This window comes from Arvicola amphibius, chromosome 6 (assembly GCF_903992535.2).
Source record: "Arvicola amphibius chromosome 6, mArvAmp1.2, whole genome shotgun sequence".
Classification (NCBI taxonomy): Eukaryota; Metazoa; Chordata; class Mammalia; order Rodentia; family Cricetidae; genus Arvicola; species Arvicola amphibius.
The window spans coordinates 145151581-145293312 of record NC_052052.2 but is presented as its reverse complement, the minus strand read 5'-3'; the positions used below and the strand labels follow the sequence as shown (position 1 = coordinate 145293312).

The 141732-nt window shown below is 49.6% G+C and overlaps 4 protein-coding genes across 7 annotated transcripts; 1 reads left to right on the top strand and 3 right to left on the bottom strand.

The window, feature by feature from the left end:
• The first annotated feature begins 781 nt into the window (after positions 1-781).
• Ninj1 (ninjurin 1) lies at positions 782-10281 on the top strand. Its single transcript, XM_038335021.2, has 4 exons — positions 782-939; positions 7384-7612; positions 8895-9058; positions 9608-10281. Exons 1-3 carry the CDS (start codon positions 865-867, stop codon positions 9047-9049), a joined length of 459 nt encoding a protein of 152 aa, XP_038190949.1. The 5' UTR covers positions 782-864; the 3' UTR covers positions 9050-9058; positions 9608-10281.
• Positions 10282-17794: 7513 nt separating this feature from the next.
• Card19 (caspase recruitment domain family member 19) lies at positions 17795-31332 on the bottom strand. 2 transcript variants are annotated; one of them, XM_038334583.2, is made up of 6 exons: positions 31217-31332; positions 23812-23954; positions 20171-20324; positions 18826-18885; positions 18583-18653; positions 17795-18085 (listed from the first exon to the last, which is right to left on the bottom strand). In XM_038334583.2, exons 1-5 carry the CDS (start codon positions 31221-31223, stop codon positions 18628-18630), a joined length of 390 nt encoding a protein of 129 aa, XP_038190511.1. In that variant the 5' UTR covers positions 31224-31332; the 3' UTR covers positions 17795-18085; positions 18583-18627. The 2 variants fall into 2 exon arrangements, with proteins under 2 accessions (XP_038190511.1, XP_038190510.1); XM_038334582.1 differs by lacking the exons at positions 17795-18085; positions 18583-18653; positions 18826-18885 and adding an exon at positions 18919-19110.
• A 13720-nt stretch (positions 31333-45052) lies between these two features.
• Positions 45053-57337, bottom strand: Susd3 (sushi domain containing 3). 2 transcript variants are annotated; one of them, XM_038335180.1, is made up of 5 exons: positions 57232-57337; positions 49384-49572; positions 48772-48919; positions 47390-47584; positions 45053-45371 (listed from the first exon to the last, which is right to left on the bottom strand). In XM_038335180.1, exons 1-5 carry the CDS (start codon positions 57317-57319, stop codon positions 45176-45178), a joined length of 816 nt encoding a protein of 271 aa, XP_038191108.1. In that variant the 5' UTR covers positions 57320-57337; the 3' UTR covers positions 45053-45175. The 2 variants fall into 2 exon arrangements, with proteins under 2 accessions (XP_038191108.1, XP_038191109.1); XM_038335181.1 differs by lacking the exon at positions 57232-57337 and adding an exon at positions 51387-51473.
• A 15060-nt stretch (positions 57338-72397) lies between these two features.
• Fgd3 (FYVE, RhoGEF and PH domain containing 3) lies at positions 72398-118858 on the bottom strand. 2 transcript variants are annotated; one of them, XM_038333900.1, is made up of 19 exons: positions 118799-118839; positions 110897-110950; positions 106519-106670; positions 104940-105430; positions 97709-97798; positions 97067-97203; positions 95407-95563; positions 91276-91414; positions 90678-90736; positions 89319-89465; positions 87924-88016; positions 86600-86679; positions 84673-84703; positions 83977-84084; positions 82443-82505; positions 77987-78109; positions 75405-75545; positions 73909-74040; positions 72398-73334 (listed from the first exon to the last, which is right to left on the bottom strand). In XM_038333900.1, the coding sequence occupies exons 4-19, from the start codon at positions 105378-105380 to the stop codon at positions 73083-73085; spliced, it is 2193 nt and encodes a 730-aa protein (XP_038189828.1). In that variant the 5' UTR covers positions 105381-105430; positions 106519-106670; positions 110897-110950; positions 118799-118839; the 3' UTR covers positions 72398-73082. The 2 variants fall into 2 exon arrangements, with proteins under 2 accessions (XP_038189828.1, XP_038189826.1); XM_038333898.1 differs by lacking the exon at positions 110897-110950 and having other exon boundaries at positions 118799-118858.
• Positions 118859-141732: the final 22874 nt, after the last annotated feature.

The window sequence follows — 141732 nt, the reverse complement described above, 5'->3', positions numbered from 1 at the left end:
ATCCTCAGTTCCCTCATCTGGTGGTTCCTTGGAAAACAACGTTCTCTCACCTCCATGCACCACCTGGCTTCTAGGCTAGGGAAACTCTCAGGACATGTTACTGGGACACAAGGATCCACTGAGCCAAAGCCCACAGAAGTCAAACAGCTCCTTCTACCCTTGGAGTACACAGTGCCAGGTCCAGGCAGGACCATGATGCCAGACCCCCCCTCACACTAACCCTGGTACATTACCGGTCCTCTCTGCTTCCCTCGGGCTTCTAGAATGCGCAGGAGGCCCTCATTCATATCTCCATGTTCCAGGCAAAAAAGCTGAGGTCCCTAAAGTGGAAAGCCACGTGTCAAGGTGTCCCAGAGTGACTGTTGACACCCTTTTCTTGGGTTGAGTGCTTAGCAAATACTGGGACTTTACAGCCTCAGGGTGCGCCCTGCCCAGGGGAAAACCTCACCAGGGGGCAGCAACGGGCACACCCTTGACCTCACTTTTTTTTAAAGATTAAGTGCTCACATTCAAAGCTCGGAGAGGGGCCCGCTTGATCAGCTACGTTGAGACGGGATCCCTGGGGACTCTCCGATGCCATCACGAGGACAGGCGCCGGGCTACCTGCCCCAGTCATTCAGGAGGAGCCTGAGAATTGGGGGCATCACAACGCGAGCAAGGTTATCCTGGACCAACGCGATTCCAGCATCCGGTCTCTAGGCCTGGGCCCGCCCCGAGTGGAGGCGGAGTCTGGGGGCGGCCGCGCGCAGGGGGGGCGTGTCGGGGCGGGCCGAGGACCGGCCGGGGGCGGGCGCACAACCGTAGCCCGCGGCGGAGGCGCGGGCGCGCTTAGGCCGAGTGCTAGGCGGCCCGGGCGGCCGCACCATGGAGCCGGGCACCGAGGAGTACGAGCTCAACGGCGACCTGCGCCCGGGCTCCCCCGGCTCCCCCGACGCCTCGGTAAGACCCCAGCACCCCCTGCCCTGGCCGCTGTGTGACCTTGGCTGGCGCCGCCCTCTCTGGGCCCGGCTCAGCAGCGGGCACCTGTGGGTGACGGGCCCGGTGCGCGCGGCGTCCGCACTGCGGGGTGGTGGTGGTAGCTGCTGCCTCCGGGCAAAGTCGTGCTTGACCTGTCCGGAGCACAAGTGGTGGGGTCTAGGGCCAGCACAGCAGGTGGGCAGAGGCGCCAGGAGGTCTAGCGTGCTGCACTCGCCGTGCCGTGCTGTGCCGTGTCGTGCTGCGCCGCGCTGTGCAGCGCTGTGCAGAGCCCCACGTCTGACTGGCCACACTCCTCGGGTGGAGGAGGCTGGCATCCCGCTCTCCCGGACTTTCCGTCCTCCCACACCGCCCTCCAACTTCCAGCGCTTGGGAGCTGTCTCCTCCTGCGTACCCTGGGGTGGGCGGGAGAAGGAGTCACCGCCTCCTGGTTGGAAGCCAGCACCAGGCAGACAGCTACGTCACCACACGGTGACCACACGGTTGCATGCAGCAGTGGTAGGGGAAACCCGAGGCTGTGCCCTGCTGCGGTCACCTGCCTATGAAAAACAGAACGTCACCCTCTCAGCCTTCAGGGTGTCCACTCTAGGACTGAAAGGACCTGCCCCGAGGCTACAGCAGTGGTCGGATACACCTTGTTGAGGGAATCATCCTTCCTCACCCCTCACCTCATAGTCTACCTCCAGGGCAGAGCCTGAGCATGCCAGGGCCCAGCCTTCACTAGTACCACCCCGCATGGCCCTCTGGCCCTCTGTGACTTGTTGACTTTGGACATTCCTTCTTTTTCCGGACACCCCACCCCGGGGTGGGGGTGGGGAATTGCACCAGGCTGGGATTTTCCACAATTCCCCTTGGGGCAAAATAGACTGGAACAGGGACCTTCTGCCCTGGTTCAGGCCCATACTGTGGGAACAGGGTTGTTCAGGGAAGAGGGACCAGGGTAGCAAGAGGTGGAAGCCTAGCTGTTTGTCCCTGGATGAGAGGAGAAAACGGGACTAGAAGAGCCATGGGACTCTTGGGACTGTTCAGGTGTGACAGCTGAGACCTGCGAGCACTCTGGGAGCAGTGGGCAAGGGACACCCTGGCTGTTCTTGGAGAGGGCCCTCCATCTCTCTGGGCCTTTTTTTTTTTTTTTTTTAACGTCGTCTAACCGGAAGAACCAATGATATCTCTCTGCCTTTAAGGCCAGGGGATGCAGATCAGGACCAGGTGGACAGGTGGTTTAGAAGCTGGTCTGAAGGGGACCCTGCCTGTCTCAGCCCCCCGGGCCTTGCCTCGCTGTGCCTTCCCTTCAGTGCTATGTCTGTTGAACTCTGCAGACAGCTGGAGGAGGTGTGCCTCCTAAGGGAAGTCTGGGCTTATACACAGGAGAGATGGGTTAGGTGCTTGGGAGTCCCTGTCTTGGCTCTGGGGGAGAAGAGAGAGAGAGAGAGAGAGGGAGGGAGGGAGGGAGGGAGGGAGGGAGGGAGAGAGAGAGAGACCCATCCCCCACTGCTTCATTGAAGAGCACAGGTGGGGGAATAAAGCTACTGCCTGACACGGAGGGGGGGTTGGTGGGGAGCAAAGGCCAGAGAAGGTTCCTGTGTGATGGAGTCGCCCGCATTGGCTTGCCGGAGGGACACAGATTTGGCCCTCTGGTTGAGTGGAAGAGCACCCAGGCAGAGGGATCAGTACAAGTAGAGTCTTGAGTCTGGATTACTGAGAACATACAGGGCTGGGTGGGGGGTTTTGTTTAGGGCCATTGGGGACAGGATGCTTCCCTGGGGAGTGGCCAGCCTTAAAGGCTGCCCCACTCAATGCCCTGTCCCCCTTCCCAACCTCAGGATCCTACCTCCAAATATCTACGGCATGGCGTGTCGGCACTCTGTGCCTCAGTTTATCATCTATGAAATGCCGTGGTAGCGGGGCTTCTGCTAAGTAAGAACTGTGTGGCTGATGCAGAGGAGATGCTTGCAACAGAGTACAGCGCACAGTGGTGTTAGCTGTGGAGGCATTCTCATGGTGACACCCACAGAGGCTTGGGGAGGACAGTGCTGTCCCCAGGGCGGAACCCCAAGGGAAACTCAGTTTTGCCTCTGGAAAAAGGAGCGCCATGACCTCCCAGGTGGCGGAGGCTCCGCAGAGCTGCCCTGGTAGGTCCTCTGAAGTACAGCACAAGGGAAGCTCTGCCCATGCCCCTCCAAATGCTAGGTGCCCCAGAGCCAGGCACCTAAAGGCCTCATTCATGTCCAGACCGAGGCAGTTTTTGTGAGTTAGCTCACTATTACCTGGCAGCTGTGGAACAGGAAACACAGTTCAGTGTGGAAACACCATGCCCATGTGATGATGCTGGGGGTAGCTTCATGTTAGACCCTGCAGGGGGGAGCTGACTGAGTGGAGCTGGGCCATAGCCCTGTGGTGCCCACCCTGCTCTCTTGCCCCTCACTGAACTCAGGCTGAGGTATCAATGGCTATATCTTAGGTCCCCAGGCCATGTCGTTGTACGGTGCACGCTGCCATTCCCTCTGCCTGGCCTCGGCTGCCAGGAGAAGTTTTCTGTTTCCCTTATTTCTGCTTGCCTGGCAGATCCTGGGACAGTCCGATCTTAGCCAAGTTCTAAAGGCCACCCTAGTGGGCCTCAGGGTAACTCCTGGTCAGTTCTGAGCCACAGGAAGTGAGTCGGCTGTGGGGACCCTGCCTCCTATCCTTCCTGCTCCCTCACTGGGGTTTCCTGACTAGAATGCGTTATGTGGAACCAGGAAACACTTAAGCTCCCTGGGCAAGGGCAGTGCAGCCTGGGGCACCGAACTCTGGGCTTCAGATTCGGACAGCGACAGGTCTGCAGCTCCTGCCCCTGTGCCACAGTAACCCCCACCATCTGCTGGTGTGTAGCAGGGTCTCTGAGCAGTCCAGGGTGGGGTCATCAAGGATCTATCTAGACTTAGACCTCTGGATCACCTAGGACATTTTGGCCTTGTGGAGAGCCTGTGTGGCCTGGCCTTTCTTTTCCTTGTTTCTCTTTTTTGTTCATATGCTGGCATTGCTCCTTGACTGCAGTCAAGTCTGTCACTGGGGAGAGCCAGGCACTGAGTAAGGGTCCATCCTGGCCCTGCCATTTGGTGCAGCATGCCCCAGCAGGTCATGAACCTCTGAAATCATGTTATAAAATCCCCTGGATTTTCCCATCTGTTTTACTGATAAACAATCACCCTGCTGGCCATTGGTGTGCCGAGATTGGGAAGGGCAAGGTATGTACATAAGGGACAACACCCTGCTTTATGGATCAAGCTGATGGGCACAGATCCCCATCCAAGCTTTGGGGGGGGGGGGTCCATAGCACCCATTGTGCTATGACTAAGCCAGCCCTTAGGTGCCCACCCTCCTCCCACCTCATCCATGAGACAGGCCCTGTCAAGTGCAGCTCGCTGTATATGCTGACTACTGCACAATGTTCCTTCTTGGTGTTTAGAGGAAAACAGCCTACTTGATGTCAGTTCCCAGCTGCCCCTGAGGCTTCAGGGAACTTCTGCCAGCCCTGGGACATATTAACCAGTATATTTTCTCCCTCATCTGCCCAGGTCACTGGCACAGGCATGGCAGGGGGTTTTCTAAGCATGCTCGGCTGCAACTAGTTAGGCCCACAGGGCTCCCAGATCTTGCTGGTTGGTGGCCCAGCCACCCTTGGATCTATCCTATTGTACATACATCCTGAGAGAGGCCATCAGCACGACTCAGGATCAGACCCCAGGAGTGGGCTCCTTCCCAGCTGCATGAAGCCCCAGAGGCCCCAGAGGGTGGACACCAACTGGTGTGTGTGCAGGTAGCGGTGCAGCCCTATCCTGGGTTTGAATTTGGAATCTTCTCCCTGGAGGTATCCTACAAGGCTCTCAGAGACTTCCATCTCAGGATCTCAGAGGGGAGTGGTGTTGTCCCAGTATTCGAGTGGCAGACAGGTTTTCCCAGAGGGGCATCCCACGATATGAAGGTGGGGAGACCTCGATTATGTGGGGGGGCACAGAGCCAGGCTGTGGGAGGTGGAGTTTAACACCATGGGAAGGCCTGCTTTGCCTTTGGGCCTATGCCTCAGCCTGAGGCCCTTATCATCATCTTACAGGGTGAGAGGGAAGCAGGTGGCTGATGGATTGTAGCCTCTGTCAGTCCCAGGGGCTCTGAGCCATCCCAGGCTATTAGGTCCACAAGCCCTGTGGCATATGTGAGACACAGACAGGGCAGGATTGGCTGTCCTGAACTAGACACAGGACCCCTTGAGAACTGTCTTCTTAGAGTCTTGGCTGCCAGGGCTCTGAGCCCCAAAGTTCAGATTGTAGCCTGGCCCCCAACTGCTATGTGGCTTTGGAAGAGAACTTCCAGTGCAGAGCTTCAGTTTACCCCTTGAACAGGGACATAGGAATTTGTGACTAAGAGTCCTGAGAGCAGAGGGTGAGGTTAGGGACATGAAGCAGCTCATTCATGTATCTGTTCCTTGTGACGATGTGATCACCAAATATTTAAATGGTTCAGAATCAAAAGGAATTCTTCCTGCTGCCCAGCGGCCTGCAAGCTTAGCCTGCAGCTGTTATTGCTTCATTCGTCCATTCTCTGGAGTTGGATTTCTCTGCTCCACCAGCTAAGCTATCAAAAGTTCTGCTTTCTGTGTTTATGTATGTATGCATACATGTGTAGGCACATTTATCTGTGTGTGTTTATGTGAAGATACTTATATGTATGTGTTATGTGATACATGGGCTTGCACATACACGCACACACAGTACTTGAGCACATATGCATACCTATGTATATCCATGCATTTGTAAACTTCTACAATACATACAACTGCATATGCACGTAAAATTATACACACATACCTATACACATACTCACACACGAGGAATGTGCCCTTGAGTAAGAATTGTGACCAAAAGGAGCTTGCTATTCAAAGTACAGCATACATTGAAAGCAGGGGTTAGGATGTTCCAGCCCAGGTTCAGGCAGCAGAGCCCACCTGTTCCTCCCACCACCCACACTGCCTTTCTTCTTGAATGCATGACTTCAGAAAAAATTTCAGGTACACACACTGTCCAAGTAAAGGCCTGCTCTTTGCTGGTGCAGTGGCATCTGCTTTGGGCTTCCCGGCATGCAAGAAAATAGTCACCTGAGTGCAGTGGGCGCCTTCCCCACGGCACCGCCTCCATGCCCTGCATCTTTCATGAGTCTAGAAACAGTATCTTTCAGGGTGGCCCCAGGTGGCTGACTGCCAACAGCGGGTCCTGGCTACCTCTTTCGGCTCCATGCCCATCCCTGGAGGCTATGATGCGGGCCTTGATGGCTCAGGGGCACCAGCGGACAAAAGGCTGAGCCTAGGTCTGGTGAGACTTTCCTGGGGAGCTGAGCAGGGGCCCAGGGCAGCTTGAGAGAGAAAACTAGCCACTTAAAGGTGCCTTAGAATGCAGCAAGCCAGCCAGAGAAGTGACCTGTTGGTACAGGAGAGGGACAGGTCCTACCAGGGGCATGTGGAGGTATACTGGAAGCAGGGACCTCCAGAGAACCTCAGAGCATGGGAGTATCTGGAAGAGGAAGCCCTGTGGGTAGAGAGAGACTACAGGGTCCCTTGTGACTAGCAATGTAAGCGAGGTGGGAGGTGACCTGGGAAGTAGCCTCTGGGGAGGAACAGGGGCTGAGATTAGCCCTAAGAGAAGAGAGAAGGCCACCAAGGGTTGCCCGCCCTGAAAGGAGCTCAGAACTATATCCCTGCCATTACTCTGAAAATTCAGGAGACAGACATCCTGTTCTACTGCATGCAGGTTGGTGGGGCATCTGTTGAACACCTGCTGTGTGCTCTTGGTGCCACATGTCCATGAGTAGCTTTAGCTAAACTGGGTGGCGAGACCGTTCTACAGGGTGACGCTGAAGCTGGGGCTATTGTCTGTATGTGAAGCTGCACTGAGGGCGGTGAGGCTGGGGCTGGGAGGTGAGCCAAGGCAGGGTTAACCAGACCTTTGAACTCAGCCCAGGAAAGATTAGTTTTAGCCCCGGCCAGCAGGCAGGAGCCTGTCTACTCCCACCTCATGTCTCTTCCTGATACCAGTCAGGAACGTAGACTCTGAGGAAGGGGAGGCCCAGGGTTCCCAGGGAAGGAGGACTACCTGCTCTTGTACAGGATAGAGAGGGCCATGGTATTTCTCAGTTGGAGGCCAGTGTGTGTACTGAGGATGGTGTTCTGACTCCCTTCTCTCCAGAACATTACTCCAGGGAATTTCCTTAGAGTAGTGAGCACTTGCCAAAGTTGGGGCATCAGAAGCCCTACCTGCAGGGGCCTTGGTAACCTCCCGCAGCACCAGGGAGACCCAGAACCCCTTCCTGATCTCTCCTTGTAGCTCTCTCCAGATCCCCAAGTTGACCCTGCCCTGCTGACCACCTTGCTCCCCACAGCCACCCCGCTGGGGTTGGAGGAACCGGCCCATCAATGTAAACCATTATGCCAACAAGAAGAGTGCCGCAGAGAGCATGCTAGACATCGCGCTGCTCATGGCCAATGCATCGCAGCTGAAAGCCGTGGTGGAACAGGGTCATGACTTTGCCTTCTTCGTGCCCCTCGTGGTCCTCATCTCCATCTCTCTCGTGCTGCAGATTGGAGTGGGAGTGTTGCTCATCTTCTTGGGTAGGGTCCATGGCTACTCGCACAGCCCCAGGGATGGGTGGGGAGATGCATGGGGGTAGGTGGGGTAGTGGTTTCTCCTCGAACACTTGGCTCTCAGGTAGCCAGGTTTTTGGTTCAGGCTTTGGCTCCTCCCCTCTGACCCTGCCCTTTATTTTATTTTTTTTTTTTTTTTTGGTTTTTCGAGACAGGGTTTCTCTGTGGCTTTGGAGCCTGTCCTGGAACTAGCTCTTGTAGACCAGGCTGGTCTCGAACTCACAGAGATCCGCCTGCCTCTGCCTCCCGAGTGCTGGGATTAAAGGCGTGCGCCACCATCGCCCGGCTTGACCCTGCCCTTTAAAAGCAGGACCTTTAGGTTCCTCGGGGTCTGGAAGGTGGGATAGTGCAGGGGAGGGAGAAGAGGGGTCCCTGCCATGATAGCTTCTGCCAGCTAGTCGTCCCTGCTCAGACCAGCTCAGACCTGACTTTGCTGTCTGTGTCCAGTAACAAAGAGCAGCCAAGTTCCACAGGAGACAAAGAGACCTACCTAGGTACCTGGGATGAGACTTTGGGTCAAGATGTGATAAGGGAACTCTGGGTTGGGAGGCAAAGAGGAGATGCTGGGGCATGAGGTAAAGAGGGGATGCTGGAGATAAGATGATTCTGGGCCCAGAAGGTGACCCTGGACCTGGACCACTGTCTCTATGGACAGGATACCCAAGTAAAACCCAAAGTGTAGAGTGTAACCACTAGTTCCCAAACTTAATCACTGAATGTGCCCTCAGCAGGCAACCCACTTCCGTTGGTAGGCACAGATGGATAGCAGATAGGAAAGTGCCTGGGGTTGCCAGGGTTAGAGCGGAAGATGTCATCAGGAACAAGCAGGGCTGCAGATTTGCTTTCTGGCAGTGTGACCTTGGGCTAATGAGGGGACCTTCCGGGACTTCATGGTCCATACCCGTGCAATGGGTATAATAGCACAGCCTAGGTTAGATCGGAGGCTCCATAAACTAAGGCTCTTGAGTTCAGCGCTTTTGCCTTTGAAGCAAAACCTGACCTGGTGGCATTCAGAAGTGTCGTTAGCTTAGCACATAACCTGCCTGGGCTTCTTGTCCTCATGGAGAAAGTGGGGAATATAGAAGGTAAGGACACCCATGCCTAATTTTAGCAAAGCAGACAATTTTTGAATGGGGAACAAAACACTAAATATGGCCAAGAGCCCTGCGCCGTCCACTCAACACACTCCCGAGACACTTTGATCTGGTCTAGACTTCCCTGGGCAGCATCTACCCCCTCTCGCCCACAGTCAAGTATGACCTTAACAACCCAGCCAAGCACGCCAAGCTGGACTTCCTTAACAACCTGGCCACAGGACTGGTATTCATCATCGTGGTGGTCAACATCTTCATTACGGCCTTTGGGGTCCAGAAGCCTGTAATGGACGTGGCACCCCGGCAGTAGGACACCCAGGTGAGTTGCTACCTGTTGCTACCACCACCATGGGAGACTTACAGGGTGTGGTGAGTTCTAGACTGGCTGTCCTCTCATGTGGCATGGCCAGGCCGCTTACTAATCTCCTGAATGTAGTCCTTGATGCTTCCTGAGTATGGAGCTCATCTGGCCAGGAGGGTGGTACCAGGGCCTGTGGGAACATGGCCCCAGTACTCCTGGATCTGGAGATATTCTTCATGTTTATCTCCAGAGGTGACTCCAGAGGCTTCAAATATTTGGTGACAGGATGATCTGCTGCTGCTGACAGCTGGAGTAGTGGCTTCTGCTAGGTGGGTGGCCATGGTCACCACGATAGGCCAGTCTTTCAGTCCCGACAGAGACCCAGGAATATTGTATTCGCTGTGAAAGGGCTGCAGCACCTTGCCCGTGGTGGATAGATCCTTACCCCCAAGACCAAGTAGCCCTGATACCCACAAGCTGGTCACTGGCATGGACTCAGCACCCCGTCCAGCCCGGGGCACTGTTGGTTGCCCCTTGCAGCACTCAGGCCTCTTTTCGTCTTTCCAGAGCCCTTAAAGTTATCTGACCCACAGCCCAGCTGTCCAGACCCCTGCAGCTGCCGTGCCCTCCAGGCATCCCTCTTGTGTGCAGCACTCCCTTAAACCACCAGAGCCCAAGCTGGCCACCGCTGGACCATGGCCAGGGATGGACTTTCAACTGTGACTGCTGTGTGGGCAGCCACCCAAGGCATGTGGGAACTGGATGCACGGCCATGAAGATTAGAACTGGACAGCCCTACAGAAACCCATGCCCGGAGAATGGTCGCTGCCCACCCAAGGACATGCAGCAAGTCCACGATTGGACTCGACGAGGGGCCAGCACTGGCCTCTGTCTCAGGACATTCCAGAAGGACCAGGATATGCCCCTCAGTCTGCTGATGCATCACTGTCCCCATTTCCCATGGAGCCTGCACAGGTCACCCTGGAGACTGCCGCCTCTGCTGTTTCCTAACCCACGGACCTTGGACAGCCAACGGTATCGTCAGCTCCAGTAGTGGCCAGTGGTTCTAGCCTCAGTGCCTGGGCTTGGCTGCCAATCATTAAGAGGCAGCCATGCCAATGGGGGCTACAGGTCATGCTGGTACCGTCTGCCAGCAGTGACCTGGGAAGAACCCTAGCCTCCTACTCAGGGGGTTAGGCCCCACTTTTCTAATCAGGAACAATAAAGCTTATGTTCTTCTCTGCTGGGTTCCATGTGCCACCCTTCCCTCCTGGGGTGCCACCCTCCACTCTCAGACAGCCCTCTCTGCAGGGGCATCAGCACATTCTAGCCAGGGTCTTTATCCTCTTTGGAATACCTGATTGAACTCTCAGCCTTCCCTCTCTCTAGGGTAGGTTTTGAGGCAGAAGTTGGGATCTGAGGCTCAACAGCCTTTATGCACAGAGCAGTTTCAAGAGAGGCTGGGGAGATAGCTCCGTGGTAGAGTGCTTACTGCACAAGCTTGAGGACCCAGGTTCAAACCCCCAGTGCCCATGTACAATTCCAGGTGCAGTGGCTTGTGCTGGGATTATCAGTGCTGGGGTGGCAGGAGGGGCCCTGTTGTCCACTGGCCAGCCAGCTAAAGTGACACCTGGTCTTGACATCTGGCCTCTATACATGCCGCACAATGTCATATGTATATATTGCATGCACGTGTGCGCCCCCCCCCCACACAAGTTGCAAGAATAGTTCATAGAACACTCACACACTGAACGTCTTACTAGGCATATTCTCTGTTGTTCTGGAGCCTGTTTTGCTGGAGGAGTACAGGTGCTGCTATGTGATCAGAGATTGGAGTGTGTCAGCCTCCGATACAATGTTGGAAGGACACGGCAACTCTCTGCACTTTGACTGCCCAGTGTTGGCATGCCAAGTACCAGAAACTGCTGGTCTTCCCAGAATGAACATCAGTCTGATGTACCCAATGACTGCCCTGTAAACCTCAGTCCCATGCCCAGGGCCTGTATCATTTGTAACAAAACAAGATAAAACATTACTTAGGACACCACATGCCCCCATACTACCTCTCCAAGTTCGGGAGGGAGGTGTGTGTCCCTCAGGCCCTGCTCAATGTGAAGGAGCTCAAGGATGGGTAACCTAGGACCTGGGGTGCAGGGCTGCCCAAGCGTTGTCACCTGGAAGTCTTTTGAGGCTGTCTCTGGCCATACTGTACTGGAAAAAAGCAGCATGTTCTTGTCTCTAGTTGCCCAACGCTGGCACTCAGTGGGGGTCTCATGTGCTCTCTACCCCATCGAGCCGCTCACTGATGCTGGTCCCTCTTGTGGTGACACTTAGACACACCTCTGTACCGACTGTTGGACACCTCCAAAGTGGCATCCAGCACTGCCCATGGTCAGCAGGGACCCTCTCCTTGAGAGGAGATGGCCTGAGACGCTATCTTACCTAGAGGTCTCCCTCACCCAGCAGAAGCAGGTTCCCAGGCCCTCCTCTCCTCTGCTCTGTATTTCTCAACTGTACCTCCCAGCTCAGCTTCCATCTGCCCCATTTCCCTCACATTGGCCCTGTGCTCTGAGGCATAAGACCCACCCATACCTGATCTCCTCCAACCAGCCTCTGCCCTCTCTAAGCATCCTTCCCAATTCAGACAGTGAGAGACCAGGGCTTCCCTCAAAGCCCCCACTTCCTATCTATCCCTCACTTACATGAACAATAAGTCCCTTTAGAAACCAGGACTCTAGGACATCCCAGAAGCCCCTGCAATCTTGGGTGAAGCTGACCAGTCAGGTACCCAAAGTAATGGATGAGAGAAAGCGCCTCTGGGGGAAATGGTCAGATCCCTTTTACATACTCCAGGAGAAACAATTTTATGATTCATGCTCGTAATTCCACTCGGGAAGTGAAAGCAGGAAGATCAGAAGTCCAAGGTTATCCTCAGCTACCTAGTAAGTTTGAGGTTAGCTTGGGCTACAGGAAAACCTCTCTTTAAAAAAAAAGTTCCAGGGGAAATCTGGGTGCAGGGGTACATATCTGTCGTCACAGCTATTCGAGAAGCTGAGGCAAGAGACTGAGTTCAGAACTTAAACTTGAAACTACAGGCATACAAAGCAGAAGGCTGCCAAGTGTAGTCAGCAGAGTCCTCTGTGATGGCCTGGGTCTCACTAGACCTGGCTCAGGGCCACACCTCCTGGCGTTATCCCTAGTGTGCCCTCCACCACGTGGACTGACCAACAGCCTCCTGTGTGCCTGGACTCAGCAACCGGATGTTGACCAACACATGGTTTAATTTAGTTCCTTCTTCATCAAAAGAGGAAACCCCCAGATGGGACTAAGGGGCTCTGAAGTGGTTTCACCGAGGTTAGGCTGTAACCCAAGCCAGAGTCCTTGGTCAGGGTGGCTCAGCGTGAGCACGTAGCCCTCTCTGCCATGGACCTGTACTCAGAGTTGACCTTTGACTACCTTGATGCCCAAGATGAGAAGAGGACCCCTCACAGCCTGGTCTCCTGATGTGTGTGTCCCTGTCCCCCAATAGCCACCACGTGGTGGGTGGCTTCCCTGGTTTTGCCATTTCCATGCCTTGGTTGTGCTTCGGCCCATTCCCCACGGCTCTGTCCTAGACGACCCCCCCCACACTCGGACACCTATGCCCACTGTCCCCACCGATTTGATCTGATGCAAGGCCCAACACTGGCACTCTGGAAATAAGAGTTCTGCCAGGGAGCTCTGCTGGAGCTGGAAGAAATGGGTATATCCATCTGTGCTTTTTACTCTATGTGCATGTGTGACTGTGTGTGTGTGCCTTGCCACACACACACACACACACACAACACACGTATACACATGTGGAAGTCAGAGGTCAACATTAGGTTGTCTTCCTCAAACACTCCTCCTTTTTTGAAGCAGGGTTCCCTCGGTGATCCTGGAAATCACTGATTCAATTAGACCGGTTTTTGAACCAGCAAGCTCTAAGAATCCTGTCTCTACCTCCTCAGACTAGGACTCTAGGCACATGCAGCCATTGCCAAGCTTTTGTATGCGGGTGCTGGGAATTGGGGTCCTTGTACTTGCACAGCCGAGAATCTCCCCAGCTCCCTTGCTTCTCTTGATGAAGCCTTGGCCTGGGCCAGCCCTCCACCCACCGTTGCCCCCAGAAGTCAGCGGCAAATGCTGGCAAGTTGTCTAAGCATCAGGTTCACACGCTGTTTGCTGCTGCATTTCTGTCCTTACCATGTGTCTTTAAGAAGCACTGTGTGCGGTGGGGCTGGACTTGGGAGGAGCACCTGCTCAAAATGTGAGCTGGTCCTATCTAGCCGGACTCTGAAGGTGTCTCCCTTCTCCCACACCTGTCATGCTCAGCCTACACCCTATCCAACTACCCAGGTACCTTGCCTCCCCCTGATTTCATTAGGGGCTCTTAATTCCATTTCCTACCTCTCTGACTTCTGGCTTTCTGTTGTTCCTTCCAAAATACTTAATTTTTGGGAAGCACTGACTCCAGTGCCACTAATCTGGGGCGGGGGGAGGACCCCAGCGGCTGTCTTCTGCCGGTGGGTGCCACCACCCACTCAGGCCTGGGTAACCCTCCATCGCACCCATGTTACCTGCCAGGTCGACTGCAAAATGGGACTTGAGGATCCTTCCAGCACAGCCTCGCTCATTGTTGCCTTCACAACCCCCCTTGCTGCCCTGGGTCATCAGCAAGATAGGACCGGACTCTTAAGCCAGGCAGTGGTGGTACACACCTTTGATCCCAATACTTGGGAGGCAGAAAGCAGGCAGATCTCTGTGAGTTCAAGGCCAACCTGGTCTACATGGCAAATTTTAGGCCTACACAGTGAATCCCTGTCTCAAAATTAAAAAAAAAAAAAAAAGAAAAGAAAAAAGAAAAAGAAAAAAACCCAAACAACAGGAAAAAACAAAAACAAACAGAAAAATACCACAAAAAAGTAAAAACCTTGGGAGGGTGCCCTACAGTGATTTAATCAGTGCCTCTTTGAGCTAGGCCTGTCATGCATACCCTCCTGTATCTAGATGGCTAGGCCTGTCATGCATACCCTCCTGTATCTAGATGGCTAGGCCTGTCGTGCATGCCCTCCTGTATCTAGATGGCTAGGCCTGTCGTGCATACCCTCCTGTATCTAGATGGCTAGGCCTGTCGTGCATGCCCTCGGGTATCTAGATGGCTAGGCCTGTCGTGCATGCCCTCCTGTATCTAGATGGCTAGGCCTGTCGTGCATGCCCTCGGGTATCTAGATGGCTAGGCCTGTCGTGCATGCCCTCGGGTATCTAGATGGCCCCCACCCTCTTACCCACCATACAGGTGAGAGACAGAATTAAGCCATGATAGGACAGAACAGTGTCCCTCAGCTTCCCATCGCCCTGAGGGCCCTTCAACTGCTAAAGTCGGTGGGAAGAACAACAGGTCTACGTGTCCCAGCTCCTCATCTGGTCTAGAGGAGGGTAAGTGCCCAGGACCCCCTCAAGCGAGTCATGGTCTGTGGCTGACTGGACTTGTGTCTAGGGGACCTTGGCAGGGCCTCACAAGCCATCTGCAAAGGGGAGATTGCCTAGCCCGCAGGGGCTTGACCCAGCAGGAGGAACTAGAAATAATGACACCACCAAAAAAGCAGATGTTCAGCGCACCCCCAAATCGTCAGCTTGGGTGCTGTAAGCTGCAGATGCCATTTCTGGGCTCCACCCTCATGTGGGAGGGGAAATTCCTGTGTCTCCTCACTTCCCTCCCTGACCTGATGTGCGCAGCTTGTCAGCACTCTGCCCCATTTCCATTCCGCTCCACTCCAGAACCCCAACCCACCACACACATATCATTGCCTTACTGCGTTCCTTCACCACAGGCTCCTCCATTCCTGCTACTAACCCTGCTAGCCCCCTTCCCTTCTGGGAACAGCGCCCAAGGAGCAGACCCTGTTTTTGCTTGAGTATCCAAGACAACCTAGAGGAGTCAGGTGGCATCCTACCTAGGACACAGAGGATGCATCAGAGGACAGATGGACAGGGGTTGCCCACAGAGAACAGCTTATTCCTTACAGGAACCCCTAACACTGTAGTGACCCCAACAGTCCTGAGTTTCAAGGGACATCAGTGAGCAAGTGGCCAGTTGTAGCCCTTGCTCCTTGTGGACTGAACTCATTCCAGGTCACAAGGTGACAAGGAGGAAGGACAGGTTCAATTAGGATGCTGAAGTCCAGGTAGGGAGTTCCTGTACTCTCTCCTCCCTGGGATACAGCTTGAAGGAGAAGGCCCGTGGAAACTAGCCTACCAGAAGGCGGCAGCTAAAGTCTAGGATGTTGAAAACCTCAGCCACAGGCTTTGAGTTCAGCTACGGGATGGGGCTCAGGTGGCTGGGAGGGGCATTCAGGGACAGCCTGTGTCCAGGGGTTGTCAGGCTAAGGGCCTTAAGGCAGGCCCTTAGGAGGTCATGGGCAGAAGAAGAAAGTCAGCAATCCTGGGAAGCTAAGCAGGCCTACATTAGGGTATCGGCCTCCTGTACAGCCAGGGGACCAGGGCTCACAGGTCTTCGAGATGTCTCTAACAAAGGACAATCACAGTGGAGTCAAATGGAGACCTTCCTAGACACCATTCCCAGCCTTTGGCTGACATGAAAGCTAGGATTTCAGTGCCCCTAGAGACCCCCCCTTCACTTTCCAGGGCCTGTCCACACAATTGACACAAGGGTCTGCCACTTCTACCCAGGCATCTGTCACCTTTACTGTGTCATATATTTGGCAACCCTTCAATAGAGTAGTCAGCTCACCCAGCGTCTCTGTGGCCATGGTTCTTTAGTAGGGGATTCGTCCCATGGAGCTGTGCTCATAAGTAGGAGCCCAGAGTAGGGTTCCTGTGTTTCAGGGGTGCAAACGGAAGTTTGGATGCCGGTAAATACATTCCCTGCTCCTGCAGCTCTGAGGTGGGGCGGTGAGATGGTAACTGAGCACTGTCCCCAAAGCCCACATGTTCTCACTGTGACAGAAAGGCACTGAAGAAAACAGCCTTCCTTGGCCTTTGCCGGCAGTTCTCCAATGGAGCATGCGCACTATGCCTGCAAAGCACGAGCTTTAGGGCCTGGGGTCAGCCAGTCAGCGGAGGATGGCGACCAGAGCCCTCACGTGCTCTATGAGTCTGAGACTTGAATGGAACCTCTCCCTGGGGACCGTGCCCCACTCATCCCACGTTTACGTTTGGGTCATCTCATTCTGCACCTGCCTGGGGTAACTTCCACAACCTAGCACGTGTAACTTCGGAAACTCAGGTGAATCCTGAAAACACAGACTCCTGATGACTGTGAGTTGACAATGTTGTTTTCCTCCAAAACAGCCTGATTGGGAGGAACTGGCTGGGAGAGACGCTCAATAACAACCCTTCAGGCACTGGGCCCCGGGCGCAGTAAGTGTCCTGACTCATTATCCCGTGTCTGGAGCCTCACATGTGTAGAGTATGCATGCAAATGGACCTAAGTGTCTGTGCATATGGCATATATGTGAGTGTAACATATACACAGCATGAGTATGTATGCACTGTGAACATGTATGTGCTGTGTACATGTATGTAAGTTTGTACATAAGTTGCTGTACAGGACTGTCTTCTGAGCCAAACTGCCACCATCTTCAGTTATTTGGCTGAGCCTGCTCACAAAAGATCAGCTGGTTTGTTGACTGCTGGCTTCCCTCATGGAAGGAAGGAGGTGGGAAGAGTCCATGGTACCTGTCCCTGAGTATACAGCCACCCCCTCCAACCAGACGTGTGCAGTTCTGCCTAATGACACATGGTCTCAGGTGGGCTGGCTGTGGCCGGAGACCAGAGTCTGAGGACCTCAAATGTACCATGCCTTTTCTCTTCATCTCTAAAGGATCTAGAAGGTTCTATGAGCTGGATGTCCCTCCCGCCTGGGGCAGGGTGGCTTGCAGGTCAGTCAGTGACAAGGTAGGGTCACACACAGCTGAGGCCGGTCTCCAAGCCACACCCCAGCCTGTCTCTGGCAGTACTGACCCCACCCCATATGGATAGGGCTCCAGGGCTCAGCTCCATTAGGGCTTTACTTCCAGGCCATGGTGGGCTGGACAGTGACCACCAGGCAGAGGACAAGGGCTCTGGGGAGGTAGCCCATGAGGCTTCCTTAGACACAGGAAAGGACAAGGTGGACTGATCTCAGCCCTGACCCAATGCCCATCTCCCTTTATCCTGGCCGGGCTGCTCACCTCCTTAGGGGAAAAGTGAGGAGAAAGGGTCACACTTCTGAGGCTTTCGACGGAAGGAAATGGTTGTTTCTGAGTGCTGACACTCATGGGCTCTTGTCCACTACCGCCTATCCCAGGGATCCAGTCGGCAACAGAGAGGGACTGCCATTCTCCCCCCCCCTCCCCCCCCCGCCATCCCCTGTAGGCTAGATGGCAAAAACCAAGTGATGGCGTCACCAAGGGTGTCCAGCAGAAGAATCAGGAAGGCTGAGACGCACAGGAGGGGCCTAGCAGGGGCCCCACGTGGTAAAGGGGTGGGGAGCGTGGGGGTCATCTCCAGTGTGTAGATGACAGAGGAGGGCACAATTGGTAGGGTTAGGGTATCACCTGAAGGACGGATGGGGGACCTGGAGGAGGCACTGGGCCAAGGCTGGACTCAAAGCCAGGAGCATCTGGGTCAGTCCTAGGTGAACAGCCACTGTTAGAACATCAACACACACCACACACACACACACACACACACACACACAACCAGCTCAGAAGAGGACATGAGATAGGCAGAGACGGTTTGAACATTTCATGTTAAGCACCTTGTAGAGTGAAGGTGAATGTGTTCTCATAGAATTATAAATATGAAAAATAAGTATTTAGAAAAAGAAGTGCAGACCCCACAGTGGGTGGCCAGGGGATTCTTTGTTAAGCAGCAGGTAAGGCCCAGGGTCTGGGTTCGTTAAATTAAAACCCTCCGAGGTCATCTGCCAGGAAGGCCAACAGGTAGCGGCTGACATGCCTGTCAATGATGACGGGGTGAGAAGGCAAGGATGCGACGGGTCCCAGGAAGCACTTTGGGGGTCTAGAAGACCAAGGGGAGAAATGATAATCCAAGGACCATCCATGAGAGGGGGACTCAGTTCTGGGAGTAGCTGGAGCAGGCTGGGACATTGGCCCTGTCCTTACCCCTACTCATACATGGTCTTCACTTTTGGGTTTTTAAAGATCAGAACTGGGTCTGACCCCCAGAGCCCACTAGCTCCTGCCCGGGGGTGACCCCCAAGCCTTCAGGGTGACCCCAAGCCTTCAGTGCATTAAGGCTGTGTGAATCCCAGAGGTCCTCCCCAGATGCCAAGATTCAGGCATTTGCAGGGCAGGGGAGTACAGCAGGCAAGGCTAGCTGCAAGCCGCAGGCCTCTAAGGCCACAGTTGGGGAGACCCAAGTTCTCACGAGAGAGGATGACAGACATGGCAGGGCTCTCCAACTCTCAGCTCTGCCGACTGCCCATGACATTGAGTGAGCCTCTCACTGTCTAATTCCCACAGTCTGCTTAGAGTGTTGGGGGCGCCTGCACTCACCTGGAGGGCAGCAGTAGAGGAGGAGGGCCAGGCCTGCCGCCAAGCCTAGGCTGCCAGGAAGCTCATGGGTCCTGGGAGAAGAAGAGGAGTGTGAATGGCCTGTAGCAGTGGCTGAGGACTACAGGGGGCCTGTCCCCCAACAGAAAGCCAGGAATAGAACCCGATGTGGGATGGAGAAGCCCCTGGGACACAGACAGAGCCCTGAGGGAAAAGGGAAAGAAAAGGAGGTGGCGGGGGCGTTACCCCTGTCACTCAGCTCACGGCTCTCGCTGCCCCAGTCCAGCTCTCTGCAATCTGAGTTTTCTGGAAACAAAATTACAGAGCATGATTAGTAGAGGGCTGAGCTGAGAGTGGGGTTGTCCCCCAGGGAAGCCCAAGGCGGTGCCTCTGCCTCCCGAAGGTGCTGGGATCACACATGTTTCTTCATGGCCACTGTACCTGGTGCCCTGGGCAGGCCCAGTTGGTCACATAGAGAGATCAGCTCTCCAGAGAACACTGCATAAATTTGGGTTTCCTTTGGTCCAGTTTCTATGATATTATAGGTGTGGAATAGGCTATTATGTCCTTTTGGCCACACGTCATCAAATGCAGGACAAATACCCACTATCAAGAGCCACCTGCTAGCATCATAGGGACTGTCATAGCAGGCAGAGGAGGCCGGAGCTTTTCCCTAGACTTCCCCATGGAGTTAGCAGACAGATGACACGCCACACAGACCCTGGGGCACCACGGACCACAGAAAGTGTTTCATTTCCAGTAGGGACATGGCTTGGATCCAACTGGGTTCTAAATAAAGCTCAAGGAAGCAGTTTTCGTAGAGATGAGGGAGAAAGCCAATTCAGTCTGTCCTCAACTGTCCACACTGTGCCACATGAGGTCTGGGGAAGACTCCTTGGGATCAAAGACACCAGCCCAGAGTCCCAGCTGAGTGCATGGGCAGAGTCACCTCATCTGTCTGTCTGGAGCAGTAGAGCCTCCTCTCAGGTCCCTAATCACAGAACCTGGCCTTATTATGAACTTCCAGGTCCTAGCAGCTCCAGTGACCCCAGACCTTTGGGACCTACCTGTCACCTAGAGCTCTGAGATCACGCTGTCGTCACAACCACCCACACCAAGGATGCCCTACAGAAAACCCTACATGAGCAGACCAGTGGATACAAAAGGTAGACACAGCCTTGGGGTCTACGCGGGCTTGGTAACTCCCCGTTGGGATGACCAAGGAGCAGCACGGGGCTGTGAGAAGGAAGCTGCTATGAACTGAGAAATGAAGACACAGACATGGTAAACAAGGGGGGTCAGACAGGATACATGGAGCACTGGCTTCTGTATGAAAAACTGGCACGGGGTGAGGGGAATGACAGAGAGGGAGAAAAAGGACAGAGGGAGAAGACAGACTGATATGCCAGCCTGCGCTATTCTCCCTGGGTGGTCCTCTGAGGAGGAACAGGGAGGGAAGAGATGCCCCAGCTTGGGCTGCTGCAGACTCAGATGGGCCCCTGAGGATGCCATGGCAGCTCGCAGTTGGGCGCCCTCCTGGTGAAGTGTTGAGGTGCTGCAGGTAGGGATGGATGTGGGGGGAGGGACTTACCAAGAGTGTGGCGGCTGGGCAGGTGGCTGTGCAGGGGCTGGGCATGGATGTACAGCGCTCGGTAGAATTCCTGGCAGTGCCGCTCCCCACGCTGCTGCAGGTGGCTCAGAAGGTCACAGAGCCGCACACGCAGGGACGCCTTGGGGTTCCGGAACTGGGGGCAGAAGAAAAGGTGGGTTGAAGGGGGGCAGCTGTGAGGTGGTCCCCTCGGAACCTCAGCCTTGGTACCACAGACCTCGGAACCCTCTCAGTCTCTCACACCACCAGTGTGGCGCCCAACACTGGAGTACTTAGTTGCTGGCTAAGTCTCGGTTAATCCTTGCGTCTCCAGGACTACAGGCTGGGAGAGGTCACCAAGGAGGCAGGGTGTGGGGGACATCACCCTAAGTAATGACACTCAGTGTAGCTTCTCCCCATGTGGCCTCAGTGAGTCACTTCAACCCCCTGAGACGCAGTTTTCATAAAAAGGAAATAATCCCCCGTGGTGGGTGGTTAGAGAACGAATGGTGGCATCCGTGACAGTTGCTCTTTACTTTTCAGACTGTGGGGAACAAGAGTCTAGTATTTCTAAAGTCAGTTGAGAAAAAGAACAGTTTCTTCTGATGAGTGTTGTGAAGGTCAGTGGACAGACCACTTGGCACTGAGTCCCATGAACCGGGAGGCTGTGGTCTGTGCTGCCCCCTGGTGGCTAGAGCTGAAAACTGACCAGAGATAAGGGGAACTGGAGGGCTTCTGAGAAGTTTATATATTTCTTATTGCAACAATGAGACGAATTTGAGCCTGTTACTTTTTAAAACATGGGTTGGCTCACACTAAGTGTGTAAGTTGACACAAAGCCGGGGGGAACTGCATTCTAAAGTGCCATCTCCAGCAGAACTGTCATGGTGTTTTGCGCTGGTGATGCCTCTCAGGCCTCAGTAGTCCCCTGTCAAATGGCGTGATGACTCAGCTATTTGTAGGACTGTGGATAAGAACCAGAGGATGACCCAGAGAGAGTGTGCTTGGCAGAGGTGGCTATTCACCTGGCTCAGGTGAACCAGGTCACATTCCAGTCTCTGAGGCCAAGTGGATAGCGTGTTTCTTTTCCCCAGATGCTGAAGCTCCCAGTGAGACCAGTCTCCCTCAGCCTGCTGAGCAGGCAGGCTAAGCTGGCTGCGGGATGAGGTCAGCTTCCACTGCCCACCTATCACAGGCTGGGCCTTCTGGCCTTACCAAATGCAAGGAGACTGAAGAGCAAAAAACAGTGAGTCTTTTTTTACTTTGACCCTCTGGAAAAGCCACGGTGTGGTCAGGGTACAATAGGTCCAGACTTTCTGGTGCGGTGTGTTGAGGGGCGCGGGTGTATGTGTGATATAGTGAGTGTGCTCTTGTGTCTGTGATGCACAGTTGATAAAAACTCAGAGAGATATATGAAGTTTAACCTGAATGTCTGAAAAGCAAAATAGCCTGCCACTGGCTCTTACCTCTACCCTCAGTACAAAATGGCGATCCTGCCTCCAGGAATCTCAGAATGAGACTGTGACTGAGAGCCGTCTCCTCCCACCTTATACTCCTCTTTAGGGCTGGGATTAAAGGCGTGCACTGCCTGATTTCTATGGCAAATTAGTGTGGCTACTGGGATTAAAGCATGTGTCACCACTGCCTGGTCCGTAAGGCTGATCAGTGCATCTATTTTACTCTCTGATATTCAGGCAAGCTTTATTTATTAAAATACAAATGAAATATCACTACATGTTTGTGTGTGTGTGTCTACATGTGTGTGGGATGTGTATGTCTGTGTGTGTGGTATAGTGAGTGTGCTTGTATGTTTGTGTGTTTACATGTGTGTGAGATGTGTATGTCTGTGTGTGTGGTATAGTGAGTGTGCTTGTATGTTTACGTGTCTACATGTGTGTGGGATGTATACATGGTGTGTCTATATGTGTGTGGGGTGTTTCTGTATGTGTGTATATGGAATAGGGGGTATGTGTACATTGTCTGGTGTGGGCGGGTGTGGATGAGTGTGTGTTTGTGTCTGTGTGTGAGTTCACATGTGGGGTATGTGAGGTGTGTGTGTGCTTGTGCTCACTAGCACGTGTCTATGTGCTTGTGGGTAGGTGCCCACCCACGGTGCACGCAGAGGGTCAGAGGTTGATATCAGGATGCTTTCCTCAATGGCTCTGCACCTGACTATTTTGAGACAGCATCTCTCATTGAACCTGGAGTCCATCATTTGGCTAAACTGGGTAGCCAGCAAGCCCCTGGGATCTATGTCTCTGTGTGCTGGGGTTACAGGTTCAGAATCCAAACTCAAGTCCTCACGTTCACACAGAAAGCATGTTACTAACCAAGCTATCTGCCCAATTCCAGACCCAGACTTCCGATGCCTCCTTCCTCTTCCCTCCTTCTATTCTTATGTTGTTGTGTGTTCTAATTTTATGTCAACCTGACACAGACTAGAGTCATCTGAGAAGAGGGAACCCTAATTGAGAAAATACTTCCATGAGATTGGGCTGTAAGATAAGCCTGTGGAGCAATGACTGGGGGATGAGCCCGCCCATTGTGGGTGATGTGCAATCCCTGGGCTGGTGGTTCCTGGGCTCTATAAGAAAGCCAGACTGAGCAAGCCATGAAAAAGTAAGCTAGTAGACAGCATCCCTCCAGGGCCTCTGTATCAGCTCCTGCCTCCAGGATCCTGCCCTGTTTGGGTTCCTCTGTCCTGACTTCCTTCAGCTATGGATGTGGAAGCATAAGCCAACTAAACCCTTTCATCCCCAAACTGCTTTTGGTCATGGTGTTTATTATAGCAAGAGCAACTCTAAGACACTGTGTGATCACCTCCTGTCAACCTTCTCATAATGCTGGAAGGGCCAGCCGCCACCAGATCATCTGAAGAAACTGAGGCATCAGATCTGATGGCAGGAGGCCACGTGGAAGCTGCCCAAGTGCAGAACTAAACTGAATTCTGGGAGAAAGAAGGCAGAATCAATGGAGATACCACCATGTAGTCCCATGAGAGACAGACGCTAGAGAAATTTACCCAGTAAGCCACAGCCTCGTGGCAATATGCAGATTAATGGAGATAGGTTAATTTAAGATATTAGTTAGCCAGAAATACACTAGAGTCACTGGCCAAGCAGTGATTTAAATAATATAGTTTCTGTGTGATTATTTCAGGTCTGAGCTGCCGGGCGACTGGGAAACTAACAAGCGGCCTTTGACTACACTGAGACAATTCAAGGCCTACGCCAGCTTCTCAGAGAGGGGTGTTGCAAGATATTTGATTATACTGTGTTAAGGTGTGTCACTGTGACTGGTTTTAAAAAAGTTAAATGTCCAATAGCTGGGCATGAGGTATAGGTGGGACTTGCGGACAGAGAGAGCTCTGGGAAAAAGAAAGGGGGAGTGGCCAGTCAGACACAGAGAAAGCAGGACATGCAGGAGAGGTAAAAGCTACAAGCAAGTGGCAGCATGTAGATTAATAGAAATGGGTTTATCTAAGTTATAAGAGGTAGTTAGGAACAAGCCTAAGCTAAGGCCAAGCTTTCATAATTAATGAAAAGTCTGTTATTATTTGAGACCTGGCTAGAGGGAGAGAGAAAGACCTGTTACAGAGGGGGCATGCCCAAGTGGTTACCCTGGCCCCGCTCACCCCTCAGCACCTTTTCGGCCTCTTTGTTGGTAAGGATTTGTGGGTAGTAGCGGTTCAGCTGGAGGATGATCCTGTCCACTTGTTGCTCGCTCAGGCGACCCTGTCCAGTCAAGAAAGGTGTGTCTTGCACCAATCGGTCACAGTATGTCTGATCTGGAACACATATGGATAGCATGGGTGAGCCAGCGCAGCCTCAAGAGGCACCAAATACGGCGTCCTTGGTGCTGACCACAGGAGGCCCACGCCTGCTGGAAGGGCAGCAGTCTCTCTAGAGGGTGCAGCTACAATCTCTCTCGTGTTAACCACAACGAAGAAATCTACAGAATACACATAAAATAAATAACAGAATCAAAATGTTACCACAAACATTAACTAAACACAAAGGGAATCGGCAAAGGTAGAAACAAGGGCTGCAAAAGAGCTAAAAGACCTACAAAATACAGATAGCAGAGACAAATCTTTCATTCTCAGCAATTACTTTAAGTAACTAGGATAAACTCTCTAATCAAAAAAAAGATAAAGATTGGCAGCAGAAATGATACTTAAAAACTATATGCTCCACTCTTTCCGGTCTTGGCTCCAAGGTGGCCAAAAGAAGAAAGAGCAGTCGTGCCAAAAAGAGTTGTGGCCGTGTGCCTGCATGAACTGGGCCCGGTGCATGCCCAAGGACAAGGCCATTAAGAAGTCCGTCATTTGGAACCAGGATATTGTAGAGGCCGCTGCTGTCAGACTCCTGTGTGCTTCCCAAACTCTATGACAAGCTGCATTACTGTGTGAGCTGTGCTATTCATAGCAATGTGGTCGGGAATCAATCTCACAAAGCCTGCAAGGACCAAACCCACCACCACGATTAGACCTGCTGGTGCTACACACCCCATTCTTCACACAAAGAAGCAGCTTTGTGAAGACAGAAGAAAAAAACACCTTGGAAAAATAAAATGTGAACATTATACTTTAAAAAATGGTCCCAACTAAATACTGACAAGACGCTCACTAAGACCTAAAGACACAAACAGGTTTGCAAGTAAACTGAGAGGAATAGGACAGGCCACCTAGACGTGTCCGACCCTTTGACATTTCAACATGGGAAGTTGTCATCTACAAACATCATGTTCAAGAACAATTTCCTAGTGTGAAGTCAGCTTGCCAGTTTTGTGTTGGCTACAGTCACAGCTGTCCTCAGTCAGCACATGTGGTCATAGGCAGCAGGTTGAACACACTTGATTGCTAACATAAACCAGACCAGAACATGGTGGTTGGATTAGAATTAGACAAAATAGACTTTAAGTCAACACTGGGCAAGGGATTAAAAAACAAACAACATATGTGAATTAAAGGTCAAGTCGCCAAGAATATTGTAACAACTATAAATACATCTGCACCAAGTATCAGAGCCCCAATGGGGAAATATTGATGGAACTGAAGGGAGAAACAGACAGCTCTACGATATTTAAAGATGTTCATATACCACTTTAAACACCAGACCAGACAACTAGATAGATGATCAATAAGGAAATGGAAGACTTGAACAATATCTAAACTGTACCTAAAAGTTATACACAGAAAACACTACCCAGTAATTAAAAAAAAAACCCAGACTGTTCCCAAGTGCACATGGAATATACTCTAGATCACAAACACATGCAGATCTTAAGCTACAAATAAGTCTCAAATATTTAAAAGCATTCCAACCGAAGGCTCTTTTCAGATCACATGACATGAAGCTAGAAATTGATACAATCAGAGTTTACAAATCTGTAGAAATTAATACAGTGGTTCTCAACCTTCCTAAAGCTGTGACCCTTTTGATACAGGTCCTCATATTGTGGAGACCACAACCATAAATTACTTTCACTGCTACTTCATAATTGTAATTTTGCTACTGTTATGAATAGTAATATAGATATCTGTGTTTTCTGATGGTCTCAGGCAACGTCTGTGAAAGGGTCATTCAACCCTCAAAGGGGTCACAACCCACAGATTGAGAACCACTGAACTAAACAGGTCAAAATGTGGTGTGGGAGGGCCTTCTGTCTATGTATTGCTTTTATTGGTTAATGAATATGAAAAAGAAACTGGCTTGGCCTATAGCATGGGAGGAGGAAGGCAGAGTTAGAGAGAAGCCATGGAGCTGCTGGAGATAGATGCTGGGAACTTACCCAGTAAGCCACAGCCACATGGTGATATACAGATTAATAGAAATGGGTTAAATTAATATAAGAGCCAATAAGAAGCTAGAGCTAATGGGTCAAGCAGTGATTTAATTAATATAGTTTCTGTGTGATCATTTGGGAACCAACAAGCAGCCCTTCTCCAACAAATGAACCACAAAATACATTGAAAACAACCTTGAGTCAAATGAGGAAACAAACACACCAAGACCTAAGGAATGGAGCAAGCATACCTCTGAGAGGGAGAAGCAACAGCCATAAATAAACTCACACATTTTACAAAGCGAGAGCTTGGTCAGGTGTGGCACATGCTTTAATCCTACCACTCTGGAAGCAGAAGCATGTAGATTTCTATGGGTTTAAGGGCACCTTGATCTTAGGCTAGCTGGAGTTACATAGTGTATAGTGAAACCTTATCTCAAAAAAAAGTTAACATTAATAGCTAACCATTACACCTCACCAACTTTAAAAAAGAAAAAAGGCAACTAAATTGGAAGGGAAGGAGGAAGGGACCAGAACAACTAGACAAGTCAAACACAGAGCTAATAGAAAGAAGGGAATGGCCAATTAGAGTGAAGACAACATCAAGAACATTTTTAAAGAGAAGAAAAATCAACAAAACCAAAGTTTATCTACTGAAATGGTCAACAAAATTAGGAGATATTTAAATAGACTGACAAAAATGACTCTAATTACTAACATCAGAAATGACAGCAGGGTGGCCAAGAATGGTAATATACATCTATAGGTTTAGCATTCAGAATGCTGAGGCAGGAGGATTATAAGTTCAAGGCAAGTCTAGGCTACATAATGTGAGACCAAAAATAAAAACAAAACAAACAAACAAAGAGGCCAGGAGAAGAGTTGTGCACAGATGTGGAGACCTGAGTTCAGTTCCTCTGAACTCACCTAAACCCAGGAATATCAGCACTGAGAAGGCTGAGACAGGCAGATCCCTAGGAGCTCGCCAGACAGGAAGTCTAGCTGAACTGGTGAACGGTAGGGACCCTGCCTCATAAACTAAGGTGGGGACAGGGGGATCCCCAGCAGCTCATGGGCTGCTAGCCTGGCATACATTCAGTGAGCAAGAGAAGGCAGACCCTGTCTCAAACAAGGCAGAAGGTGAAGACCGACACCTGAGACTGCCCTCTGACTTCCATGTGCGTGCTATGGCATGTGCTCACTCTCACACACATGCAAACACATCACAGGATGGGGATGGAAAGATGAGCGAGGCTGTATAGAAGGACTCCAACTTCAGAGTCTGCTTGGGCAACTTAGTGAGGCCCTGTGTTCAAAATAAAAATTTTAAAGATACATTTCAGTGGTATCTTTCCTAGCATGCACAAGGTCTGGGTTTGGGCCTCAGTACTGGAAAGGATAAATAATCTAGAGACATGAAAAGATGTGGAGGAGCCTTAAACACACATCATTGAGTGAAAGAGCCTGTCTGAAAAAGCCTTATGGTTCTAATTACACCACACTGCAGAAAAGGCAATACTAAGGAGACAATAAAATCAGGGGTTGCCAGGCCTGAGGAGGAAGGGAGGGATGAGTAAGCAGGGCACAGGGGAGGGTTAGGCAGTGAAGTATTCTATATAATGGCATTAAAAGCATTTGTCAAAGCCCACTGAACGTCCAACACAAGGAGGAAATGCTAGTGCAGATTCTGGGCTTCGGCTAACAATAACAAAATGATAGAAAATGGTAATGATATGAGGGATGGAAGGGGACCTCCATTTCCTCAATCTCTGCTCTATCTGCTCAATCTTCAGTCAACTGTCCCCCCAAAAAAGGCCAGGCAGTATACACCCAAGCAGTATGCACCCAGGCAGTATAGGCCCAGGCAGTATACGCCCAGGCAGTATACACCCAGGCAGTATGCACACAGGCAGTATATACTTGCAGTCCTAGCTACTAGAAAGGGGTGTGTCAGCCTGGACAACAAAGAGAGACTTTGGCTCAAAATAAATTCAAAAAACAAGTAAGTCTATTAAGAAAACTATTTGGAAATTTCCATTGTTGATGTTTATGGAAAAATTGGGACAGGAGGGGGAGTCATAGAAAGCAGGGCAACCCTGAGTAGGAATGCATTGAGAAGGAGCCCAGAGGATCTTCCCTCACACCTCTGGTCCCCTGCTCCTTCCTCCTGGCTGGTCTGTCTTCTGCACCCTCCCATCCCTGACGGTGGCTTGTGGGGGAATCCTTTTTACCCAGGTGGGCATAGCCTAAGAGCATGCCCACCCTATGCCAGGAACTTGGGGTATTTTTCAGGGGTTCACAGTTGTAACAGTGGGGCTCCCTTTACCAAAGACCCCACAAAGACATCCTCAGCCCAGGAGCCTGCTCTCAGAGGCTAGGGCTAGGGTTGTCCTGGTCGACAGTCATTGCTCCCCCCAAGGCCCAATCATCAGCCATTCCACCCCTGTCTGCGGCCATCAGCACCACCCCACCATGGCTGCTGGGGACTGGGAATATTGGTAGAGCTCCTGAAATCTGTGTAGAAGACAGACTTACCAACAGCCCAGGGACACCCAGTAACTTGCCATATTACCAGGTGCCTTAGGTAGGGTGGCTCCAAAGCCTGCAGCATCTCATTAACAAGTTCAGATGTACACTGAGCTGACTCAAAAAACAATCCACAGGCCAGGCATTTTCTGGTCCTATTTACACCTACTTATAACCTCCATCCTCCCACTGGCTCTACAACTTCCACCCTTTCAGATAGGGAAATGAAGGCGTGGTAAACTTAGAAAACTGTAGTTAGCATGGAGGTGACGCAGCCACGCTGGGACTGCCTGTAGACACCCCTGGTTCATTCTGTTCTGTCACTAACATATGGATCACTGTGAAGTCAGGGGTCTGCTGTCCCCACACTGTGCCAGTGTATATAGAGCTGAACACACAGTAGGCACTCACTGAAGAGTTCTGGAACAAATGGGCTCCAGTCCAAGGTCCCAAAGGCGCGGTCTACCAGTAGATAGATGCCAGAGCCTCATAGCGGGCCTCCTCCCACCCTGAGAGCCGCTAGTTAGCCAAGATGGGACTCTGCTGCCCACAAGTCATGAGTCACAGGAGCCCTGAGTCACCTGCCATGGGTGGCCCAGCCCAAGGGCTGAAGCCAGCTGCACCAGAGCAAGGGCATTTCCTGTGTTTCCTGCGGCTCTTGTAAACTATGCATGCAACCACATACAGGCAGCCACTGGGTATCACGGAGACTCGGGCAAGGCTCTGCCTGGATACCAGGCCCCTGTAAACAAGGCCAGGAATGCCTTTACTAGATGAAAGCAGATGGACCACTCTGTGCAGAATCCATGAGCCTTTGCCTGTACTTCCACTCCCTGCCAGCTGGTACCATGAGTATGGCCCTTCACATCATCTTGAACTTCTGCAGCTCAGACCTAAGTCCTTACTCTGGCATTTGGGACCCTGAAGCTGCGGGCCCCACAAGCCCTTACTCGCCATAGGGATCCCAAAGCCTTCTTGTCTGCAGCTCACAACCACAGAGTCAGGACCCAGGCAGTAGGCTAAGAAAACCCCCAGCATATTTAAACCCCCTTCTGAGAATTCACTCTCCTGGGGGTCTACAACTTGGGCATCAACTCCCCCTGAATCTCTCTCAGAAGCTCTTGTCATCACTGCATGGGTGACTATCTGTTCTGTGAAGACACAACTCTCAGTGTTCTATAGCCACCAACACACACACACACACACACACACACACACACACACACGGGGGGGGGGAGGGAGAGGGAGGGAGGAAGCAAAGATTAATCTGTGTGGCAGGTCCCCCAGCAGGTGCACTAGGACCACAGAACAATGGATCCGGATCTGTGGCCCCAGGGCTGCCCATCCAATCCTCTCAGGTTTCTGTTCTACAGTCTCCATCTCCCACAAGAAAAAGGAATGGCAGTGAGATGTCAAAAAGCCAGCAAGTAGATGGGAAAGAGAGTGTTTGACTGGAGGCCGGCTGGCTGTGTCCTCCAAGTTAAAAGACACCCCATCCTCCACCCCACTCCGGCCTGTTCTCCTAGAGGTGGGATGCTTCATTTTCTACGGGTACCCTATCTTTGCAGTGGGCCCTTGAAGACCAACACAGCTGAGATCTGTCCCACACATCCTGATGAACTTACTAGAGGATCTGGAAAACCAGAGGCAGGGCAGGGCCCAGCATGAATGCTGAGACCAGGCCCCCCATTCTGCTCCTACCACTGACCAGCAGAATGGTCTGGGGGCACATACCCAGCCTGAGATTTCATCTCTCCATCGCTAAACAGGTTTAATATTCTTTATGTCTCCACATAGACATTCTGAACAAGAGTGCATATTAGGGACACAAGCAGGGCTCTATACATAGGTAGTGCTCAGAACTTGCAGCCCCAAACAAAAAGGGCCTGGAGGGATGACAAAGGAGAGTGTGGTTGTTGGGGTTTCCTCTAGTCTGTTTACGAAGTCATCAGGTTCCAGCACATAAGGTCTTATTTTTTGTGCACCACCAATTTTGACTCCAGTTTAGAGAGCCTTGGGTAATTCTGGGGTTACCCTGACTCCCTGGGCCATCCCAGGTGACATCTGCCACAAGAGGCATAAGAGTGAGACTCCCAGAAACAAGTGCGGCATCTGGGAGCCACCACATTAACGGGCTCTCTGCCAGAGGGGGGTCTCTCGCTGACTCATCCCCACAGCATTCTTTTACAGGCAAAACTCAGCACAGCAATGTCACTGTGTCTGGCTGAGATCAGAAATAAAGTGGGTGAGTCCCCGGAGCAAACTGCTGGCTCCGAATTCACTAGAACCATCTAGAGTAAGGGACGTAGCAGGAGTCTCGCAGGCTCCCGAGCAAGCGGGAAGCACGGGCGTCTCACTGGTACCACAAGCTGCCCTGAAGCGCAGCGCCGGTCCCGCCTCCGTGGGGGTGAGTGCCATCGCGACCGCTCTAGAGGCTCAGCCGACTGGCGGTGAGCACAATTACCCTCTCTCAGACCCATCCCGCCCCGGGACACCGCCCCGCTCCGCAGGTGCAGCCGGTGTCGTGCACCGTGCGGGCGCTCACCTGCTGCTCTGTTTTCTCCGCCCGTGACGGCCCCCCACTCCGCACCCGACACCCCCGGCGCCTCCTGCGCCCCCGGCCCGCCGCGCAGAGCCCGGGACACCCCGCCACCGCGCGCTGCTACGCCCGCGTCGTCGGTGCCAGCTAACACCAAGGTCACTCGGCTCCCGTCGCCCGCCTGGCCCTGCGCCCACCTGTCATGGCGGAGGACACGGCGCCGCCCCGCGGTCCTCGGCTGTCCGCCGCCCGGCCCGACGGCTCCGGTGACCGCCGCGGCAGGCCGGGCCTTAAGCCCCGCCTCTACCCTCTAGACCCCGCCCAGCTACGGCAACAACGTCTCCAGTCTTAAACCCTTCCCTCCAACTAGCCACGCCCCTTCTCCATGCCGAGCTCTGGGGCTGCGTCAGCAGTGGGCGGGGCCGGGACTTTAAACACTGTCCGCTACTATAAAACCACGCCCCTCACCGAAACCCGCCCCCTGACATCCTAGGCTCTGGCTTCCCCGGGGAGTTCCGAACTGCGCGCCCCAGTGAGCCCCGCCCCTGAGGAGTTTAGGCAGTAGCGGTGACCGGAGCCCCGCCCCCAAAAGTTTAAGTGACCCGGCAGAGAAGCCCAATCCGGCTCAGGTCCCAGTCGGGATCAGAGACCTCAAGCCCCGCCCTACGCACGGCCTCTTCAATAGCTCCTGGGGTCCACGCCTCTTCGTTAAGCTCCGCCCCTCCTCCGGGCGCGGAGCCCGCAGCTCTAGGAGGTTAGGAGGTAGGTACGTGCTTCTCCGCGGCTCAGTTTTCCGCAGCTGCGCCCTGGCCACCCCACCCCGTCTCGTGCATAAAGAAACTGAGTCTTAAAAAAAGAGACGTGAATTACCCAAGGTCACATAGCAGGTCTGGCCTGGGAAAAAAAAGGCCGGTGAGCGTTCATTGGCACCCAGGAATTGAGACTTAACAGTGAACTTGATGAGACATCCTTTTATCAAGTCCCCTATTTACGAAAGGGGACAAGTGCCTGGCATTGCAACCTAGTTAGGGAAGTTATTTAGCTTGACTGAGCCTCAGTTTTCATAATTATAAAACACGCGGCCTCAGGCAATCTTTCAACCTCCCACTTATTTCCCTTCTGTTGTAGGTAGGCCTGGCCCTCCCAGCTCTGGTGCTCACCTCAGGAAGTCCCCAGGCTCAGGCCCAGCTAGGAAAAAGGAGGTCTGGGAGGTGGGAGAGGCAAGACCCTCAAAGCCGGCAATTTCGGCAGGCACCAGCTTTTACCTGTCTCTGTTGGTGCTGCTAGCGCAGCACATTTTAGAGTAACTTGAGACGTTGGAACCAGACCAAGACTGCTGAGGGCCCCAGGTCTGGACGCACTGCCGGGACAGCTCAGGAATCCCTGGGTCCCTGAGCCCTCCATCTCTGCCTCAGTTCTCCCCAGGGTTGCAATCTTGGGGATGGGAGGTTCAAAAGGCATCTTGGAGATTGACTTGCAAGGACGCTGGGTATTCCAAACTCTTGGACCCAGGGGTAGTGGTCGCTACACTCCTGCCCCTTGTTAAACACTGCAGAAAGCGAGGTTAGCTCAGATTCCCCACAGGCCAGGTGTTTGGAGAGCTCCTCAGCACCAGTCTGTGCAGGCAGAGGGACTGATAGCATGGACAGACCTTGTTCCAGAAGATAGTGTGCACCTGACCTACACACGTGCCTGGGTCAGATCCGGGCTACGTCCTGCCAGGGCCCCGCTAGGACCACATTGGGACCATTCTGAAGGGCCTCTGGGGTACAGATTGACCCAATTATTCCACATATATTACTGTGTTATAGTCGTGGGGTGGGACTGAGGGCTCCCTGTACCACCCATTTTTAGGCATCCCTTACTTACCATCAGGAAGGCCAGCCTTCTGCCTTTACATCTTCTCCTGTACCCAACCTCCCTTGATCCATGAGGGAATCTGAGGCCTAGAGCAGAGTCCCCCACCTTAGGTCTAGCAGCCTGATGTGGCCCCCAACTGCAGACTTCTTGCTCGTTGGCACTCCAGAGTTTGTACAACATTTGGTCCAATGACACCACACCAGCTCACAGGGATCCTACACCCTAGACCATACAGGAAGCACCTACCATGCCAAGCCTGCAGGGAAAGAAGGCCTTAGTCTATGACAGGACAGCTACAGGTATACAAGGGGCTGCTAACCACACCTGATGTCCACACCAGGATCTACACGAGGTGCAAGGCACTCCCTCGATCAGGGATGGGCCCTGGGTACTCCCACCTCTTCCTGAGGGTAGGGAGGGGGAGATGGGCACAGACTGCTGCTCTCCCACTGGTAGGACCTGTGGACTTAAGATATTTGAGTGTGGAGAGTCTGTGCAGACTTCTAGGGTGCCAGCTGATGCTACACCCGACCTCCTGCCAAGCAGCTGGAAGTCCTTTTTCTTCGACACAGCCAAAGGAAAGCCAGAGTTGGCTAGAGTCAGAGCCGGTGAGGACAAACTTACTCAGGACCATTGTAGTAGACGGAAAGAATAAAAGCCAGGTGCAGAAGATAACTCTGATTTTAATACAGAAAGAACAGTATGGGGTTTACAGCCAAGGAGGAGGCTGTGGAGGCTTGACAGATACCAAGAGGCTGAGGCTCAGTCAGTAGAGTGATTGCTTGCCTAGCACACACGGAGCCCTGGGTTAGAACTCCAGCACCAAATAAAGTAGGCATGGCATTGCACACCTGTAATCCCAGTACTCAGGGGACAGGCAGGTAGATCAGAAATTCAAAGTTGTTCTTGGCTACATAGTTCAAGGTTAGCCTGGGATAGGTGAGGCTTTCTCAAAAATTAAGGTAAAAAGAAAGGCATCATCTGGAGTAAGGGAAGGCATGGGGCTGGGGAGATGGGATTAGTCAGCCTGTCCCACAGCATGAGGACCTGAGTTCAGATCCACAGCATGCATATAAAAATCTGGGAATAGGGTCGGGTGGTGGTGATACACACCTTTAATCCCAGCACTCTGGGAAGCAGAGGCAGGCTGATCTCTGAGTTCAAGGCTAGCCTGGTCACAAGAGCTAGTTCCAGGACAGGCTCCAAAGCAAACCAGAGAAATCTTGTCTTGAAAAACAAAACAAAACAAAACAAACAAACAAAAAAAGCTGGGAATAGCAGCATATGCCTGTAATCTGAATGCAGATTTAGTCTTCACATGCACCCACAGACTCATGTACATCCTCAAACATGTACATACACACAAACACGCAAAGTATAAGGAAGACTCTGGCTAAAGCAACTGCTAGGGTTTGCATTGCATGGCTCAAACTCATGCAGATTAATTCACACAATGAGGTGTGACCAGATTGGACTGCCAGAGGGTGATTAGGGCTCTGCCCTCTCAAATGGATTAATCCATCTGTGAATTAGTGGATTAGGGGATTTGTGGGTTATGAGGAATGGCTTTGTAATGAAGGAAAGCTTGCTGCCTCTCACTCTGTCCTCCACTGAGCCGCCCAGCAGGAAGACTCTTGCCTGGGGCCCAGGAGATGCTGAGGGCAGGCCAGGGTGATCAGACACCACAGGGGTGGGGTGGGGATGAGGAACTGGGCCTCTCCTTACTGAACCAAGTGGCTGCTTTAACTCTCCCGAGGTACGGATTGTTTGTACCACCCATCATAATCAGCTCCAAATACCAGAGTCTGTCTCTTCGGCTGCTTCTTCCCTCCACCTTCTCTTTCCTGGTACTTGAGTGTCACCTGGAGTCGCCTGCTGTCTCAGTTGGCTCCTGGGACCTCCCGCTGCTACAGAAGTTGCCCCAGTCTCACCCTAATGGGTACCCATCATATCGATAGAGTAGCCTCTTCTTTGTGACTTGAGATTTTTCTCTCTGACAAGTCTCTTGATTCGCTTGAGGACACCCCAGATTGGAATTCTTTGCCACCGGGACACTCACTCTTCTCTCTTCTATTCGTGATCTTCCTCCCCACATGTTCTCAGCTCACTCCTGGAGCTCACTCTGCTCTCGGCTGCCTCCTCTAGCTTGGCCTCTCAGTTCCCTCCTGGAACTTTCTCTGTCTCTAACCAGGGCTAGCCACTTGTTTCTCTTCATCTCCCTCTAGGAGCTGCCTGAGCTATCTCTGTCCCTATAAACTGCTCGCTGGAGCCTGCTGTTTAAGTCCCCCAGGGACATTGGGCAGTTTCACTATGTCCTCCTGGGTTTCTTAAGATGTTGGATTCCTCCTCCTCTAGCAGTGTTCCTGTTCATGACCCTTTCCCCCCAACCTTTCCCACCTTCCCTTCACTCTTTTCTAAAAGATGTCTTTTTTCCTACTTGTTCCATTCTCAGCTGGCTCCTGTTTCTAACCATGGGCTCTTCCCATTCAGAATACCCACTGCCTTCTCTAATCTCTTTTCCTCCTTGAACTCCGAGGTTCCATTAAGTCTCCCTGTTTTACAGCAAATGACTTGGCCTCAGTACAGCCCAGTGGCCAAAGATGGCACACTAGATTTCCAAATTCTCACAGACTGTAACAACGTCTATGCAAACAAATGATCCCAAAGTCCCTTATCTCTAAATTTTATTTGGTCTCCACTCTCAAAAATCTCTTATCTCTAAGCCTTTTTTGTTCCACAGATGGAGAGCCCATCTGATTGTTAAATTCAGTTCTAAGAGATTCAGATGTCTTTGGGGTGTAGATAATACTAAAATTTTGTTTTGCGTTGTTCTACTCTATAAAAAGTTGGATTATGGCCCTTTCTCTCCAGACCCCAGCATGCTTGTTTCAAGGTTTCCTCCAAAATCTCTGTCCTGGGTCAGGTGGGTCACCTGACTGTGACAGGGAGAACAAAAACGTAACAGCACAGGAAGGGACAGAATGTGTTTAAAACAGCCAAAAGGTAAACTATTCCCAATAGGAGTCTCAGCTGCTTCTCTCACACTCCTCTTCTTAATTGTCTAAGTCTCTAAATACTCTCCCCTCTTAAAACTGTAAAACTTTGGTCTTCAACTTCATATGGAAAAGCAAAAAAACCCAGGATAGCCAAAACAATCCTGTACAATAAAAGAACTTCTGGAGGCATCACAATCCCTGACTTCAAACTCTACTACAGAGCTACAGTACTGAAAACAGCCTGGTATAGGCATAAGAACAGACAGGAGGACCAATGGAACTGAATAGAAGACCCAGATATCAATCCACACATCTTCGAACACCTGATTTTTGACAAAGAAGCAAAAAATATCAAATGGGCCGGGCAGTGGTGGCGCACACCTTTAATCCCAGCACTCGGGAGGCAGAGGCAGGCGGATCTCTGAGTTCGAGGCCAGCCTGGTCTACAAGAGCTAGTTCCAGGACAGGCTCTAGAAACTACAGGGAAACCCTGTCTTGAAAAAAAAAATATCAAATGGAAAAAAAAGCATATTTAACAAGTGGTGCTGGCATAACTGGATATCAACATGTAGAAGAATGAAAATAGACCCGTATCTATTACCATGCACAAAACTCAAGTCCAAATGGATCAAAGACCTCAACATAAAGCCAGCCATACTGAACCTTATAGAAGAGAAAGTGGGAAGTATACTTGAATGCATTGGCACAGGGAACCACTTCCTAAATAGAACCCCAGCAGCACAGACACTGAGAGAAACAATTAATAAATGGGACCTCCTGAAACTGAAAAGCTTCTGTAAAGCAAAGGACACGGTCAACAAGACAAAACGGCAGCCTACAGAATGGGAAAAGATCTTCACTAACTCCACATCAGAATTCAAGAAATTGGACACCAAAAGAACACACTCCAATAGAAAAGAAAAGAAAAGAAAGAAAAATGGAGTACAGACCTAAACAGAGAACTCTCAACAGAGGGATCTAAAATGGCTGAAAGACACTTAAGGAAATGTTCAACATCCTTAGTCATCAGAGAAATGCAAATCAAAACAACTCTGAGATTCCATCTTATACCTGTAAGAATGGCCAAGATCAAAAACACTGATGACAACTTATGCTGGAGAGGTTGTGGGGAAAAGGGAACACTTCTGCATTGCTGGTGGGAATGCAAGCTGGTACAACCCCCTTTGGATGTCAGAGTGGCAATTTCTCAGAAAATTAGGAAAAAACCTTCCTCAAGACCCAGTAATACCACTTTCAGGTATATATCCAAAGGATGCTCAATCGTGCCATAAGGACATGTGCTCAACTATGTTCATAGCAACTTTGTTTGTCATAGCCAGAACCTGGAAACAACCTAAATGCCCCTCGACCAAAGAATGGAAAAATGTGGTACATTTATACAATGGAGTACTACACAGCAGAAAAAATGATAGCTTGAATTTTGCAGGAAAGTGGATGGAGCTAGAAAACATTACTTTGAGTGAGGTAACCCACACACAGAAAGACAATTATCACATGTATTCACTCATAGGTGGTCTTTAAACATAAAGCAAAGAAAGCCAGCCTACAAACCACAATCCCAGAGAACTTAGACAACAATGAGGACACTAAGAGAGACTTACATAGATCTAATCTACATGGGAAGTAGAGAGTAGAAACAGACAAGATCTCCTGAGTAAATTGGGAGCATGGGGACCTTGGGGGAGGGTTGAAGGTGGTAGGGGAGAGGCAGGGAGGAGAACAGAGAAAAATGCAGACCTCAATAAATACCAATTTAAAAAAACTGAAAAAAACATGTGTCAGAGTCATTCTGGCATAAATATGCTGCCATTTATACAATGTATGTGTCTAAAACTTATGTTTTCACAAACTCATAGAATTCTTGTGAGTTCTGAGGAGCTGTATTGAAGGATTCCCCTTAAACAGGTCAGATACACCCCTCTTAATTCCCTGGTCCTGACACCCTTCTTCGCAATTACCAGGACCTAAAGAAAAATTTTTTCTTCCTAAACTTAACCTTGTCCTTTGTTCTGCCTGCACCTCACCAGGTCCAAGAGACACCAGACAGTTTCACACCACAAATCCTGGACAGGAGTGAAGCAACCAAATACCTCAGGATGTGACCAGCATCCCAGCTTTCTCAGGTCCCCCAAGAATTCAACACCCACAAATCAGCAGGAAGCAGTCTTGAGAACTTGACATATCCCCTTAACCTGCCATGCCTAACTCCTAGCCTTTTTATTATAAGAAAAAGATGGGAATGTTATTGTGATTATGCTGGCCTGCCCTGTCACCTGGGTATCCTGTCCCTTTAAGAGACAAGCTCTGCCCACTTCCAGTCTCCCCCTTCCTGCCAAGTCAAGCTGGTCTCCATTCTCTCCCTCCCTCCCTCCCTCCCTCCCTCCCTCCCTCCCTCCCTCCCTCCCTCCCTCCCTCCCTCTCTCTCTCTCTCTCTCTCTCTCTCTCTCTCTCGCTCTCTCTCTCTCTCTCTCTCTCTCTCCATTCTTTGTTCTTCTTCAGAAGAGGACGCTCCCTGCCTCCTTCCTTTCCCCCTCCCCTCCCTCTCTCTCTGGCCTCCTATCTCCTCTCTTCTCCCATAACCCCCTACCATCCCAAACCCTCCCAATGCCCACTAAATAAACTCTCCATACCCAAACTCTCTCTGCATGACCTATCTGTCTGTCTCCCACCCACCATGGGACCTGCAGGGTTTACTGGTGCCATGAATCGTAACAGCTAGGACTGTTAGAGAAACCCTGTCTTGAAAAAAATCAAACAAACAAAAACTTGTAACAAAAAGTGTTGGTAGTTTTTTAAAATCACACATAGGTAATCTTAATTTGCTATAGTATACTATATATGTAACTTGAATTTAATTCTTGGTTATGGGAATTAGAACTTACTAACAACAAATGTTTGATTAAAGTTTGTAAATTCCTAAGGTTATAAATGTCTGCTCAGGTTAACAGAAACTGACTTAGAGATGTTTGTCTAACCACTTATGCCTATGCTAACTGTGTTCAACATCGGCCTTCGAGAAAATTTTAGATTAAGAGACAATGTATGTTTGATGAATAAGATGTTTGATAAATAAGATTTATAAATTCTTAAGGTCTATTTGGGCTAGCAGAAGTTGGCTTGAAGATGTACGTCTAGCCTCTTTGTCTTTGGTAACTTTAATAAGCATTAGGTTTTTGGGCAAACTGAATCATACAAGAAACCAATATTCTGTAATGGTGCATTATGAGAGCATCAGGAAAGTAAGGCTCCAAGTCTCTCAGTAGACTATATTTATGGTTTATGGTTTACAGCTTTAACTTGTGTAAAAGGATCTTCAACTCAAATTTTTAAAGTTCGTAACAGATAAAACTGTAGAATCCTAATCTTATAAAAGCCACCAACTTGTGCATTGTTAGCATGCAAATTGATGGTCAGTCATATTACAAATAGTCAAATTCTTTAACTTTGCTCAGAACTATGCCTGTAGTCATGCTAAGTACAGCTGTAATTCATTTGCAGGGACAAACTTTATCTGTATATACCGTCAAGGTTAAGCCTGAAGAAGGTAACTAAAAACAAATAAGTCTGTTTAAAACCAGGTATACTGATTAGATGATGTCCTTCTCAGACCTCCAGAGGGATGCGATGAATGTGGCATTTAAAGTGTTTACTGAAGAAGGCTTTCCCTGATAAACAAGTGTTGGGACCATTTGGAGTCCTGGCCTCCAGCTGCTCTTCCCTGCTAGAGATCTTTACTTTCCTTCTGATTTGAGATACTAAAAGCTGTGTCAAAGTTGTTTACCAGCTCTGCTTCACGAGCATGAGCACGTGTTGCCTTGGCCTTGAGGATCAGAGGATAAGGTTTTCACCTGTTGGCCCACTTGACTGTTGGGTATATAAGCCTCCATGGTGCTATTGAATAAAGGGCTTCTTACCAGTGACTAGGTGTTCGTGTCTCTGTCTCTCTGTCTGTGTGTGTTTGTGTGTTTCAACCTCCAGTCCCTTGCCCGAAGTTTGGCAACTGTATGGTAGCGTATAGAGCTCAGACAGGCATTGTGCGCTGCACAAAAGTACTAGCTTTTGGTGGCAGCAGCTGAGGCTGTCTTCATAGATGGGCAGCAATGGACTCCACCTGGTGTTTACTTCAGTTGTGGTAATCCTGACCACTGGGCGAAGAACTGCCCCGTGCCTCATCTGCTGAAAGGGTCCTGCCCAAACTGTGGACACGTTGGGTTTACTGCTCTACTCTGCCTTACCAAGGTCAGCCAGTTTTCCCGAGCTCCTCCTGCCACCCAGAAAAGGCACACGTGGTCTCTGGGCCTTGCGTGGTCTTCCCTCCTCTCTTCCCCTCGCCAAGCTTTTCCTGGCCACCTGGGAGCGCTGCATTAACATGGGCATCTTTTATTCAGTCTAATTTGGTCTGATTGGAATTATTTGCATCGGCGGAGAGGCTTGTCTTAAGAATTATTCTCACAAAAGGAACTTGCTTTTCAATGACTGCTCTCAACAACCAACTACGTATGACTCTGTGGGTAAAGGATTAAGTGGAAAAAAAGGTTTAAAACTTATGTAAGTTGTGAGGGGCTGGAGAGATGGCTCAGAGGTTAAGAGCACTGGCTGTTCTTCCGGAGGTCCTGAGTTCAATTCCCAGCAACCACATGGTGGCTCACAACTCTCTGTACTGAGATCTGGCGCCCTCCTCTGGTGTGCGGGCATACATCGAGGCAGAATGTTGTATACATAAGAAATAAATCTTAAAAAAAAAAAAATTAAAAAAAAAAGTTGTGAGGATCTAAGAAAGCAAATTAAGGTATGTGGGAAAAAAAGAATTAAAGATGATACATGATATTAAGGCCTCAAAAGTTCAGAGTTTAACATATTTATCAATGCAGTTCTGATGAGTTATTAATCTAGCCTTGGTTAAAGCTCTTGCTACTATTATTATAATCACGGGCTCACATTTTTATATTTCCTTTGGTGGTTTTCTAAATGTAGACTTAAAAGTCCTCCTATAGTGCTGCAACCATATATCCAGTCCTCTGTTTGGAGGAAAGTGTTTATGCTTTTAACACAGAACTATCTCCTTTTGGGTCTTCAAGCTTCTGACTCAAAGGTGTGACTCTACTCCTGCTCTTTATACACACTGTCAACTGCTTTTTCTACAGTGAGGATTTCAGTGCAGATTGTAGACAGTGCTCATGCTAATACACCTAAAACTTTTATCTTTTCATAAACATGAAAAAGCTCATATAAGCTACAGGGAGTCGCGACTTGGAGATCCCCTTATCACAGGTGAAACTGACTCCAGGTAAGTACTCCTGTCAATAGCTTAAGCTTTCCCATTTACTGCCTATCCCTGAGGGTGGGCCCTTCCATACCCCCAACTATTGGGACCACAGTACACACCCAAAATAAAGATTTCCCCCTAAGCTCCTGAACTTTACCTTCAGTCCCTAGTGTATATCTGTCCCAAAAACTTTCCACTCAGCTAACAGACACCACCCAGGAATCTACTGTGACCTGAAGGGGGATCCAAAACGGCCTGCAACATGTTAGCCACAGGTATGAGCTGACAGGCCCTGGACCTGCTGAAAGCCTATGTAAGAGACTGCTCCCTGTCTCTTCAGGTTGGGTCACCAAATGAGATGCTTGACAAATGTCCCCTACCGGAGCCTGAATCCCCTCCCCACACAGACCTTTGACTCCTGGGCCCCAACAACATCCTAATTTCAGCTGAGAAGCTGGTACAGAAGCCTACATCACCACGTCTCATTAACAAAAAGCTTCAATGGTTGTTCCAAAGAAAACTCAAGTTCTCCAGACTCCGAAAGGCAGCCAATGAGCTCAATCTGAACTACAGGATTTCTGGTGGTTAGGTAAAAGCCAGCATCCCTCAAGAACTTGTGAAACTAGTTCCTATCTACCAAAAGGAGTCATTTCCCTTACCTCTGGCAGAAGGAAGTTATGGCTATCTGTGGTTCCTATCAGCATATCAAAGCTCATGCTGGCTTCCAGGCTCCCTCAGTATCACAAGTACCTGTTCCACACTTCAAAGTCCATGCTAGCTAGCATCCTAACCCTTCTCATCTCCTCCTCCCCTACCCTAAACCCCTCCTCCCCTACCCTAAACCCTATCCAGCTCATGGGCTTCCCCCCCAACTCCTCATTCTCCTTATAACGCTGCTATTTCTCACTGTGTGTGCATACTCTCTTGTTCTGTTCTGTCTTCTCTCACTATGGTTCCTCTATTCTCCCGTCTCACAGATAACCCTGGCCAGGTCCAGTCTGCTGGCCGTGTTCAGTCTACTTTTTCTCTCTGCTTTAGACTCTTCCAGATGCCTCTGGTTGTTCTCTTATATCCGCAATAAAAATCTCCCCTTTAACCATACCATGGAGTGGTCATCTTGGCAGTTTATACACGCACAAGCCAGCAAAGATAAACAATTGTCTTGTGCATGCATGCACACATGGTGCTGACAAACACAGGATCTTGTGTAGACTCACATGTGCTCTCACATCAGAGCACAGAGCTGGCTGAAGTGAGGGCACTACAGGATAACTGGGGAAGTGTTCTACAGTACATGCAAGTGATGTGGGACTGCCCTCTATGTGCTGTGATTACCATTAATGAATAAAAACTGCTTTCGGCCTATAGCAGAGCTATAGGGGAACAGAGCTAGGTGGGGAAAACTAAACAGAATGCTGGGAGAAAGAAGGGCTAGCTCTGTTGTCACACAGTGAGGATGGTACCAGCTAGTTGGTAGTCTGAAGCAGGGCAGTCTCTCGAACACACAAACTGGGGGCCAGCTGGGCAAGGCAGCAAGACCCCATCTCAAAAACAAACTAAAAATCAAATAGTAAAGTCCCTGATGACTTATGACTATCATCCAAGCCATTTGGGAAACTGAGGCAGGAGGATTTGAGCAAAGCGAGGCAGCCAAATTAGTGAAAAAATGCCTTCAACTAAAAAATAAAAAGAGGCTGGGGCCTTAAAGCACCTGCTGCTCTTCCAGAGAACCTGGGTTCAGTTCCTGGCACCCACATAGTTCACAACTCTTTTAAGTGCCACTCCAGGGAGATCCACTGCCCTCTTCTGGTTTCCGTGGGCACCAGGCACACATGTGGTACATTCATATACATGCAGACAAAAAACTCATATACATTTAAAAAAATTAAATCTTTAAAAAAATTTATGCACCAAATTGCAGGGGTGTCCAACCTCTGCCATCCTGATTTCTACCAGGAAATAGGGACTGGAACTTAGTGGAACCCAGAGTCGTTTGCTGTCCAAGTCCAGGTTGGTGGACTGAACTTCTGGGAAAAGCTGGACTGTTTCTGACCAATGTCAAGATCCACTGTAGCGAAGCAGACCCAGTCTGAGTCTGAGTGTGGGAATCCACAGTGGATTTCTTCCACCTTGATAAAAGGTCAGAGTTCAGGCCTGTTCCTGCTCCCTCAAGGTTACTGACAGGAGGTTTGACTTGGAGTGTGGCTACTAACAGGATGTTTTGACCTAACTGGCTACATGATGCTTTGGGTATTTGAGAAGCTAATCGTTTTGTTTGTTCCTTGAATTTTGGAAAAGTAGTCTTTTGTCTTCCCCTCCTCTTTGGACTGGGCTATATAAAGCCTCTGAAACATAAACATGGTCAGATTTGGAATTCACTGGGCTGCCTAACCAACTCTATCCCCTGTCCCTGTTTTTCTTGTTGTATATTTTTCTGTCTAACGTTTCTAATCCACACACCCCTACCCTGGAATGTACTGAGGATGGATCCTGACAGCCAAGACCACAGGACCCTCAGAACATGGCTCTCCACCACCACCAAAGCAGGGAGAGCACTTCTGAGTCTGCCATCCGACATGCCGCTGGCTTGAATTCCGACCCTGGAAATCTGCAGAACACAAGGTCATCAGGACAAAGGTGTCCACAGATGTGACACCTGGGAATATCAGTGTCTTTTTAGCCAGGATATATAATTTACATTATAAATGTGTGTAGAAAATATATTTTATATAATGTAAATTATGGGGCATTCATCAGAGGGACAATGTGACTTCTATCAGGTACACGATTACTGTAAGAAAATATAACCATGCTTTTTAGTAGGCAAGGACAGCTGCTCCAGCTTCCTCAGGTTCTTATTCATGGCTCAAACACACAAGAAGGATACAGGGCAAACTAACTTTTCTCAATGGCTAGAGACAGGTCATAACCCAAACTGTGGGAGGATACAAGTATGCATAATTTTTTTAAAATTATATATATGTACACATGAGTACAAGTGCCGTAGACAGAAAAAAAGTGACTTTCAAGGCAACAACAGCCTCCACCTGGAGCTTACTCAGCACCTCACCTCGGAAATCAGCCTCCAGGCTATGAGGAACCTTGAGGGAGGGGCCTGTGAAAGGGAGAAGCTTCTCCCTGGATGCCAGCAGCAAACCCAGACCTGTAAGTAAGTAGTGCTCAGTGTGCTTAAGTCATCAGACTCCATTAGCAGTCTCCAAAGAGTTCAGAGCACCAGGGAGTGAGAACACAAGATAGGTTTATGACAACCGGGTTTGAGGTTCGGTTTTTCAAGAAAGAGTTTCTCTGTAGCTTTGGACCCTGTCCCGGAACTCACTCTGTAGACCAGATTGGCCTTGAACTCACAGAGATCCGCCTGCCTCTGCCTCCCTAGTGCTAGGATTAAAGGCGTGTGGGCACCATTGTGTGGCTCTATAGTTTATTTAGACAGGGTCTCCTATAGCCCAGGCTAGCCTTGAACTTAGTATGTGGTTGAGGATGGCCTTGAACTCATATCCTCCTCTTTCCACTCTACCTGGTTTATGTGGTGCAGGGGATTCTGCCAACTGAGCCACTCCCACACCCACCTTTGCGTTTTTATGCGAAGAAAACACATTTTTTTTCCCTCTCACCTGCAATTTACAGATGAAAGTCCGGGGGGGGGGGTCCCTGCTTGCAGGCCACGAATGAGGTGCTGGCTACCTGTATTGCTGAAAGTACTTTATTAACATTTTCATATTCTATTATGCAAAACTATGTCTGCTTAAAATTTCTCGGTCTCTGCAAAAAGAACCCTGATCATGGTGCAGCTTCTTTGGGATCTCGTTCCCATAGCAGTTCAATGAGCGGGTCCTGTAACAGCCACAGGTCTCCTCCGGGACAGACGGTTCCTTGCTGGGGTCCCAGCCTTTAATGTCAGCTAGGCTCCCAAGAGCTCCCTATACCTGGAAGTGACTTCCCTGGCCCATCTCCAGCTGGGCAAGTGTTGAGTTGCAGGCCTCTGGCTGGTGGGGTCACCCTGGAAGGTAGACTTTGGGCCTCATAGGCATTCCAGGGGCCGGCCCTGCAGAGTTCATCGCGTGGACCATCACGTAAGTGCATGGAGAGCTGGAGGAGCCACCAGGGCTCGGAGTTCCCATCCCAAAAGTCCAGGGGTCTTTGTCCACACTGCGGGCCACACCAGCCTGCTCTCTGATGTCGCTGAGGTCTCTGTGAGAAGAGGAGGTATGTGTTGGAGAAGGAAGGCTTTTCTCTGGACTTACCCAGGACCTTAACAGACTCAGGCTAGACCACTGCCCAAGGGGCCATCTCCTTCTAATAGACGTGCCCACCCCCCAGAAAGCCCTGCCACAAGAACAATTTCTTCCTGGACCCCAGCTCTCTCATGCCCAGCGCCCAGAGAAAACGAACTCTCTGGGGCTGCTTCAGAGTATAGAGAACAGCAGCCCAGCCTTTCTATGGCGCCCTGACTGTTTTGGAGCTAGATATGTAGACCAGGCAGGCTTCAAACTCACAGAGATCTTCTTGCCGAAGGAGTGTTAGCATTAAAGGTGTGTGCTATGACGCCCAGCTAGCATTAAGTTTTTTAACATTACAATAAATGGGGACAATTCAGTACCCTCATTTATGAAGGCAGCAAGCATCTGGAAGAATTTAGAACAACACTACTACACATATCGGCAACGCCTGTTAGAGTATATGCGCCAACAGCAAGAGCAGAGGCTGGCTCAATACCCAGGCAGTGCGGGCCTTGCCTGAGGGGCAGATGGCCCCAGGCCTAGAGTACCCTTCTTCTTGGGAACCCAAAGCCAGGGGCTTTGAGGCTCAGGGTTATAAGCACCCACCATGCTAAGCTAGAGTTATCTGAAAGGAGAGAGCCTCAATTGAGGAAATTCTTCCATAAGATCTTGACTGTAAGGTATTTTCTTAATTAGTGATTGATGTCGAGGGCCCAGCCCATTGTGGGTGGTGCCATCTATAAGAAGGCAGGCTGAGCAATCCAGAGGGAGCAAGCACCCTCCATGGCCTCTGCACCAGCTCCTGCCTCCGGGTTCCTGCTGTTTGAGTTCCTGTCCTGACTTTAGTGATGGACTATGATGTGGAAGTGTAAACCAAATAAACCCTTCCCTCCACAACTTGCTTTCTGATCATGTTCCACCAGTCATAAGAAGCTCTGATTAGGACAGGGTGTTTATCTCTACGAGACCTCCAGCCTGAACCTCAGACATGCACACCGCAGAGGACAGAAGCCTCCTCCCGTTTAGAGCCCAGAGGCCAGATGCTGAGTGCAAAGGCAGACACAACAATGCCAAACGCAACCCTGGAGGTGGTTTCTACTCTACCTACCCTCCAGGCAGCCAGATCCTAGAGTCAGAAAAGGCTGAGAGGCTGGTTGAGTTGATAAGAGTGCTCGCCCAGCATGCACAAAGTCCTAAATTCAATTCCTAGCACAGCACAAAGCAAGGATGGTGGCACCTACAGGTAATTCCAGCACTTGGAAGGTGAAGGTGGGCAGACTAGGAGTTCAAGGTCATCCTGAGGTTCTTAGCTACATAGCAAACCTGGGGTTAGCCTAGGTTACAGGAGACTATCAGAGAGACCAAGAAGGATTGTGCCTTTACTAGTTCATTAAAAAAGATAAAGCAGGGCTGGAGAGATGGATCAGCGGTTAAGAGCATTGCCTGCTCTTCCAAAGGTCCTGAGTTGAATTCCCAGCAACCACATGGTGGCTCACAACCATCTGTAATGAGGTCTGGTGCCCTCTTCTGGCCTGCAGGCATACACTCAGACAGAATACTATATACATAATAAATAAATAATTTTAAAAAAAGATAAAGCGTATCAAGAAAGAAAGAGCCACCACTGCTGCTTACCTGGCACTAGGCGAAAGAGAAAGTGAGGGAACATGGAGACCCAAGAGAGAGGAAGGCAAGTAACTCTAGCAGAGCAGACAGCACAATCGGAGGGCACAAGATCTTTGCCAGCTACCGCATCCCACCGAGTTTAAACTCAAGGTGATCATACTAGATAGAGCAATTGCCAGGGCTAGGATGTCAGTCAGGGCAGGGCACTGGAACAGCGTTGGGGTTGGGAGTTGAGGCACCAGAGAAGTGGGTGCACCCAGGTCCCCAGAATGTGGAGTGGCCAGTGTCCCAGGACCTGGCAGAGCTTGAGCTGGGGAAAGTGTACCCCTAACATTCCCCCAGCCTGTGACAGAGGTAACCCACGTGGTGAAGCTGTGGTTGTCATGGGCCTGGCTGTGCTGAATCCCTGGCTTGCCTCCACCACCACCACCTCCAGCACCACCATGGCCACCACCGACGCTGCTGCTGTTGTTGTAGTTGTGTCCCTTGAGGCCCAGGTAGGCAGCTTGTACCGTCTCCAGGTCCTCGCCTCTCAGCTGGTACCAAAGCTGTGCCGTCCTGGAGGAGAGAGTGCAGGATAAAAGGCCTTGAGGGGCTCTTGTCTCCTGGCCGTGCACATGCAGAAATACCTCTACACAGTTCATCTTGGCTCTGGCTGGCAGCCAACAGCGGCAGGACACTTTAGGCATGGGAGTGGGACCCTGGGCTATTCGATGTAACAGCCATGGGTGGAGAAAAGCACGCAGGCGCCAATGAAAAGCAACTTAGCAGACCAGAGGCATGTTGACCGCTGAGCACTGCGCTGAGACACAGAGCAAACAGCACTGCTTTTAAAGAATTAGTTTCTTCACTCGTTTGTTTTTGCAGTGCTGAACAGCATATACAGGGTCCTAATTTTTTTTTTAATCATGCTTTTATTTTGTGGTGGGAGGCACATGCACCACAGGGCATGTGTGGCGATCAGAGGACAATCTGTGGGTCAGTTCTTCCCTTCTACCGTATGGGTTCCAGGCATAGTACTCAGATCCTCACACTTGACAGCAGGGCCTTTTACCCATGAGCCATTGCACGTTCCCCAGTAGCATCCTTAACAGTAAGTAACATAGTGAATTTGTTTGTGTGTGTTTTAACACGGCAAAACTGCCAGGTGTGGTTTGTGCACACCTGTAATCCTAGGCTCCCAGTCTGGGAGGGCAGTGATGCCCATCTGATGGGTGGAGCATCTATCTGTGGCAGTCCAAAAGGTCACCGACACAATAGACTGTCACATGTGTGTGCAAGCTCACTAAGTGCCCCCTGTATGTGGACAGGGAAATGGCTCAGTGGGGGGGGGGGAACATTTGCTGTGCAGTATGAGGACATGGTGAGTTCAAATCCCCAGAGCTCAGGTAAAAAGCTGGACACATAATACAAGTGTCTGTAATCCTAAGGGAAGACAAGAGGGGCAGAAGGGAAAATCCCAGATAGACACCCAAGGTTGTCTTGTGACTTCCACATGCATGCACCCATGTTCATACATGACCAACTGCACACGCACACAGACAGACAGAAAGACCCCCTCCCCACATACACACATCCTGTGCCTTCACAGCCCAGCTCTATGCCCCAGAATCCCAAGAGCCACAGTACCCACAAGAACAGACTGGGCCTGTGCGACCCTCAGACACTGCCCCAGGGTGCCTAGCAGGTGCGGTCAGCAACCCTACAGGCAGGCGCACCTCCTGGAAGGACACCCGTCGACGTACCTGTCGGCACGCCGCTGCTCACCCTTCTTCACGCACTTGAGGAGGCAGCAGGTGAGGAAGGCCATGGACATGAGCAGGATGATGGCGCAGCTCACGATGGAGGCAATCACCGCCACTTTGAAGCCGAAGGTCTCATGCGGTGGCACAGCTAGAAGGAGAAAGCCACCAGGTCCTGGCACATGGGCACTGGACACTCAAGACAGGTTCTGCCTGTGCTACACATACAGCTGGATAACGAGAAAGTGCATCTTCCTCCCCTGAGACAGGGATCCAGGGCTGGCACAACCCTGACCCTCGTCGCACTCCCAATTCCTAGAATTCTTGGCACCTAGAATAGAACATCCTTCACGGGATGTCTGAGGCATTCACGAAGGGAGAGTGGGTAAGGAAGTGGGTAGGGTTTGTTTCCTTATCACAGATGACAGTGGGTGACCCGTCAGGAGTCAGGGCAGCAGCAGGATGGAAGCCAACCCCTGGGTCTGACATCTGTATTCAGGGTAATAGGCAACAGGGGGTAAAGAATCCTCAATGAGGAAGAGCCTTCAGTGTTAATAGTATTTGGGGTTCCCATCCCACCAGCAGCTGAGCTGGGGCATCTGGAGGGGCGGTTACCTTTGCATACAGGGCTTCCTGAAGACCAGTCAGCGACACTCCCATTCCAGGCACAAGTGAGGAGGCCAGACCCCACCATCTGGTGTCCAGAGGGGCAGTGGAACATGAGCACAGTCCCCAGTGAGGTGCCATCTCCACGGACAACTTGCAAGGTGCCTCGAGGGGGTGGATGGAGCTGAGCACAGGTGCCTGGAGAAAGAGGAGGCTGTGAGGCTGGGGTGCGGTGAGCAGAGGCAGAGAGGAACTGCCTCAGCCCCCCAAATACACAATGATTAGATAAGCTTTGTTCGAAAGGCAGGAGAGAGGGAGGAGAGACAGACAGACAGGAAAAGCGATGTTTCTCCTAATAACAGAAAAATAAACATTAACTCTGATGAACAAAACAAGGAAAGAGATTTAGAAAGTAAACAAAACTCTAATCTCTTTGATTTGCAAAGAGATCTTACCAATGAGAGTTAAACACAGAATTTTCTTTTAAAACTGAGCTAATGTGTAAGAGCAAGGAATACAAAAACATGCTTACCACACAGCAAGCAAAGAAACTTGAATGACAGCTGATCTCTCCCTCAACAAGGTTGCTAAGATTTATTTATTTTTTATGTTGCTTTGTTTTTGTGTTTTTTGAGACAGGGTTTCTCTGTGTAGCCATGGCTGTCCTGGAACTTACTCTGTGGATCGGGCTAGCCTCGAACTCGGGCTAGCCTCTCAAGTGTTGCGATTAAATGTGAGGCCTCAGACCCAGCTGCAAGGGCTGTTCACCATGGTGTCACCTCTCTAGGCCCAAGGGAGCTGATAAAAAGGAAAAAATGAGATGGGGGTGTCACCCTGCCAGGGCACTGGCCTAACATCAAGGCTCTGGGTTCCGTCCCAGACACAACCAATGACAATGATGACAAAACCCAGCACCCCTTGGGGCAGAAAAGGCACTCCTTGGGTTGCAGCGATAGTCAAGCCTTCCTGGAGGGCATCTGGTGAGTGTGCGGGCTCATGTGGTGCACACCATGATGCTACCTCCATTCCTGGAAGCAGAACGGTCACCTCAGAGCCTGGAGAGGCAGCCACAATCTGGAAAGCATCCACACTCTAGCAAGAAGCAGATTCACCCATCAAGGCACAAACATGCTAATGCAGAGCCACAAATTATAGCAAAAGGTTAGGAAGCAACCAGGGACACAGAAAGGCCAGGGAGAAGCTGGCTCAGTTGGTAAAATGCTTGTCATGAGAGCATGAAGACCTGTACTAGCTTTCACTGGCTTTGGGTCACTAGCTGTCACAGGTACGGTCATAATTTGATTTTTTTGAGACAGGGTTTCTCTGTGTAGCCCTGGTTGTCCTGAAACTCTCCATAGACCAGTCTGGCCTCAAATGCACGGAGATTCGCCTGCCTCTGCCTCCTGTGATCTGGGATTAAAGGCATGCACCACTACCACCTGGCCATAATTTGAACTCTTAATTCCAGGGTCTCATCTCGCTCCAAGAATTATCAGCTCTATCTCCACAGACATCAGGGCAGGACCGAAGGAAGCTGACATCACAGACTAATCATGGTCCACACTCCTACTTTGCCTTTTCAGAATCCTGGAATGGGATTTTGGAGCTGTGGTAGACATGGCTGGGCAGACATCAGCAAGGCCCACGGCTCTTCCCCAGGATGCCAGGCAGCCAACACTTCCTAGTCCTCAATTTAGAGTCACAACTTCTGCATTCTTCTGCAGCTGAGCTGGCAGAGCAGAGGTCCACCCTCACCACCTGCTACCAGCCTGGTCACAAGCCAGACAGAGATGAGGTGGGGGTGGGTAGCAGCACCCATAGTGGCCCACCAGCACAGGGCTTTGCTAAACTAGAACTTCATCACAAAGGGTGCAGAAGCAGAAGTATCTGCCACACAGGATGGCCATGACAGACTACAGCCCCAATCAGGGTTGTACCACAATCGGGCTAGCCCCGACTGTGGAGCCAGGGGACCTAGCTCAGGGCAGCCTTATCACCTGGGGACTTCTTACCCTGGGCTTGTATCATCACCTGTAGATGAAACACCAGGCAGCGATGCGAGACGACTGGACGAAGAGAAGTCTGTGGCCCATCAAGGAAACCACCCCGTGGTCCACTTCCCCTAAATATGTCTTAGCTGCAGAGAGGGTGGGGCACCGCAATGTCCCCACTTGGTTCACACTATGTCTGTCAGCAGCCACATCCGGTGCTGTGGGGAGGGCTCTGCTGGGACAGGGTGCCTGCCTCAGCTAGCGGCTGTAGGCCTCGGTATACCTCACAGTCAGTCAGTCACGAATCTTAAAAGGCAGATTTCCTGCCTTGTCATGGAGCCTCACAACTGTGGTGGATGAAAGGTGAAGTTACCAATGGCGACCAAGGAAAGAGGGCCAATTAGCCCTGCCACACTGGCTATCAGAAGCCCAGGAACTTCTGTCAAACTGAAGAGCTAAATAAAAGCAGGAAAACACCTCTAGTGAAGTCTAACCAGAGGGATGGCAACCCCGGAGCAGAAGGTATGAAGTAGGCAAGGTGGAGAGAACCTGGGGCAGACTTAGGGAGACTCAGGATGGAGAGGCTTCAAGGGCAGTCCCGGTCCCAAACATGGCATTTCTACCAGCCCTCTAGGGAACTCACAGGGTATAGAGTCCAGCCTCCTAACTACTGTTCTTCCATTTAAAAAGTTAAACAGAGAGCCAGGGGGTGGTGGCGCACGCCTTTAATCCCAGCACTCAGGAGGCAGAGGCAGGCGGATCTCTGTGAGTTCGAGGCCAGCCTGGTCTACAAGAGCTAGTTCCAGGGCAGGCTCCAATGTTACAGAGAAACCTTGTTTCGAAAAAAAACAAAAAAAGTTAAATAGAGGAGTTTGGGCAAAGGACAGAGGTGGACAGTGGGGATATTCCCCTCCTTGTGTTACTCAAGGAGACTTCAAAACAGGTAGACCCAACTTCCTTTAAACAAGCTGAAAGAAGCACAGAGAAAGTGGCCCTGGCTGGGTGTGTCTCCCCAGAACAAGTCCCCAGACTTTTCCCCCATATTGGGGCAGGGGAAGACACTTGGGCTCCTGGATCTGATTCAAGAACAAGTTCCAGCCCACATTTTACGCTGGCCTCAGACTTCCCCACCTGCAAAATGGGTATTCTGCCCTACTGGGTCCCTGGGAGGGTAGGGCTGGTTCACAGAACCTTCCTCAGTGGAACTTGATCCATTGTCTCATCAGGCTGCCTTGAATTCACAGTGTAGCAAATCAGCTGCTAACCCTCTGCCTCCACCTCTCCAGTGAGAGGATTAAGTATGCCACCACACTGGGTCTGTGCCATGCCAGGGGTGGAAACCAGGGCTTTGTGCAAGCTAGGCAAGTATTCCACCAACTGTACTGCATCCTTCAAGTAAGACTTTAAGCCATGTCTCAAGCACTCCAGACTAAGGGTGCTTGAAGTGATATTTTATTTGTATTTTAATAAATAAAGCTTGTCTGAATGTTCAGAGAATAAAACAGCTGCACTGATCAGCCTTACAGACCAGGCAGTGGTGACACACACCTTTAATTCCAGTAGTTACACTAGTTTGCCAAAATTGGTAGTGGCACATGCCTTGAATCCCAGCTCTAGAGAGGAAATAAGATGGGAGGACACAACTCTCACACACAGTCTCATTCTGAGATTCCTGGAGGCAGGATCGCCACTCTGGACTGAGGTAGAGAGGTAAGAGCCAGTGGCTGACTATTTTGCTTTTCTGACCTTCAGGTTGAACCCCAATTCCTGTCTCTGGGTTCTTATTAATTGTGCTACAGGTACTAAATTACATGCAGGCACACACGCATGCACAGTCTCCATCTCCCAAGTCCACAGCACAAGGGACCTTCCTTTTACCCATCCCTGGGCCTGCAAGGCTAGTAGATTCTGCTCTGGGGTAAACTCATCTTCTAGATGAGGAGGCTAAGGCCCACAGATCTGCTCAAGGCAAACACCAGGGTGGGCACCTGGGTTTCTTCAGTCTTGAGTGGCCTTTAAATAATTGCAGACAGCACTGGGCAGGCAGAATAGGCTGTCAAAGTCTGAGGCCTGTGATTCTCTGGGTGCAGTGGCACAAGCCCTCAGGAGGCTGAAGCAGGCAGGGCCAAGAGCTCAAGACCAGCATGAACAACACAAGTAGACCTCTTCAAGGAATGCTTCAAGGCATTTCCAAGAGCCAGGCATGCTGGTACATGCCTTTAGATCCAGCACTTGAGAGGCAGAGGCAGACAGAGCTCTGAGTTCGAGGACAGCCTGAACTACAGAGTTCCAGGACAACCAAGTCTACACAGAGACCCTGTCTTGCAAAAACAAACAAACAAAGGGTACGTAGAGACAGACCTCCAATCTTAATCTACAGACCCACAGTTACTCCTCATCAATGCTCCACAGACTCTTTATGCCTAGGGTCTAAGAATCAAGCCCATCTGCCTCTCCACTGCGCAAAATGTCCCAAGCCCAGCCCCAGCAGGTACACTCTACTTCCTAACTAATGTGAAGACACCCCATGTTCCCAGGCAGGCACCCAGCTAAGCTGACAGCAGGTGACTTTCGGCCCTCTCTGGGAACTGCCCCTGGACACTGGACACAGCGTATCCCGCAGTCCATCATGGCCATGCATCTGACCGTGGCTCCACTGGGCAGTTCTGGTACAGTTTTTGCTTCAGTAACTCTGGGGGGTGGGCACTTTTTTGTTCCATGTGAAATTAAATCTTCAAGAGAGTGAAAAGCAACAGAAAATAAAGAAGAAAAGAAACAAATGGAATTAATGCTAATATGAAAAACACACACGACCCAGCCTGGTCCTCTAGGCTCAGGATGGAGCAGAGGACAGATGGGCACAGCAAGGTGACCCTCCCAGCCCATGAGAGAGTCTCTAGCCTGGCCCACCTGACATCTCAATCCAGTCCACTTGCAGTAGCTTTGTTCCCAGATCCTTATACCCTGAGATGCACAGGGCTGGATCTGGGAGGGGCCCCTCTCCTCCTCCCTTCTCCCCCAGTCCTTGAGGCCAGCCGGATGCCTGGGGAAAGAGCCTTGTTTGTTAATCTTTTATCTGGAACCTTGGACCACAGGCGAGGGCCAGTATCTTCTGTCCTTCCTGGGGCCCACGGCCCCCTCATCCTGACCTTGTTAATAAGTTCCCTTTTATGTTAGCAGAGGCTGTGTGAGGCGGGCTTCTCGGCACAGCCTCACCAGGACTTGGTAGCCAGGCTTGTGTTCCTACCTGTCAGTGAGTCCTTATGTAATTTTCTTTGGGTCTGCATCTCTTCAAATGCCAAAAGTGAATCATGGTGGTGGTGGTGGTGGGGGTTCAAAGTCTTTGCAATGACTGACTTACACAGGCACTCTGACAGCAGGGACCCTGAGACACTAGCAGCCAGGACAACATGTGGCTTTAACACTGAGTATGCAAGGCCCAAAGCCTGGCCGTGTTTCCCCTGGGAAGCCATCTGTCCCTTCTGAACCTATCTTCCCATGCCCCTGAAACCATGGGCCAACTAGGCTGGGCTCCATATCATCAGCTGTGGGCTCCCTTCCATGGCAAAACAGAGAATACTCTAACCAAGGGAAATGTAGCCCTGAATCTTCTGGGGGAGTATATGGCAAGGGGAAGGGAGCCTCATGCTGAATCACACTGGCTATCACTGGGTCTCAGTTTACCCTACGTAATATGGGCACAGCAGGCTTCAAGGATGAGGTCAAGAGGACACTCAAAAGGCCCACCAGCCCCTACCATTGAGCTTCTCTTTTTGTACTTTTCAAGGTTCCTTCTGGAGTTAGAGGAAGGTGGCTTGCAGCCACTGGAACCCTGTGTTCCTGGAAAACCTCCCGAACTAGGGAGTTCAGGAGCTGCCCTCGGGCTGGGTCAAAACCCTCCCTCCAGTCCAGATAGGAGACCCTGGCTGGGGCGGGGGCGGGAGAAGGGGGGGGACGACGACAATGACAACACTCTTAGTCCTGCCCTGAGTCTGCCTTTCCTGCCCACAGGAGACCTGACTCAGCGGGGGGGGGGGGGGGGGGGGGGGGACGACGACATTCTACAGATTGTGGGAGCCAATTATAATTTAACATCCCAATTTTCTTTTTTTTTTCTTTTGACAGCACCAAACTATCTCCAAGAGGTTTCAGGCCCCTTCTTTTGCCTTCCCAGCCTATAAAACAAACAAGCCAGGCAGCCGGGAGCCCACTACTGCTTTATTCAAGGACAAGGACTTCCTTTGTACTCTAGCCCAGCCCCAGTATGGAGAAGGCAGGAACACAGCACTCACCTTGCATCTCGTAAGGGAACTGAGGCACCGGGGTAGGACTCATCCCAGGTGTGAGGGGATTGCAACCAAAACTCCAACAATGAGGACTTGGACACACTGAGAGGACACTAACCCTCCTGAAGCCAGGCTGGGCCAGGGACAACCAAAAGACTTTGACCTCTCGGACCTTCTCCTGAGATTCGCTATGCAAATAGTCTTTTGTATGCAAAGTCAGCAGGGCCTCAGGCCACCCTAGGGCCACCTTTTCTAGTTGGTGACCTATTCCTCCAGGCAGAAGGTGCTCACCACTGGAGCGCCCCCTTTTCTCCAGTACTACCAGCCCAGGGCTGGTCTCCATAAACACACAGGCACTCCTGTGGATTAACAATTAGGATGCTAAAACTGAGCACACCTGTGGGGCTAGCAATGGCCTGGCCCTCTGGGATAGTATCAGACAATAATCCACCAGAGCAGCAGTTCTCAACCCGTGTCTGGACACCTTTGCGAGTCGAGTCGAAAGACTCTTGTGAAAGGTCACAAGACAAATATTTATCAGAAAACACAGGATTCATAGCAGTAGCAAAGTTACAGTTACAGAATAGCAACAAAATAATGTTATGGTTACGGAGTCACCTCAACTTGAGGAGCAGGAGTAAAGGGTCATGGCTAAATTAGGAAGGTTTAGAACCACAACACTAAGGTGAGGGCAATGCTACCTCCAGAGCAATGGGGCCAAGCCCTCCGCAGAGACACCTCCTGGCTGCACAGGATGGAGCTCTTGGAAGAAATGAGGGGTTGTTTTGGTTGTTTTTCAGACTTACCAAAACTGAGATTAGAACCCTTTTAAAGAGGCCGAGCGGTGGTGGCTCAAGTCATTAATCCCAGCACTCGGATCTACAAGAGCTAGTTCCAGGACAGGTTCACAAGCTACAGAGAAACCGTGACTCAAAAAACCAAAACACACACACACACACCATCACCATCACCATCACCACCACCACCACCGCCGCCACCGCCACCACCACCAAAAACAAAACAAAACCCTCTTAAGCACATTTTAGAAACGGCACACCTAAAAGTCACTTTGCCTCCTTCCAGAGACCTCTCTTGACAGTGTAGGCGCAACCCAGGGCCGGGGCTGCTGGATGACCTCAGCCTCTCCACTCTCATAGGCTCACTTTCCCGTTTTACAAAGTGAGGCTGGAGTAGTCACTGAAGAACTTCAAAGATTAACACCTCTCTCCCACCCAGAGGCCACCCCGGCAGCTCCCTCCGCCCCCGGGCCGCGCACCCCGCCAGGTGAAGCCGGTTCCGACTTCCGCAGGCGCTCGGGACGGCGGCGGGGCGACTATCGCCGAACTCTTGCAAACGCTGGGAGATGCCGCCGCCTGGTTTCGAGTCGCTCGCCGCCGGTTTCGGCTCAGTTAGGGGTCGCCCGTTGCATCGATGGGAAGTCGAGAAAGTTCCTTCTCGTGGAGGCCTTGGCGGTGCGACGCACGCCCCCTTCCTGGACACGGTCCCCAGCACCGCAGCCCTCGCCCCTCCGCTTCTCCGTCTATGAAAAGGGCGCTGACACTCGCGGCCCCAGTCCTCACCTGTCTGGTTCCCTGGTGCCGGCGTGGCGTTCCCGGCCCGCCCCCGTGGCTTTGCCCTGCCACGGAGGGTCGCAGACACCCGGAGCATCCTGAGCGCTCTGCAGCGGTCAGGGGGAGCCTGCCTAGGTGGAGGCGGGGCCTAAGTGAGGGGCGGGTCACTAGAAGGCGGGGCTGTCTCTAGTCACACCCAGGACACGCCCTCCAAGACGCTGTTGTTGAACTTTAGTCAAGTCCCGCCTTCGCCTTGGGGTGGGACCGGGCTGACTGAGGCAGAGACTGGACACCAGGTAGAGAGGATTTTGAGGAGCCCCAGGCTGATCGCTCAGAAGTCGGCCCTTGATCTTGAGTTTCCCTGGTAATCTGCACACCTTCGGCTCACAGCCCTCCTCAGGACACCGGCCAGGCAGGTGACCTTGGAGAGTGCAAGTCCTGGTAGAGAACAGAACGGGGTTCCAGCCGGGCAGGCTCTCCAGCCTCTGCTTTCTGAGCAGTGAGAAGCATCCTCATACTCCTCTGGAGTCAGGGTTGGTTACACCCACTAATATCCCCTTTCCACTTGAACTTGTGGGTCACACGTGATGGCTTTCTTCAATTTCCTTACATCGAAATCGTGAAAAGTAGGTCCCGTCCACACACCTCACTATACCACCCCCCCCCCAGCGCGCGCGCCCATCTTCCCCGAGCACGCTCTGAGACACCAGTGTTTCCTGCCCAATAGGCAGGGATCCCACTGCCCTGTGTGGCCTCCTCTCTGCCAGTGTCCCTGATGCTTGGGTGGAAGCTGTCACAGATGAGAAAATGGTACCCACCACCATGTGTAGCTCAGGCCTCCAGGTGTTCAGCACTGCTGGCCAACAGGGTATTTAGGTGGGGATTTTCCTAGGTCTGCAGAACAAAGTGCTCCACACAGAATATAACCGTGTTATCTCATCATACAGGAGGTGGGAAGCCAGAGACGGGGTCTGGGCAGGGCCAGAGCTCTCCAAAGTCCCCAGGGAGCATGTTACTTTTTTCTTTAGATTTTTATTGTATTTTATGTATATGAGTGTTTGACCTGCATTTTATATGCATCTTGTGCATGCCAATGTTTGGTGTGTGTGTCACCATGTTGAGCGCTGGGAACCAAACTCAATCAATCACATTCTAAGAACAGCAAGTGCTTCCAACTGCTGAGCTATCCTTCCAGCTCCTGTTGTCTTGATTCTGTTTCTTTTCGAATTTAAGATAACAATTTGAGATAAGGTTTCTCTGTGTAACTTTGGTAACCTGTCCTTACTTGCTCTATAGACCAGGCTGACCTCAAACTCACATAGATCCACCTGCCTCTGTCTCCCAAGTGCTGGGATTAAAGGAATGCACCACCACTGCCCAGCTTTGATTCTTTGTTCTAGTTTCTACTCAATAAAAAAAATGATGATTTTATCCTCAAAACCTTTCACAAAGTCAGGCAGTGGTGGTGGCGCACGCCTTTAACCCCAGCACTTGAGAGACAGAGGCAGGTGGATCTCTGGGAGTTTGAGGTCAGCCTGGTAGACAGAGTGAGTCCCAGGGCAGTCAGGACTGTTCCACAGAGAAATCCTGTCTTGAAAAACCAAAACCAACCAAACAGAAACAAATAAACAAAACAAAATCTTTCACAGTGGACCAGGCACCTAAAGTTCCGTTGTTAAAGGCTCATAAGATTCAGATGAACATGAAGAACATGTGGGCTTCTGCTCTTTTTAAAGATGTTTTGCCTTTGGCTGGAGAGATGGCTCAGTGGTTAAGAGCATTGCCTGCTCTCTTAAAGGTCCTGAGTTCAGTTCCCAGCAACTACATGGTGGCTCACAACCATCTGTAATGAGATCCGGTGCCCTCTTCTGGCCTGTAGACATACACACAGACAGAATATTGCATACTAAATAAATAAATAATTTTTTAAAAAAGAAGAGATGTTTTGCCTTTTAAGAATAAAAGAAATTTTTAAATAACCCAAATTTGTACCTCCAACAAGCTAGATGTTAGGGGAAACCAGAATTTCTCTTATAATGTTTCTGCCAGGCCCCGTGGAACCTTCTGTAGGAACCCCTGGGGTAGCTTCCTGGTGGCAGGTTAAGGGAAGGATATGCGTGGGGTTCTGGTTATGTCTGGGTTATAACTGCTTTGCTGTTCTACCTGGCAGTTGAGCCAGTTTGTCAACAACTAGCACCATCCCCAGGTTCAGAAATGATTGCTCGGGGGCACCTTGAGGATATGTGTGTGTGTGTGTGTGTGTGTGTGTGTGTGTGTATAGGGGGTGACCACTGAACACCTGCCACCCACCAGGCCAATTCAGGAGCTGAGGACACATGGGGTACAAGGGGAAGGGGACACTATCTATTAGGAAGCTGGCTCTTCCTGCTTCATGCCTGGCTGCTGTAGGGTAGCAATGTTTCAGGCATTCTTTCTTCTGGCCTTTTTACTCTTTCCTGGATTTTCTGACTTTGCTACAATGAGTGAGTGTATTCTCTTATCAGAAAACAGGAAATAGGGGCAGCCAGATGGCTCAGTGGGTAAAAGCGCTTGCTCTGCTGGCCTGGCAGCCTGAGTTCGGCCCCCAGAGTCTACTAAAAGCAGAAGGAGACTACCAGCTCCACAGAGTAACCCTCTGCCTTCACACACACTCATGCATGCATGTATACATATGCTAAATTAACATGAAAAACAGGGAACAAACATTCGAGTAGGGGAAGGAATAAAAATGTCTGTAGAGATGCCAAAGACAGCATCAGATCCCTGGAAGCTGGAGTTACAGGGAGTTGTGAGCTGCTTGACATACATGTCGGAAACCAGGCTCGGGTCCTCCAGAAGAGAGCAACAAGTGCTCTTACCTGCTGAACCAACACTCCAGTTCCAGGTGACAGATATTTCTCAAAGATTCATACTCAGAAACAATTTCAAACACACCCAAGGCCATTGTGCTTCGTAGTTGTCAGAAAAGATGTAGGCTAGTTGATCATGGGGCCCATGCCTGTTACCCAACACTTGGGAGGTGGAGGTAAGAGGATAGGAGTTCTAGGCCAGCCTGTACCTGAGACGTTATCTCAAAGAAGGAAGAAAGGAAGGGGGGACAGAGGGAGGGACAGACGGAAGGAAGGAAGGAAGGAAGGAAGGAAGGAAGGAAGGAAGGAAGGAAGGAAGGCAGGCAGAAGGCAGAAAAGGTATGAACTGATGCTCATTCTACAAATGGGGAAACCAAGGCTCAGAGAAGGATGCATCTGGCCCAAGGTCACATAGCTGTTAGGATTAACCTTGTTTTGATGATCTGAAGAGTTCCCCTCTAAACATAGCTTTCCAGAGGCAGCCTTGTGTTTTCATTAGCAGGAGGGAGGCTGCTCCCAGATAAGCTGGGAGGTAAGAAGGTGACCCGGTAACTCAAGGGTGACCAGAGGCTTAATATGCTGGGGCCTGCTAAGCTTATTTGATACCTAGCACCCACACAGTGAAAAGGGCAGGCCTCTAGGGCCTGGGATCCAGACAAGTGTGACAGCCTTGCCCTCCCTCCCTCCCCCATGATGTCCTTACTTGTGCTAGACCAGCAGCTGCTCAGTCTTTAGCAACCATGGCGTTCCTGTGCCTCAATTCTGACTCTTCCTGTCTCGGCTGGGCCTGGCCTCTGGGGGCCCTGAGTAAGCCTCTGCCCCTGTCTCTTTCTCCATGTCTCAGTGAAAGAGTGATACTTTGTGGCCTGCCAAGCACCCCAGCGAGGGTATTCTTTTTTGGGACCCAGGGGGTTTCATTAGGGTTTGCTTACAGGAACATAGGCAGATAACTAATGGTTACACCACAGAAGTCGGGGTTCTCAGTGCGGGGAGGGTCTAAGTTCTTCCCCTCTTGGGGGTGTGTGTGCGTGTGTGATTCTTGACTCCTCCAGGGTAGGGATTCCAGAAGGATGTCTCTGTATCCTCTAAGACTGGCCAGGGCTCATCCAAATGGGGACACAAGAACGACTCTGACCCTGGAGGTTGTTTGCAAATCTCCCACTCTACAAAGGCCTGGCACACCAATGAGGGTCTGCCTTGAACAACACAATCCATCCCAGATCCTCCAAAATGGTGAGCCAAAACGACCTTTTATTCTTCCTAAATTAACTACCTTCGGTATTTTATTATAGTCAGAGAAGAGATGATGGTTGGAGAGTGATTTGGCCCAAGGCAAATCTGAACCCTAGCAACACGTTCCATTAGGAGTTATGGTCTTAAACCAGGCTCCCATGGCTTGATGCTGTGTTCCCTGAGTCCATAGCAGTGACCCTGCTCATTGGGGCCTTGGTAGCAGGCACTAGCCTGCTTTCTCCAGCTTGCCTTTGCAGCACTCCAAGCTCTGGCTTTTTCACCTCACCAGTCACCATTTATGCCTCCCAGGCCAGGCTAGCCATGTTTCTCCTGTTGTGATAGTCTTGGAAAACCTGTCAGTGTCCCAAGTAGCTCATCGATGCCATCTGGAAAAAGCCTCTACCCCCAGATATTTCTGGATCTTGTACTCTGAGATGAACCATTACCCATGGGCTACACCCTAATTTCTTCAATAAGTAATGTTCAACAACACTTTCGGCATTGTGTTCAGACAGCTTTTCCCTCTCTCCCTCCCTCCTTCCCTCCCTTCCTTACTTTCTTTTTTCTTTCCCCCAAAACAGGGTTTCTCTGTGTAGCCCTGGGTTTCCCAAAACTCACTTTGTAGACCAGGCTAGCCTCAAACTCACAGAGATCTGCTACCTCTGCCTCCTATGTGCTGAGATTAAAGGCATGCACTACCCTAGGCTAGAGATCAGAAAAATTTTTTAAACTAATTTTTTTAAAGATTTATTTAATAGGTGTACAGTATTTATTATGCGTGTATGCCTGCAGGCCAGAAGAGGGCACTAGACCTCATTACAGATAGTTGTGAGCTACCATGTGGTTGCTTGGAATTAAACTCAGGACCTTTGGAAGAGCAGGCAATGCTCTTAACCACTGAGTCATCTCTCCAGCCTGCTCTAGGATATTCTAAGCTCCTTATATTAGTGCATTTTGCATACACACACACACACACACACACACACACACACACACAGAGAGAGAGAGAGAGAGAGAGAGAGAGAGAGAGAGAGAGAGAGAGAGAAATCCCAAAGTAGGTGAATTTTATGAAAAAGAGAGATTCATTTAACTCACTCACTATTCTGGAGGTTCAAGGACATGACGTCAGCTCAGCCAGGTCTGGGGAGGACTGATGGTAAGTATGTACATGGGAGAAAGCAGTGGTTCTCAACTTTCCTAATGCTGTGACCCTTTAATACAGTTCCTCATGTTAGGATGACCCCCCACACCCATTAACTTATTTCATTGCTACTTCATAAGTGTAATTTTCCTACTGTTATGAATTGTAATGTAAATATCTGATATGCATGATATCTGATATGTGACCTCTGTGGAAGGGTCATCGGAACCACAGTGCTGCGACCTACAGGTTGAGAACCACTGGGAAGAGGTTACATCTGAAAACAGGGAGACTAGGGTCCCACAGTTTTCTCCCAGGAGAGGCTCCAGTGAGGTAAAGACCTCCCACCAGAATCTACCTCTTCAAGGGCCCACCCTTGTCACCTTTCTAAGGACTAGGCCTTTAATAAGTGAGCTTTTGAGGGAGTTACCAATTTCCACATCATAGCACCCCAATTTCCACATCGTAGCACCCCAATTTCCACATCATAGCACTCCTTAAAACTCTCCTGGCACCGGGAGGCAGTGGCGCATGCTTTAAATCCCAGCAGTCGGGAGGCAGAGACAGGAGGATCTCTGTGAGTTCAAGGCCAGCCTGGTCTTTACAAGAGCTAGTTCCAAGACAGGCTCCAAAGCAAACCAGGGAAACCCTGTCTTGAAGAAACAAAAACAAACAAAAAAAAAACCCCAAAAAACAAAAAAGCCTGTCCTGGCCTCCAACCTTACCCAACTCCCCAGCTAAGGTCACACTCTCAAGCACTTGTGACGGCAACACAGCACCCCTGCCCCCACCCCATGCCTGTAACACAATCAGCGGCAGTTTGTAGCGCTGCTGTGCCCTTACCAAACTCGACAGCTTAGCATCACCGAAGCTTTCTCTCTCCCTCATAGGCTACACGGGCCATGCTCAGAAAACTTCAGGAATGACTCTTCCTGTGTCTTCCTAGTTTCTGCTGACTCAGAGAAACCCTCCATGCTCCTTGGCTTAGGGCCCCATCACTCCGCTCTTTGCTTCTGTCATCTAATGGCCTCAGATCTATATTTCCACATTTTTTAAAACATAATTTCTATATTGATTCTTCCGGAATTTCACATCATGCACCCTAATTCCACTCACGTCCCAGTCCCCTCACATCCTCCCCTTACCTCTGCAGCACCCCCAAAAAGAAAATTAAAAAATAATAATAAAATTAAACCAAAAGAAAACTAAGCAAATAAACAAAACCAAGAACAAAACAAATTATACCCTCTTGGCTTCTCCATCTTTCCTGCTTCTCCAGCACCTCTTCGTTCATCCCTGTAGCGATGTCACAGTCTACCCCTTTATCCAATAAGCTTTGCTAGCAAATGCTCATTGCAATGAGTCGCTGGTCTCGTTCAAGGCCTCTGGCTTCTAGTCTACCATCATCATTGGATCCTCAGTAAGCTCCTCTGGGAGATCCCTCTGGGATGCTCCAAGTCATGGAGATCCTGCAGGTACCAGTCCCTTCATGAACTCCATCAGGTCCTAGATGGGGTAGATGTTAGGTTGGGCCAACCCAAGACCCAACTGTGGGCCTGGGTGGTAGGTCCAAGTCACTGGGGCCACCTGTCTCAGGCTAGGGGGCAGAGCCAGCTCCCCTATGCCCATGCCATCAGGGTCAGTTCTCTCTCACCTGTGGTGAGGGTTGGGGTCAGCTCTCTTGCTACAATGTCCAGAAAGAAGCAGGGCCAGCTTTCTCAGGGCCAGGGAAGGGCAGAGCCGGCTCAGCATGGCCCTCTGATTTCATCATGCATGGTTCCTGTGTCCCCTAGAGGTGACACAGACCACAGACATCAACACAGATCCCAGCTGCAGCTGAGCCATGGACCCAGACATGTCCCTCAATAGCAATTCGGGCATAGTCAGCATCCTTGCCTTGGGTGGAAGCACTGATCACTCAGATCAGGATGGCTCTGGTGGCAGCATGATCTCCAGATGTCAACAAGGCCACAGATTATGGCCCCAACTTTTGGTGGCAACACGGGCCTTGAACTTCAACACAGACCCCGACCACGGTAGAACCACATGGTCCTTGGCAGCAGTCGGGACTGGATGTCGCCATTGCCCCAGGTGGCAGCACAGGCCTCTCAGATAGGCATGGTCCCAGTAGCAGGGAGACCCTTGCACACTAACACAGCTTCAGACCTCAGGCATCTGCATGGTCTTAAATGATAGCAGAAGCCTCAGACATCAACACAGACCCTGGCTACTATAGGGCCACAGACCCTGACATGGCCCTCAACTGCAGCTCTGGCCTGGACATTACCATGGCACTGTGGAGCAGCGCTGGGCACTGACATCTGTATGGCTCTAGCTGCAGCATGGCCTTCGGGACACCAACATGAACCCAGGTGGCTGACCTGATCCTGGGCATCCCCATGGCCCTCAGTGGCAACAGAAGCTATGGACATCAACTGCCAGCTTCACTGGATGAAGAATCACCATTGAAATACACCTCTGATGTGTCTGTGTAGATATTTTCAGGACCAGAAAGACCACCCCAAATGTCAGTCACACCACCCCATGATCTAGGGTCCTGAACTCAATATAAAAAGGAGAAAGCAGGCTGAGTACCAGCATTCAGCACTTCTGCTGCCATGGCAACCCCAACCCCACCATGACAGGCTGCACCCTCAAAGCCTGCAGCAGAATAAGCTCTTCTTCTTTTAATTTGTTTTTGTCAGGTATTTTGACACAAATGCAACAACAACCTGAGACCCGGGCACTTAGCCCTGTGCAACCTTCAGATGAGACTCACCTCTGCAGCCCCGTGGGCCCCAGAAAAGACACAGGTCCCAAATGCTCTCTTCTTTCCCTCTGGCCCTGTAAGATACACTACTGTCTGGGCTCTGTAATAAACTCTATCTTTTAGTCATTCTGGTCCAAGTATCCCCAACCATCCTGGACCTCACTGAAGCCCCACACCTCACAAATCACAGCAGTGGCTTCACCTGAGCTTGCAGGAAGACAGGAATCTGAGGGCTCCAATCAATACTTTACACCTGTGTTAGCATTGGTCCTTCTCGGTCTTGCTCCTTAATTGCTTTCCAAATAAATTCCTTGAGCCTGAACCCATATTGCAGAGTCTGCTCCTGGGAGGAGCAACAAGGTCCTCCTCTGTAAGTGGGGAAGGACAGAAGCCTTTCCAGTGAGGCTCTGCAAGGACAGAAGACTCAGGGCCCCCCTGAATCTCTGAGGTGGTTGCATTAAGATGAGAAACTCTCTCCTAGAAATGGCTTGGAGGATGTCAATAGTTTTCCAGTTGTCTTTTGAAGATAGGAGTTGCTTTTGCTTCAAAAGGGGCAATAATTTACATCTTTTGAATTTTGATAAAGAAAGGAAAGCTGAACTCCTTTTCGGGATGGAGACGCATGAGAAAGGAGCCATAGTGATGGTGCAGAGCTGACAAGATCCCAAGACTAAGCTTCCTGGAGGGTGGGTGTGGCCCTGGCAGGGGGGGGAGGGTCTGATTCCTCACTGAAGTGCTGTGAACCTGGGTTCTGAGTGCGAGAGTTGTGGGCAAGGCAAGAGAGTCTAACAGCTGGGCCCTGTTGGCCATGGCTGTGAAGGCAGGTCTCCTGTTTGTTGGAGGTCTGGCCCAATAGAAACAGATGTTCTGGTGTCTCTGCCCGAGGTGCAATCAGAGCTCAGCCTGGCCCCCTTGCCTCTGTTTGGAACTCAGCGAGAGCTTCTATCTTCTGGCTCCAAAACAATCAGAACTCATGGGTAGTTTGCTCCTCCTGTGGTCACATTACCCTCCATCTTGGCTGGCAGTACCATCGTGAGCCAATCCCCCAGGACTGGAGGAAACCGGGTACTTGCTAGTCCCGCCCATGTCATGGATGCAGAGTGGGGAGCCCACTTCTTAGCATATTCTTGCCTTTCCCAGAATTCCGAGCTGCAGTGACACATTCCCAGCCTCCAATGCCTCTCGGAGATGATTTGTGTTCCTGAGACCTATTGGCACAGTCTCCTGTTGTCCTGTGTCTTGCCCCAGCTGCTCAGAGATCTCTGAGTCCAATTCCTGGCCAGCACATCCTTGGCTTTGCAAACAGGGAAATTAAGCACAGAAGGAGCAAAGATGGCAGAGATTGTGGGTACCATCCTCAGAGACCTCTAGGAATGTGCCTACCCAGGGCAATGTATTCCTACCCAGGAATACCCAGGGTATGTATTCCCTATGGCCCAGCAGGAAGAGGTCTGGAAGTCCTCAGGATCCAAAGGCAGACTGATAGGTTGGGCGCTGATGCAGGGTTTCTATGAGGCCACACCCTGTCCCACTGGTGGCTAAGAAACAGATTTACAGAGGATTGCTGGAGGCTGTGTTTGAGCTCCTACCTGGGAGCAGGCACCCAACTCAGACACCCATGGGCTGGGCGGACTAAGGACCCCTGGAATGTGTAGAATGTTGGTTGGGCTGCTGCTTTCCCAAAGCCTGCCCTGATCTGCTGCCTCCCACCTTGTCTCACCCAGACCTGCCGCCCTGGCATCGGGACATCTCAGCAACCAGCGGCGGCGGAGCACTGGTCAGGAGGAGGAACCTGTGGTCTGGGTGGATCCCCTCTCTCAGTCTTCTGATTGATAGTGATGGGTGAGCATGGGAGAAGTTTGGTGGGAGGAATGCCTGGCAATGCTGAGAAGAGAGACAGGCTTAGACCACACCCATGGATATCTGGCCTCATCCATGCCCATGAGGAACCCTGCAAGGAAGACAGTTCAAGGTAGCCACTGAAGGATTTGGCCATGGAATCAGCACGCAGCAGCCTCGTGACTGCCGGCTGGGCCCAGACTTCTCTCTGCCATACCCCTGAGACCTGTCTAGGGACAAAGGTGAGCATCTCTCTTCCCTGGACACCCAGTGCCTGGACTGGTTGCTAAAGGGCAACAAGAGACGTCTTGGAGCAACTGGGGCTTAATGCCCAAACCCTAGAGACCACACAAATGGCAGAGAGTTGATGGCCAGCATGCCAGGAAACCTAGAATTTGGCAATTTAGGCTGTGGGCTAGCCCTATTGCCTCTGTGGGAGAGTGAGAGACAGACATATTTGGAACCTGACCCACTGGATCCAAGCTCCTGTCTACCTAGGGTGTGGTCTTAGGGTATGGTGGCCTGTCTGGGACTCAGTTCCCCTGTCTCTACAATGGAAGTTGGTATGTGAGCAAGAGACCTGCCTTTGATGCCTTGGGAACCCTGGTTGAATCTGTCTGCCACTGAGAAGTCCACAGACAAGCCATTCAGGGGCTACACTGAGCCTTTCCAAGTTGCCTGCAGTTATTTGCGGAGCTCTCGCTGCATGCTATGTGTAATACCCTTTTAATACGTGTGTGTTATATATGTGTGTGTTCATGTGAGTGTGTGCATTTGAACATGCATGTGCACATGTGTGTGGTGGCCAGAGGTCAACATCAGGTATCTTCATCAATCTCTCTCCACCTTATTTTTTAAGACAGAGTCTCTCACTAAACCCGGAGTTCACCACTTTAGGTAGGCTGGTTGTCCAGTGAGTTCCAGGGATCTGATGATATCTGCTGTCCCCAGCACTGTGATTGTAGATGTACTCAGTGCTCTGCCATACCTAGCTCTCCTGTGAGATCTGGAGATTAGAACTTAGGTCCTCATACTTGCCGAGAGGACGCTTTACCCACTGAGCCATGCCAGCCCACTCTTGGTGCTCCGACTGTACATGTGGCAATAGAACAAACAAGAAAGCTAAGAGTCAAACAGGAAGGTGGGAGGCCTAGGCTAGACAAGACTAGGGCTCTCACAGGCAGCCATCTAAGGTCTCAGGAGGAGCCCTGCCAATGCCCCAGCACAGGCAGCAACAGGTGCAAAGGCCCTGAGGTGGCAGGAGGCCAGCCGTTTCTGCAGGCTGGCAAGTTGAGCACGTAGTTGGGGTGGGGGAACGATAATGTCATCAGGAGAAAACAAGGGTGGAAGTGTGCCAGGGCCAGGAGCCACAGGCGGTATCCAATACCTCTGATCCCAGAAGCCCATGTGACATCCAGTACACCCACTCCCCTGTGAGCCTGGCACTAAGGATGTGTGGCAGCAGTGCCTGGTATGTGAATGAATGGGTGACCAGGGAATGAACCCCAGCTGGCCCCCTCACTCACTGGGTGACTTCAGGCAGGTGTACTCCCTCTCTGTGCCTCAGTTTTCACCACACAAGCTGAATTATGTCCTGACTCCCGGCCCATCCTAGCCTGCTGCAAACTGACCTCTTTTGCTGGGACGGTGAGGATGAAGCCGGTGCTCTGGGCGTAGTGGGGATGGTGTGCCAGGTGGGCTGAGTGCTGACACAGCAGTTGGCGTTTGCCCTCTATGTGGGCCCCTCCTCTCCAGGTTTTATACTACTTCCTCCAAGTGGAGCTGCAGATGGTTGTGAGCCATTTGTTGGGAATCGAACAGGGATCCTCTGGAAGAGCAACATAACCTCTGAGCCATCTCTCCCGCCCTTTTACACTATCTCCTATGCACGCGGATGTAGAAGCCTTTTCTGATGTTGTCCTGAACTGTCACCTTGATGGATTTATAATCGCCAAGAAGACAAGCATGTGCCTGTCTGTGAAGGTATTTCCAGAGAGAATTAATTGAGCAGGAAGGGCCCACCCTGAATGAGGAGGATACCACTATTATCCTACAACTTGGGATCCAGGACTGAATTAAAAAAAACAAAAAACAAAACAAATAAACAAACAAACAAACAAACAAACAAAAACCCGAGCTGAGCAAGCAGCAGCACTCATTGCTCGCTGTTGCCTGGCGATGGAGGCAATGTGACCAGAATGTGACCAGCTGCCTCAAGCTCCTACTGTTATGCTTCCCTACCCTGAAGGACCACACCCTCTCACTGGGAGCCCCACCCCCAGCCCCTTCCTTCCTTCAATTGCTTTTGTCAGGCCAAATGAAAAGGTAAATGATACAGAAAATTGCTACCAAGGAGTAGGGCTATTGCTGTGATAAACCTGCCCATGCGGTTCTTGGGCCTTTGGAATAAGCTGGCAAGAGGAAAGTGAATGTCAGAATTCAGAGCTGCAAACTAGAGAGGCCTAGGATTCTCCGTGTAAATAGAGCTTTCGGGTAGGAGTTCAGAGGCCCAGAAAGAGGGGAGAAACTGAGAGGGCCTGGCTCATGAGGTTTTAGAGGAGATCAAGGACTCTCTGGGGAACTGGACTACACAGCCAGTGTGTGGTATTCTGGCCAAGGATCTGGCTGCTCTGTCTGTGTTCCAAAAGCTTGCGTGAGGCTGAACTCAAAGGTAATAGTCCCATTTGTTTGATGGAGGATGTTTCAATAAAGGGTAGCATTCGGCCTGTGGTGTGGTCACTGTTTGCTCTCCTAAGTCTACAGTAAAACAAAGCAGAAACTGGAGCAGAAAAATATTAAAAAATGTGCAGCCTGGTGAACAAAAGAGTGTGAGGGAGAGAGGGAGGCCTTGTTGGGAAAGCAGCTGTCATTGTTAAAGACATTAACACTCTTAAAGAGAAACCTCATCTCATCACCAGGACAACGGGGAAGAGCCCACCCATGGAAGGCTCCAGCTTGCAGACCACAAATCCGCAAATCCATTTGAGAGGAGGGAGCCTGGCCTGTGAGTGCCACTGAGGTTTCCTGCCTGCAAACAATCACCTCGAGAAGCATTTCCTCTGATTAGGCCACCCTGGTACTCGAGCCGCCACAGCTGGGGTCGAAGGGAGCAGAACTTAGTGCTGGTGCTGGGCATGCAAGACACAAAGGTTTCAGCGTTTGGGAGGCTGGCACTAAAGTCCTAGAAGGCAGCTGAGGCCAGACAAGGTGTGATGTGGTCAGATACTCTTCAGATGAAGAGATTTGAAAGACCACCGTGTGAAGCCGTGAAGGTAGAGCCTAAATTGCAGACTGAGGCTGCCAGGACTGAGATGCCTCTTGAGGAGAGCGGCAGGTATGGGGTGGAAGAAAAGACAGGCTAAGTGGGCTGTAGGAAGCAGAAGTGGAGCAGGGGGATACCCAAGGTTGCTGGAGCCTAGATGATGCCATGGGCTAGATCAAGACTTGGTGTTTATCTTGCCGGGTTACAGTTTTGCTTTGATTCAGTCTTACTTGGTGGCCTCTCTAATCCTATTTGGAAGACTTGTGTGTGTGTGTGTGTGTGTGTGCACGTGTGTTTTCACATGCATGCAGGTACCTACAGGGTCAAAAGGGCATTGGATCGTCTGGAGCTGATGCGATAGGCAACCTAAGAATCACCTGACCCGGTGCTGGAAGCTGAACTGTGATCCTCTGTAAGAGCAGAGAACGCTCTGAACTGCAGAGTCTCCTTTCCGTGCCCCAGGGCTCACTTCTGAACTGGGAGGACTTATTCTGTACTACTGCATATTAGAAGAATGTAACTTGTAGCTTTTTTTTTTTTATTTCACAGGGCCTCACAGTTAAGAGATTGCCTGAGACTCAGCAGAAACTTTGTGCTTATACCTTAGGGAAAACTTGAAATTAGGAAGAGTTTGCAAATGCTTTATGAAAACGAGCAGGAGGCTCCGAGGGTGGAATATTGAGGTTTAAAAGCGATGCATTTGACAAGGGGTGGACTTGTGATGGTGGTGTTGTCAACCTGGTGGGATTCAGAACATTAAGATGACAACATTCGGGCTATGTCATTAGACTGTTTCCAGAAAGGTTTAATTGAGAAGAGAAAGCAGACCCTGCATGTGAACAGCAACATTCCCTGGCTTAGGGGCCTGGGATGAATAAAGAGGAGAAAGTGGGTGGAGCCCTGATCTCTGACTGTGGACGGAATGCAGCCCCCACTCCTGCTACCCTGTTTTCCTCAGCATGACACACTGCAGCCTCAAACTGCGAGCCAAACAAGCCCTTTCTTCTGTAAGGTGCTCTTGTCTAGTATTTTCTCAGGGCAACAAGGGGCCCCCAAACTGCAAGCTGACACGTCCACACCCTGGGGGCAGGACACACAGAGGCATCCTCCTCAAGCTCTGATTCTTCAGAGGATGGGCACTTGGCATCCTTGAAATGCAAAGGCCAGAACTTCTACCAGCAGGAGGAAGCAGCAGAGGGTGGCAAGAGGCTGAAGGCTTGTGTCTGTCTGGTACATCTGCCATGTAGTGTGCCCAGCCAATGAAGGCGCCTCCTTCCTTTGTTGTTCTGCCTGGGACACCTTCACCACTGCCCCATCCAGAACTGGGTGACAAAGGACTTCACTGCCTTGAGTAGCCTCCTTCCTCCCAGTGTGGAAGTGTTCTGTTTTGCTGTTTCCTCAGAGTAAAGTGGGACCATTCAGCTCAGCATGGCGAGTCCAAGGCAAAGGACCAGGTGTTTGCAAGCAATCCTCAGGCAGCCCAATCCCAGCCCAGCTGGCTCTTGCATAGACTCAGCTGGGTTCTGACCCTCACCTGCACCCCTGCATTCTGCCCACCTCGCTTCTGCCCCGTACGTCTTCCATCTGCCCCTTCCACCTCACTTCTGCTCCAGCCCGCTTCACTTTTACCCCATCCTACCTTACCCAGGGCCCCATCTCACTTGAGGCCCCACCTCATCTGTGCTTCCCAGTGCTACCTAGAACCAGCACCCATTATCCCCTCGCCCACCAGGTGGTTGCCCTCCTGCCTGCCCAGTCGTCTCCGCACAGGGCTGCGCTGATACTAGAGGGCTGGAATCCTGAAGGACCAAAACCCCATCATTGTTCTCTGAATTTCCTGCTCCTCAAGAGGCAACACCCTGAGCCCCATGACCTTTGTCACATCCCCACATCTTGACTGCCAGCACCCCCATCCTGACGTATGGCTTAGCTGCTCACCCGCTCCCTACAGCATCTGGGAGACAGAACCACTCTCCCAGACAAGTGTGTGGTCCATGCCATTTTGTCTCCTGCACCCATCATCCCTCTGCCAGTCACCTGCCTTGAGGGGAATTCTGTTAAGGATTTGAAGGTCCCTAGGCTGACGGCCAGTATTTATTTATACTGAAGGTCATTTGCTGACAGCCAGCATTTAAATATACTGACAGCCCACAGAGAGACCAGTCTGAAATCCCATAAACCTGCCACACAGGGGTGAGGGCCTGCCTCCCCACAGTCTCTGAGTGTGGCTGTTTGGGAATGGTAGGATGAGATGGCCCTTGCTCCTTCCCCTTCAAGGGCTCGGCAGAAACAGTAGATGAGCAATGCTTCAGGAGAGGACGGGGTGTGGAAGTGGCGCCCAGAGGAGTGGAGCCCAGGTCATGGTCCAGTTCACACAGTGGACAGATGGACAAAGGTCAGGCCAGGCTACAGACATCTTTGCCTTTCCCAGAGTGACATCACACCAGGTTAGACACGATCACCTCTGGGCAGTGCCCACCTGACCTCCTTGAGCCTTTGAGGGCTGGTATTATCATCCAGCCCACTCAGATGACATTTGATAGTTGGTAGTGGCCGTTCTCCCTTGCTCTGACCACAATGCTGGTGCTGGAGCCAGAAGCCCAACGCTTGTCTAAGACCTGTTGAGTGATCTTGGGCCCACTTCTCTGGGCCATCAGTTCATCCTCAGTGGTTCCAGGAGTTCTTCACTGCTTCATGTGACATCTACGGTCACTCAAAAAGAACACAGGCTAACAGAATAGTGGAAAGGCCAGCAGGAGGCTCTGCTCATGGAGTGTCGGTGCTTGCTGCGGCTTGGGGCTGCGCTGCACCAGGTCTGTCCCCAGTTGTGTCCCCACAGGCAGCAGTGCCCAGAGCTTCCAGCCAACACTGCCGCAGCTTTGTGGAGGGGGCGCTCAGCCACCAGGTCTGTGGGCCCTGATGTAGCTTCCACACACATCCTGTCTCCAGCCCCTCCTCAGGGTCTGGCACTGTTATAGTACAGCCAGAGAGAGAGATGGAATGCAGCAGTCTGCCCGCCTGCAGGAGAGACAAGAGCGTCAGTGGGGCCTCCAGCTCATGCCAGTGGCCACACAAGCAGGCCACTACGCCCAGGCCTACATAGTGCAGCCTGTCACCAGGGCAACTGCAGACAGGCTGCCCGACAGGCTTTCGGGTAGTTCCTGGGTGGAGCTTTTGTCTGCTTCAGCAGACCTCCCCAGACCCATGGCTTCCCTCAGAACCCCTGTCCCAGGGTAGGTGAGGCAAGAAAACTCTTGTAACTTAGCAACGGGAGTTAAGAGTAGCCGGGCAGGGCTCAGCAGTGCCCAGATGCATCTGAACGAGTGAGTATGTGTGGAGAGGAGGTGCCAGCCTCTGTGTCCCTTGACTGTCCGGCTCCCACTCTGACATTACAGGGACCCGTCTTCCATGAGAGGGGAGCAGAGAGTTATGCTGGGCATTGGGAGAAGTGTAGGCCCAGGTTCTATGACTAGAATGGTCCAAGTAGCCCAGAGCTGCTATGGGCGCTTCAGGCTTGAGGCTCTGTACTGTGGTAGCAGAGTACACCTCACAGTACATAGCCCTGGACATGAGCAGAGACAGGGACACATACCTGGCTACCTTCCAGCAGGTCCAGCACCTGGGGATCTGACTCACGGATGTCTGCCCACACGTCACTCCAGGCTGTACCGTTGTCAGACAGACGCAGGGTGCTGCAGAGCCGAGGATGCACAGATGGAGGCTTCTGGAGACAGAACAATAAATAGGGTTGGGGGTAGCCTCACCTGTAGTGATCTCTGTCACCTGAGGAGCCTGGGCTTGCCTAGGGCCCATGCTTGGAAGGAAATGACCACAGAGATATAGCTAAGGCCTGCATATAGGTTGAGGACAGCTTTATATGGGTCTAAGGGTCACTAGAGGTCAGTGGGAGGTCATGCGGTCTCAAGTAGCGTTTGGAGCTGGGCACTCTTGGGAGAATGAGACCATTCCAGGTTAAGACATTGAAGTATCAAGGGGAAGCCAGGTATGGTGCTATGTGTTTATAAATTCAATAGTAAGTACAAGAGTGTGGGTCATGAGGTGAAGGGACCACATATATTATACCTTTTATCTCACACTCACCACACACACACACACACACACACACAACTCACCACACACACTTTCCACGTCACATATGTGTACACACACACACACCTCACATACGCCTCCTGTAGACCCTGCTTCCCTTCTGACGTGTTGCAGTGCTATCACGGAAACAAGACTCCTGAGCCACGTGAACATGATTCCGACACCTCTTGTTGGGAAACGGTTCCCCCAAGACTCAGTGCCCCTCCAAGGTCTTAGAGCACATCCTCAGGACTCCCAGATGGAGCATGCAGAGTACAGGCATATCAGTAGATGGGGCCAGAGCCTCACCATCAAGGCCACTGCAGCCTCTGGTCCTTAACAGCCTTTTGTCCTTGACTTCCCAGATAGATTTACCAGCCAGGGTGTTAGGGGCTTTGACAGTTGCTGACCCTAGCCCTCTTGGACCATCCCACACCATCTTTGGGAGGGAGACTGACATCTGAGAGAACTCCAAGGAGACCACAACAGCACCAAGTCAAGTGGGGACAAAGGAGAATGTGGCTTTCCTGGAAAACAGAGGCTTCCTTTTCAGGGCTGTCCTGCTACTCCATGAAAGGGACTGTGTCCTTTAAGAAGAAAGGCTTGAAAAGTAGCGGCCACAATCAGGAAGAAGAGGTGTAATGGAGAGGAGCTGACGCCCCCCACCCTAACCCTACCCCATCATTAACCACTAGCATGCACACGCACATCTGGGGTTCTGCCTGCCCCAAGGTGAAGGAGGGGCTCCATGAACCTCAATGCCTAGAATTGAGGGCAGTCTGATGCTGCACCTCCAATCAGGCCCAGAGTGGAGCTGACGTGTTTCCATCTAACTCCTAGGTTACAAGTGGTTCCCAGGCTCTAGACCTGACTAGTCCTGAGAAGTCTTCAGACACACACACACACACGCTCCAAGTATCTTTCCCTGATTCCAGACCCGTGGGCCACACTGGGATGTCCCCATCATCTGTCCTAGCCCCAGGAACCAGGGACACCTACCTCTGCACTCTCCTTGAGCTCAGTGGGAGTCTCAGAACTAGGGTTCGCAGGGACCAAGGGCTCTTCTAGAAAACAGTCTCGGCAGACACGGTTCTGCTTACTGTTCTCAGCCTTGAACTCTGAGCACTTTCGACAGATGACCTGCAAGAGAAGAATGCCTTTGACTATGCAGCATCCTGAGCAGATGAAGAGGAAAAAGCTGTAAAGGGAGAGGCGAAGCTTGACCTGGGATGCTGGAAGCCACATCTAAAGGCAGAGAGTGACTTTAGTTGGATCTGCTTGCCTTACCAGAACCCTGTGTATAAGAAGAACATGGCCCACTCACATAAGAAGACCCAGGACACTGCCATTAAGAAAATCAAAGCCATGGGTGTATGGCTCAGTTGGTAAAGTGTTTGCTGTTCAAGCATGAGGACCTGAGTTCAGATCCCCAGGGCACGTGTAGAAGCTGGGTGTAGTGACTTGCCTCTACAATCCCAGTGCTGGGGAGACAGAGATGAACAGGTGATTGGAGTTCACTGGCCAGCCAGCCTAGGATCTTTCCTCACTTCAACTGCAGCCCAGGCTCTGGGTAAAGCAACCCTCACCCTCACACCTCTTCCATTCCATTCCTTTTTTTTTTTTTTTTTTTTTTGGACGGGGTTTCTTTGCATGGCCCTGGCTGTCCCGGAAGTCACCCTGTAGAGAACTCACAAATCTCTACTGCACAGCCCATTCCTCTCTTAATAGAGACCACAGATTCCATTTATCTTTCTGGTGCTCCTACCTTAGTTGCAATCACTGCTACCCACTGCAACTCTGCCAGGAATCTCCTGGTCTTGGTGACGTCTTTAAGCCCATGCACTTGGACTGGAGCCCCAGCCTGCAGGCTATTCTGTGCTCTCCAAATTCTTCTTGTACTCATCCATTCACCCATCCAGCCTCCTCTCCATCTATCATGCATTTACCACCCACTCATCAACCCCCATCCATATCTGTCTATCTATGATGCACGGAACAACCATCTACCATTTATCCATCAATCCACCATCCCATTGTTTAGATATTTATCTATGCACCATCCACTGTACATCCATCACCTGCCCATCTATCTATCTATCTATCTATCTATCTATCTATCTATCTATCTATCTATCTATATCTATCTATCTATCTATCATCCATCCAAAGGTTCATTCTTTTTTAATATTTATTTATTTATTTATTTATTTATTTATTATACAATATTCTGTCTGTGTGTATGTCTGCAGGGCAGAAGAGGGCACCAGACCTCATTACAGATGGTTGTGAGCCACCATGTGGTTGCCGGGATTGAACTCAGGACCTTTGGAAGAGCAGGTAATGCTCTTAACCACTGAGCCATCTCTCCAGCCCCAAAGGTTCATTTTTTTATTCTTCCCTCTACCCCTCACCCAAGCCAGCATGGTGCAATTTTATGAAAATGTGTAATCAGAGAACACCAGTCTTCACATCCTTTGAATAAACAGTTTCAAGTAAGTCTAGGAGATACATAGTTTCCTCTCTCTCTATCTCCCTCTCCTTCCCTCTCTCTCCCTCCCTCCCTTCCCCCCCCCTCTCCTCACTTCAATCCCTCCCCCAGATGCAACTTGGATATCTAAGTTCAAACATACTTAAACCATTAGTTACATCTTCAAGGATACTTTGAAGTTCAGTATTAAGGAATGACTCAGCTGCTCATTCCCAGGAGCATGGACTTTGGGGTGGAGTGGGGAAGACTGGAGATGGTATATTTGGGAGACACCAGTCAGTGGTGGTCCCTTATGGCATGATCCCATCAGACCTTGCTCACCATTGGCTCACTCCCACCATGGCCAAGCTCTCCACTTTCTTCTGCCTCCTCAACACCTTACCTAGGACAGCATTGTCACCTCTCTCTATCGCAGGACAGAAACACTACATTTTACTCAACTCCCTGCTGGGGCAGTGACTCTCCAGTGCTAGCAGTATTCCAGCTGGAAGGAATCTTGTCATACATCAGAGCTGCCCAGAAACCAGCTTCTACATCAGAGGGTCACACTCATACATATCTATTTGTAGGGGACAGTGTGCTGGTTTAAAGGTGAAATGTCCCCCACAGGTTCATGTGAGAACACTGGGTGTCTGGTGTGGTTTTGGAAGATTGTAGAAAACACTGTTAGAGGAAGTAAGTCACTAGGGGTAGGGCCTACTGTTTGATTGCCCATCCCCACTTCCTGTCCACTTCCTGCTTCCTGATTGCAGATACAACATGACCCAGATACTTCATAGCCCTGATTGCCATGCCTTCCCCGCAACAATGGATTGTGTGCCCCCAGACTGTGAGCTACAATAAAGCCTTCTTCCGTTAAGTCGGTTTCCCTCAGGTATCACACCTCACAGAAATGAGAAAAGTAACTAATACAGGATCTGGAGGAGGCAGCTTGCGGGCTGCCATGTGGCTCACAGAGCCCCCCTTCCCCGCTGGCTGTGCACACGACGACTCTCAAGAAGCACATGCCACCCACTAACAGTGGCTGCTGCCCACCCTTAGAGCCTGTGAAGACTCCGTCTACTCCACTCCCCCGCCCTTGCCCCACGGTCACCTCTCCACACAGCTTGCAGCGATGCCTCCGCTTGGTGATGGAGTTGAAGGTCTCACCACAGCTCTTGCATCCAGGCTTCTCTTTGTCACGTCTCGTTTTAGAAGACAACTTTCTGGACTCAATCTACAAGAAGATGAGTAGACAAGTGGCCATCGTCAGCTTCAGAATGTGAGCACAAGTTGATGCACTGTGGGTGGGTGGGGGGTTAGCTAAGGATTCTGCAAGTGGCCATGCCCAGAGCAGAAGTGGAGACTGCAGAAGGGAATAGGCAGAACGAAAGCAGCTGCACCCCTTCCCAGCTCCCATCCCAGGGACCACTCCAGTGCATCACGCAACACACCATGCACTGCCTGAAGGAAGGTTCCAAGAGGTCAAGACGGCTCGGCCAGTGGTTTTGTCAGGTGTGTCTGAGAAAAATATTGTGAAACAAAGCAGAGGAAAGTGGCTTGGACAGGCACCTGCTGCCAGAGCCTGGTGTGTCCTTGACTACAGCCCAGAGGGATCATGTGACCCCTAGATCCTCAGGGTCATCTTTCACCCTGTTACATGCCTAGTCTGTGTTGAACACTTGGGGACAGACACACCATAAACACACATGTGCCTCCACACGCCTGTGTGCAAGTCCTGCAGAAGCAGGTCACGTGAGGAAACCAAGCCATCTGGGGCTGTGCTCAGACTTGACCTCTTGCTGTGTCTCCCACAGCACCGCCTTCTTCTGCCTTGTGAGTCCTTGCTCCAAGGACAAAGTTGGGAGCTGGCCTTGACATCCTCCCTCTGCAGTGTGCCTTATTTTCAGGTCCACTGCCAAGTTTTGTGCCCAGTGGGTGAAGGGCAGATGTGCCAGACCTGACGTGCAAAACCCTCACTCCCAAGAGCTCTGAGTCTTTCTGGCTCCGGAAGTGTACCTTTCACCTCATCTCAGGAGCCCCCAGCCCTACAGAAGACTTTCCCATTGTGGCTTCCTCTCGGGACGCCTAGACCAAGTCACAAAATGGCCCAGCAGTCTACTCATACACAGGCTAAGAACACCAGGTCCTGTTGGAAGTGGTTCCGATAGGAGGCCGCCTGGCTCAGCTGACGCTATTCTTCTAATGGCAATTCTGTTCTGGAGCCTAATGGCAGGTACAGAATGGGGTTTTATGGAGAAAAGGCAGTTCCAGTATCACGGGGAAGCCACTGACTTCTGGGTGATCAGGGACAGTGCTTCGATGGCAGCTAAGATGGGGCTGTGTATCTCTCACAGTAGATCTGGAGCTCTAAAGGGGGGCTTTCAGACTGTCAGTGTGTGTGTGTGTGTGTGTGTGTGTGTGTGTGTGTGTGTATACGTCTGTTAAGGCAACTGGACTTTTAACAGAATGAGGAAGCCTTTGAATTCTGCAAGGATGCTTGCAGAACTTCCTGAATGGGGTTTGGCTACTCTTAGGAAAGAGGGGCTGACAGAGGCTGGGTGTTGGAAGACACCTAGGCACAGGGCACAAGCCCAGTACACTGAAGGGATTTATTTTCCTCTCCAAAAAAGCCAAGAAGCAGTAAAAGTCTGGCACCCATGGTCAAAACCCTTTTCATTAAAAATGAAACCTTGCTTTTTTTGAGCTTCTTGTAGGCTTCCTCTGTGGTAGAACCATCCTGAGCTCACCAAAATCTCAGCCCATCTCAGCCCAGCCCAATGGAGGAATCAAGGGAGAAGCCCATGGCCATACTCTACTGGGGTATCCGTTGTTGTGGGCCTGTTTGTTGAGGAAGGGCTGGCCTCAGCTTGGTTTAGTGAGGAGAAAGGGACAAGGACATCAGAAGTGGACACCGGGCTGCTGTGGCATGAATGTTGTGAGCCTGTAAAAGACTCTGTCCTAGGGCAGAAGCAGGAAAAGCAAGTGGGACAGACCAGGCACTAAGTATGGCCATGGTGCCCAGCAGGTGCGGTGACCATGTTGTGAGATCCAGGCAGGCCCTGGGTATGGCTTGAGGCCTTGACTCTGGGGCTCCCATCTATCCCTATCAAAGGACATGGACAGCTAGCAAGAACAGCCTGTATTAGGTACCCTAGAGCTTCCCCATCTCGCTCTCAGAAGACAGTAAGGCTGCAGCAAGCAACACTCACCGGGGCCTCAAACCAGAGCCAACTCTAATTCCTTCCAGCTGTATCCCCCTAATCTTGGTCCTGACCCCCATGGAACCTCAGCTGTGAGAAGGCTCACTTGCAAGCCCCATTGCTAATGTCCTCAGGGCAGTCGCAGGCACCGCTGTTCCTATAAACAGTCCCCACCTCTGCCTGCCTGCAACTCCTGGAGGCTGAGGGTTCCCTTTCCAGAGCCTGTGGGCTTGGCCTTAGAGATTGCACAAACAAAGAACTGATGATTTCCCGGGCCTGGCTGCCTCAGCCATTAGCTAGTCACCAGAAGTGCCTCCACGAGCTGACCCCAGGGCCGAGGATGGGCCAGTGCAGGAACAGAGCCCAAGGCATCATCAGGGAGATGGTCATGGACACCCATCCTGGCTGAAAGATGTGGGCCCAGCTTGGGAGCATTTCAGACTATGAGTTCATGAACTGCTGAGCCTGGCTTGACCAGGTGACTATGTGTCCCTTTGGAAGCTCAACTGTGGTGCAGCCACAGCCATGTAATCACAAGCTTCAGGAAAGAGACTAACAGGATTGCAAGGCTCTGGGTAAGGCCAACCTCATTCGTGTGTGTGTGTGTGTGTGTGTGTGTGTGTATGAATTGCATACATATATATTAGCAACTCAGAAGGTTGACACTAGGTTAGGTGTCATGAGGATGAGAAGTATTTAACAGGAACCCTGAGACAAGTCATGGGGCTTCCTGGATGTAGGCAGAGCTGACAGTGGATACAAACGCCTGGGGCCTGGCGGAGCCAGCGGGGACCAGAACATTGTCAGTAGGTGGCAGGAACAGGCAGACCAGTGCAGGAAGGCACTGGGGTGTCTACATGTTTGTTTCCCCCCTTGGCTGCATGCACACATTTAGACTTCCTGAGTTCCAGTTTCAACAGAGCTCATCCTTGTGGTTCCTGTCTGCTCTGCAGAGGCCAGACAGCAGCAGCCTTTCAACAAGGGTCTCTCCTCATGTCCTGTTCCTTTTATTTCGGGGTTCGCCTTGCTCTTTCCTCAGCAGGCCTTATCATGTTTCAGCCCTCCCTCATCTCACAAGTGCTCCCAAGGTTGCCTGACCAATGGCCAGCATAAGCTTGCATCTGTGGGGCCTGGGAAAGCTGTGGCCACAAGGAGGGGAAGAGCAACATTCAGGGCCACCCTGAGAGGCTATGGCTACACACTGTCTGTGCACTGGACTCATTGCCACACCAGCCCTCCTCTGTTCTCTATCCCAGGTGGCTCCGCCCACAGCCTGTCTCTCGCCTGCTTCAAGGCAGCTCACCTGCCTGACCTGAGCCTTCTTTAGGGAAACAAAAACCCAGCAGTTATAACCTAAGAAGGTCATAGTCTCAGAGCTCCAGGGCCAAGTCACCAGCTGTTCTGAGCCCCATTCAGGGCTCCAGTGCAAGGAGATCCAGGCTATGTATGAGCAACTGAGAGATGGAGACGGAGACAGAGAAGAGAGAAACATAGAAGAGACATGGAGAGACAGAGACAGAATGAGAGACAAAGAGAAAGGGGGAGGGGTAAAGAGCAGGAACACTGGGAGGGAAAGAAGATGTGCAGGAGAAAACAGGGAACTGCACCCCCATGGTACTGTCAAAGGGCCTAGGGAGAAGAGCCCATGTCTGGGATGGGCTGGAGACACCTTACCAGATGGCGCCAGTCACTCCCCTAATGCAGTAGTCCACCAGGACCCAGCAGGCCGCTAGGCAGAATCATCACTCCAGGCTACAAGGGACGCTGTGCCCCAGAACTGCCCCAACTACTGTTGTCACAGGTGTTTGTGAATGCCAAGCCCCAAAGTGAGGCTGTGGCTTGGTTGCTGGTACTTGATCCACAGCAAGCATCATGCGCCTCAGCCTATCACACATCCCCAAATTAAAATAAGGACCCCCCCCCCGAGTTCCCATGATCAGTCCCTAGTAGACAGGTCCATGTGCCCAGCTTCCTGGCCCTGAGAACACAAAGGGTGAGAGATGAGATGACCACGGCTTCCGGAAAGCCTGCTTGATATGAGGGACAAATCTGTCCTTCACGTTGCTGTCCTAGGGAGCTGACACTTCTTTACTGCACATGTTATCATATTTGCACACAGAAAGCTTGTAAGTGTTCACACAGAGATCAGATGGCACACATAGTTGTGCAATGTCTACAGACAGGCGCCCAGTGGCCTCCACCTTTGGTACTTAAGTCTCAGGTGCAGCCTCACATCTGTACACCCAGGCCCAGAGAACACAGGAGAAGGCAAGCTGATTCCTGGATCCTCACCCTCCAGGATGCCTTGGTTTGACCCCAACCCCAGCACCTCCCATTCTTGCTAATCCATAGGTGTCAAACACTCACCCCTGCAGGACCCCCATTACTGTCGGCTACCCCTGCAGTTTCCACGGAGCTGGCACTCGTGATCTGGAAGAGAAGAGAGATCAGTGTGAAGTGGTTTTCCAGTCACATGGCATGCCCCGTGTGGCAAAAGACATTTCCTCCACCTAATACCTCTGTGCATCGAGGGGTAGTGTACATGAGACAACCAGTCTAATAAAGGCTGGGACTCCAGGAGCCACACCATTCCTGAACTGAAGGCACCAGGATGTCAGCAGGCGAGGCTGACTTAGCCCACCCTAATCCTGATACTGAAAAACTATCACATGTTGTGGAAAGATGAGATGGTCCCTGAGGATGCTCTCCCCATCCTTGTGGTCTGTGAAGATTCTGCAGGCTTTCTAACGCTCCAGGCCCTGCTGACTAACAACAGCCTGCTCTGTACCCTTTGTCTCTAAGTCACTTGCCCTCAAGGAGCTCACAGGATCCTTCTAAGAATGCTAACCTTTCCTCAAAAATATAGGAAAAAAATAAAAATAAGGGCCAGGTGGTAGTGCACGCCTTTAATCCAAGCACTTGGGAGACAGAGGTTCAAGGCCAGTCTGGTCTACAGAGAGAATTCCAGGACAGGCCCCAAAGCTACACAGAGAAACCCCGTCTCAAACAAAACAAAACAAAACAAAATCCCAGGAAAAATGGGAGCAGATTTGATGCAAATAATAAGGAAAAGGCAGACCCCCTGAGGGCAGGAGGTCAGTCAGCTGGAGGTATGTAGAGACTGAGGAGTTAGGACAGGCCAGGTGTTTCCTCCAGATGTACCTGGTGCATGTGAGCAAAGCAGTCCATGAAGGTGGGGGGAGTGTGTGTGGTGGGGAGGGGCGCACATCACTGTCCCGGAGGACTTCTCTCCAAGAGTTTTTGCTGTACCCTCTGGTGCAGTCTCTAAGGCTGCCCTCCCACAAGGCAGAAATCATCTTCCACATCCAGTCTGCTCTCTCATTCTGGGGAAACCCCAACGTGAGGGATGGATGCCCATCCCTAGTCCCTGCCTCAGTCGCCTCTTCTTATTGTACTCCTGGGGCCACTCTACAAGGGATGGGGAACCATATACTCCTGGTACTACTGGCAAAGGGGCTTGGAGCTGACACCTCAGGGGTGCAGGAGAGTCTGGGGAGAAACCATAAGCACAAAAAGGCATCCACTTGCTGTTCCAAGTGGAGTGGAAGAGGGGCACCGTGACCTGAGGATATTTGTACCACTGCAGTGACCTGGGAGTATCACTGAGCTTCTGAGGCTCAGTTCTAGGAAGAAGACAAGGCTCTTTGTTGCTCGTGGCTTTCTTGCTGAAGGCGTGGAGATGACGAAATAGCACGAAAGGAGCATTGCCTCCACACAGACGCTAACGTGCAAGGCAGCAGGCCCAGCCAGTTGCAGTGCTCCGCAGCATAGGGCAAGCAGAGAAATGTAAGTTCAAGCTGTCTGCGTAACACCCCTAGGCCTCTCTCCCTGGCCAAGAGTTGACTTCCCACTTCCCCTTGACGACAGGCTGCTGACTCACAGGCTGGTCTGGAGACAGGCTGGGCTCTTCATCCTGGCTACAGGCACTGCTGAAGGCCCTGAAGGTCTCGCTCTTCTGTTTATGCTTCTCCACGGTGGCCTGAATAACCTGGACACACAGCAAAGCCACAGGGCTGTCAGGAGGACCCTGAGAGCCCATGGTTCAGGTGCTCCAGAGAGCACCCTTGGTCATCTATGTCATCCTCATCGATGACTCATGCCTTGGAGCCAATATGACCAAAGAAACTGGCTCCAGAAAGACAACACCTATCCTGAGGTCCCTCCTGGCCCTGGTTTCTTACTTGTGAAGGGGCTCAAACAAGTAAATGGAAGGCTTATGGTACCTGAAAGCGTATAGAGAGGCACCCCATGGCCACTGCCTCCCTTCAGCATGAGGACAGGCAGTACTAGCATTAGGGAAGAGTACCTAGGTCATATGGTCCACCTTGAAATGGCCATACTACAATAACATGAGGATGTAAGGCATACATGGTGATGCATGTCTTAGCCTTCAGGATCCCAAAGCAGGAGGCTTGAGGGTTTGAGGCCAGTGTCATTCCCTTAACAAAACCTATCCCCAAAACACAAGAGCTGATGAATGTAGCTAGCAGCCGAGCCCTTGCCGAGCAGGCCCCAGGTTCTAGGCTTTATCCAAAGGAGGGAGAGACAGAGAGAGAACAAACTTGAGAAGCTTCACCTGAATCCATTCTTTCTTCTCCTCTTCTGTCCTATGAACACAAAACCAGTATTTTATCAGTCCATCCACGGATACCCGCTGCGTGCCTACTTAGCCACTCGCTGTCTTGTGGCTGCGACTCAAGACTGGAAAGGTAGTTTCAGTGTTCAGGACACACGTGGGCCCGTGGGGCTAGGCTCACCTTGTAGACCAACAGTACCCTGGACCCTAGCAGGTGATTACCAAGTTCTCGTGTCATAGGTGAAATGGGACTGGATCTCTGACACACAGCCAGCGAGAGCTCAAGCGTGGCCTTGGGGGACAGCGTGACCAGACAGAGCAAGCACACCACATGCTGACCGGTAGTTCCCCCTCAGAGATACATCTCACAGAGGCAGCAACCCATGCACATAAAAGCCCAAGTATGGGACTCTATTCTTGGCACAGTTTGCAGAAATGAGACTCGGACTGTCAACATGGGACCCTGTTGATGATTTTTTAAAAAATATCATTACAGTTTACTTAAAAGTTTTTGTGTAATGTGCATGGGTGTTAGTGCCACCTATAGAGGTTTAGGGTACAACTTGCAGGTGTTGGCTTTTTCCCTCTACCATGCAGGTCCCACCATGAAGGATGACACTCAAGTCATCAGGCTTGGCGGTGGTGTTTCTACCCACTAAGCCATCTGACTGGTGCCAGTTGATAATATTGACAGGGATTGTGCTATTCTGGGAAAATATGTGAGATTATCAGATGAGTCTTGACACATTAACTGAAAAAAGCAAGATAAAGAACTGGTGTCCTGGCCAGTGTTCTGTCAAACTGACTAGGAAGAGGACCGTCAGGGGAGAGAATGTCTCCATCAGATGTTCTGTAGGCAAGTCTTGGGGCATTTTTTTTTTTTTTAATGACTGATGCGAGAGGATCCAGCATACTGTGGGTGGTACCGCCCCTCTGCAGATGGCCCTGGGGTAATATAAGCAAGTGGGGTGAAGAAGCCATGGGGAGCAAGCTGGTAAGTAGGTTCCTCTATTTCAGTTCCTGCGCTGACTTCCTTCAGTGGTGGATATGACCTGAGAGTAAGCAAAATAAACCCTTTTCTCCATAAACTGATTTCAATTATAGTGTTTATCACAGCAATAGAAACTCTAACCAATGGGCTAGAGAGACAATGTGGCTCAGTGGTTAAGAACACTAGCTACTCTTCCAGAGGATCACAGTTCAATTCCCAGTACCCACGTGGCAGCTCACAACTGTAACTCCAAGGTCTTACACCCTCACACAGACATGCATATAGGCAAAATGCCAATACACACAAAATAAAAATAAGTAAACCTTAAAAAAAAAAAGAAACCCTAACCAAGACACATGCTATTTGTTATAGCCACCCTTGAGTGTCTGTGTGTGTGTTTGTGTGTATACATGTGTTCATGTGTGTAGAGGACAGAGGTCAGTATTGTGTGTCTTCCTCAGTCACCATCCACCCTACTTTTTGATACAGGACAGTTTACTGAACTTGGAGCTCATTGATCCACTAGGATGGCTAAGGAGCAAGCCTGTCTCCATCTTCACAGGACTGGGATTACAGACACACACTGCTGTGTCTGAACGTAGGTCCTCATGCCATGTGGCAAGCACTTTACCCACTGAGACAGTGTTCCATCTTTAATTTAAAAATGCAGACACACACATGCACACAAATGCATATGCATACATACAATGTATAGAATTTTCTAGATGATTACTTAAGAGATGGTTAGTATCATAGTAACACAGGCCTAGAATTAAAAGGCTTAATTGTTGTTGTTAAGCATCCTTAGTTATGTTAAGTGTTGAACTACAAGTGAATAAGAACATATTGAAACGTTATCTCCTTCAGTAACAGAAGCCATCTGCTACAATCTCAGGCCAAAGGTGTTCGCGCAGCTGCAGATTGCTAGTGCCATACCGAGTCTGAAGCTCCAGGGACCTTTTCCTTCCTGTTATGATGAATGTGCGTGCTGCATTTGGTTTTGCAATATCTTGCACCTGCAGGAAGAAGAACACAGAACAGAGCAAATGAAGGCGAGCTGCCATTTTAGCTGTTCCTTAACCCAGACCCATGGTCTCTGAATCAGAGTTTTTTCTTTTATTTATTTTTCCTGTGGAAGTGTCAGGGTGACCCCAGGGGCTCTCAGATCTATAAGGTGGGAATACTGAAGCTCAGGGGGAGGGCAGGTCACTGGTCTTGCCCACCCAGAGCTAGGCCTCAGTCTCTGTGTTAGCCAGCTGCTTGGCAAATGTCCATCAGGACTCCTTGAGCCGTTGTCCCCTGGCAGCCCTGGCCAAGCCTTTCCCCTCTGGCACAGCTGCTTCTCCGTGGGAGGGATAAAAATCTTGGAAGATCCTTGACTATGTCCCTCAGATGGTGCTGGAGCCCACATGGACAGGTGCGTTATGGGTTTAAAGGAGTGCACCCAGACAGAGTGAATGGAGTAGTGTCATTTCCTTGGGGGCTCTCAGATTTCACCCTCTTCCATCAGCAGAAAACCACAGAGCACAGTTTCTCCCAGCAGCTCTTGGGCTGGTCCCTGTAAGAGTCCCTGACCTTGGTCAGCTGGTTAGGCATCACAGAGATGCAGACCTGGGCCCAGCCTGAAACCTCTGGGCTTTCCCACCGCAGGTTGAAAAATGGTATTAATGTATAAAAGCCACTAAAACAGGACTTTTTTAAAAAAAGACTTATTTATATGTGTGTGTCTGTGTGCTGTTATGTACACAAGTACAGGTGCCCGAGGAGGCCAGAGGGAGAAATTGGATCCCCTGGAGCTAGAGTTACAGGTAGTTTGGGTGCTGGGAACTGAAGTTGGGTCTTCTGAAAGAGCAGCAGGAGCTCTTGACTACTGAGTCATTTCTCCAGCCCCAGGACCGATTTCTCATAGAGCAACACGGCAAAAGTGGATTCTTCTAACTATGGAAGAAACATTTTTTTTTTCTGTAGCTAGTCATTGCTTGTAATTATTTCTTAACCTGGATCCAATGGAATTTCTATGGAATGGGTAGTTGTTTAATCAAATCTTTGCCTTTTCAGATACTTAGAGTCATTTAATTAGAAATTATTTTGGAGCAGTTATTATTTGGAATAGTAGACTGCCCACCCAAGGCTAGTCTACCAGGACCAAGATGCTGGCTTGGAAACCCCTGAGTCACACAAGTGGTCATCAAAGCCTAGCACTCCCATCCCTGTTTGTACCCCTTCCAGGGCATAAGCGGGGAAAGAGGGACCTACCCACCTGGAGATCAGAGATGTCCATTTTCTCCCGTACACTGAACTTCTGGCCCATGAGCCTTAGTTTGGGTACACAGTAGAGCATCACATTGTTGAACTGCAGGAAAGATACCATGGGAGAGGCAGTCACAGGGAGCCCCTCACAGGGGACCCATATAAGCTTTCTTTAATGTCTTAAAGTAATATATACATATATATGTATATTATAATACGTAAGTATACATCTATTTATTTAAAGATGCACACATGCCTTTAAGCACAACATTCAAAAGGCAGATTCTGAGCCTATAACAGACAGCAGTGGCCCCACTTAATACCAGAGACTAACAAACAAAAAGCCCAGTTTCAGGAAAGCGTTACTTCCTTTGGAGTGGCTGGCCCGTGAGGTCCCACAAACCCCCACACAGTACAGGCTACTGCCAACGCTCCTGCTTACCCTCCAGAACTTGATGGCTCTCCTACTGAAAACACCACATACTTGAGTCACAGAACATGGGGAAATCAAGTAGTACTGACCTGGAAGCTTCATTCCTACTAAATAGCTTCTATAGCACTGAAAGATGCTACGCACTTTACCAGAGGAGCTGTAAGCATCAACTATACCCAGCTGCGAACCCTGTGAGCTACAATAACAACTGGTCCAGCAAGACATGCCCACTGGCACAATAGTGGCAGGAATGTCATGGGAGGAACCAATCACTTTCTGGTTGGATTTAAGGTCCATCCCATAAGAGGAAACCCATATCTAGTATTATTAGCTGATAACCTGTGGCTGGATATGTCACAGGCCTTAGGCTAAAAAAGGAAAAATTTCAAAGGTACAGCTAGTTATTTAAGAATAGATGAAGGACTATGGGTGCAAGGCAGTGTGACAGGGTGCTTGCCTAAGCAAATGTAAGGCCTTGGGAAGAAGAAAGAGGAAAGATGGAGATGAAGAGGAAGGAGAATAGGAAGTGGAGACGGGAAGAGACGCAGCTATAGAAAAATGAAAAAAGAGTCGTGTGTCTTCCTGTACATCAGGTACTGGAGGGGAGCCCTCACTATAATTCCTTCCTGTCTTTTCCCCTCCATGTAAACCAGAGTTGGGATCTTGATGTTTGGCTACAATTCTTTATATTTCTGGCTTCTGGAGACTGTTTGATTGTAACAGAGGTAGATCAAAAAAAAAAAAAAAACAACAACAACAAAAAAAAAAAAACAGAAATGCTGGATATAAGGGACATCAATATTACACGCTTGTGGAAACCAGGGCAGAATCACTGACAAGAGACAGCCCAGCCAACTCTCAGGGGAGGCCATGGAAGAAGCTCCTCCTTGGGCTTCTGAGTCTTGCTAGTACTGCCCAGCATCTGAGAAGGCAGATGGGGAGTTCTGTGGCTGGGATGGCAGCCTGGCTCACCAAGAAGAGGTGTCGGTCCTGCGCGGTGCCGTTCTTGGCCGACAGTTTCTGGATGTTTCCCTCCTTGATCAGCTCATTGGCTGGGTTGACGATGTCTTCTTCCCCACCCAGCTGCTCGTACACCTCCAGGAGCTTGTGCATTTTCTCCTGCAAGGGACAGGGAGTTCTGGCAGCTGCAAGGTTGCACAGGCTGCTCCGGACCCAGAGGTGAGCAGAGCCATGCTCTGCAACTGTCACCCTGAGTCCGACGTAGCAATGAAATGACCACCCGTGAGACGGGAAGGAAACACAGGGCGACATTTGAGCTGAATAACAAAGGTGACTAGAAACCCATCATTCGGAGAATCACAAACTTCTGCAAGCTCTACGAGGCGAGTGGCATTGTTATCCCGAGTTTACAGGTAAGGAAACTGAGGCATGCAGGGATCAGCTGAATAGCCATGACCCAGACTGGGCCAATCTACATATCGCGTTCCCCAGGCCTGGTTGGGGTGACATGATGCCCAATGATACATTGGGGAAAAGTTTAACAGTTCATGTCCCCTACTCAAAGCAGAATTGAGCTGCAGTGTCCTGTCCTTGGACTTGTAGAAATTACAAGTGTACCTAGAGAGGGCAGGTCAGGCTTGCCCTTTATGTTTCTTGTAAGGATACCGTGGATGCTAGTGGACCAAACAACACAGGATGCATGGGACCCTGGAGGGCAGTCAAGAACCCATGGCCTTGCAGGAGTTGGCAGGTATGTAGAGGAGTAGTATATATAGGTGTAGCCATGGCATGTCCTGACTTGTACTGGGAAGGTAGAATATAATTGACTCCCATGAAGCTCACAGGAAGTGGCAGTAATAGGAGGTGTGGCTTTGCTGGAGCAGGTATGGCCTTGTCGGAGGAAGTGTATCACTGTGGAGGCGGGTTTTGAGGTCTCTTTTTGCTCACACTGCTCATAATTGACACTGAGACCACTTCCTGTTGCCTTCTGATCAAGATGCAGCTAGTACCACGTTTTGTCTGCATGCTGCCATGCTCCCCGCTGTGATATTAATGGACTGAACCTCTGAAATGGTAAGCGAGCCACCCCAGTTAAGTGTTTTGCTTATAAGAGTTACTGTGGTCATGGCGTTTCTTCACAGCAATAGAAACCCTAAAACAAAGGACATATGCCTTTTTGCTTTGCACAGAAAGAGGCTGAACCTGCACTTGGTATTACCAGGGGGTACTGTGATGTGCACCCAGCATGTCCTGGGGAGACAGGGTACACATGTGCTCACTGATGAGGCCCACCTGGAATGGGGGTAAAGGTCCTCCCTGCCCCCGACCCTTCCTGCTAGCTTTGCTTCCCCCGCAGCAGACTGCACTCACCATCTTTCTGATGGCAGCATTGGAGTGGTCAGCAGCTGTGGAGATGAGCTCCAGCGACCCTGAATGGGGAGAACTGATTGAGACTAGGCACGTGGTAACGTAACGCCACAAGTTCTTACTGGAGAGGCTGACGCTGAAACGGAGGCATGGCTTCCAGGGGGAAGATTTGTTCCCGTTCCTTGCTCAGGGTGCCCAGACTGCTCCAGAGGTCTGGCCCAGAGAAGGGACAAAGCCCAGAGCCACTTGCTGATCCTGCTGGGGTTGACACAGGTAGGACTCCTGACTCTTGCACAGTCCCCAGCCCTGTGTTGCCCCCAGTTACATTGGTTATGTTTCTTGAAATAATAATGTCCTCACTGTGGGGACCATTGCTGCTGGATCCTAAGCTCTGAAGGGAGCCACGGTTTGGCAGTGTCTTCCCCGGAGACAGCATCCTCTCGTATGATAGGAAAAGACTAAATCACTTTCCTAGTCATTAGGCTCTCTCTCTCTCTCTCTCTCTCTCTCTCTCTCTCTCTCTCTCCTTTGTGTCTCTTGGCCCAGGGTTCTCAGCCTCCTCCAAAGATCCCCCCTCAGCCTTACAGTCAGGTCCACTTACTCTCAGCATCCTTCCGGTCTGGAGCATCCCTGGGGAGCCTCTTCAGGTAGTCTTTGAGCAGCAGCTCATAGCGGGGGACCCTCTGCACAGGCTCCAGCATGTGATGCTGCAGTGTCAAGTTCCCACACACCTCCTGCTTCTGGGGGAGCACAGAACACACACTGGTCACCAGCCTAGCCTCTGATTCTGGGGGAACACACATGGGGCCACCAGCCTACCCTCTGATTCTGGGGGAATGGAGAACACACACTGGTCACCAGCCTAGCCTCTGATTCTAGGGGGAATGGAGAACACACACGGGGTCACCAGCCTAGCCTTTGATTCTGGGGGAACACACACAGGGTCACCAGCCTAGCCTCTGATTCTGGGGGAACACACATGGGGCCACCAGCCTAGCCTCTGATTCTAGGGGGAATGGAGAACACACACGGGGTCACCAGCCTAGCCTCTGATTCTGGGGGAACACACACAGGGTCACCAGCCTAGCCTCTGCTTCTAGCAACACAGTCCCTGGTGGTTGCCTGGAGCTGCCTGCTTTTCAAGACACAGCTGGCACAGACCACAGGTGCCTACGATGGAGGGAGAGCTGGAACTCTCTGGGTGGGCAGGTTGGAGTTGAAGAAAACAAGCGCCAGGACCAGGCCTCCCCCCACAAAAGTGATTCCCACCCCTATCCCATCCTTGTCACCCTCAGGTCCACTCCCTCTCCTGAAGGAGGAGGCCATCTGTGCCTAGCTCCCCCAGTATCAATCCTCATGCCTAGAGGCTGATGAGAGTCTGCGCACAGTAAACAGAGAGAGCAGGTAGGGGCAGGAAGGCCTAGCCCTGTGTTGTCCCCACACTCCACACCTCCCCTCCTCCCTCCAGATCACAGTTTCTCGTCTGCCACACTTTAGAGCCTTCTTGGTGCAGGCAGCAGGAGTCTACACCCTTGACCCTGCACACCAGCCTGCCAGCGATGACTGCCAGCACACCACTGCCCCTCCTGCCGTGCCGCTGGTTCATCTGCCTCTGCCATGCTGACAGCTGAGAGAGCCTGCTGTTTCTCATCCTGTCCACTGCCCTGTCTGGAGCAACATCAGGGCTCCGGCTACCCACACCTTCCTCAGGTCCTAGAACAAAACTGGTAGGATGGGTTTTAATTCTTAACAGGTTCTGGGGATCTGAACTCAGGTGCCTGTGCTTACACATAAACACTTTATCCACCAAGCCATCTTCTCAGCCCCTAAAATAATTAGGGGTTTTGGAGGGGGTGGGCAGAGAGTTGTTTTGTTTTGTTTGTTGTTGGCTTTTTTCAAGGCCAGATTTCCCTGTATAGCCCTGGCTGTCCTGGCCTCGAACTGAAAGATCCACTTTCCTCTGCCTCCTGAGTGCTGGAATTAAAGGTGTGTGCCTCCATGCCTTTGTTTTTTAAATGAAGATTGCGCTTATGAAAAAAAGAATCTGAGAATTGGTGCTGGAGAAATGACTCAAAGGTTAAGAGCACTTACTGCTCTTGTAGAAGACCCGGGTTCAGTCCTAGCAACTGCACGGCTAATGACGCCTGTAACCCTGGTTTCAAGATATCTGACATCAGCTCTGAATTCCTTGAGAACCAGACATGAATAGGGTTCACAGACATACACGCAGGCAAAACACTCATACACAGAAAATTTAAGAAAACCTGAAAAAAAAAGTCTGGGTGGCATGGTGCTCGCTTCTAATCCCAATTCTGGGGAGGCAGAGATAAGCAGATACCATTGGCTAGTGTGCCTAGCAGAATCAGTGACCTCTGGGTTCAGTGAGAAACCTGTCCCAAAACATCAGATGGGGAGTGATAGAAGGCACTTGACCTCAGCTGACCTCTGACCTCTGCTTGCACATACATATATGAGCATATACACATACATGTTCACGGGCATATACCAGAGAGAGAGAGAGGAGAGGAGAGAGAGAGAGAGAGAGAGAGAGAGAGAGAGAGAGAGAGATATTATCTCAAGCAAGAATCAAGGGAAGATGCGAAGAATGAATGTTCACAGGGCTACAATTTATCTCCCTCCTAGGAATTTATGAATAGAGGCAAACAGAACAAAACAAAACAAAACAAAGTCTTTACTCCAGTGACACTCACACAGAGCCACAGCCCCAACTGAATCATGGAAAAAACGCAGAGAAACCCAAGCCAAGAGGCAGCCAACTCCCTCAAGAGGATAAGGACAGAGCGTGTCCTAGGAGGAAGGACTCAGCCTGATAATGAGCGTGTGGTCCTGGTCTGGCTTATGAACCCCAAAGAGAAAACTTAGAAGTGCATCGTTGGGATCACTGGTGACTGTGTGGGCTGTGAGGTGACAACAGCTGTGGCAGCCATGTGAGCTTCTTGATTTCAGTCAGCACTGTGGATGTGTAGGAGACACTCTCCTTCACACTTAGCGATGAACCTGCGGTACTGTCTGCAGATGAGTTTCAAAAGGCAGTAACCACCGTGCGTGCGTGGAGATGATGGCGCAGAAGGTCTGGACTGTCTGCGAGTTTGTCCTTTTGTGGTCAGGCCTGGGTGTGCTGTGTGCATGCATATCTCTGGCTGAAACACTGAGTTTCGTCTAGGCTTGCCCATCAGCCCCAGAATCTACCTGTCACGTGACCCTACCCTTGGCCACTAGCACGAGGGTTCAGACACGTGACACCATTCCTACCTTCACCTGGTGCTAGAGATCCAAACTCTCTTCTTGGCTCTTTCTCTAGCCTTAAGTTGGTCATTTTACAAACTCTTAGTAAACATTTGGATTTTAAGGCCTATAATTTAAAATATGCTTTGGATCAAGCAAAGGATTCTCCAGAGACCAAGGGAAATCTGATGGTCATTTAATCCCATTTTGTCCAGGTCAAGGCTTCTCAGGCAATGGCATAGGAGAATTTTCTGTTGTGGGCAGTCCTGTGCACTGTAGACCTGCCCCAGATTCTACCTCCAGATACCAGAAGCAACACCAGTATCAACAGACACAATCCAGGTCTTTGCTGGAAATGGCTAAATTGTGTTTAGATCAAGGGACAGAACCATGGCTATGTCTATCAGGAAGTATTCGAGACAATACCCACTGTTCAGGGATAACAGAATGCTGAGGTGGTCAATACAGACAAATTGTCATCCCAATCCTGTATGTGTTTTGTCTCCTGAGGACCTGCTGGACCCAGGAGCCTGGTCTGCCCTGCATGGACAGGGACAGTGGTCAGGCTGAACACTGCCTCACCCTCTGGAGTGGAGAGCTGTGTGTGGTACTCACAGCTGACGTGGGAGTCCCCTCTGTATGCTGTGATTACCATTAATGAATAAAGGAACTGCTTTGGGCCTATAGTAGAGCTATAGGGGAACAGAGCTAAGCAGGGAAAAACTAAACAGAATGCTGGGGAAAAGGAGGTGGAGTCAGAGAGAAGCCATGTAGCACTGCCGGAGATGGACGCTGGAACTTTAGCTGGTAAGCCACAGTCACGTGGCAATACACAGATTAATAGAAATGGGTTAACTTAATATGTAAGAGTTAGCCAGTAAGAAGCTAGAGCTAATGGACCAAGCAGTGATTTAATTAATACAGCTTCTGTGTGATTATTTCAGGGATCTGGCCAGCCGGGAAATGAACAAACGGCCGAGTGGCCTGCTACTACACACAGCACAGATGAGTCTTGTACTACGCACTTGTGTGGGGAGTTAGTGCCACCGCTTCTAATGGTGCAGCTGCTCAAGCATGAGAACCTGAATTCAACCCCAGAACCCATGTAGAAAAAGCCAGGCATGCTGATACAGGCCTGCAATCCCAGCACTCAGAAGGTGAAGTTCTGGGTTAACCTTAGCTACATAGGGAATTCAAACCAGTCAGGTCTAGAGACCTTGTTTCGTTGTGGAAGGTTCATTTGTTTGTTTGGTTTTGTTGTTATTTTTGGTTGTTTGTTTCTGTTTTGGACATGGTCCTAGTACATAGTGCTGTCTGGCCTGGAGTTTGCTATATAGACTAGGCTAGACTCGAACTCACAAAGATTCACCTGCCTCTGTCTCCTGAGTGCTGAGATTGAGTGCCTGGTCTGAGACCCTGTCTTGAAAAAATCTTTTTGGTGTTTAAAAAAAAAAAGTGAGTATGTCACACCCCTGCAGTCACCTACCTGGATGCTGTGGATGACATCACTAAACTGTGGCGAACGCTGGGTCCATGTGCTCACCAGCCCCATTGCCCTGTCAAAGTTCTTGACATACTCGCCATACATCTTCAGGAACGGGGCCAGTTTCTGCAGGATGTCTCCCAGTCGAGGGTTTGTGTCCCTGTGTGGAGAAGCACGGTCTAGGTGGAGTGGGGATGACGAGTAATCTCTGATGGTCACCCTCTCAGATTGCGGAGCCGAAAACAGTGTTACGGGACATTAGGAGAGGGTTTCTCTAAACACCTCAACAGTACTGGCTGAGGCGCAGAGCCCAAACACAGGGTCCTCACAGTGGTGCTGCCCTCAAGTGGCAGACGGCAGTTATCAAAGATGGTCAGTAACGTGCCACTCTAAATGAGCACAGGTTAGAAATGACGGCTCTGTGCACTGTCACCAAAGCCAGGGAGAGAAGACTTTGCAGGATGGCAGTCACCTTGAAGTCACCCGTGCTCACTGCTTCAACTAAGTTAGGACTTAGTGGAATCCATTTTTTTTTAATTTTTTAAAAAATTTCTCTGTCTGTCATTGGAGTCCTATCTTAGGTAAGTACGTACTTTCACATCTCCACGGGAAAAATTCACATAGTAATTTTTGACCTTAGCACTCTCTTTTGGAGATTTATCCTTAGTGACTACCAAAAGAAGAAGAAAAAGGCACAGGTACAAAGCCACCACTTGGTGTTCTTAGGAAACTGCACCAAGGATTGATTTTATAAATCAAGCAACTGGGGATGCAAGGCAAGTGGCCCTGTGCCATCATCGTCATAGGACTGCAGAGATGCTGAGCGGACCCAGAATTCCAGAGCACAGAAGGAGAAAGCCTGGGCTGCCAGATACGGACTTTGTCACCAGAACTCTATGCCCAGCTCTAAACACCTTCAGGACACAGTGCCATCTGCCCCACAGCTTTTGAAGATTCCCAAAGTGGCCCAGCCACACAAAGATGTCATGACACCCTCACAACCACACAAGGCAAAGTCAGGAGACATGAGGAGCATGCACGCCCTGCAAAGGAAGGCAGGCAAACTTCAAGCGTCCCAAAATGCAAGGGGTGCAATGGTTAAAACCAGTGGACCTCTCCCTCCCACGCCATTGCACTCCTTATGGCTTGCAGCTTTTGATAAAATAGGCAAAAACTGAGGGGCACAGAAAGCAGGGGACCGAGAGCCACTCCCAAGGATAAGGTCCTTTTTTTTTTTTTTTTTTTTCCTGAGACAGGGTTTCTCTGTGTAACAGTCCTAGCTGTCCTGGAACTACCTCTTGTAGACCAAGCTGGCCTCGAACTCACAGATATCCACCTGCCTCTGCCTCCTGAGTGCTGGGATTAAAGACGTGTGCCACCACCACCGGGCAAGAAGGTTCTTTTTAAAAGCAAAGGTAGAGCCAGGCTGAGAGGAAAATAAAACCATCAGCATTTTTCATTGTGTTGCTTCCAGATGTCAGATCTCATCTAGATCCACAAGCTAAGAGATGCCCAAGGCCCAGTCAAAGCCACCAGCTGGGTCTCAGCCAAAGGAGGCACTCAGGCCTCCAGGCAACAGCCTCCATCTCCCAAGAACCTGTCAGGCTGCCAGGCGGAAGAACTCAGGTTTACGGGCCCTGTGGGTGGCCTGGACCACACTCACCATTCCTCTGTGATCCTCTTCTGCAACTCAGGCAGGAGGAACTGCCCATGGAAGCGGTAGATGGAGGAGATGTTGGAGAAAATGCCATTGGTGACTTCTGGAGGGATCCCTGCTTCTGTCAGCTTGGTGCAGAAAACCTGAGCACAGAGAAGCCCACAATGGCCACTGAATATGAGACAGCCAGACACCTGCCACAGGACTGGGCTCTTGGGCTCCTTTTTTTTTTTTCTCCTGACCTCAAACTCACAGAAATCCACCTGCCTCTGCCTCCCCAGTGCTAGGATTATAAGCATTAGCCACCATGATTAGCCTGGCGTTTTTACGTGAGTTCTAAACATCAAACCCAGGCCCCTGAGCACACAAGGCAAGCACTTTACTGACTGAGACACCTCAACTCCAGCATCCACTCATGTGTTCAAACGATGCATCCTCCATGAAGAAATGTCCCCCAAAGTGAACATACTAAGTTCTGCCCCAGAGCCACAGCGCTGAGAACAAAATGTTTTCAGTTCAGACTTTGCTTTATCTGAATTTTAGTATTTGTCAGTTCATACTCTATGCATAATAACTAAACAATATGAAGGGACGTATAGTTTGAATTCTGGGCAAGGAGAGAAGGGGATTCCCAGCCCTATGGGCTACCTGGTCCAGCAAGTGCAGCCGCCTCACATAGGCTTCCTCCGTGTGCAGGAGCTCCTGGGCAATGTGCAGCAGCTTCTGTGGGTCAGAGCACTGCAGAGAGAAGAGAAGTCGCTTACTTGGGTGGAGGGGGTGCACCTAACGAGGTTACCCACAATACACCAGGATGCCCAGGGGCAGAGAGAACTGAAGGAGGATCCTGGGTTTCAGATGTGGTATTTGGTTCTCTTAGATGCTATTTCCATGGAGTGTTCTAGAAAAAGCACAGCAGTTTCTGCCAATCTCCCCAAAGCTACTACAGTCCAGCTGGGACAGTTCTGTTTCTGGACTTCTAACTAGGGAGCAGCCATAGTAACCATATTAGAATCCAATGTACAGGTGGGGTGCAGTTCAGTGAAAGGAAATTTGCCTACCATGTACAAAACCTGGTTCCATCACTAGCAGCACACACACACACACACACACACACACACACACACACACACACACACACACGTACACATACACATACACACATACACATGCCCTACTGTGATGTGGAATATTTAACTATATAAATATGTGTTACATTTCTTTGTGCTAGGTAATATTACTTTAATAGTGTAAAGGTGTGTTACATTTGTTTCTGCTGCATTCATTAAATTATATAAAGATGTGTTGCTATTTCACCTTGTCTTCCTAAGGCACCTGATTGGTCTAATTAAAAAGCAGACTGGTTCGGGAGGCAGAGGCAGGCAGATCTCTGAGTTCGAGGCCAGCCTGGTCTACAAGAGCTAGTTCCAGGACAGGCTCTAGAAACTACAGGGAAACCCTGTCTCGAAAAAAACCAAAAAAAAAAAAAAAAAGCAGACTGGTTAATAGATAGGCAGGAGATGGATAGTTTGGGTCAGCAGACAGAAGAGAATAAATAGGAAGAGAAATGTAGGCAAAGGAGAAGGAGGATGAGAGAGGGACATGCCTGGGGCCAGAAGCCAGGCAGCTGTCATCAGACATGGAGACAGTAGGAAAGTAAAATATATAGGAAAAAAGGAAAGAAGGAAGGAATGAAGGAAGGAAGGAAGGAAGGAAGGAAGGAAGGAAGGAAGGAAGGAAGGGAGGGAGGGAGGAAGGAAGGAAGGAAGGAAGGAGGAAAAAAGCCCCGAGACAAAATGTAGATAAAGAGAAACAGATCAAAGTAAGAGCTAAGGCAAGGCCAAGCTAAGGCCAAGCATTCAAAACTAACAAGTCTCCAAGACATGATCTGGGAGCTGGTTGGTGGCCCCCATAAAAGCCTACTACATTACTGCAAAGGGACATCAACAAGACAGTAGGCCAGTAAGCTGCAGGTCCTCCACAGAGACACAGATGAAACAATATACGAACCAGAAAACCTGTGAGATCTGGAGACACAAACTGAGCAACTGCTGCACCTACAAGTGATGCCAAGAAGGGAATCCCCGGGAAAATGGTGGCACTGGGTGTGCCTGAGTTAGTCCAATTATTTGGCAGATAACAAAATACCTGTGAGTGTATAGTTTATAAACAACTGAAATGCATTCCACGGCTATGGAGGCTGGAATTTCAAGATCAAAGCACTGGTGGTTCTGGTGTCTGGTGAAATCACAAGTCTCTGTTTCAAAATGGTGACGCTAATGCTTGAGCTCACCGTGCGAAAGGGGCGGAAAGGTGAAGGGGGCGAATGCTGCGTCCTCAAGGGACAGAAGAACAGAAGGAAAGGACCCACAAGCTCCTCCCTGATCCCTATTTTATTGTTCAGTACTGGGGATTGAACTCTGCCCTGACCACACCCTGAGGCTAGCACTCCGAGGCTGGGCTGCATCCCCAGGCTTTCCCCGCTCCCTTCTGTGGGGACACTGGTTTCATCCTCATTTCTTAACACCTCCTAAAGGCTAACCATGAAACAGACTATGACATTAGTAGTACCACATTGATGACAAGACTCTAGCAGGTGACTTTTGGGGTGCACATTCAGTCTATAGCAATGCCCTGCTGCATTCCTCCCCCTTATGTAATATGACACAGAACAAATGGGAGGGAACCTCCACACCAGGGCTCCTCCCACAACAGGACTAGGCCTTCAGGGCAGAAATAGAAAACAGACACTGATAAGCCTGGCTCCTCAGAGCTCTACCCAGGGGACTTGGGACTGTGGACTCTGTCTTGCGTGAGTGAACAGATGAACCCAGAACTAGAGTGTGAAAGTCACTGAAAACAAAAGCACATTAGAATTCCAGTTCCACAGGCAGACGCTCTGAGATCCCTGTCTGTGCTGATGGGTGAAGTCTTCACCTAAAGCACAGAGTGCTACACAGTCTGGAGGGATGGTTTCTTCAATTACCTCCTCAACTCATCCAAAACTAAAAGCAACAACAACAACAACAACAAAAAGCCATAACAACAGCAAAAAACCTTATAAACCATAGATAGAAGCAGGAGCATATGGCCCAATCAGAAGAAGGAAACGGCCCTCGTGAAGTTAACCCTACAGAAATACAGATCTGAGACTGAATGGTGGTGGCGCATGCCTTTAATCCCAGCACTCAGGAGGCAGAGGCAGGCGGATCTCTGTGAGTTTGAGGCCAGCCTGGTCTACAAAGGGAGTTCCAGGATAGCCAAGATTGTTACATAGAGAAACCCTGTTTTGAAAAAAGACAAAAAACAGAGCTAGTTCCAAGTAGGTTCCAAAGCTACAGAGAAACCCTGTCTCAAAAAAACAAAAAACAAAACAAAACAAAACAACAACAAACAAACAAAAACCAAACAAACAAACAAAAAAAGAATGAAGCAGACATTCTGGAGTCTGAAGAGCTCATAAAGAGGGTCCATGCAGACCTGAACAGACAAAAGAAACAGCAAACTTACAGAGAAGTCATTCAAATAGGCAAAACTGCTGTGATCATCTCTTCTTTTTTATTTTATAGGCATCAGTGTTTTTAGGGGCTTGTGTCTGTGCACCTGAGCATGCAGTGCCCATGGGGGCCTGAAGAGGGCATCAGATCCTTGGGAACTGGAGTTACAGAGGGTTACAAGCAGTCATGTGGGTGCTGGGAATCAAACTAGATTCTCTGGAAGAGCAGCCAGTACTCTTAACTGCTGAGCTCTCTCTCTAGCACCACACCCTGCCTTTTTTCAAGATTTATTTATTTTTATTTTATGTACACAAATATTTTGCCTGCGTGTATATATGTGTGTGTATAGTGGGTGTGTGCCTAGTGCCTGAAGCGGTCATCATAGCCCTTGAAATTGGAGTTGTGGGTCATGGGAACTGAACCCAGGTCTTCAGCAAGAGCAACCAGTGCTCTTAACCCACAAGCCGTCTCTCCAGTTCCCAAAGAAGTCACTTAAAATCAGTCAGTGGAGAAAACCAAGAAAGAACAGAGAAAAACCATAGAGATTCTAAAGGGCTTTCAGGACATCCATCTCCTGGTAGACCCAGATCTCCATATGGGAGTCACAAGGGATAAAAAACAGAAATCATTTACAGAACTGATAATGGGAGACTTCCCAGTCTTAGGAAATAAGTGAATACACAAATCTGAGAAGCTCAAAGAACTCCAACTAGAATAAGAAACCAGCCACCTAATTCATGCTTATAGTCCTGGTACTCATGAGGCTAAGGCAGGAGTATGATCTAGGCATGTACAGGGATACACAGCCCTCCCCCCTGACATACACACACAACAGACTCATACATACTGTGGTGGTTTGAATAGGAATGGCTCCCATAGACTCATGTGTTTGAATGCTTGGCCCATAAGGAGTGACACTATTAGGAGGTGTGGGCTTGTTGGAGTAGATGTGGCCTTGTTAGAGGAAGTGTGTCACCGTGGGGGCGGGCTTTGAGGTCTCAGATGCTCAAGCTATAACCAGTGTGGTACAGTCTCCTGCTGCCTATGAGTCAGGATGGAAAACTCGCAGCTCCTTCTCTAGCATCATGTCTGTCTGCATACTTTCATGCTTCCAGTCATAACAGCAACAGACTAAGCCTCTGAAACTGTAAGCCAGCCCCAATTAAATATTTTTCTTTATAAGAATTGCCATGGTCACGGTGTCTCTTCACAGCAATAGAAACCCTAACTAAGCCAGGTGGTTGTGGTGTACGCCTTTAATCCCAGCAGCACTTGGGAGGCAGAGACAGGCAAACCTCAGTGAGTTCAAGACCAGCCTGGTCTACAAAGTAAGTTCCAGGACAGCCAGAGATGTTCCAGAGAGAAACTCTGTTTCAAAAAATAAAAAAAAAAATTAAAAAATAATGGAAAGGAAGGAAGAAAGAAAAAGAAAGAAAGAAACCCCAACTAAGACACATACTAATAGTAAATAAATAGCAAATACATCTTTGGGGAGAAAAAGAATGGCAAGAACAGTCCTTCAAGTAGAGATGAGAGGATGGAGCTGCAGACCTAGCTCTGTTGGTAGAGCCCTTGCTTAGTGCACAGGAATCTCTGAATTCAGATCCAGCACCACGTGAACTGGGTGTGGATGTGGTGGCACATGCCAGTAATCCTGTCACTTAGGAGCCTAGCAGGAGAATTATTAGTCTGGGGTCATCCCGGATGACACACCCCAGAAATAGTAATCAGAGAAATGTTATACAGGTGAAACTGTGACATCAGGAAGGAGGAAAAGACTGGAGGTTTATAATGTTTTACTAACAACCATGGTAGCTAGAAGTAAAACATCTACGAACATGCACAAAAGGAAAATGGAGGGAATCAAAGTATGTCATCAATGAAATAAATGCAAAGAAAAAGAGTAAGAGGAAAGGAGAGCAAGAAAGTGGCAAGGTGCAGCCAAGGGACAAGGTTGCTACCTTAGGAGTGGCCTTTGTGTCCTTCCCCATCAGTACTGACGTTACATGTAATGGTGTTAAACTCTTCAGAAAAAAAATACATAGATCAAATGAACGCCTGTAAACCCAGAGGACTGGAAATGTGACACCATGCAGGCAGGTTGGTCCTGGAGTACCAGGAATCAAGCAAAGAACAATTAGTTATGGTTTAGTTTGTTTGGTTGGGGGCAGGGTCTCCCGTAACTCAGACAGGACTCAAACTCCCCACGTAGCGGAGGGTGAATTTAGGTTCTAATTCTAGGGTTGCTGGTGTGCACTATCACACGCCCTCTTTCTTGAATGTGTTGTTGTGGAATAAGCTTTTTGTACACTGTGAAGATTTGTCACTCAGATCGGTTTAATAAAATGCTGAGTGTCCAATAGCTACGCAGGATTTTCGGAGCAGGGAGGACACTGGGAAGAAGAAGGGTAGGGATGCGGAGAGACGCCAACCAAAGATGGAGGAAGCGGGGAAGCAGCATGGGCAGTACAAAATAAAGGTGAAATGGGTTAAGTTATAAAAGAGCTGGTTAGAAACAAGCCTAAACTCTTGACCAAGCTTTCATAATTAATAATAAGTCTCTGTGTCGTGATTTGGGAAGGGGCTGGAGAGACAGAAAAAAAAAATCCACCTACATATGGTATTCACAAGAGACTCATTTTGCATATTTGCATGTAAGAACATACAGGATGAAAGTGGGGGAAGATGAGAGAAGATATCATATGCAAATAGCAACTCCCCTGAAAAAAAAAAGAGTGGCCTTATGTATAGCAAACAGAATAAGGTGTATGCCACTAAACCTGATGACCTAAGTTCAGGCCTTGGGACCTACATGTTGGAAAGAAAAGAACCCATTCCATTCCCATTCCTCTGACTGCCACACCCCTTCCACACACTAAATAAATAACCATGTTTTTAAAAATTAAAAATAACTATAAAAACATAATAAAATGTCACAAGATGATATAAAAATATATGAAGTAAATTGAACCACATTGGATGGAGAACTAACCAGCAACAAATTAATAGCCAGAAGCCTCAATACCCAGTTTTCTGTAACGGATGGAACGTCTAAACAGAAGATCAGCAAGCAAACTGAGGTCTTGGACAACACATAATGGTTCATCTGACAACAGTGTAACCTATGATGAACATTGCTCAGGATAGACCATGTGCTGCATAGCTTAACACATTCAAGAAAGCTGAAATTATTCAAAATATCATCTTCAGTCACAATGGAATAAAGTCAGAAAAAGGGGCAAATCCACAGATGCAGGCATATTAAGTAACACTGATGCATTCAGGAGGCAGGGAATCCCAGGACAAGCTGGTTAGCAACACTAGCCAAATGGGAGAACTGTAGGCTCAAGGAGAGATCCTGCCTCAATAAATACAGTGGAGCGTGGTCTAGGAAGACACCCAATATCAGCTCAGGGCCTCCACATGCATTCCCACACAGGTGTGCACGTGCCTGCATACATAAGTATGCTCCCCACGTGTGAATACAGACACTCAAAAGACAAAGAAAGAAAGAAATGCGAGAATGTAGCTCAGCGACACAGCACTTATCTGTCATGTACAAGGTCCCCGGTTCCATTCCGAGCATGAAAAAAGTATATATATACACAAACAAAATCTTAAAACTAGCTAGCTGCACATATTGAGAAACTAGAAGAGCAAGAGTAGGCTAAGCCCAAGGCTAGGCTAGAAGAAGGAAGGAAGTAAGAAAGATCAGAACAGAGATAAAAGACAAAGAATGGAAAAAACAATCTCAAAAGAGTAACCAAGCTAAAGTTGGTCTTCTTAAAAGCTCAAGAAAGCTCACAAACTTTATCTAGGTTACCTTAGAACAGAGAGAAGACTCCATTGCCAAAGTCAGTGAAAGAGGGGTGGGATTGTTGTTACAGTTGGTGAGGTGAATATACAGTTTATAAGAAAATGAGTAACTATGTGCTAACTGATTGTACAGCCTAGAAAAAAAAGAATCCTCACAAATACTTGACTATAAAGATTACTGAATCATGAAGAAATAAAAATGTCTGGAAAAAGCAATGAATAAGGATCTTGAATCAATAATTCCCCACTTCCCAACAAAGCCGCACAAGCCGCTTTACTGACAAATTCTACCAAATTTTTAAAGGAGAATTAATAATAACTATCTATGAACCCCCCCCACACACACACACGCACACACCACATCAATAAAAAGAAACCACATGGATGAGCATACCCAGGATATCTGGGGCCCCATCTGGCCTTTTCTGGTATACTCCATCACAGGCATTCTCCTTGTGTGGAGCAAGTGTGTGGGTACATTTCCTGAGCACAGGTGTGGGTGTTACACACTACAAATCTCTGTCACTGCCCAGGCACCCTGTATTGGGTGTAAAGGAAGGGAGGCTTACCTGAGTCAAGCCAACATGCTCCTCTGGCCCAGAAGGGGCGATCTTAGGGTCAGGGTCCTCACCCACGCCACTGTCTTCCTCCTCCTGGGCAGTGGTATCTTGTGGGACTTGGCTGTCCACAACTGTCTCAGGGTGTAGCCTCAGTATGGCAGGGCCTGGGGAGCCCTCACTGCCCTCTTCACAGGGGAAGTTCTCGCTGGCCACGCTGGAGGATGGACTGTCAATCCCACTGTCCCTGTTGGGGATCTTCATGGCACCACTTGGCTCCCCCAAGTAGCTGTCCCCTGCTGAAGCTGGGCTGCCAGGAGCCCCTCGGTGGGCACCTGGCCCAATGGGAAGTGTTTGAAGCTTCCCCAGTGGGGAGCTTCTGGGTCCAGCACCTAGTACCCCAAGAGGGGCAACGGCTTCTTGGGGAGTTGAGGAGCTCCCATCCAATTCCATCTTCACAGCCAAACTTGCTGGGCTCTTCTCGGAGGCTGGCCAGGGACTTCCTGTTAGGGAGAAAGAAGTACTGCTCAGTACAGTCACTGAAAGCAACTCTCAGAGAGCCAGCCTCAGTCAGACAAGGCAGGCTGGAGCTGTGTGGGAAGTATCACTTCACAAAACCCCACTGGCCTCGGGTGGGTTCTATCCAGCCAGTCTTCAAGAGAATGGCAAAGAGAGCATGTTTTATCTGAAGAGTAAGGTTTTTACCGACATAAGAAAGTAATCCTGGCCTGGGGAGTCTGTGGGTAAAGAGCTTGCAGCGGGGCAAGCACGAGGACCCGAGTTCAGACACAGCACCAGCTTTAAAAGTCGGGTGTGGCGGTGCGTGACTGTGCGTGACTGTGCGTGCAATCCCTGCGCTAGGGGTGGGGGCTGTGGCGACAGCTGGATCCTCGGAACTCAACGGCCGGCCAAAAGAATGAGTTCTAAACCCTGTCTCGAAAAAACCAAAAAAAAAAAAAAAAGAATGAGTTCTAGTGAGAAATCCTGTCTCAAAAAAATAAGAGGGAAGTTAGGCAGTGGTGGCGCACGTCTTTAATCCCAGCATTTGGGAGGCAGAGGCAGGCAGATCTCAGCCAGTTCAATGCCTTCCTGGTCTGCAAAGGGAGTTCCAGGACACCCAGGATTGTTACTCAGAGAAACCCTGTCTTGAAAAAAAAATAACAACAACAAAACATAAGAGACAGACGCTGATATGACCTTTGCCCCTCTCCCCTCCACTATACATAGATGAGCATATCCCACCCCCACCCACACAGAAGTAATCCTGCGACTAGTGTGTGAGGCAGCCAGCAGTAGGGTGGCAGCTTCCATTTACAACACGCTGCTGTGTCCACACAGCTTTTTAAACCCTGGCATTCTCAGGAGACGAAGCCAATGACCTGGGCACTACAGGCAGTTCATGTGACACTTGTACACCGGACAGGAGACAAAGTCAAGTATCAATTCTCAGAACTCAAGGAATTCATCAACAGCTCTAGGAGGGTCAAAGGTGAGACTTAACTAGAGGGAGATAGACCGTCCCTGAAATCATCTTCTTGAGGCTAAGTACAGCTTCAAAGGAACAAGGGGGCTGCAGACAACAGCCACTTACCTGTTGCCCGATGCTGTTGCCCAAGAGGCAGTCAGAGATTGACTGGCAGGCACCTGCTTCCTCCTGGGCTTTGGGACTGCCCAACAGAGGCTAGAAGAGTCTATAGAAAATTTCTTCCCCAGACCATTGGAAGTGGAGATGTTTAGAAAATACTGTAAAAACACAAAAGAGAATGGCGTTTGGAAGGGTCAAAGCCCAGTTCTAAAGGAAGGAGCTGGAGAAAGACATCTTAGGCCCCCACTTATCATACCAAACCCAAGGCTTCCTCGGGGCGGATGGAGGGCACAACAAGGCTCACTGTCAGCTTCTAAACCACACAAGTGACCTAAGATGGCCAGGATGGTGCCAGGGTCAGTACCCATGGGTGAGCAGTACCCTGTAGTCAAGGATGAGCTGGAATGCATGGGCCACGCCCAGGTTATAGAGAGTTGGGCGCGTTCTCCCTAGCTCACACTGTCACCAGATACACTCCTAATAACTCACTGTAGAGTCCCCCCACTTATAGTAGTGATCTTAAACACTCACACGCAGTAGCTCTGCTATTCACGCGGTCACTCACACACACACACACTCCTAGACACACTCTATAACACATTCCGATGGTGGCCCCACTGGACACACACAGCCAACGTGCTCACACTGTTCCTACCCTGGACACTCGGTAGCTCGATGCTCTTGCTGGCTCCCCCACACTCACTCTCAGATATTCCCTGGCCCACAGCTTCTTTCCTCGCGTCCTTCTTCCCTGGAGAGCAGAGTTAGAACCATGGATGCAGCCTCACACACTCTTGCGCACACAGAGAGATGTCTGTCCTTGTCCTGGAGTTACACTTGACTGCTTTGCCTCTAGACTCTCACAAGGAGTCAGTGGCGTCCCCCATCTCTGGGAGCCAATGGGCCACTGGACAGAGCTTCTCCCACCCACATAGGCTCCTGTGCTCTTACCTTCCTGTGGCTAAACTATCTTGGAGTGGGTTTTTCTGTCAGTGACTCCAAAGTCACTTCAGGAAGACAGTTTTCATTGGCTAGTGTCGCATTCTTTTTTTTTTTTTCTTTAAAGGAAATAGCTTTATTACTCAGGTTACTATGTAACAGTGCCTCAAGGCCAATGCGTGTTAGGTGTCCAAACGTCTATAGTAGCTGGACTGTAAGTGAATTTACCTGTCAAATTCCACCAGAAAGAAGTTTGTTGAGCATGCTCCAAGACGGTAGCAAGTTAAACAGTAACTAGAATTCATGTTTCATTCTTTGCGGGCTCGCTGGACAGAAACGTTAGACTTCCAAACAAAAAAATACGTGTTTCGCTGCATTCTTGACATAGCACGGGAGATAAACTGCTAATTTCCAGAAGTCACACGTGACACAGCAATGAAAAGCTCTGTAAGGAACGTGAGTATCGAGCTCAGACTCAGCGTGGTCAGAGGATGCGATTCTGGCAGAGTAGAGGCTGTCTCTTCCCCACTCCAGGGGAGTCGTGCTTCTGGTCAAGACATGTGTTTGTGTTTGTGTGCGTGCCAGAAGTCAACGCTGAGTGTCCTGCTTGGTCACTGTCCATCGTATTTAGACATGGCCTCTCACTAACCCTGAAGCTCAGTTTGTTTAGGCTGGCTAGCCAACAAACCCAGGGATTCTTCTTCGTCTACCCAGCACTGGGATTACAGGAACTGGCTGCCGCGCCCAGCTTTTTATGTGGGTGCTGTGGACCCGAACTCAGATTCTTGTGTAGTACGGCAAGCATCTTACCATTGAGCCATCTCCCCGCCTCATCTTTGTTTTTAAGATAGGGTCTCATGTAGTTCAGACTGCAGCTAAACCTGCTAAGTAGCCGAGGCTAGACTGACCTTTAACCCTTGACTCCTACTGCTTCTATCTCCCAAGGGCTGGGATGCTGGCTGTAGACTGTCGTGTCCAGTTCAGAAACCAGATTTATTTTTAGTGGAGCCAACACCAAATGGAGAAGAAAATGCCCATTACAAGTGGTGTGCTGAAGCCAGGCAGTGGTGGCGCATGGCTTTAATCCCAGCACTTGGAAGGCAGAAGCAGGAGGGTCTCTGTGAGTTCAAGGCCAGCCTGGTCTACAGAGCTAATTCTGGGACAGCCAAGGCTATGAAGAGAAATCCTGTCTCAAAAAAAAAAAAAACAATAAAAAACAAAGTGGTGTGCTGTATGCTACTATATACCATACAAAGGAGAGTTCACAAGACACCACACATCAGACTGAAGAGCCCCACTAGCCTTGAGACACGGGAACCAGTGGGGTGAGATGGCTTGTTGTCTCAGATGACTGCCTAAGGATCATTGTGAGCCACGGAGCAGGAAGGAGAGCACAGTGGGCTCTCAGAGGTGAGATGTCCCCCTTAGATGACTAAGAAGGCTGATGGGGCTGACAGGACAAACTACAGAGAAGAGAACGTCACAGAAAAAGACCCAGAGACCTGCAGAGAGGCCGCAGGACTGTCAAGTACGCGTGGGAGGAAACTTCAGAAGCCTGGACCGAGAACAGCCCCTCAGAGGACCAGAGGGAGCATTTGCAACACCCATGGGGCAAGTTCCTGTGACCATTGTCCAGCCAGAAACTGCAGATCTGCAAGAAGTGAGGCCCAGTACTCAGGAGGGTCTTGCCTCAGCGCGGGGAAGTCACTCACCTTCTACTGGCACATCTCTGCCCTCCCACTTAAGTCTTAACAGGAAGGCCAAACTGTTTACAATTTAATTTTATACTTGAAGAAAACTCTAAAATATCTAGCACCCAGCAAGGCAAAAACCATAATGCCTAGCATCTAATCAAAAAACGCCAGGCAGGGCTGGGGACGTAGCGCAATCGGTAGAGGGCTTACGTAGTACGCATGCCCTGGGTTCAGGTCCCAGTGCACTAAACTCTGTATGGTGGTGCACCCCTGTAATTACTCAGATGAGAAGGCAGGCGGGTCAGAAATTCAAGGTCATTTTGGATATATGGGAGGTTAGAGGCTAGCCAAAGCCACATAGACCTTGTATGGGGAAAAAAAATCTCTCCTCCCAAATACCAGACACATGATGGAAAAAAACCCAAACCAAAACCCCAGTCAGTTGAAACTGACTCATAACTGACAAGGATGTTGGAAATATCAGACAGGAACATTAAAACGTACCCTAAATCTAAGGATAATGACAGATAGCTGTAGGTAGGCCACTTTGGCTCCTTGCTTAGCTTCTCCTTGGCTTAACTTAATGGTTTCACATTGAAAACCCGCCAAGTCCATGTGGTGGTGGCGGTAGTGGTGGTGCACGCCTTTAGACCCAGCCCTCTGGAGGCAGAGGTAGGTGGCTCTCTGAGTTTGAGGTCAGCCTCCTCTACATAGACAGTTCCAGGACAGGCAGAGAAACCCTGTCTTGGGTGGGGTGGTAGTGGTGGTGGTGGTGGGAATCCACCAAGTCCATATCATCCAGGAGCAAACCCCAGGGCGCCTCTAGCCAGCTTGGCCCAGGTAGGACAACCAGCTCCCAACCCAGCAAGATTAAGGTCACCACACAACCCAGAGGAGCCTGGGAGTGATCAGCACTCATTGTGGGTTCTCAGTCTAGGAAGGGCTCTAGTAGCTGCTGCTGTGGCCCCATCTTCCCCCATCTGCTGAGAGCACAGGGGGCTGTCTGCTGAGAGCATAATGGGGTGCCTCATGCCTTGGAATTGAGGGTGGGATTAATGGGACCTCAGAACAGAACAGGAGTATGTGGGTAAGCTAAGTGCAGAAGAAAGACGATAACACAGTATCTATTTTTTTTTTCTTTGAGGCAGTGTCTTGTTATTGTTCAGGCTGACTTCAAACTCAGCATCTTCCTGCCTCAGCCTCCTCAGGGTTGGGATTACAGGCATAAGCCACCATGTTCAGAGGAAACAGTTTCTTTTAAACCAAGAGGGTAAATGTTGGGTGCTGTGCACCCCAGATCCCGAATTTCTTGTAAACAACGTGTTATGCTTGCAGCTGCTCTGAGCACTAGACCCTCAGTAGTTCCTGATGGCAGGGGAGTGGTTTCTGGTGGGTTTGGCTGGGGCGTGGCTCTCAGTTAAGCATCCCTATATAAGCTGCCCTTGGACACGATAGAGGGGGCATTCTGGCATCAAGGATGACCTGTGTCTCTGTCTGTGAGTCTTTGTGTGTATCAATCTCCAGCCCCTTGCCCAGTTCACGAACTGTATGGTAGTGCATAGAGCGAAGACGGGCGTGGTGCTCTGAGAATTCACATCAAGATGCCAACATCTCAGAGCACCTGAGTTTATTCCAGGCCAAGTGATGCTCCGGGAGTAGTGGGGCCCACAGAGACCTCAGCCATGCAGAGGACACCCACCACCCTGTTTCTGACGCCTCAACACACAGATTTGGTTCCCTATACCACTTACCCTTTTTTCCCAGTCCTCCCCACAAGATCAAGGTCCAGCTGTACATCCTGTCACCTAGGGTTGAGGATAGGGACAGTGAGTGGTGGCACAGCAAGGGCGAGCTGGTATTGTGGCCCTGGTATTAGTACAGCTACAGAATGTAACTCTAGGAAAATGCAGGAATGACTTTCTTGTGGGCTACATTTCTAGGCCATAGTCACCTCCCTGGATGACAGACCCAGAGATGGGGAAGGGGAAAGCAGAAGGAGAAGGCTAGACCCCTGCATATCCAGGAGTGTATCTAGAAGCATCAAGATCCCAGAGGCTCCAGAAACCTGGTCTCATAGGAAGGCCTGTGTAGACACCCTCTGCTCTCATCCCAAGCTAGAATCCAAGGCCTTGTATATGCTAGGTTGTCATTTTAGTTCTGTGGTATATCTCCAGCCAACACATCCATCTTTGAGGCAATGTGGCCCTTGTTAGCCCTAGGGTGTTGCATGTAGCAGGGTCCTATTTACATGCCTTATTTCCAGAAAACAAGGGCTACCCTCAGCCCTGTGTTCCCCAGAAGGGACACAACACAGTACTACACAGATTCCAGATGGGACACTGTACAGCAACCCACACCCAGATTAGCCATTTTGTTCACTTTCGGATGCCCTAATAGGCAGTGTGGCACATCCATCTCATGGGTTACTGATGGGAAACAACCCTAGGCCTGTAATGAGTGAAGGCCTCTAGCCCACTCAGCTATGGCAAGGACACAGGGAGACTAAGTGCTAACGAAGCGCAGCAGTAATTTTGGCCTGAAACTAGATTGACAATCACAGGTTGCCATCCAGGTTGGCCATCAGGGCACCAGGACATCAAGGGCAGAGCTACCTATCGCACAGGATTGCTGTGTTTGGGAACTCAAATCTGGGAGTTTTTTCTTCTGTTCTTTTTTTTTTTTTTTTTTTTTTTTTTTTTTTTTTTGAGACAGGGTCTTACTATGCATTCCCTGCTTGTCTGGAACTTGCTATAAATAGCAAGCCGGCCTTGAGATACAGAGATCTACCTGACTCAGCTTCTTAAATGCTGAGATTAAAGGTGTGCACTGCCATGCCTGGCTCATTTAATATTAAAACAAAATAAAATTACTATTATGTCTCCTTACATATTTGTGTGTGTGTGTGTGTGTGCGCGCGCGCGTGTGCGTGTGTGTGAGTGTGTGAAAGAGTCCTAGTCACCATGTGTCAGTCAGAGGGTGACTTCGTGGAGTCAATTCTCTCCTTCCTTCACGCAGGCTCCAGGGCTACACCACTGACTCAGCTACAGGTGCCTTTACCTGTTGAGCCATCTTTCCATCTCATGTTTAATTTTCTTACGTCTATGTTTATTCAATATTTTTTGCTTACCATGTATACATATGCATGTTTGTGTGTGCATGGGTGTGTAGAGAGAGCACGAGTGTGCCACAGCTCAGGCGTGGAGGTCCGAGGACAGCTTGTGGTGTGTTCTGTCCTTGCACCATGAGGGTCCTGAGGATAGAACTCAAGACTTCAGGCTTGGCAGGAAACGCCTTTACCTGTTGAGCCATCTTGCAGGTCCCCTGAATCGCATTCTTTCTGTAAGTTCAGGCTGCCCTCATAACAAGCTCCTCAGCTCATTATATAATTCTGTTTGGAATTATGTTTGGCAATTTCCAATGCAAAAGGCAATGAAACAAGACAGATGAGCAAGCCTGAAGCTGACAGTGACATTGTCACACCACTGGTCACTCTGACACTCTCTCCACCCAGACTCCCTTAGCTCTGATATTCTCCTAGGAGCCCCCTCAACCTTTTGCACAAACTTTTCCTCACTAGGGAACAGGATTTCTCAGCCCTTGCTTTATCTGGCGCTCATATCTGGTGCTCAAAAAGGCTTTTCCCTCAAGAAGACACTCCTGACTCCCATATGCTCCATCCCGCTCCCCTCCCCCAGTCAGCACCCCCATCCTGCTCTCACCCAGAGCTTCTCTTCCTTACATACCACTGTCCTCCCCATCCTCTCCTCGCTGGCATGTGAGTGAAAGAGAAGGAGCCTCAGCACACAGCCCTCGGTCAGGCACATGAGACTCAATAGATATTTTGGGTGAGCAAATGAATGCTGGGATTAGAATCAATATGCCAGTGGATGTTTAGAATCCTTCTAATACGTCTACATCCGCACAGAGAAAGCCTTTGACTACATGCAAATTTTGAAAACATAAAACTAAAATTGAGATCATAAAAGGCGGTATTCCTCCAGAAAGTAGACCTTACTTGACGAGGCCCATCACGTCACCAGGCAGGTGACAACTGGGACAGGAGGTCCAGATCATGACTCAGCCTCACAAGATCACAAACCCAACTGTCAGGAGCTAAAAGCTGAGACCCAAATCTGATAGGACTCTGGAGGATAGTCATGAGGTAGAATATAGGGTCTGAGTGTATTCTGTGTAGAGTGTATACAGGCTGCTCTATCTCTCAGGACCTGGCTGTCCAAGTCATTTCACCTCACAGGACCCAAGTCACCATGCTATATCCCACTTCACAAGATCTGAGTATCCAGGTAACCTCACAGGACCTGAGTATCCATGTCACCCACCTTCCGGGATCTACTTCACAAGACATGGGATCAGGTCATACCATCTCCTAGGCCCTGAGAGTCCAGGCTAACCCACCTACAGGACCTGAGAGCATGGGATCAGGTCATATCATCTCCTAGGATCTGAGAGTCCAGGCTAACCCACCTACAGGACCTGAGAGCATGGGATCAGGTCATACCATCTCATAGGCCCTGAGAGTCCAGCTAACCCACCTACAGGACCTGAGAGCATGGGATCAGGTCATACCATCTCATAGGATCTGAGAGTCCAGGCTAACCCACCTACAGGACCTGAGAGCATGGGATCAGGTCATACCATCTCATAGGATCTGAGAGTCCAGGCTAACCCACCTACAGGACCTGAGAATCCATGTCATTCCATTGCCCAGGTCACCCACGTCTTAAGAGCGGGGTGCCCAAGTGAGGGTAATAATTACAAGGAACTTAAATGCTTTCTATTGCAAGAATGATCCCCGGGAATGCGACCTTTGCAATGCTATTTTGTAATCTCCTCATCTTTAAAGACTTTTGTTTACTTAAAGGCCCTACCCCATTCCCAAAATTTAATGGCCAGGGCAGAGGACCCCTTTTCTCATTTCATTCGTTTTCTTTGCACTGAATTTTTCCCTCTTGTTTTGTATTAGTTCTCTGAGAATTTCACACAGTATGTTTTATGTAGTCACTCCTCTCCCCCGACTCCTCTCACACCCATTCCCTTCTCTACCCACCCAAATTTGTGTCTTTTTATTTTAAACCATTGGGCTCAGCTTGTTTTGCTCGTATGTTGGATATGTGGCCTTCCACTGGAGTATGGTCGGCCTACCAGGGGCTACAGTCTTAAAGGAAGCTAGCCTCTGCCTCCCACCTGCTATCAATTGCCGACAGCTCCACTGCTAGGCGTGGGACTCTGTACCACTAGGCTCTGTGTCCACCTCCACTCTGCATCCCGGGGTTGTGTCCGGCCTGGGCTTGCACAGATCTGGTATGTGCTGTGCCAACCATTGTGAGTTCATACATGCACCTGTCCTGCTGTGTCCAGAAGACAGTCTTTCCTTACAGTCATCTGTTGCCTTTGGCTCTGACAATCTTTCTGCTCCCTCTTCTGCAATGATCCCAGAGCCTTGGAAGGAGGGGGTGTGATAGAGATGGCCCATTCAGGGCTGCGTACACTGGAACAGGAAGGATTAAATTGGGATGGGGTAAGAGGGCAAAATAGAGGAGAGAATCCATGAAGGGATAAATAACACTAAAGACCTTTCAACAAAAGTCATATGAAAGCCTATTATACACATTTCTTTAACACACACACACACACACACACAGAGAGAGAGAGAGAGAGAGAGAGAGAGAGAGTTAAACTAGAGCTAATGGGGTGACTAGTAATACCCCTACTAAACACCATAGGCTAACAAGTAAAGTACCCAGGACTAGGAGTGGGTTACCTCTTCTGGAGTTGTTGGCCAGTGAGGCCCCATAGACCTCCAAACATTACAGGCCAATGTTATTGGTCACCCTACAGAATTTGATGGCGAGATTGCTGAAGATATCACATATTGGAGTCATGAAACACGGAGGAAATAAAGCTGGTGCTGACCTGGAAGTTTCATCCCTGCTAGCTAGTTTTCATGGCGCTGGAAGTTGCTACCAGAGGAAGAAAGTAACCGTCAGTCATACCCAGCTGTGCCCTGAGCTACCATAATGACTGGCCTAGAAAGACAGGCTCAGCATTGTAGTAGTGGCATGAACACCATGGGAGTGAATGATGATTTTCAGATTGGGTTTAAGGCTCATTCCATAAGAGGAAGCCCATACCTAGCACCATTATCAGGCCAAGAACCTGTGACGAAAGACATCACAGGCCTTAGGGAAGAATCTATTACCGCTATTCTGCCAAGTAGACATTGTCTTAAACACTCTCCTGACGACTTATTAGACCCATAGATTAGCGTGCCCTTCCATCCTCATCAGAGAAGCTTCTATTTGCAGTAGGTGACAACATAGAGACTCACAAACTTGCACCAGATTTTAAACTAGCCAATAGCAGGTGAGGCTGAACCCCAGCCAGTGGGGAAAAGACACAAGACCCTTGCATTAGGATAAAAACTTGCTCTATGTGCTTGCCACACAGAAATGTACCCTTTTGCAAAAGTAAAAGCTGCTTTGTCAATTTATTTCACTTTGTCTGTGCGTTCTTTGTGAAATATTGGTGGGGTCTTTAAACTCCAGATTACATTTCCAGCATAGGTTACCCCACCTCCTAGGACCTGAGTGTCCAGATCACCCTGCTTTACAGAACCCAAGCATCTAATTATCCCTCATCCCTAGGGGTTCAGAGATGGGCAGCGCCACAGTAGAAAGGGAAAGGTAACAAGAGTGAAGTTAACAGACAGGGCCATCCAGGGCGGGGATCACTGGCGTGGGTGTTGGGGAAAGGACTTGAGACCAGTAAACTAAGTTCAGTGCCAATGTAGATGGCAGCCGGTAGGCGCAGCCTCTATTGGGGAGTTTTTGAAACAGGGTCTCACCAGTCAGCTTTTTAAAGGAAAATCAAATGTGAGGCTCAGATGCCACAGAGCCTACCTGCTAACCGGAAGAGGCTGTCCTAGCACTGAGTCCTAGCACTGAGAGCACCAGAAGGGAGAGTGGGAAGGACCTCAAGATGGTCCAAATGTTTGCCTCACTGTGGGTGCAAGGCATGTCACCGGGCTGCACTCGGCTTGCCCTCAGCCCATCACGGCGCTGCCTCCATTTTATATAGGATCTGCCCTATTGCACTCCTCCCCACTAGCACAGACCTGTCGGGTCTAACTCCTCGTTCGCCTGCTGGGTATCTGGGGCACGGGGGATCCTGCGCACAGAGGGAAGTGACCACAATGAACGAAGGGCCCTCTCATCTCTCATTTCCTTCCTGGACTAGCTTGGTCCCTGCCCAGTCAGTCGCCTTGTCCAGAGGCAGGCAGAGACAGGCCATCATAGCCGTGACCAACCCTGAGCTTTCTCTGTCCTGGTTCACCACACACCCATCTCGGAGCCTTCTTGTAGCCATGAGAACAGTCCACAAACCCCGCATCATCTGGGTTTTACATCTGCCCAATGCTGCTTTTGACTCCCTTCCCACTCACTTTACAAAGGAGCCTCAGTTTTTCTATCTGTATATGGGGGATCACGATCAGCCTACCTAGGGCCTATAAGAAGGTGCAATGCAGTGGAAACTTCCTGAACATGCATTAAGATACCCAAAGTCACCGGGCGGTTGTGGAGCACACCTTTAATCCCAGCACTCGGGAAAGAGAGGCAAATGGATCCCCGTGAGTTAGAGGCCAGCCTGGTCTGCAAGAGCTAGTTCCAGGATAGTTAGGACTGTTACACAGAGAAATCCCATCTCAAAAAGCCAAACAAACAAACAAACAAAAAGATACCCAAGTCCTGTTGTAGTCTATGTGGTTGACTTTCACCACAGGGCAGCAGGTCCTGCCTCTCACTCATGAAGACTCACTCTTCTGAAGACCAGCTCATTTCAGTGCTAATCTTATAACGTGTTCGACCTCTGTACACAGAGTCCAGTGTGGCTCTGGGGCCCCTGAACATTGGGAGGTACGGATTCCTCTAGAAACAGAAGTTATAGCCTCCACTTCTACCCCCAGGAGCAGAAGCAGGCTTCACTGGGCCTGTAGCAGCCCAGTTGAGACAAACCACTTCCTCCTGTCCTTGCTGGGTCTGGCCCCACCCATCCCCCCAAGCACTCTGTAAGTTCTCAGCTCAGAGAATTTATGTGGGGACTGGCCAGTTCATTCACAGGCTTGGGAGGCCAGGATGAGCTGACAGAGTGCTCTGTACCTGCTCCCTCTCTCACCGAAGCAGGGCCTGGGAAGAGACCTCTGTCAGTAAACCACTTGCTTTGCAAGCGTAGGGACTTCAGTTTGATTCCTTAGATCTCAGGTTAAAAACAAAACAACAGCCGAATACAATGGCCTGCTCTGGTAATCCCAGTGCTGAGGGTATAGAGACTGATCTGGGACCCACTGACCAGCCAGCCTAGTCAGGCTAATGAGAGGCCCTGTCTCAAAAACAAGGAAGACAGGTCCTGGAGAATAACACCTTAACACCTTAGATTGTCTTCTGGCTTACACACATATGCCTGTACACACACACACACACACACACACACACACACACACACGAATGGCTAGCAATGACCCCCCAGGGTATCAAGAAGGACCAGAAGGACCAATCTAAACTGAGGCAGAGCTGCATAAGCTCTAAACCTCAGCAAGCTTGGCATGATTTAAATTCCACTTTACGGACAGGGAAATCAAGGCAGAGTCTGAGAAGTTGCCCAAAGTCGCAGTTCTGGGCTCTGCAACTGCCCATTACCCTGTTCCTGGCTTTCTTTCTCCATCAGGGTCCTCTCCTTGTCCCCTCAAAGCTGCTCTTCCTCTACTGTACTCACAGATCCCCCAGAAAAAAGGAAACAGGCTGGTCATTCACAATGACAGTGAGTCCTGCCCTACACTCCCCACAGGTCTCAGAGCCCGGCTTTTCAAATACACCCTGCCTCTTCTGTCTCTGTGCCTTCTGCACGGCACGGTATCAGACTGTTATCACAATCCTTTCGATCCACCTCTGCTGCTGTGATCCTGCCTGCCCTAGGGCTGCCAGGTTCCTAAGGTACCACGCCCAGAGCTGCCCAGGCACAGCTTGGGGGTCCCAAGGAGTCCTTGATGGGCTCAGCTTTCTTTCCTAGCAGTGCCCTGCTAGGCAGGTGCATCTGTGAATATCTAAATTGTAGATTCTAGAAGATTCCAGGCCACCTGGAGTGGGAAGGCCTATCCCCCACTAAGGACTCACCTGGGACTACCTCCTCAGCTTAGATAAAGACCTGTTTTCTTTCCCTCAAGCCTGGAGGACAGGAGAGAGGCTTGGGACACTCTGAATGGGGTCATCACTGCATGGGGTCAACCTTGGATCTGTGCCCCTCTTGAGCTTCACCATCTCATCTCATAAGTTTGAGCTGTGCCCCATCTGCCAATAGCATGTCCCTATAGTGACAGAAGTTTCTCTTGCTTGCCAGTCAATGCCTATAGCAACTGTCTTTTCTCCAGTGTGAGCCACTGAGGGACAATGACAAGAAATGAGATGCCGCTAGCACTCCCCAGCAACTTCCTGCCTTGAAAACATCTGTCTGCCTCGAATGGTTCCTGTTTGGCTTCTAGTGTTTCCCCACTCCCCTCCCCCACGTAACCCCCACCTCCCGCACGACAGCGACAACATTTTAGGGCTCACCAAAGATCCCAGGAGCCGGTCTCTACTCACCGTTCTTCCAAGACCAGTCTATGTCTCCGCCAGGGCTGAACTCACTCAAGAACAAAACCCAACTTCCTCTTTTTAATTTTTGTAATATTGGTCACACAACAGTGGCGTATTTGCATTTCCGTAGCAATGACGCAATGTGAGAGGAGGCTGCTTTGCTGTTTCTGAAGGGCCTGATCTGCTTGTAGTGGGGATGACTTCGAAAGCGTAATTCTTAGTCACATGAGCTCCTAGCTCTGCAGGAGCAGCAGCCAGGGCTGAGTTCAAGTTTAACAGTTGCTGGGCGAGGACCACTGCACCCCTATATCTGCATCTGACTTGGTGGGCTCCTCTGAGCAGACCTAAGATCACTGAGGTTTTCAGAAAGAGGATGCGATACACAGGACACAGGTGACCCAGGTCAGACAGACTCAGAAACCCCACTTGGTCTTCCAACCTTGGTTGGAACAGCAAAATAACTACAGGTTGGAAAAGGCAGACCCCACCCCTGAAAGACTGTTTCAAGGCCACTCCAACAGACCTGGAGAACCTCTGGTGAACTGGCTGGTGAGGACTGCCCCAGCAGGCCTGAGTACTGCCCGTCAGCCCTAAGGAGAAGGCCCTCTCATTATCTCAGGAAGTCAATAAATAATGGGGGCACTTGCCTCCATTTTAGTTTTTAAAAAGTTTTGTTTTGTTTTTTTTTTCAAGACAGTTTTTCTGAGTAGCCCTGGCTGTCCTGGAACTCACTCTGTAGACCAGGCTAACCTTGAACTTAGAGATCTGCCTGCTTCATGCCTCCCAAGTGATGGGATTAAAGGCGTGCCCCACCACATCTGGTTGTTAATGTCTTTTTAATCTATCCTAATTTTTTTTGGGGGGGGGGAGTTGTTGAGATAGTCTCACCAAGTAGTCCAGGATAGCTTTGAATTTACCAAGTGGCTCCAATTGATTTGAATTTACACTATTTGAATCTATCACATGTGGGGATCGCTATTGTGTATCACTGTATCAGTTCATCCTAAGTTCTGTGTGTGTATGTGTGTGTGTGTAGGTACACATATGTGTAAGTGTGTGTGCTCACATGCACGTGGAAGCCAAAAGCCAAAGGTCAAAGCTAAGTGTCTTCCTCGATTGCTCTCCACCTTATTTTTTCGGCACTTATTCTCTAACTCAACCTGGGATCAATTAGCATGGCTAGATTGGCTAGCCAGCAGCCAATCCCCAGGGCGCCTTCTGTCTCTGCCTCCCCAGTGTTGGGATTGCAGGTATCTGCTACTGCACCAGATTTTCCCCGTGGGTGCTGGGAACTCCTCGATTCTCTAAGCTCCTATTTTATTCAGCTGACTTTTTGTGTGCATATGAATGTGCCCCCGTGTGCACCGGTGTACATGCACGGGTGTAGGTGTACATGCATGGGTGTACATGCACCTTGTGCACTTGCACCTGAAAGCTAGAAGACATGCCCGGGCATCATTCTTCAGATGCTGCCCATCCATTTGTTTTTAAACCGGAACTGAAAGTAAAAGCTAAGGCTGGTTGGCCAGCAAGCCTCAGGGATCTACTTGTCTCTGCCTCCCCAGAGCTGGGGTTACAAGTGCTTGTACCACACCCAGATATTTAATGTGGGCTCTGGGGGTCAAACCCAGGTTCTCATGTTTGCAAGGTGAGCATTGTCCTCTTCCAGAAGTTGAAGGCTGAGGTGATGCAGAACTTTTACAGGTTCCTTCTGACTCTGTTGGTCACTGTGTGGGACATACACACAAACACACACACACACACACACACACACACACACGCACGCACACAGCTGCTGTATGCAGAAGTGATAGGCTAGAATGGTCCAGATCTCCAGGAGCTCAGACCTTAGCTCCCAGGATGTGTGTCCTTGATAGACCGTCTCAGAGCCTCAAATTCTTCTTCCATAAAATGGAGAGGTTGTGCACGTTAGAAGTGTTGTGAGGAGTGAGGGCTAACCCAGACAAGTACCTGAAGACTCTTAGTCCCTGTCTGAGCCTCCCTTGCTGTGCTGTCAGTGTGAGGCCCAGAGACCTTTGCTTTACTCCCTGAAGGACCATGTGGCCTGAGGAGGTGGCCTTGGGCCACCCAGATGCTTCCAGCTCAGGCCAGGAAGCACAGCACCTGTTGTCCCTCTGCTGCCACATCCTGAGTCTGGAGGCCAGCCGTGGACTCTCACCAAGCCTGGGAGCCATTCCGTCAGGATCGGCTGGAGGAAGTCAAGATGAGCAGCAGCAGGGCAGGCCAGGTGTGAAGACTGGAGAGAAGGGCTTCAGAGTAGGAGAGGGAAGAAAGTGAGGAAGAACCCCTGTGGCTTAAAAGCAAAGCCAAGGCCAGGTGTGGTGGTGCTGGCCCTTAATCCCAGCACTCAGAAGGCAGAGGCAGCCAGCCTTGTCTACAAATCCAGTTCCAAGCCAGCCAGGGCCACACAGTGAGACTCTGCCTCAAAAATGTGAGGAAAAAAAAAGTCAGAATGGAGGGAGGCCGATGCCCTCTTGCCCCTGAGTGGGAGGAAGCAGTGCCTGGACTTGGGGTGACAAGAACCCCCATGAGCTGGATGGTGCTGGCACAGAGTTTTAATCCCAGCCCTTGAGAGGCAGAGGCAGGCAGATTTCTGTGAGTTCAAGGCCAGCCTGGTCTACAGAGCTAGTTTCAGGACAGGCTCCAAAGCTACATAGAGAAGCCGTGTCTCAGAAAATGACTATATCTTGATAAACTCTTACATAGCCCCTCCCACTACGAATGACTCATAAATACTAGTGTCCAATACAGCCTGCATAGGTGGCTGGGTGACTTCCTAGATCGGGTCATTCACACACAGCACTGCTGTTTCCGTTGGGACAGGGTAGACTCAGTCTCCATGTTGGAAGGGTAATCAAGCAGCTCTGAGACTTATGCACAAGAAACCGAGACCCCAGCCAACAGTCGGCACCAACTTGCCCTAAATGAATGAGTGAGCTACCTTGGAAGATGCGTATCCCAACCACCCAGCTGACTATATTCAGAGCCAGGCCACACCCAAATTCCTGACCAGACAACTGAACAGAGGTAATAGATTCACTACTCTGTGTGTGTGTGTGTGTGTGTGTGTGTGTGTGTGTGTGTGTGTGTAAGATATGAGTATATACATGTAAGTGTGGTCACCTGCTGAGGTCAGAGGTCAATGTAGGGTATCTTCCCTACCTCTCTCCACCTAACCTTTTATAGTACATTTTAATTTGAGAGTTTTTGAGTGGGTGCACATGGGCCATGGTGTGCATGTGGAGGCCAGAAGGCAGTTTCAGAGGTCAGTTCTCCACTTCCGCCATGTGGGATCACTTCCGCCATTCTAGAGATCAAACTCATTTCATCAAGCTCGAGAGGAAGTCGGCCCCCACTTAGACCCAAGTGTGTATATCAAGTGTCCTTCAAGGTTTCTTGTTTGGGAATGAGCTGCCCCCCCAAAACTCTGTGCTGAGGAGAAGACAGCCTAAGAGCCCAAGAGTGAAAGCACTGTGTCCTGGAGAACGGCACTTCCAACAGGTAACCGTGACTGAGGTGGGAAGAGAAACCAGAAGCTCAGTCACGGGGAGAGAGCTTAACCAGAAACACTCGGGCTGCCGACCTCAACTTTCCCAGTCCATGCCTGCTGCTAGATATCGTGAGCACTGGATTTGATGTGGCGATTCTCTGTGTGGTGTTCTTTGTTCTTTCGGTTGGAAGCCTCCCCCGAAGGGACGCCATACAGGACATCCCTGAGCCTTTCACATTATTTTTCAAGACAGGGTCTGACCCTGACCCTGGACTGCACTCTTTCAGCTGGACTGGCTGGCCAGTGAGCTCCAGGGATTGACATTGACCCTGGACCTCACTCTTTCAGCTGGGCTAGCTGGCCAATGAGCTCCAGACAAACTCTTTTTTTTTTTTTTTTTTTTTTTTTTTTTTTTTTTTTTTTTTGGTTTTTCGAGACAGGGTTTCTCTGTGGCTTTGGAGCCTGTCCTGGAACTAGCTCTTGTAGACCAGGCTGGTCTCGAACTCACAGAGATCCGCCTGCCTCTCAGACAAACTCTTATTTCATTTCCTCAGCACTGGGTTACAGATGAGAACTGCCCAAACTGGCTTGTATGTGGGATCTAAATCACTCACCGAATCATCTCCTAGCCCCTACCATTTTTTAAGCCACTAAATTCTGGGTGATTTGTTAGGCCGCAGAAGAGCCACAGTACAATATTTTCATCAGGAAAAGAGCCAGGAGGTGACCTGAGGCCAGAAGGAGGGAAGCTCCGGCCCAAAGTAGAAGAGTGGACACCGGGAAGTGAAGGCACATGTTCTAATTGTTCTCATCATTTCAGCCAGGAGTACATGAGACCAGTGGCCTGATGGACCCACAGCCCTGCAGTGTTGCTGATGTGTTAACCGTGTTATCACTGAGACACATTGCCTGACAGATACGGCTTAAAGGAGGAAGGGCCTATCCGGGCCAAAGGTTTCAAGGTTCACAATCTATCAGTCCATTGTGGCAGTGGGAATGTAATAGAATGCTTTACATAGTGACTGATCAGGAAGCAGAGAGGGTGGGACTGGAAAAAGCCAAGGATAATACACATCCAAGGGATGCCCCCAGTGACTGATGTACTTCCTCCACAGAGGTCCCGCCTGCTAAAGGTTTATGACCTCCCCTAACAACTCCACAAGCTATGAAGTAGGAATCTAACACTAACCAGCCAGTCATGGTGACACATGCCTGTCGTTCCATCCCTGTAGAGGTGCAGAAAGGAAGATCAGTTCAAGGTTGTCCTTGACGACGTATTGAGTTTGAGGCCAGCCTGAACTACAGGGAACCCAGTCTCAAAAACTGAAACAAACACATGAACTTGTGAGAGACATTTCATATTCAAACCATAACACCGTAGACACGAAGGCCTGTATATGCTATTCAACCTCAAGGACCCTGAATAACTTCGTGCAGCCAGAGTCTCTGCAGAGGAAGGCCACATCGGCTCCAGGTCCCCCTCAGATGTCCATCGGGGTGTTTCCCTCTTCTGCCAAGCAGCTCGCTGCATAGGAGGCAGCTCCCAAGAGGAAGGACTCCCCTTCCTGGGCCCCTATCCTGTCTATAGGATCCCTAAGCCTTAGTCTCTAAGAAACCTAGCAATGACTTAGGGGGAACCAGGCCCCTAACTCAGATTCCTCTGCAAAGATCAAAAGCCAAAGACCTGTAAACGAGGGGACTCAGAGGGACCTTGAAGGAGAGGGCAGTGGAGCAGAGACCTGTCTACAGGGGAATGTATGGGAAAATGCCACTTTCTGGGAATCCCCACAGGAAAGATCCACTTGCCAGGACAGAACCCACAGCCGAGGCTAAGCCAATGTTGTTGTCTAATTAGTCAATGACCCTTTACTAATCAGCTGCTAGACATAGAACATACAGCAGGCTCCAAAGGCAGTTCCTGGAGAAGAAGGAAAGACAGTGAGACCTTTCAGAGCAAGGGAACCCCCGTACTGGCCCTTCATTTGTTTGGGTCCCAACCGGTCTCTCTGGCCATGAGGGCCTGGAGTTTTCCAGTTTCCCATCTGTTCTTGGGAACTGAGAGTCACAAGTCCCAAATCCTTCCTGGAACCCTTTAGAATCCAAGTGCTGGACAAAAAGTCAGTCTAAGTGTGTCTTATCTTTCCATAAAGACAAATAAACACCAGACCAACAAAGCAGAAGGGTGGAGACCCTTCTAGTACTTCCAAGAGGTATGGACAGGGAGCATCTTTGTACGTATGTGTGTGTGCATGTTCATGTATGTGTGGGCACATTTGTGTGCGTATGCATGTGGAGGCCAGAGAGCAACCTCAGGTCCTGAACACCTTTTCTCTCCCTTCCCCTCTTTTTTTGACACAAAGTTTCATTGTGTAGTCCAGTTGTCCTGGAATGCTCTAGGTAGACCAAGCTAGCCTTGAACTCACAGAAATGCACCCCACCCTACTCCCAAGTTCTGGATTTAAAGGTATGTGTCGTTATTCCCAGATCACTTTTTCTGTTTTGACAGTCTCTTACTGGCTTAGAATTTGTCAGCTAGACTAGGATTACTGGCTATCGAACCCCAAAGATCCACCTGTCTTCACTTCTCAGCACTGGGGTTACATGCCAGTGCATCATGCCCAGAGGGGTGTGTGTGTGTGTGTGTGTTGTGTTTATGTGGGTATGTGTATATTCATATGCAGGTGTGAATGTGTGTACGTGTTGTGCTTATGTTGGTAGTGTATATGCATATGCAGGTATGAATTGGGGGGGGGACATGTGTGGGGAAACCATCAGTCAAGATCAGGTACGTTCCTCAATTTCTGTGTCTCAGTGCTTTGCCTATTTGCATGTCTGTGTGTGACTATGTGCACACCTTGCGCTCAGAGGCCAGAAGAAGGTTAGACTTCCTGGAACTGGAGTTACAGATGGTTGTGAGCCACTGTGTGGGTGCTGGGGACCGAACCCAGGTCCTCTGGAAGGACAGCGGTGCTCTTACCACATCTCTCTAGCCCCTTCCTTACTTACTTGTACATGAATATTTTTGTTTGTTTGTTTTTCTTTTTTTTCTTTCTTTCTTTTTTTTTTTTTTTTTTTTTTTTTTTTTTTTTTTGGTTTTTCGAGACAGGGTTTCTCTGCAGCTTTTTTAGAGCCTGTCCTGGAACTAGCTCTTGTAGACCAGGCTGGCCTCGAACTCACAGAGATCCTCTGCCTCCCGAGTGCTGGGATTAAAGGCGTGCGCCACCACCGCCCGGCTGTTTGTTTGTTTTTGAGACAGGGTTTTTCTCTCGTTACAGTCTTAGTTATCTTGGAACCAGCTCTTGTAGACCAGGCTGGCCTCGAATTCACAGAGATCTGCTTGCCTCTGCCTCCCGAGTGCTGGGATTAAAGGCATGTGCACGGGTACTAGGGATGTAAACTGAGGACCTAAAGCTCGCACAATAGGCACTTTACCAACTGAGCCCTCTCCAGCTCCTTTTATGTAAGATCTGAGGGTTGTACCCAGGTCCTTGTATTTGCAAGGTAAGCACTTTACTGACGGAACTATCTTCCCAGCCCCCAAACACCCTTGTCAGCTTCTGGGTCCAACAGCTAAACTCCTGCTGAATGATAGCCTAGACCCAGGAAGACAAAAGCTTCCAGGAGACCACTTGTGTGGCTGTGTTGGGGTGATGATCATTCAATAATTTTTGTTTCTTCTCAAAATTTCTCAACAACTCATACATTTTACAGAGATTAATTCACAATATTTGTAACCAAGAGAAAAGTCGATCCATTTAAAAATAAAAGCCCAAAACTTCTGGTTGCTCGTCCAAGATTCTCAGCCCAGAGTTCTTGTGCAATGAGAGCCAGCTGTCTCCGTATCTGTTTATGTAGGGAGATTTTAATTCCTACTTCACTGCCCTTAAATTTCCCGAAGGAAAAACGTAGCCAAGAAACAGAGAGAGGGGTGCTGAGAGCGAATCCCTTTTCCGAAAACCATTTTCTTTTCTCTCAGAAAGCTTTCTAGGTCATTCAATTACAATGGCATTCAGGTCAGGGATGAACAGTATTTCCCAAACTTTGACATAATTTTACCCGGGCTCACCTTCTCCGCTCGGGGAAGTAGCCGCAGGGTGCTCAAAAAAAAAGGTTTGTGTGTGAAGACAGTCAGTTCATTGACCTTGGATGGGCCCTTAACTCCAACTAGGTCGAGCATGTAAAATGCTGGGAACAGAGAGTAGCTAATTAATGAGGCTTCTCTATACCTCTTGAAAAAAAAGCTTTTCAAATATTTGATGGTTTAGTCATCTTAGTGCACAGAGCATTCAGCTGAAGAGGCAGAACCAGCTCAGTGCCTAAATGAAATGGCATTTTGAGAGCATCCCAGACAGGGGGCATAATTACAGGGTGACTCTGGCAGTCCCTCCAATAACATTTGAGCCTGGAGTGAAAGCAATTGCTTCTTCCTAGTTATAACAAAAAGCTCTGATGTGTCTGCCCTTCATGTGAAGTCTGTGACTGGTGCTTCCCCCACACCCTTTTTTACACTATAAGAAAAAGAGCATCGAAGCATAAATAGAGTGATCCATAAAAACTAAGGCACTAAAGGGGTGGCCACGCCCCTACTCCATCAGGCCCTGAATAGACCATAATTCCAGCATTGTTCCGGTGCAGCTGTGCGGCGTCAGCCAGGAACACCCTCTGAAGCCTGAGTGATACTGGAACCTGCCTTTACTCTCCGTATCCAATCCAGACACTAAATCCTGCCAAATGGTTATTTTTACCATCACTTGGACCCAAACTTTACTCTTCACTCTTTATTCCCAGCTCCTCCCTAAGTGAAAACTGCTCAGGGCTCAACAGCAGGTGTGTACTTGGAGGGTTCCTTCTAACAGGATGAGGCTGAGCTGGGAAGCTGAGGGTGTGGAGAACTGAAAAGAACGGACTGTCAGCAACTGAGGATGCCAACAGAGGTGCACTATATAAGCTATCTAGAAGGAGGGAGATGCGGGGAGAGAAGGAAAGAAGAAGGGAGGGAGAGCTGGGCGGTGGTGGCGCACGCCTTTAATTCTAGCACTCAGGAGGCAGATGCAGGTGGATCTCTGTGAGTTTGAGGCCAGCCTGGTCTACAGGAGCTTGTGCCAGGACAGGCTCCAAAGAATACAGAGAAACCCTGTCTCAAAAGACCAAAAAACAAACAAACAAACAAAAAACCCAAAAAAAAGGAGAGAAGGAAAGAAGGAAGAAGGATGGATTCTATTAGTTTTATATCTATCATAGATCTATCTATGACCAGATGTCATGACCAGATCTGGTCAGTGATTGGTTAGTTAGGCCCCTGCAATAAGCACAGGGCTTTTGGACATAGGGAGATTAAAAGTTCCTCAGCTGGCCTGGGGATATGGCTCAGTTGGTACAGCACCTTCACGGGACAGCATACATGAAGCATGGGGTTCAATTCCCAGAACTGTATAAACTGGGCTTGGTACTACATACATGAAATCCCAGCTCCCGAGAGTTGGAGGCAGAAGGATCAGTAATTAAAAATTGCCTTTGGCTACAAAGCAAGCTTGAGAATGGACTGAACTCCACGAAACTGACTCAAACAGGGCTTCTCAGCCGACTGTGGGAGGGTGGCTGGCTCACACAGATCGACGACTGGCACAAATGGCTGCACCTTCACTGGCTGCACACCGGGACTGTGATAGTCACCCAGGGAGAGGTGCTGATCTGGACAGGGAAGTCGTCAGACTCTTCCCTCTTCCTGAACACATCTCTATCAGCAAAGCTTCTTAACCTCTCACGGGACCGTTGGCCACAAAGACACATATGGGCTCTCAGATGTCCCTGGAACGCTGAGCTGAGTCTCCACCCCAGCTCATTCTGTCTCTGATAGTCCCCGCGCAGCCTCCCTCCATGGGAGAGAGTGTATGTCCCAGCAGCACTCCGAAGCTGCAAGAGTTATGTGACGCTATATCCATTAACTTAGTAAATGGACCAGATGTCTGTGGTCTCCCCGAAGCCTGGAAGTGGGGAGCTCTTATCAGACCCTACTGCCAGCCACTCAGGGCATAAAAGTACCCTTGGCTCTTCCATGACACAGAAAGCTGCCAGTAAGTGACACATGATCCTATTACAGTGGGTGCTCTGACCCCAAGGCCACGTGTGTGTAACCCACTCTTCTGGAATAGTACCAGACCAACAATAGGCTGACTCTCCAGGAGCCTGAGAGACAAGCCCTCAAAGTGCAAATAAGGAAACTAAGGTCTCTTTCAGGAACCTGAGCTCTGAGTCTCTGGGCTCAAGGATGAGGAGACCCCTGGGACCCAGCCCAGCCTTGGGGCAGAGAGACTGAAAACCGGTTGCCCACCCTAAATAACCTTGGCTTTTCAGGCCTTAAAGCCAGAAGCCCTTCATTGGATCACCCCCTACCCCAGAACAAAGTCAGGGAAGGAAAAGCTGTAAGCTGTGGTCCAATAACAGCTGGGTTCACCACTACAGAGATCCTTGACTTCTGTGTACAAGATACAGCCCATAATGACCTACTCAAACCCTTCATCTACCCTCCCCACCCCACCCCCACACAGCAAAACACACATTCTTTTCACCTCAAGCTAATTTCAGCCAACCATGCCTATGTTCTCAGTTGCTCTAGAAAATGAGAACTCTCTGTCTTAGCTTACAGAGTGATATAGAGCAGTGGTCCTCAACCTTCCTAACGCTGCAACCCCTGAATACGGTTCCTCATGTTGCGGTGACCCCCAGCCAAAAAAAATGATTTTTGTTGCTGCCTCACAACAATAAATAATGAATGAACTGCTATGAATCATAATGCGAAAATCTGATATGCAGATGGTCTTAGGCAACCCCTGGGAAATGCCTTTCAACCCATAAACGGTTCACGGCCCATAGGTTGAGAACTACTGATATAGAGTCCAAGCTACAGACAGCTGAGCTGGATAATGGATACCGTAGTGTATGCCTATAATCTCAGCCCTTGGAAGGTAGAGGATTTGGAGTTCCAACTCAACTGCATGTGAGTAGGAGGTTAGCCTAGGCTAACATAGAAATAAGAAAAGGAAGGAGTGGAGGATGGAAGGGAAGAATGGGAAGGAAGGAAGGAAGGAAGGAAGGAGGGAGGGAGGGAGGGAAGAAGGGAGGGAGGGAAGAAGGGAGGGAGGGAGGGAGGGAGGGAGGGAGGGAGGGAGGGAGGGAGGGAAGGAGGGTGGGAGGGTGTGCCTGGGACTTTCTGGAGTGTCCAGGGGCCTGCACCAGAAAGTGCAGACAGGCCACACTGCATGACCCTTTGATAAAGTTTCCCCCTTGTTCACCTAAAGAGCAAGTTTCTTTCAATGATCCTCCAATATCCCACAGAAAAGCAGAAGATCCCTTTTTCTCCTGGTTTATTTTCACTTGTGTTAGAGGTGACTCTCCGGAGAGCAGCACTAGGAACACTAACTAAAGGAAAAAGGGGTGACAAGATGCTTGTCCACTGACATGGGGTCCCACCATGATGGGGCCCTTACAGGCAATGATATATTATTTAAGTACACTATTTTCCCTTGCTGTTCATTTGAAAACAAAATCAGAAGAGTGGACTAAGGGTGAAATCTCACCAAAACCTTCTACATATTGTCCAATAAATACCTAGACAATTAATTCTGTGTGGGAGCTGGGGACAGAATCACAGCAGACAGCCCCAGCGGCTTCCTCACAGCCTCACTCAGGAGGCTTCAATTACACACCTTCCTCCTCCCTCAGAAAGAGTCCTGCCGGCTCCGCCCCTTGGAAATCAGCCACACAGATCCCCCAGACCAGGCCCCAAAGCCACCTGAAGGCCAGGGTACTTACCGACTTCCTTTGGGACCTTCGTCGCCCCGAGCAGGCAACCTTGGAGACTGGCACACTTTCCGAGGGACAGCTTCCTTCCGGAGGAGCTCACCCGGGTCCCAGAGGGCAGCGAGCAGGGGGGTCTCTTCAGAGATGTCAAGAGCTGAGCTGTGCTTCAGGCCCTGATCACTCCCGCTTGGGGTCCTGTGGGTGGTCCTGCCTTCCTGGCAGCGCCCTTGTCTTCTGCTGGCCACAGCTGTGGCGACAGAGCCCTGACAAAGCCAGCACGTGGAGAACTAAGGAGGCAGGCAGGCGGGGCTCAGCCCGGGGATGCCACAGGCTGGTCCCCATAGCAACAGGGCAAGGAGCTAGGCTGGTGGTGCCGAGCTGGTAGTGCGTGGAGACAGTGGCCTGGGCGAGCAGGAATCCATGAGGGTTTGGGTTCCAGGCGGGCACAGGAGAAAAGGCTACTTTTTTTTTTTTTTTTTGACACCATCACCCACCTACCACTTCTGACAGACTCTTGAGGGTCCTGAAGCTGCAGGAATCTTTAAGTACCCTTAATACCACAGAGAATTCCTTTTCGTGGTGTGGGGACACTTTTCCTGTGTATAGGGAGGCTACAGTAAAAATAAACATGCATTTTTTTTATTTTGTTTTTTTAAGACAGTATTTTTCTATTTGTGTCTCTCGTTGTCCTGGAATTCACTCTGTAGACCAGACTGACCTCGAACTCACAGAGATCCACCTGCTTCTGCCTTCTGCGTGCAGGGATTGAAGGGGTATCACACACACACACACACACACACAAACACACACACACACACACACACACACCGGCTAATGTGCATTTTCTTAAGGAGGTCTTTGTATGGACGCTGTGCCAGGGTGTGTATACACATATGTGTAGTTTAAAGAGTGTGTGATGTGCATGCCCAATGTGTGGTGTGTAGGGCACATATGTGATATCCATCAGGTAAGTCTGGGTATGTGCCATGTGTGGTATGTATCTATCTGTATTGTAGCTATGTGGTGTGTATATGTTGTTGTTTTGTAAGTAAGGGAACTAAGAAGTCTGGACAGTCTCTATGGTGTTTATTTGTTATAAATGGGGAAACTGGAATAAGCCCTAAAGAATCCCACAGTCCTGGGTGCTACCAGCTGACCAGAATTCATGAGTCAGTGGCTCTGGGTGGCCAGTCCTGTCCAGCCATCTGCCTCTAAGCCCAGAGCTTCTCGGGTTTTGTCCATTTGTCTATATACCCACCATCTCATTACACACGTGGAATTCATTAGAACAAGGCTGAAGTCCCACAGATGTCCCTGAAGTGGCCTCCACATGCTAGGAGGGAGAGGAAGTCAGAAACTTGGGTATCTAAGATGCTTCTTGTGAGATTAAAATCAAGCACAATGAAGAAAATCCATCCTAAAGGAAAAGAGTGTCCCTGTGAGCAGGATCAGTGGGGGCCTGAGCTCAGTCTTCACCTGGAGAGGTGGGTCTTGCTCTGTGAAGATCTTGAGTGAGCTCTCATTCCTCAGTGCTGGATACAAATGCTTGTGCCTCTCTGATGCAGGGTCCAGCTCACAGTCATTGCCTAGGTAATTTCTGCAGGTGCCGTCAGTATTTGTATGTACTTCTTATTCTTTAACCAGTGTCTACCCCATCTGTAGACACAGTGTTCCCACTCTTCAACCAATTGTAAATGTTCTGTTGATTCCGAGTCTTCCACCACTGAGAGAGACCCTTTCCGCTCAGTCCCTCTGCTCTCTGGCCTGCTCTTTTCTCAGCCTTCTCCGAGTTCCCCTGACAGAGACACTTCTCTCTCCCCCGTGTGCCAGGTTCTCTTCTCCAGCCCTGAACCACAAGCCCACGCAACCTCAGCTGCCAACCAGGATGACGACCACAGATGGTGACTCATTTTTACCCGACCACGTGGCTATTTTAGAGATGGATGGAGAAGTTTTTGCCATCTTAAGATGCCTCACACTCCCCAGAGCGTGCAGGCCTGCGCCCCTCCGTATCTCAAGCTTTGTTTATTTATTTGGAGATTTATTTAGCTCATTGTTTTTGTTTGTTTGAGACGCGTGTCTCTAGCCTGCCTTGAACTCACTACGCAGCTGAAGATGACCTTAAACTCTGTTTTTTTTTATCTCCACCTCCCAAGTCCTGGGATTATAGGTGTGTGCCACTACATCTGGTTTGTGTGGTGCTGGGGATCCAGCCCAGCACTCCCTGCATCCTAGGCAAACACTGGACTACACCCCCACATCCAGACCCCGTATGACCACATTTCTGATTTGTTCTTGAGTGTTATGTCGGGAAAGGAAAAACAGGGATCTGGTGCTCTGCACTCCAATTCCATAGCTGCAGCTGCCCACAAGGTGGTGGGCTCTCCTTGTATATGAGACCCTGCGTACAGTGTTAGTCAGGAGACTACAATCAGGGGAGGTGCTCAGCACCCCAAAACTGCTTGCCTTTCAACCCTCCCCACTTGGAGGCAGCTCTGGCTTTGAAGCTGCAAGTGTCCCCATCTGGCCTCTGCTATGTCGGGAAAATCCCTGAAAATAACAGCATTGGCTTGAGGTCTGGGATGAGCGTCTTCGTCTTCTGAGAAGCCCTTGCTGTGAAGAGCTGAGGCACTGCATGTCATGTGGTCACCAGAATAACCAGAGGGGAGACACAGCAACACAGGGAGTCACTCAAAATAGGTGAGATGGCAGGGCTGTGGTTAGCACTTGGAAAAAAAAAAAAAACATTTCTGGAAATGTGGGGCAGGCAGAGCGTGGGGGTCCCTGGGAAATGTTTCTCCTTTCCCACCTGCTACCATGACAAACAGTAAACAAAAGGCAGGGCAGAAGGGGATTTCCTTTGTTTCCCGAGTATTCATTGTGTTACAGGCACGCTTCATAAATGGCTTCATTTAATTGTCCAAATTCAGATCATTTTGTCCCAAACTAACCCATCTCTTGGGAAGAAAAAGGAAAAAGGGCTGCTGGGATATAGCTCAGTTGGTAGAGTACTTGCCTAGCATTGGTTGGTTTCGAACATGGCACTACACAAACCAGGAATGGTGGCACATGCCTATAAACCCAGTGTTCGGCAGAGACACAAGGATCAGAAGTTCAAGATCATTCTTGGCTATGTAGTGAGTTGAAGACTAGCCTGGTCTCCATGGAACCTTGTATCAAAAATAAGAAAAAAGCCTGTTTTGTAATCCCTAAAACACTGGGGAGGGGCAGAGGGGGGAGCACTGTCTCATTTCCAGGATTCATTCCAAATGCTACTCCCCAAAAGAAGCCCCCAGTGGTGCTAACCACGCGTCACACAGAATTCACCCCCAGAGGATCTGAGCCTATAGTGGACTTTGTAGTTCAAAATCTAAATTTAAGGTTTGAGGAGTGTGGGTTTCCCAGAAGCACACAGAAAAATGTGGGCCACATTTTCATCCTGAGCTTCATCTGCTGGGTTTAAAGGGGACCCTAGCTGCTGGCTGTGCCTGTGGGAACTTTCTGCTTTACTACAGAAGGGAGGAAAGGCCAAAGAGTCTCAGGGGAATCTCTCTGTCTCTCTGTCTCTCTCTCTCTCACACACACACACATGCCACAGCGTCCACATGGAGGTCAGAGGACATCTTTCAGGAGTCACTTCTCAGCGTCACCTTGTTTGAGACAGAGTCTTGTTTCTAGGGCTGGGCTGGGAACTACAGGTAGCTGGCCTTGAGTTCCCAGGTCTCCTTACCACTCAGCCTTCTGTCACGGCAAGACAGTGCTAGAATTAAAGATGTGAGCCTGGTGTGCTCTAGCGTGTTCACAGTGATTAATCCATCACTTATTCTGTACATATTTGGTAACCAATTCTCATTTAATTTTTATTAAATATATGTAGTAATATTTTATTTGTCTTTTGGTCTCATTCAGAATAATAATTCTGAATAATTTTTTTTTTAAATGTAGCTCAGTATTCTCCTGCCTCAGCCTCCTGGGTAATAAAATTCGAACTATACACTATCACACCTTGCCAAATTCTGTTTTGAGGTGGGTTTTCCTTCCAGGATATTGCTCATCCCATCTTGTGTTGGCACACACTGAAATCCCTGAGATGCCATTTCTGGCCTGTGGGCCCCCGGCAAGCCTGATACATTATGGGTCTCATGGTAGTTCCCCAGTGCTGGGATACTAGCTTGGGAGTTGGGGGAGGAGTTGATGTTGCTGCTCTTTTCCCTCTGAATCAGAGTCACCAAGGGAGAGGACCTGGGCTGAGTGTGTTAGGCGACACAAAGTGCCTATTCATCCTGTAAAATGTTGCAAGCCTAGGCAAATGCGACAAAGATAAGAGATCTGGGCAGGGGTTACAACTCAGTTGGTAGAGTTTTTTTTTTTTTTTTTTTTGGGTTTTTTTTTTTTTTTTTTTTTTTTTTTGTTTTTTTGAGACAGCGTTTCTCTGTAGCTTTAGAGCCTATCCTGGAACTAGCTCTTGTAGACCAGGCTGGCCTCGAATTGTGTCACAGAGATCCGCCTGCCTCTGCCTCCCAAGTGCTGTGATTAAAGGCGTGCACCACCACCACCCGGCTAGTTGGTAGAGTTTTTGTCTAGCGTACACAAAGTCCTGAGTTCCATCCCAGGTACCAAACTAGGCATGGTGGTAACCCCAGATCTCGGGAGGTAGAGGCAGGAGAAATGGGAGTTCAAGGTCACTCTCAGCTGCATGAGTTTGAGGCCAGCCTGTCTCAGAAGTAAAGGAGCGAGAAATCCAGGTTTAATGAGTTTAATGAGTTTAATGAGTCCAAGTACTTAAAGCACAGGCCTGATGTACTGAGCTCAGACCCCCAGAACCCACATAAAAAGCTGGATGTGGTAGCACACATCTGTGGTACAAATTCCCTGTGGTAAGGAGAGCATGCATGCCAACTTAGAAACCAACACAGACAAATCGGCTAAAAGATTAAGGAAACACGAGCTGCAGAAAAGGCAAACTCAAGAAGATGGTTTTCTCTGAGGAAGAAGAAGCTGGGGGCTGGAGAATAGATTGTTGGGAACTGCAGACTTCAAAATGACCTTGTTCTTAAAGCCTGCAATAAAAATGAGTCAGTGAGAGAGAGAGAAAGAGAGAAAAAGGCGAAATTCAGCAGGGCAATCATTTATGGGAACAAACACTTTCAACACAGGCCCCAAATCTTCCATTATGGAGTATTTTTCTATGTCTCCAGGCTTTTTTTTTTCCCTGAAGACTTCTATCCATAATAAGAACTGGTCAGGGGGTTTTGTTTGTCTGTCTGTTCATTTCTTCGTGTTTCCCTCGATGAAAAATAAATTAATGAATGAACAAATAAATAAAACATTTTTCCCTGGCTCCTGGTGGAGCATCATGTGACAAGCACTTTGGAGCTTGGCTCATGAGCCTGGATATCTGGTATTTGCAAGGGTTGTCTTGGAGATGACACTATTCTCCTAGAATCTCATACCCTTCTCGGTCAAACTCCCCAAAAGGTGTCCCCCATTCACCTCTCCTTTTCCTGTGCAACAGGCACCTTGAATCAGTGACAGTGGGTGTCACCTTGTGGGTGACAGTGGGCTGTGAGACAGGAAGTGAGAAGCTTCTGGATCATGGCGGATGTGATCAGCTACCAATGATTCTGAGGCTGATGTCACATTCCTTCCATAACCACTTGGCTGGGTCCTAAATATCTAGCTTATATTTTCCATTCTGTTTGTGGGAACTGAACTGTGCCCGGGGAGCCAGCTACTGCCGGGAGACCAGTGTTCATTCTGTATGTTGAAAGAGACTTGTCCCTCCTACTTCAGTTTCTTTATCTATATCACAAATTCTCAGAGTCTCCTGGCTTGGGTCTAAATGTGGTCCCCAGACTCCATGATTGCTTTTGACCCGGCACAGTATTCATGTTGGCTGACAACACTCTGTCCAATATCTTGGGAACATTGCTCAGGCCGCAAACCAATGTCCTGACACTTCCTCAGTCCAAGTTTCTGTTCCTCCTCCTTCCAGTCCACTCCAAGTGTCTTAAATCTGAGTTCTGTGAGTTCCAGGTTCATACAAAGCTCAGGGAAGGAAACATACAACCCAATATTGCTTCCAAAGACCAGACATCATTGCCAGCATCCACATGTTATCCGCAATACTGATGCCAAATGTTTTCTCCATCAGGAAATGCAGATGTCAGTGCCAGCTAAACTTAGATATCATGTGAGCTATACCTGCCCTGAGCTGGGCACTGCAATTTAGGAACTTGGGCACTTTCCCCATATCCAGATTGGCTCCTATTCTCAGACAACACACCTCTAACTAATTCTTGGGGCAAAGAAGAAATCCTGAGCCAGGAGGTGGTGGCACATTGCCTTTAATCCCAGCACTTGGGAGGCAGAAGCAGGCAGATCTCTGTGAATTCAAGGCCAGCCTGGTCTACAGGCTCCAAAGCTACACAGAGAAACCCTGTCTCAACACCCCCCCCCCAAAAAAAACAAAAGAAGAAGAAATCTCAAGAAATAAAACTAACAGTGGGTGTTAGAGCTGGAGTGGGGAGGGGGAAGAGGATTGTATAACTGGCCTCAAACTATGTAGCTGAGGATGACCTTAAATTCCTGATCCTCCTGCTTCCACCTCATTATGCTGAGCTCTTAGGGGTGAACCACCATGCCTAGATTGTAAAATATTTTAGGCCGAAATAAAATACACATCTCAAAATTTGTTGGAGGTGGGTAAAACTATGTTCACATTGGATGTTTATGAGAGATGTTTGCTAAAGAGAAGAAACGTCTGGATGGCAATCTAAGCATCTGTCTTGAAAAACGAGAGAAGAAATGTCTGGACAGAGATCTAAGCATCTGTCTTGAGAAATGAAAGAAAAAAACAACCTTAAAACAAATAGAAGGAAGCAATGAACAAACAGGACTCTGTGAGAATTAGAGAAAAGTCAGTAAAGCCAAGGATTGGTCCTTTGAATTGATTCAACAAATTGGTCAATCCTTAGTCCTGTCTTAGTCACTGTTCTATGCTGTGAAGAGACACCATAACCACAGCAACTCTTTTTTGTTAAGATTTATTTATTTATTATGTATACAGCATTCTGTCTCCATGTATGCCTGCAGGCCAGAAGAGGGCACCAGATCTCATTACAAATGGTTGTGAGCCATCATGTGGTTGCTGGGAATTGAAGTCAGGACCTTTGGAAGAGTAGCCGGTGCTCTTAACGGCTGAGTCATCTCTCCAGCCCCAACCACAGCAACTCTTATAAAGAAAAAAAAAACGTTTAATATTTTTTAATTTGGAGACTTCCTGGAACTTGCTCTGTAGACCAGGCCGACCTTGAACTCAGAGATATCTGCCTGTCTCTGCTTCCTGAGTGCTGGGATTAAAGGCTTGTGCCACCACTGCCTGGCCCACAATTAATTTTTAATAGTTTACATTTTCAGAGGTTTAGTTTATTATCATCACAGTGTAACATGGCAGCTTGCAGGCAGACAGGGGCTGGGTAAGGAGCTAAGAGTCCTACATCTTGACCTGCAGCCAACAGGGAATAATCTGAGACACTAGGTGTATCTTGAGCATAGGAGACCTCAAAGCCCACCCCCACAGTGACCCACTTCCTCCAACCAGGCCACACCCACTCCAACGAAATCACATCTCCTGACAGTGCCATTCCCCATGAGCTTTTGGGGGCCAACTACAGTCAAACCACCACAGCCCCTAACAGGAGAAAGGGGACAGAACTCATCAATTTCATAAGACAGGGAGATGGCTCAAAGGGTGAAAATGCTTGCCGCCAAACCTGACGACCTGAGTTTGATCCTTAGGACCCAATGGTGGAAGGGAGAGAACTGGCTCCTACAAGTTGTCCTCTGACTGCCACACGTGAGACACTGCTTGTGTGCCTCCCCCCCCCCCAACATCTGCACAAAATCCATAAATATTTAATGAAGTCAAAAGAGAACTAGGGTTTCCGTTCCCATTTCAGCCCTCTAGCGAGTCACTGCTCTAAGGGTTAGGTGCCGCAGGGCACACCCATTTGATACGTTACCTTCGCTTTATGTGGATGGGGAAGTGTGCCCCCTACCCGTCTGTGGAAATGTAACTTTGCAGTATAAAATGACACAGTTGTCTTCTGTCAGGTACTTTTTAATCATACGTTTAACATTTTCAGCTATGGTTCACTATGAAAAGCCGGGTGCGACATGTCTATTCCTGCCAGAACCAGCTTATAGATCCAATAAGGGGTTACTAGCACGGCCTCCATGTGGAGGGTTTCCCTGCTCTATATCCCTTTGTAGTTTCTGTCTCTGATGACAGAAAAGAGAGTTCGTGTGTGTGTGTGTATGTGTGTGTGTGTGTGTACACGTATGTTCATGCACTTGTGAGACGTTGATGTTGAATCTTCTTCAACTACTTCCCGTCTGATCGTCATTTGGGTGGTACTGAGAATTGAACCTAAAAAGCCTTGAACACGCTTGGCCAATGTTCTATCACTAACCTCTGTCCCCAGTCCCACCTTATGTTTTGAAACAAGGCTTCTCCCAGAACCTGGTGTTGAGCCCTTCGGCTAGGTTGGCTAGCCAGCAAGCCCCAGGGAGTCTCCCATCTGCCTCCTAGCCCTGAGATTTCAGGCACACACTCTTATATCTGGCTTGACAAGAGAGTTATTAAGGGCATCTTATACCCCAGAAGGTGCAAGAGACTCACACAGCAGCCCACCTCTGCTCAGCTGTAGTTCCCCAAGGCCTCCCATGTGTCAGACCCCGGCGGGCACCTCATTTGAGTCCCCTAGGACACACACCTGCTACATCTACTCAATCACTGATCTTAGAAGGGTTCTTCAGGTGTCGATAGTGAATTCCTCAGGGCCACACACAACTTGGGTATCCTTCCAAAAACCCGCTTCACCGCTGCTGTGTGCCACATGCCAAGCCACTGGTCGCTGCTTATGAGTCAGCGAAATCCTAACACAAGGACTCTTAGCATTGTGCAATCATTCCACAAAGGTAAGGAAAACGGCCCACAGGTCATCCCCATTGGGTGGATTTGTTCTTACTGCCTTGGCTCCGAGATTCATCATTAGTAGGTCAGGTTATGGTGGCCTTGGGGTCAGATGTTAGCCATTCACCTTAAAATGGCTATCTGTAAGTTAAGCATCTCTGACAGTCCTTGGGGACTGCTCATGGGGCAGCATCATTATGGCCATAGACCTGGAAGACCCCCGGATGGTTCTCTGTTCATCCTGTGGGTGTGCATCCCTTGTTTGATGTTCCAGCTCACTTTGGAAGTCTTCTCGGCACCGTCTTCCCTGGAGTGTGTCTCTGCCGTCACTCATGCATTGTGGGTACTTCAGATGTCAAGATTATTTTAGGGCCCTCAGGCTTAGTGGAGTTCCAGTAAATGCCTACTTGCAAGCCAGTAATTTTGTCTCTAACAATAGATGTACATAGCAACTGACAGTCCTTGTCAAAAAATCCCAGTACTCACCACTGGGTGGCACTCGTGGACTCCTTCCATCAACCAGATATGAACCTTTTGTGTGTGAGTCACATTGAAGTGAATTTGTTGGTGATAAGTTGGCAATGTTTAACATTATCATTAATTAAGGTGATCATCTCTCTCTTTTTTTGTTTTTTACTGTTTTGTTTTTATTTATTTTTTTTTGTTTTATTTTGTTTTTCGACACAGGGTTTCTCAGTAGCTATGGTGCCAATCCTGGAACTAGCTCTATAGACTAGGCTGACCTCAAACTCACAGAGATCTGCCTGCCTCTGCCTCCCAAGTGCTGGGATTAAAGGTGTGTACCACCACCGCCCGGCAAATGATCATCTCTTTATCCAGCAGGTATTGTACATTGTTTCAAATTAATGGCATATAATGACGTATATAGGATTAGGTAATTCTGTATGTTATCATGGGGTGTAGGCAATTAATATGGGCTGAAGAGCAAATTTACATGTTTGTCATCTCACAACAGGTTGGGAAAAAGTCTCTAATCTGATGTGGTGTCCACCCCACGAAGACATGCAGGAAGAGGCGACAACTGCATTCACTTCACAGAACCCATCCAAACGTTCCTGTACATTCTCAGCTTGGTCTCCTCAACCCAGCAGCTATTACTTTCCCATATAACTGAAGCCCCAGTCAGAACTTTGCCAACAGGCTGTGGGAATTCCAGTTTACAGGGGTTCCAAGTCCAAGTATGCCAGAAGGGTTTCTTCTCCAGCCCCTGGGAGCCTTTAGGGGGTCATGAGGGTGGGGTTCCTATCGTGGGATTAGTGTCTTGTAATAGGGACTCCCTGGAAGCTCGCTCCCCACTCCTTAGCCACTCTTCCTCTCTCCCCATCTTCCTCCTTTTCCTCTTCTGATTGGGGGATATGGAAAAGGTATTCCCCCTCGATTTCTTACTTTGTTTATTTCCTACTATCTTTATGTCTTACTATCTTTTCTGTCAAAAGGTTAAATAAGACAAAACTTTGTTAAAAAAATAATTGTATGGGGTGGATAGATGGGAGGTGGGGGAGAAAATGGGAGGAGAGGAGGGAGAGGAAACTGTGGTTGGTATGTAAAATAAATTTTAAAAAATTAATTTAAAAAATTGTAAAAAAGCCACTTGACAGAAATTCAAATTTCTCCAGAGTCAGTACTTTTTGAAATCAAAATATATGTGCAAGATTGTACTCGGTGCCGAAATTTTCATTCTCCTTACCAGCTGCGGCACTTTAAATTAGCCAGTCGTAAGCCATGTGAAATCGAGCTCCTGACCACGCTGAGGGAGGCACAGGTCTGACTCACGTTAGGATTAAACACCCAGTGGCCGCTGCTGCGAGTGCTTGACTGTGTGGCCTGGCACAGGTGCTCACCCTTCTGCAAAAGCAAACCTTTTATCCTGACGAAATCTTCTGGGTTGTATGGTCATTGTGTTGAGACTCATTTCCTTCTGCAGAAGCCGGAGAAGACTTGGATGTGGTCATGGTTAGAACCATTCTGCTCAGCCCCTGCTTTTTGGCCAAGGATAGAAGCCATTCTTGGCTCTGAGTATAAGCTGGCAAGCCTTTGGCTGAATGCTGAGCTATGAAGTCACAGAGGCAAGAGCTGGGAAGCAGGGCTTATGAATAAAAACAAAACAAGACAACTGCGTGTCGTCAGGGAGACAGAGTCTAGGAGCAAACAAACACACAAACAAAACCATTATCTGAGTTGGTACAATACTGTCCTTCAAAGGCCAAGTGTTTAACAAACACTCAGAAAAAAGAAATCCAGGAAGAATTGTGTCCTATTGTCCTCAGACACTGGATTTATCAGAAAAAGCCTTCAAAGCAGCTATGCTAAAGAAGTTCAAAGATTACGTTTTAGAAAAGTTAAGTAGCTAAAGAAAGGATGAGCATGACAGCGTGATTCAACAAATAAGGAGATTCCACAAAGACACGTTACACTGAAGAACCAAGCGGGAATCCTAATTTGGGAACTGAAAAGCATAGTAACAGAAGAGGAGCACTTACTAGAGACAGCAAAGGCAGAACAAGCAATTGCAAACTTAGACTGATCAATAAAAATTGGCCAATCTGAAAGCAAAAAGAAATAGAGATGGATCGCAATTTTACTAGCCAAGAATAACGCAGGCTCTTTGTACCCAACATCAGCAATTTCCAT

Excerpts from the sequence above, each read along its gene's own strand:
- Ninj1 (XM_038335021.2), top strand. The coding sequence starts at position 865 with ATGGAGCCGGGCACCGAGGAGTACGAGCTCAACGGCGACCTGCGCCCG. Across the intron at positions 940-7,383 it reads CCGGCTCCCCCGACGCCTCG|CCACCCCGCTGGGGTTGGAG; the intron begins GTAAGACCCCAG and ends TGCTCCCCACAG. Across the intron at positions 7,613-8,894 it reads AGTGTTGCTCATCTTCTTGG|TCAAGTATGACCTTAACAAC; the intron begins GTAGGGTCCATG and ends TCTCGCCCACAG.
- Card19 (XM_038334582.1), bottom strand. Across the intron at positions 20,325-23,811 it reads CCAACAAAGAGGCCGAAAAG|TTCCGGAACCCCAAGGCGTC; the intron begins GTGCTGAGGGGT and ends TTCTGCCCCCAG. Across the intron at positions 19,111-20,170 it reads GCCCAGCCGCCACACTCTTG|AAACTGGACCAAAGGAAACC; the intron begins GTAAGTCCCTCC and ends ATAATATCATAG.
- Susd3 (XM_038335180.1), bottom strand. The coding sequence starts at position 57,319 with ATGCTCCGGGTGTCTGCGACCCTCCGTGGCAGGGCAAAGCCACGGGGG. Across the intron at positions 48,920-49,383 it reads AGGAAGCCCTGTATGCAAAG|CTGTGCCACCGCATGAGACC; the intron begins GTAACCGCCCCT and ends TTCTCCTTCTAG. Across the intron at positions 45,372-47,389 it reads GACAACCACAGCTTCACCAC|AGACCTCAGCGACATCAGAG; the intron begins GTGGGTTACCTC and ends CTCTTCTCACAG.
- Fgd3 (XM_038333898.1), bottom strand. The coding sequence starts at position 105,380 with ATGGAATTGGATGGGAGCTCCTCAACTCCCCAAGAAGCCGTTGCCCCT. Across the intron at positions 91,415-95,406 it reads ATGTCATCCACAGCATCCAG|AAGCAGGAGGTGTGTGGGAA; the intron begins GTAGGTGACTGC and ends GTGCTCCCCCAG. Across the intron at positions 73,335-73,908 it reads ACCTGCTGGAAGGTAGCCAG|GCGGGCAGACTGCTGCATTC; the intron begins GTATGTGTCCCT and ends TCTCTCCTGCAG.